This window comes from Chiloscyllium punctatum, chromosome 25, assembly GCF_047496795.1.
Source record: "Chiloscyllium punctatum isolate Juve2018m chromosome 25, sChiPun1.3, whole genome shotgun sequence".
NCBI classification, from domain to species: Eukaryota; Metazoa; Chordata; class Chondrichthyes; order Orectolobiformes; family Hemiscylliidae; genus Chiloscyllium; species Chiloscyllium punctatum.
In genome coordinates, this window is record NC_092763.1 from 13,218,004 (window position 1) to 13,339,899 (window position 121,896).

The window sequence follows — 121,896 nt, forward strand, 5'->3', positions numbered from 1 at the left end:
AACCAAGACGTTTTAGCAGAAAGGCAGTCATGCTTCCCACTGTAACAAAACCTCTCTTTGCAAATTTAATAAAAGGACGTTTTAAAACGAATAGGCTTTCAAATAATGAATGAAGCATGAGAAAACCTTGAATTTAACATTGTTTGTAAAATTGCTTAGAATGTAATAGCACAGGACGTTCGAACACAGACTAGTCTACTGTAATTTCAGGTTAATCTTCCTCCAATAGTGCTATTAATTTGTAGCAATAGAAGGATATGAATGATTCCAGTGTGAAGTTAATTTATTGTGTATTCTGCAAATTCATTGTCTTGAGTTGAAATGTAACTAAAGCATAATTACAAAAATCCCATTTTTGTTACATGCATTGCTCTTTTTTGACCAGACACTATCATTAGCAGATTTTATAGATTTACAGAAATATGTACTTAGCAAGCATTGCTTTCTGCATTAGCATTTATGCAAAGAAGTCACTTTGATGTGGGCTTATAAAAGTCACAATATTTAACAGCCATGGAAAAACATCATTATTGTTTTAGCACATTTGTACTGATAGCATGTTTTGCCTTCTTTTAATTTTTATTAATTCAGCAGAAATATTTTCTCATGGACTCACTCCACCCTAACTGCAGAAGTTATGATGTACTGCACTTATATTTAATGGGAAACAGAAAAAGAAAAGACTTACTGAAGGCACATTGTTTTGGATCAGACCGGCCCCCTCAAAATATTTGAAGAAGGCAGCCTAAAGCCTAACTTTTTCTTATTTTTAGGGCAAATGTGATGCGTTATGTTCCAGATGCAATGCGATGATCAAACTACTCAACATTAAGCAAAACACAATTTATTTAAACACTTTAGTTAAAAGCAACCAAATAAAGAGGAATTTAGAATAACTTAACTCTATTGGAAAACTTAACAGAATAATAGATACAGTAACTACACCTAATTAACTGTTCCAATATAGTAACATTCCATAAGCATACCCCTTGGCAAAAATAAAAATTCAGACACAGATTCTTCCACAGTTCTCTAACCCAGAAGGAAAAAAAATGTCAAGAGAAAATTCAGAGAGAATAGCAGTCATTCACTGCAGCTTCCACCTCTGGTGAGATCCCAACAGCGTCTGCTCAAAGCTAAACCTAAAAATCTAGAAATCCTGATTTGTGAGAACTGGATATGCCCATTCAAGTTGTTAAAAAAAAACTCAAGGTCTCCCAAAATGTTTACTCAAGTGGTCCTAAGTAGCCAATTTGGCACCTCTGCCTTACAACTCTCTTAAAAAAATAACCCAGGACAAAATAACGTCTTATAGTCACAGCATTGTTGCTACTTTGAAAGGCATTGGTGACACATAATTTTAAATAATATTGCTTCTTTTGTAAATATAGTTTCACTTGCACAGTTAAAATGTCTGGTCCAGTAGCCTTTTCACTGTCAGGCCTGGTTAACTTTACTGTCTCCTCCAGTAACTTTTTCACTGTCAGACCTGTCACTCCTTAACTTTACCACACTACTGCACAGCTTAAACAACAATTTGGTCTTTGGCATATTCAGGCCATCGCATCGGATTCACATAGCAGCAAAATTTTAATTTCTGTGACTTACCTTTCTGTCAGGGATGTACTTTGATTTTACAGAGACCACTTTCTCATTTAAGTGCGCCAAGCTTACTTACACTTGCCAATGCAAAGACTATTACAAACTAACAGAAAGGCTGAGGAAGTCAGTGCTGATAATGTTTATTATCCCCAGTTTCTGAAGAGATATCCTAATACTGTTGATCACTCTGATTTTGGTCAGATGAGTTCAGCTCTTTTGGTGTCAATTACCTTACACACCCCCTGCTGGTATCATGGGTAATTTCTAGAATACTGAAGCATGGCACGTCGATGTGCCAGATGTGTCGGGTCTGTAGTGCCTTTGCAAGCTTTTCCACACTTTCACTCAAACGAATTTCACACAGGTTTAGTTATGGTAGAATATCTTTGTGTTCTCCTGAACAAATCATCCCAAGTCCTGTGGTCTTAACAAGTTCTTGCATATCCACTTTGCTGTCACCTGTTTAGCATCTTGCCATCTAGTATAGAGGATGTGTCAGCTTTTTGTATAATTCATTGCTGAAGTGTGTTTTCTTTAATAATAGAAATTAGTTAAAAATTTTCACTATTATTAGACTCATGGTTCCCTACAATTTCCAGAAATTTATCAAGTGCTAATTTATATAGCTAGCTGTGACTGTGCTGCTCTATTTCCAGCTTCGAAAAGGCCAGTGAATCCCAGGTGGACAGAGGAAGCGCTTCAGGATACCCTCAAGGCCTTACTGGTGAAGTGCAGCATCCCCACAGATACCTGGGAATCACTGGCCCAAGTCTGTCCCACGTGGAGGAGGGGCATTCGGGAAGGCATCTAGCATCTTGAGATTTGCCGTCAGGAAAAAGCAGTGTAAGGAGAGTAGTGCCAGATGGAAACCCCAACCATCCCTTCCTATGACCACCTTCTGTCCCAAGTGTAACAAAGCCTGCAGAATCCGCATCAGACTGTACAACCACCTATGGACTCATCCTGAGAGATCATGTGTTCATAGGTTCTAATTTTGTTGCAGTTCGAGTGGTGAGGTTTGAGGGCGGAGGTACAGGAAGAGGAGGGCATTGTTGATCACATGGGAGGGGAAATTGCAGTCCTTGAATGTCCTGGAGTGGAATTGTTCCTCCTGGGAGTACATATGGTGGAGGTGGAGGAATTGGAAGTAAGAGAGCATGTTTTTACAGAAGTGAGGATGGGAAGAGGTGTAGTCCAGGTAGCTGTGGGTGCCAGTGGGTTTGAAATAAATGTCCGTGTTAAGTCGGTCACAAGAGATGAAGACAGAGGAGTCCAGGAAGGGAAGGTAAGTGTCTGAGATGGTTCAGATGAACTTGAGGTCGGGATAGAAAGTGTTAGTGAGGTTAATGAACTGTTCCACCTCCTTGTGGGAGCATGAGGTGGTGCCGATACAGTCATTGATGTAGCAGAGGAAAAGGTGGGAGATAGTGCCAGTAAAACTGCAGTAGATTGATTCTTTCACATATCCATCAAAGAGCGAGGCATAGCTAGGGCCCATATGGGTGCCCCTGGCTACCTCAATGGTCTGTAGGAAGTGGGAGGATTCGAAGGAGGAGTTGTTAAAGGTGAGGATGATGACTTCTCCCGTGGAGAATTTATCCCCTCAAAGGAATGCATATCTCCTGATGATTATGATTTTTTTGCATTTTCCAATGCACCAAAGGATTATATAATTTGATTTATCAAATCTAATACAGCCATTCATCCCTTATACCTCTTACTGGACTTAATCAAATCAGTCCCCAAATTAATATGAAATTCACTTGTTTATGATCACTCTTTTTCTAAATGACAATTTATTCTTAATTTCTAGCTAACCCTGTCTTATGACAAAATAACAGATCTGAAATTGCCTACTCCCTAATTAGATCCCATGAGATGGGGCAGAAAAAGAGAGTTCAGCCCTTGTCTTTTTGCAGGAAAGATCAGGAAAAAGTAATCATTTGATATCTTACATTACTCTTTCCCTCATCATTTTATCACCTTCAATCAAGAGCCAATCAGCCTCATTGTTAACAGAATTCAATCTTCTGATACAAGTGGAAAGTGTAGCAGGTATTTTCTCATTTCTTTCAGGTGTTGAATATTTAATCCTTTGTCAACATTTCTGGGCACAGTACTGAACTGACCATTTACAATCTCAGTCTCAACGTATATTTGAGTGAATTTGCTGTATGATTCAGTACTTTGTACGAATTGACATTTTTTTGTTTGAAAATGACAAATTACCAAATCCTTCTTCTAACATTCATTCAACTTCATTCACTATTGAAAGAGTTTCAGGCCTCTATGTTTGGTTTTCCAATTAGGTTAGTTTTGACCACATTTGTTACTAAATACTCATTCGACATTTTATCCATTCCATTTTGTAGGTGTATGCTATCTTTGACATTCAATTGCATTGAAGTCTAAGAAGTATGGAATGATGCATTCAATGAGGTGACTGGATTTTCATTGTGAACAAACTAAACTTGTTCGCTGAAGAAACTCGGAAAATGTTGTCAGACTCAGAACTGAAACATGATTATTGTTAATGATGTTACAAATTACTGTTAGCAATGTTACTAAAAATAAATAGCTTAAGTGTTTGATTCTTTTCTACTGAGAGGAATAGGTTAACGATGGGTATTTCCCAACTCGGCAGAGCAGCCTCATCTTAGAAGACTATTCAAGACTATTTTTTCTCTAGGGAGGTTGTGGGATCGTGACGAGCTAATCCTTCAATAACTTCATTAAACTTTCAATTAACCTCAGAATTCCCCCAAAGAAATTTTTGTAGATGTTTAAACAAAGTAAAGCATTCACAATGTCACACAATAACAGCATTTGGGAAAAGTCAATAAAAATCTTATTGAACCTTCACAAAAGGATTTTTCTTAAAAACGTGTGAAATGGCCTGTTGCTCAAAGCAGACAGTGTTCTTTTAACTTTCACACTCAGCGTTGGTCCTTTTCTTGTAATTTATAAACTTCAGATCAAGGTGTTTTGAATAGATATTATCCACCATTCAAGAGCATTTGGAACTACTACCACAATTAGTGAGCTCCACACTTAAACAGCCAACATTTGGTTTGCTTGAACTCAGCACTGGGTATAAATGGCCCTGCTGAATACAGGTTTCCCTCCTCCAGGAGTCAAGTTTCCCTGCTGACTTGTTTTTTCTTTTATTTTGACTTATTTTTCTAATTAACCTGTGGAGCAGGTGGGACTTGAACCCAAGCAGGGTTCAGGACTGACTGGAATGGAATATATCTAAAATGTTGACTTCTCCACCTCTTAATGCTGCCTGACTTACTGTGTTCTTCCAGCCTCCTGCTTGTTTGTTTACTAGAATGAAAGCAGCAATAACCTACATGTGTTAATATTGCAAACAGGAATTTGGCGCCTTTGAAGTTCAGTTCAGTAATATTGATTAGTGACTCTAAATTAGAGGAGTAATATTTAGCTGAAGACTTGCTGTTTCAGCTTAGTCTCAAATTTCAATAGGTTATCCCTTGTCTCAAGTTTCAATTGGTTATCTTATTGGCATATAACAAAAGTATCTGTGCACCTTCATTACTGCCTGTTTGCAGATTTTGTAAAATGCTTTCCTGCACTGAATAATAAAAGATCTTAAGAAGCATTATAGCACAAAAAGTGTTTGTTTTAAGCAGGCCGAACAATTCATATATTTTCATCACAGACCATAAATCCCCCTTTTAAATCTAAACTCTGGGTCTACCTTTGAAAATTGAAATAATGGGCCTAACCTTGCTGAAAAAGTAGCAGAATTCATGACGCTAGCTGTAATTACTGTGCAATAGACCAGCAAATTCAGGAGATGAAGGAATCAATCTTTGAAACAGGATTGTGCCTTTAGCCTCCACATCCATTTGGGCATTTGTTAGATATTCACAGTAAATGTCCATTTAACTCACAACATAAAGTTTGGGCTGTTAATGAATGGCACGAGTACACTTTAATAATGTGCCGTTAGTCTAAACAATGTCAGTCTGATTCAGAAAAAGGAATGACTTCAACGTTCAGTTTTAGTTCTGCTTTTTAAACAAGAGTCACCAGAGACCCACTCTCCCATTGGAGGGGGAGAGACAACTGAGGATCACCATACCTTAGGCAAGGGGAGAGGTTGAGAAGGAAACTCTGTCATGGTCACCTCGGCTGGTTTGGGAATTGAACCCACACTGTTGGCCAATCCCCTTTCTCATCGTCTGTCATCTTAAAGCCTACAGCAGTTCTAGCTGCAGAGATTTAGCCTACATCTGGTCAGGACACTCTCAGTAGGCCTGGGCCCTCTAGGCCAAAATGGTCGTCAGACTGACTGGCCCAGACTTTCTGGCCATCAGGGTTAACTGCAGAGCAGGTTCTGTCAACTCTAGCTGCAGAAGGCAGGACTGTACTTAGACTTAGTGGGAGCAGAAATAAAAATCTTACTGAGAACACATAGATGGCATGAGTGACTCATATATTTGTACAAATGTAACATTCTTTAAAAATATATTCACTGGCACTCTTAACGTAGTTGCACTTGTGTCTCTATTGCTGTTGGATCAGGTTAGATCACCCTCTTGTGAGAAATAAGCAGCCTCTTCCACCATCCCAAAGATGAAAGAAGTTGCAGTGGCCTAGCAATGCTCATCTCTCACAAGCGTGACTGCAGATGGACTCCTACATCACAATCTTTGGACTGTGGTGTGGATGGTTGCAGCCAAAGCTCTGCAATGCAATGTGGACAATGCTGAGGCCAAAAGCAACATGTAGGTCCTGGCTGCTACACCTTCTACACTTGTACCCATCTTGTGAGCATGAGTATGGAATCACTGATGATTCCACACATCCCTGGAGGTAAAGTTTAAGTTTACCCATTGGCTTTTCAAGGGCACTGTCATTCAAAGCTGAGAGGTGTAGAATTGCAGTTCATTACTCCAACCTCTGTGATAGGGCAATGGTCTGCTGGGAGAAACTACCCCTCTTAGAGAAAATGCTGTGCTGCAGGACACTCGAGTGCTTCAGGACAACTGAACAGTTTCTGTGAATTCTGAAACATTGAAGACTAACCGAGGATAAAAGGGTCAAAAGGATGTGCATCAGGTTTCCTTCCACCTCGCACCTATCATGAGAGACTTCACTGTACAGCACTTGGGTATCGTATACTGACTGTAGCCTTAAAATCTACCAGACATTAGCACAATGCAATATTCGTGTCTTGTCTTACTGACCGCTGCTTTCTTCCTAACAATGTGTAGGACCTATAAAGTGAAGATGCTCAAAATGGAGATCACCTGAACTTACCAAGTGTAAAATCATATGAATAAGGAAATATTCATTCAGCAACAGAAGCATTATTAAGAATTCCATGAATAAGCCGGTTCACATGCACTGGGCTGACCAGAGGCTGCTTGCCTCCAGAAAGTTAGACAATGAAAGGACGTTCAAGCCCACCTTGTTCCTTCTGGATTTTCATCCTCAGTCAATGGGTAGCAGGCAACAAAGCCTCACCTTAAGGGGGCTTATGGTCTGTCCCTCTCTGGCTCTGGTGGAAACATGGCTGGGGCTTTATCAACATTCTGCATTCTGTGAAAGTGTCAGGAATTATGTTTGAAATAGGCAGCCCTTGTTCCCCCAGTAGCTGGTCTGTATGGCCCAAGGACCTTAGATAAAGGCAAAAACCTGTGAGTTTTCTTGCCCATATGTATCTGACACAGACCTCCAAAATTGGGCAGCAATGAACAGAGGAGTTGAACATTGATGAATTAGAAGCCTTTTCTGCTGATGAAATCTGTCAGCTGGTGACAGACAATGCTCCGTCTAATTTTATTTTTGGTGCATGAACCTCTAACACTGGGGGTCAATGTGTCGGCATGCCACCCGGTGTGCGTGTGGACCACAGAGCAGTTGCGCAGCTTACAGGAAGCGTCGGTGAAAGAGCACTCTTGAAGCAATGTGGCTGCAGCCTGTAGAGGCCTGCACTCAAGAGAAGCCAGCAACGGGAGAGAATCCCACTCCTGGGCTTTTTGACTCTCCTTGTCACACAACACAGATATAAACTGATGTGGACTGAGGTGAATGGCAGCCCAGATGCAGTTGAAGATTGGGAGATACCACAAGTGTCCCCAATTTCTTCCTTTTGGCATTAAAATTCAGGGCAGCTGTGACCTCCCCCAAAACCAGCTAGCCACATAGTCTTTCCAACCTTCTGCTCCAGCAGAGATGACTCATGCTCAGTGATGATGGCCAGGAGGCCTCCTCTGTTTCCTCCTGCATTGCATTTCCAATTGATGTAGACCATTCCAGCAAACTCAGTATATGTGAGGTCTGGTCAGTCTCCTCGACCTTCTTGAAGGTTCTCCACCTGCTTCTCCTGCCTCTGGAGACTTTGCAACAGCTGCTGGGGGTTGATCTCCTATCTGGACTCAGTGACAATGTTGTAATTCCTCCCTCCATTTGATGCTGTCTTCAGCTATGCAGCGAGGCCATAAGGAACACCCATCTCCAATATCCGTGTCAAATAAGCGAGCTGATAATCTGCGGGGAATGTTGAAAGAAGATCAGGATTTTAGTAACAGTACTCCTGAGCTCTCACATCAATCATAATGAAGCCTCGAGTTAGACCTCGACACATTGCCCTGGAGACTTTGCAAGAAAGCCAATTTCATGCCTCAGCATGGAGCAACCACTTGGACTAATTTTTATACAGTTGACTTTGGATCAAAGACAAGGTTTCAATTTAGTGTTTTTGTGAGTGACTTGCAGTCTCCACTTTAGATGCAAAATGATCACCCCCACCTTGTTCCTCATGTTTTCTCTTCTGTAGCTGTCCCCATTTTCCTGATGACCTATCAGCCTCCCCCTTTATGGCCTTCACCCCTTTTATGTTTCTGTTAATTCCCACAATTATTCTGTAAACCAACGGGTTTGTGAATTGATATGCCCTTGTTGGCCATATACTCTTCATATATTGGGGCCAGAATGATTATCACTTATGAAATCTCCACCTCTCCTGGATGTCCTGTCCTCTCCTTGAAGATTCCACCCTTCTATCTTGAATTGCCTACTTTCATTGTTACCCTTCCCTCTGTGACCGTGTCCAATGGACCCAAACCACGGACTTCAGCTTCCATGGATTGCTCCCTGATAAGAATGCTGACCATTCATTCTCAGGAGTCTCTTTGGTCCAACCATGAGACTGATTGTTGAGGACAGCCCTGCCTGTACATGGCTCAGCACCCAGGCTGATATTTGCACAGCACTCTGACTGACCTAACTATCATCCTGGTAACTCTTGACCTGCAGGGCAGACTGTGGCCCCGTATGATCAAACACTGAGTGACCATGAGCCCTCAACTGGAACGGGAAAGGCCCTTGCTGGGTGTGAAACCCGTTAATGATTGTTGGCCCCTTAACTCCACCCAAGAGTGGTCTCTGTTGACATTGAGGGACAGTCAATTTCCTGAAGTGTATATGATGCACTTGCCGTACAGACTTCTGACACCTGCTGCAGGTTTGACATTGATGTAGCACAATGTGGTACGGAAACAACGTCCACCCCCCTTGACTGCTAAGGATTCAGAACATAACAAGCTGCCTGCTTATCCTCTGTATTAAAAGCTGCATGAGCCACAGAACCTGACAGTCTGTAAATGATCACTCAAGTGCCTATGCACTATAGAGTAACGCAAGCTATAAAGTCTGACAGTCTCCATGGAAGTAACGTGTGTGAGTGCTAAGAAAGTAAACTAACAGCCACAAGCTGTGTCACGTGTACATGCATGAGCTATGTGTGTGTCCCTGAGGGGAAAGTGAACTGACAGAAACAAGGTCACAACTGTGCCTCAGCTGCAAAGTGGAACACTGAAAGGTTAAAGTGCTGTGTGAATTGGTTCGAAAGCAGTCACGATGATGTGATGCGGCTGGTAGTATAGTGAAACTCACCTGCACGGATGAAGTGTGGAAAAGGACAGTGTCCACTGAGCCTGCAGAGACAGTGTGGTGAAGACACAGCTTTCTGAATGCTCAGAGAAGCAAACAGTGATCTGCTGCCCCCAGGGAACCACTCTGAATTTAATGTTGGGAATTGGCGCATCTCAGGGAAGGAGAGGAGTTGGAAACTGCACAGAAATGAACCGTGTTTAGCCAATAGTGAGACAGAAAAAAAATTGAGAAAAGGTCATTGCTGTTCATTAGTGAGATTCAAAACTCACCATTTGAACTGTGCAGTTTCCAACTCCTCTCCTTCCCTGAGATGCGCCAATTCCCAACATTAAATTCAGAGTGGTTCCCTGGGGGCAGCAGATCACTGTTTGCTTCTCTGAGCATTCAGAAAGCTGTGTCTTCACCACACTGTCTCTGCAGGCTCAGTGGACACTGTCCTTTTCCACACTTCATCCGTGCAGGTGAGTTTCACTATACTACCAGCCGCATCACATCATCGTGACTGCTTTCGAACCAATTCACACAGCACTTTAACCTTTCAGTGTTCCACTTTGCAGCTGAGGCATAGTTGTGACCTTGTTTCTGTCAGTTCACTTTCCCCTCAGGGACACACAGATAGCTCATGCATGTACACGTGACACAGCTTGTGGCTGTTAGTTTACTTTCTTAGCACTCACACATTTTACTTCCATTGAGGCTGTCAGACACTGACAAGAATCTGATTTTCCTTCCTCACCATATTTTCCCAGCTTCCTTGCCATTTCCAACACTGAGGAAGGGAATGGAATTACAACATATTTTTCTGTGTCTTTTTATTCATACTCTCAAACTAATCTGTCTTTCCCTTTCTTAGTTTTCTTTCTGTGCCTGATTAAACTCCGAATCATTTTTGTTTTCCTGACCTTCCTCTTTCTCTTGCTCGCAGTCCTTTAATTTGATTAAGGGGAAAGATACACAGAGTCCAGGAATGCATTTTACCTAATTGTGAATGCTAGAAAGTGTCCTTACGCAGCAAAGTTGTTAAAGCTGTGGCTGGAAAATAGCAAAACAATCATTAGAATTAATTCCATTTTCCCCACAGGGCTGCACTACTACTCCACTCTGCTGTTGCTCTCTCTCTCCTTAATGGAGTTGGTCTCATTCTGTGGTGCTCAGAACTCAGACCAAGGCAAGTGAGGAACCCTGACCATAGTACTGTTCATAAAAGCACTGCACATGTCTACAGCAGACACTCAGGGCAAGTTACAAAGAGGAAAAGAAGTTAAAGTAGATGAAAAACTGGAAATCTGAAAGCAAATTGGAAAATGCTGCCATTGACATCTGTAAACCAAAATAAAATGGGACAATATTTCAAAAACATGCATTTTGTCTGAGTTGTCTGAAAGGTAGACTACGATTTCTTCCTAAACCTAAATCTTTTGTTTCGATAGTAGAAATGTTCTGCCATTATCGCCAGAAACTCATAACTACTCAATATGTTTACAAACTAAGTACTTCTTGACTTTCCTTCAAACTATTGCATGATTAAACACCTTGCACTGCGATTGATTAATATATAGCAAAACACATTTAATAATTACTGCTAAAATCAAATCTTATTTCAGAGCCATTATTATGACCAGAATGCAGGCAAAGTACCCCAATTCATTCCATCTCCAGTCTACCCTAAATTATTAAGCTCCCAGCTGAGGAGGGATGGATTGGCTCCCCTCTTCATTCACTCAACCCTTCAGTTGGTGCAAACAAGGTTAATTTGAAAAGTACCCTCTCTCTTGTGGATACCTTTCTCCCAGACTATATGCACTTACATTTTAAAACGAACAAATTAAACCAGGGTTTCCTGAACTGGCAAAGAGTTTACCAATTACTAAAAGTGAGCTGAATTAATAATGCAACAGATGTGTAGATAGATAAGAAATATGACGTTAATCCAAAAAGACAAAAGTTAAAAAAACTCAGATATATGATCAGTCTCTGAATCGTTCATGAAGAGCAGACAGTGGAATGTTACAGCCAATACATTGAATGCCACCAGTAGCGTTAGTGTTGATAGTTGGACAGTCAGCTTCACAGTCCTTTGCTTTGCATATTAGTTGAAATTCTGTACTTCTGTTTCCTTTCAACTGTGATCAACTTCTTTCATTAAAGGTGAGAGAGAGTCCTTTGTTCCTTTTCCTCTTGTCGGGCAGTTAGCAAACTAACTTCTCTCACTCAGAGTGAGAAATTGTCTTTCCTTGCAACAGAAGGGTGACTAAAGTATAGTTCTTTAAATATGACCAACACAGCACACTAACATTCAAACCTAGATTGGTGTACATGCGACTCGTCAGTTCCATTGGTACACTCCAGTAGAGTTTAAACTGGCTTTTAACTGCTGTTCTTTTGTTTTCTTCATAGGATAAAATCAAAATTGCCCGCAGTTTGGTAGATAATCTGTAGGACACCCGCACCAATCTACCACACCGCCCCGTGGCCCAACATTTCAACTCCCACTCCCACTCTGCCGACGACATGTAGATCCTGGGCCTCCTTCACCGCCACTCCCTCACCACCAGACGCCTGGAGGAAGAAACCCCAGGGCATCAATGTGGACTTCAACAGATTCCTCATTTCCCCTTCCCCCACCTCACCCTTGTTCCAAACTTCCAGCTCAGCACTGTCCCCATGTCTTGTCCGGACTTGTCCTACCTGCCTATCTCCTTTTCCAGCTATCCACTCCACCCTCTCCTCCCTGACCTATCACCTTCATCCCCTCCCCCACTCACCCATTGTAGTCTATGCTACTTTCTCCCCACCCCCACCCTCCTCTAGCTTATCTCTCCACGCTTCAGGCTCACTGCCTTTATTCCTGATGAAGGACCTTTGCCCGAAACGTCGATTTCGAAGCTCCTTGGATGCTGCCTGAACTGCTGTGCTCTTCCAGCACCACTAATCCAGAATCTGGTTTCCAGCATCTGCAGTCATTGTTTTTACCTCAGATAATCTGTAGGGCCTAGCTGCTGCTGCTAATGAGCAGGGCTTCATTAGCTCACTGTTACCTTTGTAGTTGGAGAAGATCTCAGACCAGTCTTTCTCACTTTGACATTCTGTAATCAGGATAGGGTCTCACTTTCCAGACAGCCACTTAGTTTACATTCTCAGCCATTCTAGGCTGCGTTAGCACTCATTTAAAACACACTTCGAAATTTTAAGCTAAAAATGTCCAAAGTACTTTGGGGATTTGACCCACAATCATGACATCATTTCATTTCCTGTTTGCAGTCCATTGCCAGCAGAGCGTGATTGGGATTCAATGATAAAGTCCGCTGTAATATTAGAATAAAAAAAATTCTGTGGACTTTTCTGAGTAAGATGGCTCCTGCTTGCCTGCCTACCATCCCTGTCCCATGTTCTGGGGTGGGGACAATTTAAGTGGCACTGTTTACAGTGCCCGTCAGGTCTCTGTCTTGGAGTGATGTCATTGGAATGCAATTCCATTGTCCTGGGAAATAATGGTTATAAAAAAGGCATGAAATCATTATTCTGGTTTTCAAATAATCTTTTAACAATTTTAGACAACAGGGAGAGGCCTTTTTAAAAAGCATTTAGCACTTACTGCACTGAGTTTGATAGTTGTGGATTCAAGTCCCATTTCAGATTGCTTCAGTGTTTGTAAAGCACTTTAAGATAGTCTGAGGTCCTGACTTTTCTTTTTCTTTGTACTGAACATTATTTGGGCACATTTAATAAAATGTGACCAAATTTGTCTCTGATTATAACATATCTGACCATATTTGGCTAGGCAAATTACATACTTCACAATCTCCCACAATAACTTTTTTCCCATTTTGCATCTTATGATTCTGATGAGAAATTGAAGCATTTTTTTTCAATTTTTCTTCCTCAGCAAATTGATAACAAATATCACTGGACCAAGCCATCAATATTGTCCAATATTGTATCATCATAATACCAGTACATGGGGTAGCAGAGTGAAACAGAGATGAGGAGAAATTATTTTTCTCAAAAAGTTGTGAATCTGTGGAGTTCACTACCCTAGAGTGTGGTGGATGCTTGGACGTTGAGTAAATTTGAAGAGGACATAGTCAGTTTTAATTAGTAATGGGCCGAAAGGTTGTGGAGAGTGAGCTGGAAAGTGGAGTTGAAGCTGAAGTGAGATCAGCCATGATAGTATCAAATAACAAAGCAGGCTTGAGGGGCTGAATTGCCTACTTCTGCTCCTGTTTCTTATGATCTTATGGAATCAAACATCTTAAAGTCTATTATTCCTGCTGGCTTCAGTTAAACTCAGGATTTTAAGCCCTTTGTCTTCAGGTGGTCATCTTGCTAATCAACATAGGGATTATCATAAAACAATCACAAAGGATTGGCCAAAACTATGCAATACAGTAATGTGCCACTTTAGGTCACTCGTGGACTATGCATGCTTCATCTGTGCTATTTCACCTTTGTCCACAGATTCCCTCTAGTGGTGGTAAATGGAACTTGCAATGTTAAAGTCAAATATGTTGTGGAAAGCTGTGGCAAATTCCTGGTGAAGTAATCCATAGTATTTCTATTAGGGCAAGGTTGCTTGAGAGAAATTTTAAAATTGGTCATGTTTTCAGAAACAGTTTTCCTTTGTTCTAAACTCATAGACACAATCTTTAATGATTGAAACTGACATAAAAGTGCCGTACTGAATAAGCTTGGAAATGTAGGAAGGGACATTTTGTGGATGAGATATTAAACTGAGGCCAAGCTGCCACTTTGATTGATGTAAAGGCTCCCATTGCACTATTTTGAAAAACAGCAGTGGAGGTATCCAGGTGTTCTTGCTGTCATATATGCTGAGGAACCGGCTACTATCAGTGAATGGTTGAGATGGAGTGCTGCCTCCTTTCTACTCCTTTAAATCAACATTGAATAGATTACGCAGCCCTTTTGGGGCATTGTAACAAAAAAAAATCAAAATGTTATCAGAAAGTTAGTAAACTTAAATCAAAATGTCATTTCTGGATTGTGTCAATTGCACCCCTGTCCCTATGGCACCCATAGGTTCTTAAAGGCCCCTACCACTTTGTGCTCTGCACCTCTACCAACACCCTGACACAGAAAGAAGGACCAACAGTTAGGAGCTGTCACCACACTCCACTCTCCATGGCCCACTGACTGAGTCTATTAATGGCCTCCTTGGCAAGGCTCCAGCAGGCCCATGAGGAGGGGGGTGGAGCTGGGGCTTGGGGGAAGGAAGCTGGAAAGATGATAGGTGGATGCATGTGGGAGGTAATTGTGATAGGTTGGAGGGGAGGGTGGAGCGGATTGGTGGGAAGGAAGATGGACAGAGAGCTCAAGTCAAGAGGGCAGTTGAATTAGAGGGTTGGATCTGGGATGAGGTGGAGGGCGGGGGAGATTTGGCAACTGGTGAACTCAGTGTTGATGCTGTATGGTTGTAGGGTCCCGAGGTGAAAGATGAAGACGAAAGCACACGTTACATGGCCTAGTTGGCCATGAGAACTAAGATTTTCAAAAGCCAGTGATATCACACCTGACCCCATCAGGATCTCAAACTAAGACTAAATGCTTGGCTGTATGATTAATGAGAAACAGGTTGGAGATTGCACGAGACTAGTCTTCTGACCCATGGTTTACTGGATGCTGTGAATCGCACTTGATAAATCATTGTGAGTGAAAACTGGAAAGTTCTGATTAGGTAATGCTATATTGTAATTAAAAAGTTTCACATTTTCAGAAGGACAGAAACCTTAAAAAAAACAAAAGGAGTTCTGCTGATTTGAGTTTCTAAACTAGAATGGGAAGATGGTTGATTGTAACAAAATAGGATGAGGTCAGAATGTGGAAGATAGAATATTTCCAACTGAGGCAGAGAATGAGAGCATTTTCAGAGAAATATTTTGAATGGGTTCTTTAATCCATAAGCTTGAAGTGACTCCCTAACTCTTTACTTTCCAATAAGGAATGGCTTAATATTTAACATCAATATCTTGTGCAGGCGTCACAAGAAATTTCCTATGTGCTCAGCTTGTGACTGATAAAGTTGCGAGACCTTCACATTTCACTGATAGCAGTGGAGGAAATGACAGAAGGCTCTTAATCTCCCTACGCCAGATCACCAATCAATGGGTAGTATTAGGAACAGTTGCATTAACATTACTTCAGTGATACCAGATGTATTTACAGTTACATTTCCCATATTTTGGAGCACTGAGACCTTTCGTGTCATAGAGATGTACAGCAGGGAAAGAGACCCTTCAGTCCAACCTGTCCATGCTGACCAGATATCCCAACCCAATCTACTCCCACCTGCCAGCACCCAGCCCATATCCGTCCAAACCCTTCCTATTCATATACCCATCCAAATGCCTTTTAAATGTTGCAATTGTATCAGCCTCCACCACATCCTCTAGCAGCTCATTCCATACACGTACCACCCTCTGCGTGAAAAAGTTGCCCCTTCAGTCTCTTTTATATCTTTCCCCTCTCACCCTAAACCTATGCCCTCTAGTTCTGAACTTTCCCACCCCAGGGAACATACTTTGTCTATTTATCCTATCCATGTCCCTCATGATTTTATAAACCTCTATAAGTTCACCCCTCAGCCTCCGATGCTCCAGGGAAACCAGCCCCAGCCTGTTGATCCTCTCCCTGTAGCTCACATTCTCCAACCTTGGCAACATCCTTGTAAATCTTTTCTGAACCTTTTCAAGTTTCACAACATCCTTCTGATAGGAAGGAGACCAGAATTGCACGCAATATTCCAAAAGTGGCCTAGCCAATGTCCTGTACAACTGCAACATGACCTCCCAACTCCTGTACTCAATACTCTGACCAATAAAGGAAAGCATACCAAACGCCTTCTTCACTATCCTATCTACCTGCGACTCCACTTTAAAGGAACCTGCACTCCAAGGTCTCTTTGTTCAGCAACACTCCCTAGGACCTTATCATTAAGTGTATAAGCCCTGCTAAGGTTTGCTTTTCCAAAATACAGCACCTCGCATTTATCTCCATCTGCCACTTCTCAGCCCATTGGCCCATCTGATCAAGATCCTGTTATAATCTGAGGTAACCTTCTTCACCGCCCACTACAACTAAAATTTTGCTGTCATCTGCAAACTTATTATCAATACCTCTTATGCACACATCCAAATCATTTATATAAGTGACGAAAAGTAGTGGATCCAGCACCGATCTTTGTGGCACTCCACTGGGCACAGGCCTTCAGTCTGAAGTCCATAAATATATTTCATTAATAACCTTGTGGTTGTAACATTATCCTATGTTATTGATTGGGAATTCTAAGTATGTGATAATGTGGATCAATTCAACATCTTTGGCTTTGGATATTTTACCTCCTTTGACCTCTGTTTCTTCACAGACCTCAGCCAATTGCATCAACTCTGCTCCATTCCATCCCTGTCAGTTACGGCCTGTATGTCTCTGGTCCAGTTCCACTCTTTGATCTCAGATCAAGACACCCCTCAGTCTCCCTTGGTTATACTCTCTGCTCTCACCCCCATTCTCCCACGATGATGAGGAATGCTTCAGGAATTTAAATGAATAACTAAGAGGAAGTTAATATTTGATGCATAGTTTGAATTTGGTAAGATCTTCTCCCAAATATAGGACATCAGATATTGGAAGTGTAGATTTATGAATTGGCAAAATTCACAATATGTTTAATATTTTAAGATTAACTCCACAGCCACCCATTCCAACTTCTCTACCAATAATCTCTTGTGTACTCTCTTTTTGACTAACTGGTGTGGCTTTCTTCCTGAGTGTTCTCCCTCTCTGTTCAGACCACTAAGCCAACAAGCAAAGTTAAGACATTGAAAGTGCCAGAGGCATATAAAGTCATGTGCAGGTGTCCATTCAGTAGCCTGGTATGAACTGCTGTGCAGTCATTTAAAGGATATCATGTAAAGAAAATACAAACTTTGCCCATTGCAGAATGAACAAAAATTGGTCAACACTTGAAGAGTTGTAAAGGAGTTGATAAATGTGATGGGAATGCAAACTTTGCCAACCTACTATCCTTTAATGTCACAGAGTCCTTTTTGGAGAGTTCTAGATCCCATGTCATCAATTTTGTCATTTCTAGCTCCTGAATGTATTTATAATTATACCTCAGCAACTTGTATCTATTAGCACCAATGGCCTAGCGGTATTATAATTTACTGTTAATCCAGAGACCCAGGTAATGTTCTGGGAGATCTCAGTTCGAATCCTACCATGGCAGATGGCGGAATTTGAATTCAATAAAGGAAAGATTGGGAATTAAGAGTTTCATGATTTCCATGAATCTATTGTTGGAAAAACCAATCTGGTTCACTAATCCCCTTTAGGAAAGGAAACAGCTATCTTTACCTGGTCTGGCTTACATGACTCAAGACCCATAGCAATACTGTATGGTTAACTGTTAACTGCCCTCTGGGCAATTAGGGTTGGGCTATAAATGCTGGCCTCATCCAATGAATGGATGTAAAACCACTTCAAAAATACTCATGCTGTCATCCGCTGCTAGCAGTTTAACTGAGAACAAACTGCAAAACCTGTGGAAGGAATGGAAGGGCAAAAGCCATACTCAAGATTAAAACCTTCACCACTGAGCTGATATGAGGCACAGGAACAATGTAGGTGAGTAAGGTAATAAAACATCTAGACATACTTGACAGTTACAGAGTCCGTAGAGAAGGGGAGCACAGTTCTGATTCAATGTTTGGCTAAGAAGCAACTATTTTAGAACTCTGGGAATAAAATTAAAAATCCTTGCAGCAATGGACAAAGGAAATGTTAAATTAATAGTTCAAAGGACCAGTTATAAAGACAAAAAGGAGCACTTACTGCTCACTGAGGGTATTTCCACAATTCAGAACTCATACAACAAGGAATAGCTCCAACAATGTAGGCATGGACCCACTGTCTTAGTTTCTACTAAGGCTGTAGAATTGGGTACATGTGGAGCAGATACAAAGTGAGAAAGGAGCAAGCAACAAGGGTCTTTTCCCAAGGGTTGGGGAGTTCTAAAATTGAGGGCATATTTCTAAGGTGAGAGGAGAAAGATTGAAAAAAGGCGTGAGGGACAACTTTTATACACAGAGAGTGGTTTGTGTGTGGAATGAACTTTCAGAAAAAGTGATAGATGCAGGTACAGTCACCATGTTTAAAAGACATTTGGATAACTTCATGAACAGGAAAATATTGGAGAGATATGGGCCAAATGCAGGCAAGTGGGACTAGTTTGGGAACATGATTGGCGTGGACTAGTTGGAGCGAAGTGTCTGTATATGTGCTATATGACTCTAAGAAACAAAGTAATGCTATGTAATACAATTAAAGCTTTATTAGCAGAATAAATACAAAAATATGGCAATACATAGTTTAAGAGCTCAAAGACACTTCAAAAATAAGGGAATTAAAGTAGCATTGTGCTGCTGCAATTTTAATGCAGATTTAAAGTATTAAGAATAAACAGCAATTTTAAGAAAAAGTGACAGTCGAAGTGATAGCACTACAAAGGTTCCATGTCAGATTTGTGAAAGTTGAGTCTTGGAATGCCAGTTATCATCCAGATACAAAGTAACCTTTTAAAGATGGCATGGGCCTTCTGCCTGGTAAAAACAATGACTGCAGATGCTGAAAACCAAATACTGGATTAGTGGTGCTGGAAGAGCACAGCAGTTCAGGCAGCATCCAACGAGCAGCGAAATCAACGTTTCGGGCAAAAGCCCTTCATCAGGAATAAAGGCAGTGAGCCTGAAGCATGGAGAGATAAGCTAGAGGAGGGTGGGGGTGGGGAGAGAGTAGCATAGAGTACAATGGGTGAGTGGGGGAGGAGATGAAGGTGATAGGTCAAGGAGGAGAGGGTGGAGTGGATAGGTGGAAAAGAAGATAGGCAGGTCAGACAAGTCAAGGAGACAGTAACTGAGCTGGAAGTTTGAAACTAGGATGAGGTGGGGGAAGGGGAAATGAGGAAGCTGTTGAAGTCCACATTGATGCCCTGGGGTTGAAGTGTTCCGAGGCGGAAGATGAGGCATTCTTCCTCCAGGCGTCTGGTGGTGAGGGAGCGGCGGTGAAGGAGGCCCAGGACCTCCATGTCCTCGGCAGAGTGGGAGGGGGAGTTGAAATGTTGGGCCACGGGGCGGTTTGGTTGATTGGTGCGGGTGTCTCGGAGATGTTCCCTAAAGCGCTCTGCTAGGAGGCGCCCAGTCTCCCCAATGTAGAGGAGACCACATCGGGAGCAACGGATACAATAAATGATATTGGTGGATGTGCAGGTGAAACTTTGATGGATGTGGAAGGCTCCTTTCGGGCCTTGGATAGAGGTGAGGGAGGAGGTGTGGGCACAGGCTTTACAGTTCCTGCGGTGGCAGGGGAAAGTGCCAGAATGGGAGGGTGGGTCGTAGGGGGGTGTGGACCTGACCAGGTAGTCACGGACGGAACGGTCTTTGCAGAAGGCGGAAAGGGGTGGGGAGGGAAATATATCCCTGGTGGTGGGGTCTTTTTGGAGGTGGCGGAAATGTCGGTGGATGATTTGGTTGATGCGAAGGTTTGTAGGGTGGAAGGTGAGCACCAGGGGCGTTCTGTCCTTGTTACGGTTGGAGGGGTGGGGTCTGAGGGCGGAGGTGCGGGATGTGGACGAGATGCGTTGGAGGGCATCTTTAACCACGTGGGAAGGGAAATTGCGGTCTCTAAAGAAGGAGGCCATCTGGTGTGTCCTATGGCGGAACTGGTCCTCCTGGGAGCAGATACGGCGGAGGTGGAGAAATTGGGAATACGGGATGGCATTTTTGCAAGAGATAGGGTGGGAAGAGGTGTAATACAGGTAGCTGTGGGAGTCGGTGGGTTTGTAAAAAATGTCAGTGTCAAGTCGGTCGTCACTAATGGAGATGGAGAGGTCCAGGAAGGGGAGCGAGGTGTCAGAGATAGTCCAGGTAAATTTAAGGTCAGGGTGGAATGTGTTGGTGAAGTTGATGAATTGCTCAACCTCCTCACGGGAGCACGAGGTGGCGCCAATGCAGTCATCAATGTAGCGGAGGAAGAGGTGGGGAGTGGCGCCGGTGTAATAACGGAAGATCAACTGTTCTACATAGCCAACAAAGAGACAGGCATAGCTGGGGCCCATACGTGTGCCCATGGCTACGCCTTTGGTCTGGAGGAAGTGGGAGGATTCAAAGGAGAAATTGTTAAGGGTGAGGACCAGTTCGGCCAAACGAATGAGAGTGTCAGTGGAAGGGTACTGTTGGGGACGTCTGGAGAGGAAAAAACGGAGGGCTTGGAGGCCCTGGTCATTGCGAATGGAGGTGTAGAGGGATTGGATATCCATGGTGAAGATAAGGCATTGGGGGCCGGGGAAACGGAAGTCTTGGAGGAGGTGGAGGGCGTGGGTGGTGTCTCAAACGTATGTGGGGAGTTCCTGGACTAGGGGGGATAGGACAGTGTCAAGGTAGGTAGAGATGAGTTCAGTGGGGCAGGAGCATGCTGAGACAATGGGTCGGCCAGGGTGGTCAGGCTTGTGGATCTTGGGAAGGAGGTAGAACCGGGCAGTGCGGGATTCCCGGACTATGAGGTTGGAAGCTGTGGGTGGGAGATCTCCTGAGGTGATGAGGTTCTGTATGGTCTGGGAGATGATGGCTTGGTGATGGGGCGTGGGGCCATGGTCGAGGGAGCAGTAGGAAGAGGTGTCCTCGAGTTGGCGTTTGGCTTCAGCAGTGTAGAGGTCAGTGCGCCAGACTACCACTGCGCCCCCTTTATCCGCTGACTTGATGGTGAGGTTGGGATTGGAGCAGAGGGATTGGAGGGCTGCATGTTGTGAGGGTAAGAGGTTGGAGTGGGGGAGGGGGGACGACAGGTTGAGGCGGTTAATGTCCCGGCGGCAGTTGGAAATGAAGAGGTCGAGGGCAGGTAATAGGCCAGCGCGGGGTGTCCAGGTGGATGCAGTGTGTTGGAGGTGGGCGAAGGGGTCCTCGGAAGGTGGGCGGGAGTCCTGATTGTGAAAGTAAGCTCGGAGGCGGAGGCGACGGAAGAATTGTTCGATGTCACGTCGTGTATTAAATTCATTGATGTGTGGAGGGAGGGGGATGAAGGTGAGTCCTTTGCTGAGGACTGATCGTTTGTCCTCAGTGAGTGGGAGGTCTGGAGGGATGGTGAAAACTCGGCAGGGCCGGGAGCTGGGATCTGCTGCGGATGTGGAGCTGGGAGTGGGGTTGGAGCCAGTACCTGGAGTGGGTGTGATGGTGGGGGGAATGGGGGTGGAGGCATGAGCTGGGGTGATGTTGCCCTCGGGGTTCTGGGGTGTGACAGTGGGGTCTGTGGGGGGCGTGTCAGCAGAATGCAGGTGAGTGGCGCTGGTGGGGGTGGAAGTGGTGGTGATCATGGCAGTAGGGGTGGTGGGAGTCACTGAGCATGTGGCATCAGCGATGATGTGAGGGCCGGAAGTGGCTGTGGGAGTGGCCATGATGTGGGTGGAAGTGACATCATCACTCAGCGTGGGGGTGGTAGCTGCGTCAGCCGCATGGCTAATGGCGTTTCCGAGGCCAGGGGAATCTTCTGGAATGTTTGAGGAGCGCTGGTTATGGAGGTGGGTGGATAAAAGTTTGTTGTACTTACAGTTTTTGATGTTTGGGATGGAATTGAAATACTGTTTGTTGAGAGTATGAATTCTCCTGAGGATGTAGTACAGAGTGGGTCCTTTGCAAGGCCTTCTGCCTGTCTACTTTAGATTCCAGCATCTGCAGTGTTTTTGTCTGTAACCATGGGCTTAAGGAATGCCAGTCTCTGGGCAGATATCCAGTGAATGGTGAATTGTACTGGAAATGATGCATGGTAGGATGGGGATACGATTGGACAATACATGTTCAGTAAGGGTGGGGTAAATACTTAATAAGGCATGCTTTGTAAGATATGTAAGAAATCTCGCTAGACCTTACAGGAGGATTCCCTCCAAAAAAACTTAACACAACTTGCACATAGCCAAAAAATGTAACAATTTGTATATTTGACAGTCTTACCTCATTGCTACTGACTGTTTATCATGGTGGATAGAGGTAAGAAAATTATATACCAGCAACACAGAATCATTTCCCATGGTGTTGCATGAAATATTTGCCCACATGGGATCGCTGCTGCAGTTGTTGTGTGAAAGTAGATGACAGTTTGCTCGCAAATCTTCCTAGGTGAAAGTGAGGACTGCAGATGCTGGAGATTACAGTCGAGATTGTGGTGCTGGAAAAACACAGCAGGTCAGGTAGCATCTGAGGAGCAGGAAAATCAATGTTTCGGGCAAAAGCCCTTCATCACAAATTTTTCTACTGGTTTGCAGCACCTTCTAGATTTGAACCACTTCGATATCCCTGGTGGAATAGAGAAGCTGAACATGGGTTCCACGCGGTCAAATCCCTTTTGATGATAAACACTGACATTTCAAATTACTTTGTTAAATTTCTGATCCACCCCTCTCCTGTGTGTCTCATCAGCCTCAGAATTGTTGCACTCTATCCAACCACAGTCGATTGGTACTGCAGATGTATGACAGCCTCCACTTGTTGATATACTTAATTTGTAACTGTTATTTCGTAATGGACTTTTTTATTTAAACTGCCGCTTAAAGGCCCAAACACCAGTGAACCTCCTTGTGAAAGCATTGGACCTAGTTCTGTAGATATCACTTTAAATAGGTGCCTTCTGTCCCAGAAGTGGTCCCAATGCCCTAAGAATCTGAAGTCCCCTCTCCTGCACCAATGTTCAGCAATATATTGGTCCTCCCTGTTTTCCTGTTTCTATTCTGGCTAGTGCCCTGCACTGGAAGTAATCCCAGAGATTTCTCCCTTAGCTGCCTTAATTTTTAACTTTATCCTTAGCTCCTGAAAATCTGACGTTAGGAGCTCAATATCTGCTCTCTGTACGTCATTGGTGCCATTGTTTACCACAATGTTTGGCTCATTCCCACCCTTACTGTGGAATGCTCTCTGTGATGTCTTTTATCCTGGCACCAGTGAGGCAAAACACCCATGTGGGACTCATGGTGATGGCTGTTTGTCTGTCCTCCTAACTGTGGAATCCTCTCAGACATTGTGTCGCTGTGTGCCTATACTCTGTTGTTCCCTCTTGTACAGCCCCTTGTCCATTGGAGTCAATGTCTGGAATATACTCCTTCAGGTATTGTCACTTCCAGTAGTCTCAAGTTCCTGTTTGAGAGTGGCAGACATCTTGAAGACTCCTGTGCTTTCTACCCTTCCCATTCTTCCGGCTGTCTATTCAACTACTATCCTGATCTCGCACTGCCTTTTGGATGGCTACCTTCCAAAATGCATGATCCAGGAAGCACTAATTCTCCCTGACACTCCACCATGTCTGCAGCTGCCAATCAAGTTTGGAAATCCTGAGCTGTACCTTCAGTAGCCAGGCACGTGTCAGATTCACATAAAGTATCCTTGTTCCCAATGGCACAGGAATTGTATGTAACAGTTCACAGCTGCTCATCGTTGATCCAAAAAACATTGTCATTTATGCCTCTCTTCAGTCTCTTTTCCAGCCCTGCATCTTTATACCCATCCACGATCTCACTGTGCATCCTCCTTTAGATCAGTCTTTTTAACTGGAGGGAAAAACATTGCAAAACTGAAAGAAAGAACTTGGTGTGGGACCAGCTGTTAGAGAGAAACATCAAGTCACGATGGACTCAATGGCCTCCTTTTAGTCCATAACCACTTTATAATTCTATAATCACATGGTTTAGTAACAACTAAGCTTAATTTTCAACAAGCTCTTGTATCAAGATAGTGTAGTTAATTATTAATGACGCAATATCTATGATTCAAGGTCTCATTCTGTTTAGCTCACACTGAAAGCGGCGATGATCCCAGGCAGAACTTCATGCACAGCTAAAGGAATACAGGGACTTAATAAATAGTTACTGATGTCTGTTGTGATGGAACTGAATTCAGGTAAGAGTGGAAAAAGTAAGTGGGTCACCAAAAACAGTGCTACTCTGGCTGTTGCACTTCCCCAGGTAGTTACCTATCTGTCTGCAAAGGTATAATCTAACAATGCAGCTTGTGGTCACTGTGATGGGTGCATTGGAGAGGAGAAGCTATAGTATGGGCATAGAAGGAACAATGAGAAATAATTTCAGATTTAATTCATTGTGAACAAACCATCAAAAGCAATGGAAATTTGAGGGATTCATTTCAGGGCTAGGTAGCACTGAATGCTGTGATACAACGTTATCTGGTCAAGACTATCCCAGTGTTGATGCCCTGACTTATGCTGAGTTTTTGCGTGAGTTAATTTCTTTATTAAAGTAGAGATGCTAATAGGGCTGCAATAATTGACCTCAATGTCCCAGGGCTCAGGACAAAGGAAAAGTGACCAAAATTCTTGCTCCAGATTGTTTTCCCATGGGTATGGTGAGTAAGTATCTGTTTTTTGGATTTTGGAGAGAATAGGTTTGAGCTGTTTTCCAGGGTTGCCAGCACTCAAGGCTGAATTGTACAGACCATCCACAGGCTGGGAAAATAAGCAGTAGCACCCATAAGCTACCCTTGCTATCATTTCATGGGCATCAGGGAGGGTGGCATCTGCCTGTGGCCTAATTGAGGTACTTGAGTGGGCAATTCATCTCTAATTAAGGGTCACACCATATCTCCATCCAAACTGATTGGTGAAAGGAGCAGTCTGTGCCCGATGTGTAGCCCAGCAAGTTAAACCTTGAGGGTTACTGGTCAAAAAATGTTGGATGGCGTGTGATTTTTTTTTACTAATCCCTTTGTGCCAATTGGAGGCCACCACCACTGCTTTAACTCTCCAAGTCCACCCTGCCCCTTGTCCTGTTGAATAAACCAACCCAGCACATAACCCAGTCAGGGGCTGCAAATTCTGGCTTGACAGGGTCCTGACATTTAGGGATCTTCCATGGTTCCACTTACTCCCAGGGTTCATGCAATCCCAACAGGATAGCATGAACTCTTCAATGATGCTGACTGATGTAGAGAGCTGCTGCCATCTGAATGACTGGCCGCTCCATGAGGTAGGACATCTTTCTTGAGGTGGGCAAAACTCCAACTTCATAACAATTAAAGGTGGCATGGCAGCACGGTGGCACAGTGGTTAGCACTGCTGCCTCACAGTGCCAGAGACCCGGGTTCAATTCCCGCTTCAGGCGACTCTCTGTGTGGAGTTTGCACGTTCTCCCCGTGTCTGCGTGGGTTTCCTCCGGGTGCTCCGGTTTCCTCCCACACTCCAAAGATGTGCAGGTCAGGTGAATTGGCCATGCTAAATCGCCCGTAGTGTTAGGTAAGGGGTAGATGTAGGGGTATGGGTAGGTTGCGCTTCGGCGGGTGCGGTGTGGACTTGTTGGGCCGAAGGGCCAGTTTCCACACTGTAAGTAATCTTAAAAAAAAGTAATCTAATCTAAAAAAAAGAACTAGCATTTACAGCAATAAAGGGGGCTGGCCAGGAAGAGGATACAACTTGCTGTTGTGACAAAAAAATGTGTTCCCTGTTTATTTTGAGGTGAATACTTTACAGTTTTGAAAATCTGTTTTGGTCAAGGACGCTATATTTATCTTTTTGTATTTTTCTTCTGGTGTATGCTTATATTTTTATATCATACCTGTTTTTATGTGTGTTTATGTGCATGTGTGGATGCATTTGTGTCAGGTTATAAATCCTATTACCCAAAACATCGAAATATTACCCATTAGAGATACACACAATGATTAGATTAGATTACTTACAGTGTGGAAACAGGCCCTTCGGCCCAACAAGTCCACACCGACCCGTAACCCACCCAGACCCATTCCTCTACATTTACCCCTTCACCTAACACTACGGGCAATTTAGCATGGCCAATTCACCTGACCTGCATATCTTTGGACTGTGGGAGGAAACTGGAGCAAACCCACGCAGACACGGGGAGAATGTGCAAACTCCACACAGTCAGTCGCCTGAGGCGGGAAATGAACCCGGGTCTCTGGCGCTGTGAGGCAGCAGTGCTAACCACTGTGCCACCGTGCCACCCCAACCACTGTGCCACCGTGCCACCCCTTTTTTAGTTGATGCAAAATAAAAATGGCATGAAGTTAATTGTTTAAGAGAGTCAGAGTAAGAATGAGTGAGCAGGTGATCTCCTTCACTGTGGAAATTTGATAGCACTGCAACAATAAAGTCAAAAAAGATGTTGGAATCCAAGGTAAACAAGCAGGAGGTTGGGAGAAGACAGCAAGTCAGGCAGCATCAGGAGGTGGAGAAGTCAATATTTCGGGTGTAACCTTTTTTTTAGGACTAGTGGGCGGGTGTAAGGAGAGCTGCAGGTAAAGATTGTGGGGAGAGGTGGGGGAGGGTCTTGGGTGGGAAGAGGGCAGAGTGGTGAGTTAATGATAGGTGAGCCCAGGTGGAGGGGATAACCTGGTTGGTCAATGGGAGGAAGGAATCCAGTTGGTAGCTGGAAGGGAGGGTCGGTCAAAGGAATCTGGAAGGAAGGGTAGAGAGCCAGCTGGGTAACAGGTAAGGTGCTGAGTCGGTATGGTGTCAGGTGGGTAGGTTGTCAGGGTGTAAGGTTGAAAGGGGGCCAGGTAAGTGATGGAGTGTTGAAGTGTTTAAAACAGGTCAGAGTTGGTGGGAAATATTAAGTCCAGTCAGGGAGACGTAGATGGTGTCAGGTGTCATGGGAGCAGGAGAATGTCAAATCCCTCAAAGGTTAGTGAGGGATGAAGTCAGGTCCCATTGAGGGTGGGTATATCCTGTGGACTGGAGGGGATGTGGGCTCTGGTGGCAGGGGAGGGGCTTGCCCAGGACAGTGGTGTGTTGGGCCACAGGGCAGTATGGTGAGGGTTCTATTCCCTGGAGCAGTGTGTTGGCGACACGGTCGAGAGGGTAAGGTATGTGTTTGATCTGGTGGCAGGCATTGGGTCCCTAGGGAAGAGGGTACTATTGAGTTCTGGATGAAGAAGCTGATGGGGTGGTCTCTGGTTAGTGAAGAGGGGTCTGATGGCTGTTGGAGGAGCAGTGGGTGAGAAGTCTGGTATCAGAGAGGGAGGGGAGTGATGGTTTGTGGGGAGGTTTATAAGAATGATGAAGGGCTTGTTATATCAGGAGCGGTTGTGAACTCTGGGTCTGTACTCAATGGAGTTTAGAAGGATGAGGGGAGATCTAATTTAAATTTTCAGAATACTGAAAAGCCTGGCCACAGTAGACATGGAGAAGATGTTTCACAAGTAGGAAAGACTAGGACCCGAGGGCATATCCTCAGATTGAAGGGGTGACCCTTTAGAACCAAGATAAGGGGGAATTTCTTCAGCTAGAAGATGGTGAATCCATGGAACTCATTTCCACAGAAGGCTGTGGAGGCCAAGTCATTGGGTATGTGTAAGACAGAGATAGATAGATCCTTGATTAGTAATGGGATCAAAGTTCATAAGATATATGGGCATTGAGTCTGCTGGGCCACTCGATCATGGCTGATATGCTCCTCACCGCCATTTTCTTGCCTTCTCTCCATATCCCTTTAACCCATTACCAATTAAAAATCTGTGTAACTCCTCCTTAAATTTACTTACAGTCCCAGCATCCACCATGTTTTGGGGGAGCGAACTCCATAGATTCAGAACCCTTTGGAAGAAGTAGTTTCTCCTCAACTCCATTAAATTTGCTGCCCCTTATCCTAAGACTGTGACCTCTCATCCTAGAATGCCCCACAAGAGGAAGCTTCTACTTCATGTCTATTTTTTCCACGCCTTTGATCATCTTGAATAGCTCAATTTGATCTGCCCTCATTGTTCTAAATTCCAGAGAGTACAGACCTAAACTGTTCAATCTCTCTTTGTACGACAAACCCCATATCCCTGGGATCAATCTAGTGAACCTGCTCTGAACTGTCTCCAATGCCACTACATTTTTCCTCAAATATGGGAACCAAAAACGTGCACAAGACTCCAGCTGTGTTCTCACCAATTCCTTGTGTAGTTCCAACAATACTTTCTTTACCTTTATATTCTGTACCTTTAGCTAGAGAAGCCAACATTCCACGTGCCTTCCATATTATCTGCTGTACCTGCATGCTAGTTTTCTGTGATCATGAATGAGTATACCTAGATCCCTCTGCACTGAAACACCCCAAAAGCCTCTCTCCATTTTGATAATAGGTTGCCTTCGCATTTTTCCAACCAAAATGCATGACCTCACACTTATCCACATTAAAGTTTATGGGGAGGAAGCAGAGAATAGGTTTGAGAAACATCTCAGCCGTGATTAAATAGCAGAGCAGGCTCAGTGGGCTGAATGACCTAATTGTGCTCCTTTATCTGGCTCTGGTTTACAGGACTTGGTGAAGCGATGGTCGTTGAGTCTCATGAGGATGGTGGATGTGTCAAATGAGGTTCTGAACAGTGTGTAATGGGTCCAGGGAAAGTGAAGTTGGGGGTGTGTGTGGTAAGTTGGGAGTTTGTCAAAAGTAGGAGAAAGTGAGGACTGCAGATGCGGGAGATCAGAGCTGAAAATGTGTTGCTGGAAAAGCGCACCAGGTCAGGCAGCATCCAAGGAGTAGGAGAATCAACGTTTCAGGCTGGAGCCCTTCTTCAGGAATGAGGAAAGTGTGCAAGGCAGGCTAAGATAAAAGGTAGGGAGGAGGGCCTTGGGGGAGGGGCATTGGAAATGCGATAGGTGGAAGGAGGTTAAGGTGAGGGTGATAGGCCGGAGTGGGGGTGGGGGCGGAGAGGTCAGGAAGAAGATTGCAGGTTAGGAAGATGGTGCTGAGTTCGAGGGATTTGACTGAGACAAGGTGGGGGGAGGGGAAATGAGGAAACTGGAGTATTCTGAGTTCATCCCTTGTGGTTGGAGGGTTCCTAGGCAGAAGATGAGGCGCTCTTCCTCCAGCCGTCGTGTTGTTATGGTCTGGCGATGGAGGAGTCCAAGGACTTGCATGTCCTTGGTGGAGTGGGGGGGGGAGTTGAAGTGTTGAGCCACTGGGTGGTTGAGTTGGTTGGTCCGGGTGTCCCAGGGGTGTTCTCTGAAATGTTCCGCAAGTAGGCGGCCTGTCTCCCCAATACAGAGGAGGCCACATTGGGTTAGTCAAATGTACGTATGTATGTATTTATTTATTTAACTAACAGACTAATGTTTTCAGAGTAACTATTTAGTTCAATGCAGCAGAACTCTTTGAAACCTCCAATTTAAATTACTTTCTGAGAAGTCTGGACGTAGAGGAACTGTCCATCAGAATCTTATATTTCCTGGCAATTCCACTGCATTCCTCAGGGCTCCAGTGTGCAACTCCCAGCTATACTGCAGAAACAGCTCTCTGGCGAGTGAAAATCAGAGCCATTATGTCTTGGTGGAATACCATCACACACAGTAATTTCCAGGACATAATCACTACTTATTAGTAAAACATATCAAACCTTGGTGTATTTGGACAAACATTTATATAATATTTTTATTTTGTCGTTCATGACATGATAATGAATTCAGTGACTAAAAAATATATGGTTTAAACAATGTTAAAATGATACAACTGTGATATCTGTCAATGAAGTAGGAATTTTGCTTATTGCTTTTACAAGAGAACTACCAATTGTTTTATGCACTTCCACTCTGAGAGTTATCAGTTACAATACTATAGCACATTTGCCTTTTGAATTCTGCTGAGCAAATTCTTAGATTATATTGAATCTGCATTCATGAAAACAATACACCAGCACTGCAGTGATTTAAAGCTACCCAATTTATTTCCATTTGCTGCAAACAGTAACAAGAATTTGTTCCTTTGTGTATTAAGTATCAAAGGAGAATTTTTGTTACTTACAGTAGTGAATAGATTTGACTGGACTTCTACGCATCACAATCCATGCAAAATGGTCAACATTAACTCTCACATTATCTGTTTGAAAACAGTTGATCTGTCTGTCATTCTCTTTTTGAACATACTGGAAATTATTTTCTCGTATTTTTTGAATCTCAGAATGTTGGACTTTTAGTTACATGTTAAAGCATCTGTGAAATATTGTGCAATGCTGATGTTAAGGAATGAAAAATTACAATCTCCATTTTGAAGTATCTGAAAGCTATCTTAAAGCTGACCTAGTAACGATTAGCAATGTCCTACCTGGCTAAAATGAAGCAGTTTATTATGATTTATTATTGCCACATGTACTGAAATACAGTGAAAAGTATTGTTTTGCATGCTAGCCAGGCAAATCATGCCTTACATACATTCATCAGTGTAGTAGAACAGAATGCAGAATACAGTGTTACAGCTACTGAGAAGGTGCAGAGAAAGATTAACTCCCATATATGAAAGGTCCGTTCATATATCTGATAACAACGGGGAAGGAACTATTTAACAAGTGTCCATTGCACAGGAAATTCAATAGAATTACACTGAATGAACAGCCCAGAAACTACTGTGTGCTGGCATTTATGACCACATAAACTTCTCTCAATTCCTCTTTATCTAATCCAATCAGTATAAGTTTTCAATCCTATCTCCCTCATTTGTTTAGTTAGTCTACGGTAGTTAGAGATCTGGTGGCACAGTGGTTACCTCCCTTTATGCTGGGCCAGAATCTCCAGAGACACAACTCCAATATCTTTTCATCTTGGCCATGAAAAGTGCTTTTGTAATGTAGCCAGACAAGTTGATTATCAGCCTATAAATCCTTGCTTGATGGTAGGTAATAAGAGTGGGAGAGACTTCTGTTTCATCATCCTGCAGATCACAATGACAGACCACTGAAGTAATTTGCCCATAAGCAAGCAATAATCAAATGGAAGTCAATAATCCAGCCCTTGGAAATGATGATGGAAGGAAAGAAACTCAAATATGGTACCTTCATGGATAACTACACCACAGAATCTCCAGCTCCTTTTATGGTAATAATCTGGTGGTTTGACTGAAGACAGATGACCTGCTGAAGAAAAACTGAAAGAACTACGGATGCTGGAAATCAGACATGAAAACAGATATTGCTGAAAAAAGCTCAGCAGAACCGTGCTGAGGAAGGGTCACTGTGCCCAAAACATTATCGCTGCTTTCTCTCCACAGATGCTGCCAAACATGCTGAGGTTTTCCAGTATTTTCTGGTTTTGGGACCTACTGATGAGCTGAGACCTTTTTATCTAATAGAGGCACACTACTTGTTTTGTTCAACTATGTATTTGAATGACAGCTCTTTCTCAGCTCGACGAGCAATATTAAACTTCCCTTTGCTCACTATCACCTTCAGAATGCATTTGGCTGGCTATCATTTTTAAATGTTAACCTCCAAAGGCAATTTGACACACTTCCGTGGATGGTGAAAACGAAGAAGAATCATAGTGCAATATTTACTTTACCTCTTATTTTAATACAATATTTGTAAAGTATTCATTATTTTCTAATCAAGAGCCAGCAAAGTGTAATGGCTGCTGTACAAAATAATTTGCATATCTGCTTTTTATCTATTCCAATAAATTTGCTGGCAGCAAAAATCTGAGTTAAAAGCTGGTATAATGTTATTCTTCCATCTTCAGAAGATCACACAAGAAAACGAGTAACTGAAATAAATTGAGGATGGATTTGTATCCTTCATGAGTGCATTGTAAATGTACATAAATGTCTGGGCAAGTGAAATATGCTTTTGGAATGGAGCATATGGCTTTTCCTTATGACCGGTTTGAAACTGTCAGGAATAAAAATATTGTTAAAAGAAGCTCCCCTGGAATTTAAAGTTATTCAAACATGCAATTACCATCTTCAAGAATTTCATTTGGGATAAAACAGTCTGGAATTTTCACAACTATTTTTAAAAGCCTGTAATATTTATTTGTAAAGATAAGAGGCGTTTCTTCATTGCTTACTGTTGTCGACAAAATGAAGCATATTTCAGAGTTTAATTTTCTTAAATTCTGCATCAAAATTTGCTTAGCATATACACATAAGAAGGTCCCCATGGTAATGGGTCAACTGGAATATGCCTGCCAATGTTACAGAAACTGGAGACACAGGAACTGGTTCATTTAATGTGCAACAGAAACTCACAACTATAAATTATTCTAAGACTATGACAGTCTTGAGCTAGAGATCCGTCACTTACTGTTGCTTTAATTTGTAATTCCCTTCAGTGGCGTCCAATGCAGATCAGTACCTGTTAGCAATGACCTTAAAACAATTTAAGATTGATCCGATAAGTTGTAAGAGCAATTGTTAAATTTGATAATTTAGAGGCAGGACCGTGTTTGTGATTAGCAATATGTGAATGCTAAACACTCATACAGAGCACTACTTCAATTATTCATGTTGTTTAAGGCAGTTCACACCTCAAAGGGTTAACTGACATCATGAGTTAAATTCAGTCTATCAGACCATATAGGCATTGCTCCTGGGAGGAACTAAACCAGGGTTCAATGTAATCTTGCTGTAAAAATATTTCTATAACAGTAAAGTGTACTCACTTAAAGTCAAGCCTTTTATCTCACAATATCTCAGATGTAATATTACTAAATATTAACTACCATGTTATAAATCTTTACTGTTTGTCAAGACTGATTAGCTTCTGCTGAAGTCTCCATGTAAGTCTCCTGCCTACTTGGCATCAGTAATGAAGACTAATACCAATAAAGATAACACTACTGTTGCCATAGTCCTATTAGACCATAGGACTATTCTCTCATTAGCAAGAGGCCCATATAGTGGTTTGATTGGAGGGACACTGCACCTTAGACGAGGGGAGAGGTTGTGAAGATGAGTCCTTCATGGTGACCTCAGCCAGTGTGAGCAATGAACCCATATTGGTGACATTATTGATGACAGTTTGAGAAAAAGAACAGTCAGTAAGAAAATTATTAAAATGGCAATACATGTTGATTAATTAGACTGAAGAAAATGAAGGCAAAATTATTTAGTTGGCTGAGTTAGACCAAAAATCGGCTAATTGTCAATATTTGGGAATTTTCATGGAGAGTTACTCTGTCTGTGCTCTAGTGGGTTGTACAGTGCAATTTTATACTGCTGACCTCAGTATGTTATATTAGATCTCTCTAATCCTCACTCTTGCCATCTGGTGCTCACCAGTAGCAAAAGTACTCACCATGGCTGGGACCTGCTAGGGTTTCCACTTTCGTCCCCCATGTTTAACATCAAGCTGTGCACAGGTTACTCACCGCCTGCAATAAACGGCCCTTTGAAATACATGTAAATGATTGAAGCCAATGATAAAATTTCTGAGGGCACATCAGTGACACAGGTGACTCTTCATTGCAAATAGAAACCAACATTGTAACTGTGTTAAATCTTTACATCATCACCTGGTTGATTGGCTGAAATTGTAATTACAACTACAATAATCAAGCTACATAGGCTGCCAATCCTTAGTGCCTTAAAACACTGTATAAAAGGGTGCTGCCCTTTTCCTAAGGCCCAGCATTGCACAACATCTAATCATTTTTCAGGACTCACCATGGCTAAGTTCCTCTGACAGAAGTTGAAGGATATCTCAGATTGATGAGTGACCAAATCCTTTACTGACAATTGTGTAGCCCCCGACCGATATTCCACAGGTCTCCTACTTGGACTTACAGACCTGGTCATGACCCACTCGCTGGACTGTAATGTTATGGAACCCTCTACCCTGATTACCCTAACACCAGGTCAATTGTATCCCAAGCCCCTAGACTGATACCAAATGATGTCCTTGACTTATTGCCTTGGTACATCTTAACGGATGACAGTCCCTTTTGTCTTGATTGAGGACTGTTCTCCTTAGACATTGAGACATGGTGATTTGATTGAAGCACATTCACAGTGTTTGCAGCACAACCTGCTGTCACATGACATAGCATTGGGCTGTTAAAGTGACATATTCAGCCCGTTTCCTGATCACTGCTGACAAACATGACAAGCTGCCTGACTTTGTGTCTGCACTTACAAGCGAAGTAAGACAGAAGCTGTAAATAAGAGGCAGCAATGTACAAAAAGGGGAGGCAAGGTAAAGATGTTGTGATCATCTACATAGGTGCAGAGAAAGTGAACATTAAGGGAACAAGCTATGAGCTCTGAGATGCACCCTTGATGCATGAGATGTGCACCCATCCCTGCACACAAAATGCCTTGCAGCAATATTAGAATAAAAGGAGTCATTGTGCTCCAAAATGCAGTAGTTTGATGTGGTAAACTGTATTCCAAATTTGTTTTAAATGTGTGAAGATGATGTGATGAGGCTGGTATATGTCCAACATTAACTGGCACAATTGCTCAATGTTTAGTGCTGCCACCTCACAGCACCAGGGACCTGTGTTTGATCCTATGCTTGGGTGATTATGTGGAATTTACACATTCTTCCCATGTCTGTACGGGTTTCCTCTGGGTGCTCTGGTTTTCTCTCAGTCCAAAGAAGTGCAGCTTAGTTGGATTGGCCATGGTAAATTGATTGTCGTGTCCAGGGATGTACAGGCTCAGTGGGTTAGCCATGGGGTATGTAGGGATAGGGTAGAAGGGGTGGGTCTGGGTGGGATGGTCCTCAGAGAGTTGGTGTGGACTTGATGGGTTGAATGGCCTGCTTCTATGCTGCAGGGATTCTATTCTATTCTGCATGGTGCAAATAGTAGCTGTCCATTGAAATGTTGTGGATAGCCATTGTGGGGCAGCATGGTGGCATAGTGGTTAGCACTGCTGCCTCACAGCACAGGGACCCAGGTTCAATTCCAGCCTCAGGTGACTGTCTGTGTGGGTTTCCTCCCACAGTCCAAAGATGTGCAGGTCAGGTGAATTGGCCATGCTAAATTGCCCATAGTGTTAGGTGCATTAGTCAGAGGGAAAATGGTTTGGATGAGTTACTCTTTGGAGGGTCGGTGTGGACTTTTTGGGCCGAAAGACCTATTTCCACACTGTAGGGAATCTAATCTAATCTAAAACCTGTCTGAGGTGGCAGTCTAGAGGAGCAAGCAATGAGCTAGAGTCACTAGATCCCTGCTCTGACTTTTATGTTGGGAATTGTTACGTTCTAGTTTCTCTCTGCCACCTGGAGATATTGCAAATAAATGAGCTGAGATTAGGGTTTTAATGCTGTGCAAATGGGCCTCTCCCTGTCCTGTGCAAAGATTTTTATCTCACTATTCAAACCCTCAGCAGAAAATCAGTGTTACTTTTCTCAATGTTGAGAACATTATTTCTCCCAACTCGTCATATTTTCCCAACAAGCTTGTCTTTGTCTACATTGTTCAGGGCATGGAAAAGTTCCGCCTTCTATTTTGAGAGAAAATGTTTTTTATTGAGCAACTGACAATTTTCTTTGATATGACAACAGCAGGTCACCATTTTCTTCTATCCAAAATGGTGCGAGTATCGTACAAAAGAAATAGAAAGACAATGAACTGTCCATGTTAGTAAGAAGGATGTAAAAGCATAATAAAAAAGATGTAAATTCACAGGCTTTCCCCACCTTGGCAGGAAATAAGAATACAGCCTTTCTTCATTTTAATACATTTCAATGACCGTTAAGTATCTGAAAATTATTTTTCTGCATAACTGGAAACATAATTCTGAAAAGTTTAGAAACCCTTACATTTTAATTACAGTCACAATGAGATAGGTATTATGCCTTCAAGAAGATTGAAAATTACAAAACTTTCAGACAAGGAATAACACTAGGTTATGTGGAACAGACAGTCCTTGAGATTCAGACTTGTTTCAGGACTACAGAGGAGAATAAGTGGATACAATTCTTTATTCTGTAGCTCCAGATTCAGATCATGCTTTCAAATGAAGAATGCAAGAGAAGCGATAATATTGCAATAGCATTTGACAATTATTTCACATCAAGTAGCAATCATATAATGGAGAGAACAAGGTATTATAAGATTGCACAGTTTCTAGGAGTGCAGTGGCAACTTTATTCATAATACTTAACACTTTGTCAGAATTTTGTGGATATGGTGATTTATAATCAAAACTAATTCCAGACAGAATTGCTATCGGAATTTCTGATACATGTCTTTCAGATGCATTACCATCAAGAAGGATCTCAAATTGGGAAAAGCTATCTAGATAGTACAAAATCTAAAATCTAAGAATAGCACTAAAGAATGATGGAACCAGTAAACTGACTTAAATCAAGAAGTTTATCAGATTTGGTCTACTTTTTAAAGTACACAGACAAAACATCATATGATAAACACATAGTGTCTTTAATATCCCTTGATGCTAGATTGTATGGTTCCAGAAATGGAGCTTAAAAACAAACATGAAAACAGCAACAATGTCTATCTGTCATGTCAATGCAATGCTTATAAGAAACTTGGTCATTTCAAGCGAATGCGCAAGATTGAAAAACAACGATAGAAAGCATGTAACCTCTTTGTGTGAGTGAGCATCTGCTATTTAACACTAACATTGTTAGCTAAGACCAGACCTGTTCTTAATGCATTTGTAGCCAGGCTAGCCTTTTGGAAAGCTGAAATATCCTGATGGATTTGGGCCCAGGACCTGTTGGATGTGGGGATGAGATCAGGGATCCTTTGTGGAGCAAAGAGAAGGGTTAGGTAAACTTTGGGATTGTTAAGACAAGATTTTGTTTAAAAAGTGCATGCACCCCTTGGAATGATCAAACCCGTTAAAGACCTGTTAAGAAGCGTAAAAACTTATCAAGCAGTCTCACTCTTGTCAAGACCTGTCAAGAAGAATCAAAATGTATTTTATGAATGAGAATGCTTTTTTCAATTGAATATAATCTGCAGTACAGAACTTGAAGTAAAACTTGTTTTTTTTCTCTTGTGTGCATGTGTACTTGCAAATACTCTGTCTGTTCCAATTGGAGGAGCAGGGAAAAGGGATTATGGGTGTAAGTTGGCCTAAAGAGGGGCAAATGGATAGATCGCAATTGGCCAAATAGTTGCCTTCTGTGCTTCAATGTCCTTGTAACCTTCATTAGAATTGAACTGTAAAGATTACATATTCTATTTTCCTATTCCAAAATTTGAATTGATGAAAAGTAATTTCTTGTTAATAATATTCATAGAAAAAAGCTAAAATGGTTATGGTCAAAGCTCCATTTCTGCAGTTTATGATGCCAGAAACACTCATGATTGAGCACTGTTTAAGGAAAAATTTTCAAAAGACAATTTACAAAATTAAGAGTAATTTACAATTATGTTCTGTTCTGTAAGCAAGGGCAAAATGAATGACTTTTCTGAGGAATGCATTATTCAATGAATAGTAATATATCATTTTTCTTACTTACTGGATTGCTGAGTGGTGCTCTTTTCTCTGTCCCTAAAAAACACCCTGGATAAGCAATAGAGTGTTTACAAGGATGGAGTTGAGAACATCATACTTTTCCTCAAGGGCTCCTGCTATGTTTTCCAGACGCAAGAGGAGCAAAACCATTCGCAATCATTGATCATAACCAACAGATGTTGAAAGCTATGACTGGAGCTGTACCACCTTTGATATAATGCAAGTTGGCCATCAACATTTCTGAATTATCTCTGGGATAACAGATGATGTACTCACACATTTCATAAAATATAAACTCCTGGAAAACAACAGCCATGGAGAGAGAAACAGAGGTACATTTTAGGTTGATGACATATCATCAGAATCTGAAATATTAACTCTTTCTCCCTCTACAGATGCTGCCTGAGCTGGTGAATTTCTCTTTAAAATTCATTTAGTTACAGGATGGGGGCAGTGTTGCCCAGAATTTATTGTCCATCCTTAATTGTCCAGAGGACAGTTTAGAGCCGACCACATTGCTGTGAGTTTGCAGTCACATGTTGGCCAGACCAGGTAAGGACAGCAGATTTCTTTTCCCATATGCAATTAATGAATCAGATGGGATTTTATGACAATCAGCAGTGATTACATGGTCATCATTAAGCCAGCGCTTCATTCCAGACTTTATTGAATTCAAATCTCAGTACCTGTTGTTGTGGGATTCTACCTATGTTCCCAGAACATTGACCTGGGATTCTCGAGCACTAGTCCAGTGACATTAAGACTACACCATCAACTCCACACCACACCCCACCCCACCATTCTCTCAACACACACATGCACACACCTTGAATGCTTTCAAACTTCTTATTTTTTCTAATTCAGAATTTTAATATCTGCAGTATCTTACTTGTTTTTTGTGTATTTCAACTATTGTGTATTTCAATTCATTCATGGGATGATAGTGTCACTAATTAGGCAACATTTATTGTCCAGGGGGCAGTTATGAGTCAACCACATTGCTGTGGGTCTGGCATCACATGGCGGCCAGACCAGGTAATGTTTACTTGGACTTTAGTAAAACCTTTGACAAAGTTCTGCATGGTAGAATAATTAGGAAAGTTATATCACATGTGATTCAGGGTGAGCTTGCTAACTGGACACAAACTTTGTTTTATAGTAGGAGATAGAGGGTGGTAACAGAGGGTAGTTTCTCAGACTGAAGGCCTGTGACCAACTGTTTTCTACAAGGATCCATACTGGGTTTATTTTGGTTTTCATTTATATAAATGATTTGAATGAGAATATAGGAGACATGGTTAATAAGTTAGTAGATGACACCAAAACTGAGCTAGAATGGACAGTGAAGAAGGTTACCTAAGATCACAAAGAGATCGTGATCAGTTAGGTCAAAGAGCTGAGGAATGGCAGATAAAGTTTGTTTGGATAAATGTAAGGTATTGCATTTTGGTAATACAAACTTGGGCAGGATTTATATAATTAATGATAGGGCCCTGGGTAGTATTGTAGAACAGAGACACCTAGGGATTCGGGTACATAACTCTTTGAAGTTTGCGTCACAGGTAGACAGGGTGATTATAAAGGTATTTAGAACATTTACCATCATTGCTCAGACCTTTGAGTATAGGAGTTTGGACATTATGTTGAGATCATACTCTTCTGGAGTACTTTGTGCAGTGCTGGTGGCCCTGTTGTAGGAAGGATATTATTGAACTGGAGAGGGTTCAGAAAAGATTTGCCATGATGTTGCCAGGAATGAAGGGTTTGAGATATAAAAATAGACTGGAAAGGCTGGGACTATTTTCACTAGAGTGTAGGGAGCGAGGGGTGACCTTATTGAGGTTTATAAAAGCAAGAGGGGTGTAGATAGGGTGAATGACAACGGTCTTTTCCCTAGGCTCAGGGAGTTCAAAGCCAGGGGGCATATCTTTGAGCCGAGAGGAGAAAGATTTAAAAAGAACATAAGGGACAACATTTTTACACAGAGAGTGGTCAGTCTGTGGAATGAACTTCCAGAGGAAGTGATGGATGCAACTTTTAAAATGCATTTGGATAAGTACATGAATAGGAAGGGTTTGGATGGATATGGTTCAAGCGCAGGCAGAAGGGGCTAGTTTAATTTGGGAATGTGGTCAGCGTGGACTAGTTGGATCGAAGGGTCTATTTCTATGCTATGCAACTCTTTTGGTATTCACAACTATAGAGTAAGTGCTTCCAAGTTGCTCAATTGTAAGGTATAATCCACACTAAAGTATCATTGTATGAGCTCTGACAAAAGTTTCTCCCAAAGAAAGAGAGAATACATCTGTCTGAGAAGTGAAAGGGACGTACCTTGAAATGTTACTGTGCTGAGTCCATGTTTCAAAGATTTAAAAGGAATCATTGTTATAACATGATTGTTTTGAACTTAAAGTTACATGTAAGTCATACCAGTAATGACTTTTAATCACACTGAAATACTCGAGCAGCAAAATCCCATTAACTGTAATATTGAAGCGACGTCTTTAGCATTAGCGTCTGGCAAAGATTTATGGCAGCTTCATACAATCAATCAAATGGCCTCAAGGATAATCGACAATGGCTTCAGGTAATCACTTGTGTTTCACTTCTGAAATGACTTACAGAAAGGTAGTGATTCATTTCCAAACTTGGAAACAATATCAAATGATAAATTTCTGCTAATATCTAGTATCTGATTTCAGTATTTCTTTCTCTGCCTTGGGCTCTTAGTTTCTATAAATAACTTACATCACAGACATCGGACTGCATTAACACCGGTCGGCTTTAAATGTCAAGTTACAAGATTAGTATCTTTCGACAGCTATGATGGTAAAGATCGATGAACATTGGACAAACTTTACCAGCCTGGAAATTATTCATCTCAGACTTTTGAGTGTTCGCTGTACTTGCTCATTTATGTATCGAGAGACATTTTAAAAACTTATCCATTTGGATGTTATTCAGTGAATAAGAAAACAACAGAAAATTAAATAAAGATTCAGAGAAAACATATGTAGGTAATTTCTCCGTTACTCACTGAGGGAAGGTTGAAGTGTCAACTGAGAAAATGAAGCACTTTCAGCTCTAATGATGAACTTCACAACTTTCATGGCTGTTGTGATGATGAGAAAAAAACAATGGTTCCATAGGGAACCAAAAGGGAACTGTCTCTGGGGGATAATCAAACAAATTAAAAGAAGAACAAAGAGAATTCCAAAGACAATTCTGGAAATAAGGAAATGATGACTTCCCTACTAATCATAGAATTGCACAAATGTCTTTCTGTGGCTGCTAGTACCACTTCCCTTTCTACTTGCTGTTGTTCCTCTGCTAACATCTTGGAAACACCACCAGAAAGCAAGTGTGCACTCTCGATTATCCTTAAGGCTATTTGATTGATTGTACGAAGCTGCCATAAATTTTTGCCAGAAGCTAATGCTAAAGACATCGCTTCAATATTAGAGTTAATGGGATTTGGACATTGGACAGAATGTGACTCCCTTTGACCTGCATGGAGATTGGTCTCTATAGGAAGATCCTGCTTAGTGCTGGGAGTTGCAGACTTGTCTGGAAGTTCAATATCAGGATCATATAATTCTTCTACAAGATCCTTAACAGTAGTCCGAATGGTAGCCAGTCTTCAGCCACGCATAGTCAACAGTTCCATCCAATATTCTTGTAATCTCTTTACACATAGGAGAGTATTTGTGCAGTCATTTACCATAATATGGGTATTTCCAGTACTGGAATCTTTGCAATATGTGAATAATGTGGCTTAACATTGCTGTGTGACTGTTATTAGCAGGACTTCCAGCTTAAAAATCTCTTATAGACAGACTTTTCCAACTCTTACTTAATTTTAATATTTTCAGTTGACACTTAGCTTTAAGATTCTTTAAGGTACTTTGTAGGTCTGCAGTTTATGCCTCTGCATTTAACTGAAAGAAAACTTAATGACTTCCCTGAATTGCTGATTAGGCTTAATCACAGACTTCAGCTGCCACCTCGGCAGAGTAATATCTATGAACATTCAATAATAACTCCATCCAATTTGAACTTGAGCCTTTCCTTTTCTCTGGTTAGAGTTAACAAGTTGCTTGCAGTTATTGAACTATATTTCAAGAGTTTTTCATTTTTCTCTGAGTCTATCAAGTTTGTATCATGTTGTAAAGTTGATTTCTGCTAACAGAGTGGAACACTATGAGGCATTGATATTTATGAATCTGTGTTGAAGGCTGAGACATTAATTAAACATAATTGACAATCCTTTTTTAGCCCCGTACAGTAAGTCTTCTCAGATATTGTGGCCACCTTGTGGCCTGCCTGTGGAGAATTCTGAAGTTTCTGTGGTGTTCATTAGTGTTACAACTATTATAAGGTTTTCTTCAACTGCTGTATCTTCACGGATGTCAATAATTTGTGCCTCTTCATTACTTTCAGATTGCAACATGGGATGGTCATTTACCTTCAGCTGATTGGTCTGAATTTTGACACCATCTCATTTATCTCTAATGGGTGGAGATGCAGCTGACAGAAGCTAAGACTCATTTGATTCTGGTTGCTGCTGTTGCTGACGGATGACATTTGTGGGTTTTAGTAAAGTAAACCATTACGTTACAACTTTGTTACCTTCTCCAATAAAGGGACAGTTCTCTTCCAAAAAGATAGGGTTCATGCCCAATGCTAGTCCATTCTGAGAGTGTAAGGGCGGCAGTCCAAGGGCTCAGTGGTTAGCATTGATTTCACCTTTGGCCAACTGTCTGTGTGGAGTTTGCATGTCTTCCCTGTGTCTGCTTGTGTTTCTGCTGGTTGCTCCGGTTTCCTCCCACAATCCAAAAGATGTGCAGGTTAGGTGGATTTGCCAGGCTAAATTGTTCATAGTCCCCAGAGATATGCAGGCTAAGTGGATTAGTCATGGAAAATGTAGGGTTACAAGGAGAAGGCGGGGGGTGGATTTGGGTAGGACTCTCTTTGGAAAATCAGTGTGCACTCACTGGGCTGAAGGGCCTGTTTCACACTGTAAGGATTCTATGATGATATTAGTATAGGAAGATCCAGGACCTCTGCTTCCAGCAAATGAATGACAGCTTCATTCTGTCTCATCCTTTCCGAAACAACGAAGAGTTTTTTTTCAGCTGGTTAACTTCAATCTTGGTGCCTTTTTAAACCACTGTCTGTACTCTCTCTTCTAAGAGAGAGGAAAGTTCAGCACTATCTTCCTGTGGTTCTATGGCTGGTGATTCTGTGCTCAAGGCTGATACACAGTACACTGAAACAACTTCAGTTTCTGTTCAACAATTAAACAAACAAGATTTATAATCTCACAGCCATGTCGGCTTAATAAAGAGAATCTGATTGGGGATGACATACAAAGTCTGTCAGAATAGAGTGATTTTGATTCTAATTCGAATATCCCCACCACCCCAAAGTTGAATGGAAAATGGTTGGAGACATCTTAGCCTCAGTCATGAAAGTGAATCTGAGAGAATAAAAGTCACTTGTCCTGTTTCCAGTTATAAAATTAGTTTTCTTGCCAATAACTTTGATATCTACATACAAAATTCATGCTGTGGTTTTGCTTTTTTAGGAATGCCATTATCCTGTATAGAATATAATCCTGACATACCCCAAGAATAATTTATCTGGATCCTCAGTGTCCCCAGACTTATAGATTGTTGAGGTCTGTTTTGAATTTTTTATGCTGTAGATCCAGACCTGACATAGTCTCTCCCTAGCACTCATGATCTCCTGGTTAGTCAAAGTTCTCACCAATGAGATCATTTAATACCATCGACTGTTTCCTTTTTCTGTTGCACTTTTTGCCAGCAGACACTTTATATGCCTTTTTCATTTCCCATCTCTGTGAACACCTCTAATCTGCAGTAACTGGGGCTGATTGAGTTCTTCAGCTTGTGGTGTTTCCTGCTGTGGATTTTCCCCATGTCTTTTTCTGCACTGCCTGGCAATTCCCTCTCTGTGGTCTGTTGCCCATTGTGACCTCAAAATCATTCTCCCGATATGTCCTGTTGTTGTGAAGATGCTGTTAAAGTTTTTCCTCCTCTTTTATGGCCAGATTTATGGCATGTCCTGGTCCTTCACTCACTGCCCTAAACTGCCATAAGGATTCTTTGAACCTGCCTCCTCATTGCTTACTGCAGCTCCTGCGTGTGTGTTCAAAGCTTGTAGGATTAGGTCTGGGTCCTTGATAGAAGGTTGACCTCACTGATGTGTGAGAAACATAACAGCCCTTATGAAATAAAGATGATATCTGAGCAACCAGATACATCATAAGCTCTCACATCACAACGATACAGCACCTGACACACATGCTCAGTAGCTCTTCTTAGAACATGTGTTAACCCTTCACTCATAATGCACTGGGAACAACCCAATACTTTGTGGAAGGGAATGGGTTCCAAATGACATTGCAATCATTACTGGCATTTAATGACTTCAGGATATCAAGGCACCTTTCTGGATATTGAACTTGCTGGTGGAGATGCAGCCATTTATGGATTTTGATTTGGGAAAGCTATTAGCATGGCCCTGTTATGATTCAATCCACACCTAGGCCGGAATTTAGGTTCAATTTCTGTAGGTTTAAGTTTGTGCATGGTGCTAAATAATTGCAAGTCTTCAATGCTCATACACAGACACACTTTTTTTTTAGTTGGAAAGATAAAATAGTAATAGGTAGGAAGCACTTTATTGCATCTGGAGAAAACAGATAAAAATAACATATAAAATGACACATACAGGAATGGAAATAAGGTATGGTGCACAATATCCTTCAAACAACATTTGTTTAATAAAGAAACCAATGAGTCTAGTAGGACTTTTGTTTCCTCCCTGTAGAAAACAAACAAGTACAATTATTTGCTGTTAACTATTCGCAACAGAACAGAAATCTACCAAAGAACTGTTTAACGAATAATACTTTAAAGAGCTTTGAAAGCTGTTCATCAATATGTCATTTGTTTCAATTGACCAATCTTGCTCAGGAAGAAATGGATTAAACTACTGATGTACTCATAATGAATAGTCTTACGATAAGAAAATCATGCAGTGTTGTTTACGTCATATTATGTTTTGGAGCAACCAGTTTCATGCTGCCACATGCTATGTCAGAACAGATTGAGGTTGGAGTATATGTTCTGGTGTGATGTTGGTCAGATGGATCATATGAAATCTCATTAGAGAGACGTTGGATTAGCCCAACAACTGTATTCACGATACATCTTTCGAGTTGGCTGTAAATGAACAAATACATGTATGATTTTTGATGTCCAACTGGGGCTTGAGAAGTGTGGCGCTGGAAAAGTACAACAGGTCAGGCAGCATCCCTGGACAATCGACATTTCAGGCATAAGCCCTTCATTAGGAATGTGGGGGTTGGAAGGGGGCTGGGAGATAATTAGGTAATTGAGGGTGGGGCTGGGGGAAAGGGAGCTGGGAAGGTGAAAGGTAATGGTGATAGGTCAGAGAGGAGGGTGGAGTGGATAGGTGGGAGGGAAGACGGCAGTGCCAAGTTGGAGGGTTGGTTCTTGGATAAGATGGGGGTTGAGGAGATGAGGAAACTGGTGAAATTGACGTTGACGCCATGTGGTTGGAGGCTCCCAAGGTGCAAAATGAGGCATTCTTCCTCCAGTCATCGAGTGGCTTGGATTTAGCAGTGGAGGTGGCCCAGGACTTGCATGTCCTTAGCAGGACAGGAGGGGGAGCTGAAGTGGTCAGCCACAGTGTGGTGGGGGTTGTTTGGTGTGTGTTCCCTGAAACGCTCCGTAAGTTGGCGTCCTGTCTCCACAATGTAGAGGAGACCACATTGAGAGCAAAAGACACAGTAGATGAGGTGTGTGAAAGTGCAGGTAAATCCCTGTCAGATGTGGACGGATCCTTTAGGGCCTTGGATGGAGGTGAGGGGAGAGGTGTGGGTGCAGGTTTTACACCTCTTGCAGTGGCAAGAGAAGGTACCGGGAGTGGATGGTGGTATGGTAGGGTGCTGTGGATATAATGGGGGAGTCGCATAGGGAATGATCTCTGTGGTATGCTGACTGGTGGTGGGGACTGACTGTCGGTGGCAGAAATGGTGGAGGATAATGTGCTTTATCTGGAGATTAGTGAGGTAGAAGGTGAAGACTGGGCAGTTCAATTCTTATTGCGTTTGGAGGGATGGGGTTCAAGGGGGAGGTGCAGGAAGTGAAGGAGATGTGCAGTAGGGCATTGTTGATCACGTGGGAGGGAAAATTGAGGTCCTTGAAATAGTAGGCCACCTGGGGTGTCCTGGAGTAGAATTGCTCCTCTTGGGAGTGGAAACGTCGGTGGCAGAAGAATTGGGAGTAAAGGATCACTTTTTTACAGAAGAAGGGTGGGAGGAGGTGTAGTCCAGGCAGCTGTGGGAGTCAGTGGGTTTGAAGTGGATGTCTGTGTTGAATCGGTTGCTGGAGGTGGAGACGGAGAGATCCAGGAAGGGGAGAAAGGTGGCCGAGATGGCACTTGAGTTCAGGGTGGAAGGTGTACGTGAAGTTGAGAAACTGTGCAACCTCCTCATCCGACTGGAGGTTGTCCAGTCACATGTGTGGTGACAATGTCTATTTGATTTCAGTCTTGGGTGATTATGTGGTGTTTGCATACTCTTCCCGTGTCTGTGTGGGATTCCTCCAAGTGCTTCAGTTTCCTCACACGGATCAATGATATGCAGGTTAGGTGGATTAGGCATGGAAAAGGCAGGCTTACAAGGATAGTGTAGTGGGTTGGGTCAGGGTGGCATGTTCTTCGGAGGGTCGGTGACCTGAATGCTTCCACATTGTAAGGATTCTATATTCTATAATGATTCACTATCATTGCAGGTAATGGAGAAACAGGCCAAATAATGGAATCGTAGAATCTTTACAATGCAGTAAGAGGTGATTCGGCTGATTGAGTCTGCACCAAACCTCCGAAGGACATCCCAGTCAGATTCATTCCCTCACCTTATCCCTGCAACCCCACATTTCTCATGGCTAATCCACCTAGCCTGCACTTCTTTGGACTGTAGGAGGAAGCCAGACCACCTGGAGGAAACCTACACAGACACGGGGAGAACATGCCAACTGTGTGCAGACAGTCACCCAAGGCTGGAATTGAACTCAGGCCCCTAGCGCTGTGGGGCAGCAATGCTAGCCACTTTCTGGGAAGCTAGTGATATATTACTGATAAATGTCAGGAAATTAAGAGTTACATGATGAGTTGTGAAATTCTAGAGCTGGCTGATTGAATAGCTTCCAACCCTTAACTTGCTGCAAGAACCTGCTGAAGTTTCATATTAATTGACCATTAAGCTCATAATGGAAAGTTAGGACTAATATTTAACTATGTAGATATTTCAAATCAACATGTTCAGAGATGTAATGACACACTTCTGAGGCAGATGGGAATTGAAGCTAAGCCTCTTGGCACAGAGATAGGATATTACCACTGTATCACTACAGCCCCTTAATACTTAACAATGTATAGACTTTTTATATGACACCATCATTGCACAGAAAGATAAACTATTAAGTCTAAGTTTTTGCTTGAAGTAAATTTCTCAAAGTTCTTAAAACATAAACAATTGAAGTTCTTTCTTACTTTATGTTTCTGTCTCTTTCGTTTCTCACTTATGTATGTTGTGAAGATGGCTCAAATCCTCCACCGCTCACATCAGGAACTGGGAAAATATCTCAACTGACTTTCAATTGAAAGGTGCACCCAAGAGTTTCTTGGGCTCACTGAAATTTGCAGTAGATCAAGTCAGAATGAAATCAATATATTTCATCAATCCTAAGTAAATGCTGCAATAGATGTTCTGTTCAGTCTGCTGGTTTTTTATAACTGACTAATAAGAGACATGGAGTAAAAACAAAACCAAAAAACTGCAGATGCTAGAAATCAGAAATGCAGCACGGTGGCACAGTGGTTAGCACTGCTGCCTAACAGCCCCAGGGACCTGGGTTCAATTCCCACCTCAGGCGACTGACTGTGTAGAGTTTGCACATTCTCCCCATGTCTGTGTGGGTTTCCTCTGGGTGCTCTGGTTTCCTCCCACAGTCCAAAGATGTGCTGGTCAGGTGAATTGGCAATGCTAAATTGCCTGTAGTGTTGGGTAAATGTAGGGGAATGGGTGGGTTGCATATCGGTGTGGACTTGTTGGGCTGAAGGGCCTATTTCCACACTGTAAGTAATCTAATCTAAAGCAGAAATTGCTGTGAAAACTTGGCAGCACCTGTGGAGAGAAATGAGGGTTAACGTTTTGGATCCAGTGACATTTCAGAATTTCTCCTTTCATGTCAGAGTCACAAAGTCAACAGGCTGGGTTTTAAATGAGGTAAGACTGCTCTTCTCCTAATCCATGAAAGAACAGTTGATCTCAAATGGACCAATTTCTAAGAAGCTTGCCCCGCAGCAATAATACATGGGGAGTGGTCTGAACAGGCTCAAGATAGACTCTCATCGCTTGGTGGGATGAAACCTGTGTTCAAGAACTGTGGCTCTTGCAGTCTGAGCAGTGACATTACTCAGCAGTGTGCATTGCTGGTACTTCAAGGAGGTGTAGAAGAAGTGGACACGGACACTGGTCAAAGGAGAGTCTGGTGTTTCCCAAAGGGGAGAAATTGGAGATCCTCAGGAGTTGTGGAGTCGGTTTCTTTGGCAATCAGGCCTGAGGGCTGAAGGGGTGGGTAATATCCTCATTTTGGTGCATCCAATAACCACAGAGCACGCTCTCCATTGACATACCGCTTCCTCCACCCACCTTCCTTCTCACCTTTTCAAAGGCCTTTCAAAAATAGTCTTCATTCTCTGATCCCCTGCTACTGCTGGAGTCTTCTTCCAGTGGAGGCAGACTGAGGCCATTAATTGAGCAGTTAAAGCACTCAATGTGCCTAACAATGGGTAACCTACTGGATGTGTTACCCACTGAAACTCAGTCCTACCTCCCCGTACTATAATAACATCATGGATTGGGGTAGGAAAGAGGCGGCTGGTGTAGCTGACTAACTGTATTGCCTTCTGGAAACATGGTCAATGAGGAGGCATAAAACTAACCATCAAGCACAGAAGTAGTATCTTTGATCCATTGAATCTACTCTTGTTCCCTGTGGAGAAATATTTTCCTCAAGTAAGTCCTAGTCCCTTCCTCGCAAGGAGAACGTTTGGTGGCAGTAGACACCCAGCTTGAAGAGAAATCATGCCCCTCAGAAATCTCCTCTCAGGACACTCCAATGGTAGCTGAACCCTCCAGCGTTACTCCGCCTGCTCCCTGAGGACAGTGCACTTGCCTCTCCAAGTCGGTGAACCCATTTCGACATAAACATCTCCTTCCTGCTGCCTCTCCCTATCAACCCAAAAGCTTTGCACTTCCTCATTTTCCCACCCAAACTGTTAACATTAGTTTGCATGAGCTGCCACTTTTCACCTTCCCCAACCCCTCCTTCTCCCACTGCAGCCCTAGCTATAACAGGTAGACATGCCTGGCCTACCACTGGATCCCAGCTCATGGTTGATGACTCCCCCCTTCCACATGACACTTTTCCCTCCCATGTTGAAACGTATCCTCTATTATCTGTTGAGTTGCAAATCCCCTTCACTATTTTCATCCCAACATTCAGTCTCAAAATGCACACAATTAAGTTATCCAGCCTCCCTCTCACAGCAGTGGCCCCTGATAATCTCCTTGACTGTTAATGGGCAGACTGCCCCCGTGCCCCGATCTGTTGAGTGACTTGACTGGACAGCCACAAACTCTGAGACCCCAGAGCCCTGACTAAAATCTCTGACTATGTTGCTACCACTCACCAGATTGGTTACACTGGACCCAAAGAGCAGACTGTGCCCACTCCCTGCACTGTAGGGTTACTGATGCTCTGACCCTGACTTCCCCTGGCACCAAAATGACTGTGTCCAAGTCCCTGTACTGATATTGGAGACCATCATTGATTTACAGCACTAGGAACCCCTGACATGATGGGTGCCTCCCTGGACTTCTGGGAGGATCATCCCCTTAGTATTTGAGACATGAGGTGCCATTTTCTTGCAGCACAAGCAGTATGATTGCTGCATATGTTGCCCTCATATGTGAGATAGATATAGCAGTGAGCCATACAGCAAGATGTCTATCCCTTTGACTGATGACTGCTGGCAGCCATGAGAAGCTGCCTACTTGGTGCCTACACTAACAGGCCAATCCATGCAGGGCGTTGTGAGCCTTAAAGTGTGAAAAGACAAGGCATGGATTCTGAGGGCATCTAGATAAGTGCTAAGTAAATAGGCGATGCACAAGCATCCATGTGATATAGGCTGGTCCAATCCGTGAGCTGGGTGTCTGATCTAAGATGCAAGGCATCCTTGCAGCAGAGCGCACGCCACTGAAATGCAGAAGTGTACTGTAGGTCAAATAGAAATGTGCTGTGATGCTGTGGAGAAACTGGCATGTGTCAGATGCTGGGGTCCGTGGATGTGGGGTGTGTGTAGTATGCCCCGAGATGTTGGTAAGATACGCCCAAGCAAGATGTCTGGAGGATGATGTGGTGACCTGGAGGTTTGGGTATTCATGTTGGTATTCCTGGCATTTACTTTTCATCTGGTATCTGGTAGAATAATAACATGCATATTGAGGAGGTGAGATTTGGTGTTTAGTAATGTGATAATGAGTAATTATCCCTGCTAGTAGGATTCTTGTTTCTCCCTCATGAGAGTCACATCTCAATGTCCAGAAACCACTGCTCCCAATGTTGAGAATGGCCTCACTTGACTTTTCACACAATTTTCCCAACTTTCTTGCTGTTCAGGGCCTTCTCAGATTCTACCCTTTGCCTTTGTGTTTTAATGTTGCCTGAAGCTAACCTTTAGTTTTGAGGCTAATTTCTACTAAGCTGGGCAGGTTGACTAATTAAGGTTAGTAATCTTTTGCAGCCATTCAAATCCTTCTGACAAAACTGTGACTTGGCAGTTGGTACCTTTTCTGCATTTTCCTTCTGTTGTTACCATGACACACTTTTGACACTGCATCCTTTTAGATGAATGAAAGGCTTGAACGGGGGGTTATACCTGCTCTGCCCTTGCTCAACCTGCCTGGGCCCTCTTCATTCCAGAATGTTCTTGGGTCAAGTACGGAGGAATGAATTGCTCTTTCAAACCAAAATCCTTCTCTGGTGCTCTCTTCGCCATTTCCTGGGATGTCCTGGTGTGTTTTCCCTTTGCAGTGGTGTGATCGCTGGTCTAACCTGGGACTACTTCACCAACTACTTACAGCGACAGGGATCAACAGATATGGGGATAAAATGGAAACAGGAGACTGAGTTGGATGGTCAGTCACACTCACATTGAATAGCGGAACAGGCTCAAAGGGCTGAATGGCCTCCTCCTGCTCCTATTTTCAATGGTGTTACTGGGTTTTGCCTCAGGCATTTTGTTGGCATTCACTGCCGTTTTCTGGCCCTGGTCACCACTTGCCACCATATAGGTGCAATGCTTGTACTGAGATCAGCCAGCTGGACCTCACAGAGTATGAGTTCCCTGAGTGGGGCACTTATTCTGGTCCAATCAGGGGGTTCTGGCTGAGATAAACGAGTCAACGCCAAGGTATTGAGATAATGAATGCCTGACTTACTGAGACACAGTGCTAATTTCAAAGGCTATGCATTTTTAAATAAAGGGTGATGAGTTATTTCAGTAGGAATATCATTTAGGAGCTCAAGCCAAATGCGCGTCTAACACAAGTTTAGTGCAGGTTGTTAGCATTTATTGTCTAGAATGTACATACATTAATGTGGTTGAACAAGTGTTCGCTATTGCTTTTTTCCATCATTGTATGCAATTCTGGTCTCCTTCTTATCGGAAAGATGTTGTGAAACTTGAATGGGTTCAGAAAAGATTTCCAAGGATGTTGCCAGGGTTGGGGAATTTGAGCTATAGGGAGAGGCTGAATAGAACATAGAACATAGAACATAGAACATTACAGCGCAGTACAGGCCCTTCGGCCCTCGATGTTGCGCCGATCAAAGCACCCCTAACCTACACTAAGCCACTATCCTGCATATACCTATCCAATGCCCGCTTAAATACCCATAAAGAGGCTGGGGCTGTTTTCCCTGGAGTGTCGGAGGCTGTGGGGTGACATTATAGAGGTTTATAAAATAATTAGAGGCATGGATAGGATAAATAGACAAAGTCTTTTCCCTGAGGTCGGAAAGTACAGAACTAGAGGGCATTGGTTTAGGGTGAGAGGGGAAAGATTTAAAAGGGACCTAAGGGGAAATTTTTTCATGTAGAGGGTGATATGTATATGGAATGAGCTGCCAGACAAAGTGGTGGAGGCTGCTACAATTACAACATTTAAAAGGTATCTGGATGTATATGAATAGGAAGGGTTTAGAGGAATAGCATCTGGCTTTTTTTATTCATTCACAGGATGAGGACATCGTTGGCTAGGCCAGCATTGATTGCCATCCTTGATTGCCCAGAGGGCAGTTAAGAATCAACCACGTTGCTGTGAGTCTAGAGTCACATGTAGGCCAGACCAGGTAAGGATGGCAGTTTCCTTCCCAAAAGGGCATTAGTGAAACAAATGAGTGCTGTGTTTGCACTGTGTCTGGTGTGTGGGTTTTGTGATTTCAGACTTTTACTTGGCCAATGTACCCAGCATCCTTTGCTGTTTGGCTAAGTTAGCAATCTATCTGTGTTTTAGCAGCCAGTAGGTTGCTACAAGTTCCCAGAGCTATTTTATCCAGAACTACCATGAAGAGACAACAATTAGACTGAATCCAGTGGGAACAGTTTGTTATATCTATATATTTTAAGGGTTTTCCAAGGGCAATGAAGAGCAAAAGAAACATCTTCACTTCTATTCCTTCTTACCACTTAATGTCCAGATTTCACCTTCTTATGACATGCCCTGCACCAACATCCTGAAGAGGCCACCTCCTGTCACACAAACTTCATCTTCCCACAGCACATTCAGACTGGGAAATTCATTTGGGACTATGAAATGAGGTCCTGGAATTAAACAGGCCATTCTCATGTTCCAAGGTTCTAAATTGAGCTGAGATATCTTAATCCTTATTGCCAAATTATTGCTTCATTTTGTGCACAGTAGTGTGAGGGGTAAAATATGAATACTTCAATAGGATGGACAATTAATCATTGAACTATAATGACAATAACTGTTAATAGAAGTCTAGATGTTATTTAGCTCACCATAGCATAGCAACGCCAATATTTACCTTGCAATGCATATTTAATGGTTAACAGATTCATGTTTTACAACAACCAGTTACATGATTTTTTAAATTAAATTTTATTCTGTAATTCATTACATTAGGTTAAAATCCTTTTAGAAATGTGCATTGCTGAATGGAATTCCTGTGAAAGTATTACATATCTGAATGATCAACCTCATTTACTTTTTAAGAAATGAGTTGCTTTTCTCTTTTTGTTTTCATCTATCCCACATCGTGTATTCTGTTCTTTTGGTACCAGTTAGTTTATCAGTAAAAAGATAAAAGCAATCTCCAACACAGGTCAGAGCAAACGTAAGACAAGAATTATATGAATCTGTCAATATTTATGAACTCTTCCTGTTCAAGCAGCGGTAACACGAGCTTTCGAACATTGATCACTTTCCATGAAGGTTCTGGTATCTGATCCTGTCACTAACATCAATTACAGAAGGGACGAGAGCAAAAACAAGCAGCAAAGGGTGACATGACAAAATAGCCACCAGAGATTGATTGACTCCAGAGAGTTTAAAACTGTGCACTGAGGAGCTGAGACTCAGCAGAGACATCATGTTCACCTGGACGCTCATCTGTGCTCTGGCAGTTCTGTCGGCAGCCGGTCAATTGAAAGCTCTCCCAGTTTTCCCTGAGAACTCCAGGATACAAGAAGGTAAGTGGAATGCCTCCAGAACCATGACTGTAGAAGGTAACTTTTAGATATGTGTTTTTTGCCTGCCTTTTGTTACATCCTATTAATTAATGAGCAACTAGACCAAAGGACACCTGCGTCTGACAAGTCAATGACCTCCATCCAAGGTTTGTGGGTTGAATGGAAGTTCGGGTCCTGGAAATGGCCAGACAATGAACACATTTTCCCAATGTCATCTATTCAAAAGTGATAAAATGTACGTAATTCTTTTGAGCAACAAGTGTCAGATAATGTCATGACAGAAAATAAATCAAGTACTGGAAATTGTAGTTTAATGAGAAGAAGGGCTTACATAACAAATGGAATAAACTAGCCTAAGATTAGGGATAAAATATTCTTCTTTTAAGTGCGAGCAGCATCAACGTAGTCTTCTTTCCCCTGTAATAATCTGTGATATATTATACTCTAACCCACGTTCAAAAACGACACATAATCCCCTAACCTTTCCAAAATTCATCACATGTGTAACCAATACTCTTTTAAAGGTTACTGTTGTATCTGCTCTTAATCCCTGCATTAATGTATTACAGACCATACCTACACTCTGCATTAAAAATACTTCTTCACTTCTCCCTCTGGTTGTTTTGCCAATGACATTAAATCCATGTCCTCTGGTTGAGCCACCCATGTAATCAATTCCTTCCTATATGCTTTCTTCAAGTCCCTCAACATTTTGTACAGCTTTATTGGATCTCTCTTTAGCTTTTTCAGCTTTAAAGAGAACAATATCAAAATTTTTAATTTCTCCACAAATAGGAAGTCCATCTTCCTTGGAACCATTCTAATTGTTGCTTTGTCTTCAAATATTTTGTTTGATAGGAAAGGGGATTATTTTTGAACCATGTAGACATTCACGGAGTCTTCTCTTACAATTCTTACAGTGTGGAAGCAGGCCATTCAGCCCATATTGATTCTCTGAAGAGCATCCCAGCCAGACCCACCCCTTACCCTATCCAGGTAACTTTGCATTCCTGATATAAATTCCACCTAACCTGCAAATCCTTGGACACTATGAGCAATTTAGCATGACCAATCCACCTAACATGCATATCTTTGGACTGTGGGAGGGAACCAGAACATCTGAGAAAATCCACACAGACAAAAGGAGAATGTGCAAACTTCACACAAGGGTGGAATCAAACCCGGGTCCCTGGTGCTGTGAGGCAGTGATGCTAACCATTGAGCCACCGTGCCATGTCTGCTGCCTCCGTACCATGGCTGCTGCCTCCACAATATACAACTTCAGAAGTAGACAATATGCGTGGTTCTATTACACAGGAATTAACTCATATAGACAAATACATTTCTTATGTTTTCATACTTCTTTGGTGGAGGTTTTGAATTTTTCAAAATATATTTTGCATTAATATTACCTACATGTAGGGGTTCAAGTATCTAAGTTGGCTGGATGGCTGGCTTGTGATACAAAATGATGCCAACAGACTAGGTTTAATTCCCATAATGACTGAGGTCAACATGAAGACCTGACTTTCTCAATCTCACTTGAGACATGGTACCCTGAGGTTACACCACGATTAATCATCTCTCTGTAATCACTGAGAAGCTCCATTGTCCAGTAGAACTGTGTTGACCTCACCTTTTATCTACTAAACAATGTCCACCACTTCCAATAACCCTATTCAGTTGATACACTTCTGCATAACAAGCATGCTCTGTAATATGTCTGTTCACTTATTATCTGACTGATTTGAAAGTTGATTTTAGTCTTCAAACTACAAGTATTCCTCTTGGTTTATTTAATGTATCAACAGAATTGGCAAAGGTTCAGCTCTAAGGTACTGGGATGATGTACACTGAACAGTTCCAAACTTGCTCAGTATTTGATTTTTAATGTAAAATTCCTCAGAAGTTTAATATGTTAAACACATGACTGCAACTCTATTCATTTTAAGCAACTCAGCATAATAATTAAACCATACTGGAGCACAACTGATAAATTTAGTGATTACACATTTCCATACATTTCAGATTGTGTTTTTCTCTTCATTAACATTTGTGTACAGATGCTTGTGATGATAATGTAGATTTCATCATTTTATACTTGTGTCTTAACTTTCTTAATTAAACTGTCAGATCTGATGTGCTGCTCCATTGACCAGCTTAAGGTAGGTGCTAGGGTACAAAATGTTGCTGTCTTTCAGATCAGACTTTAAATGGAAACCCCATAATCTACCTCTTAAATTGGATGTGCATGATGTCCTGGCACAGATGAGAAAAGCACTGATGTCCAAACCAATATTAACTCATCAACTAACATTACTGTAATAGATACTTTAGTCATCTATGTCATCATTTTCCATGGGACCCTGTTGTTTGTAAACTGGTTGCTTTGTTTACCTACCTCACATCAATGCATACACTTTAAAAGTAGCACATAGATTGTGAAATAATTGGATATGTTAATGTGAGGAAAGACTCCATTATAAATGTAAATAATTTTGATTCCAATAACAGAGTTATTGTACTAAATGATGCAAAATTTTTAAGTGCAGCTGTGTTGAAATTTAACTTGCCCCTTTAAAGCCACAGAAATACATGTAATGGCATCCTCAGTTAATCAACTACAGATTAATTAGTGTTTGTAGTCACTTATTTTCTCAGCCACTTCTTGACTTTTGAAATCAATTAGAAGTATTTTTTGTTGATGTGAAAGTGTCTGTGAATTTGAAATGGACTGACTGCGATTGCAGTCAAGAAGCTGAAAAATGTGTTGCTGAAAAAGCGCAGCAGGTCAGGCAGCATCCAAGGAGCAGGAGAATCGACGTTTCGGGCATAAACCCTTCTTCAGCTTATGCCCGAAACGTCGATTCTCCTGCTCCTTGGAGGCTGCCTGACCTGCTGCGCTTTTCCAGCAACACATTTTTCAGCTCTGATCTCCAGCATCTGCAGTCCTCACTTTCTCCCTGCGATTGTAGTGAATACAATTTACAGATATTACTTAAATTATCTGAAAATAATTGATGCTGACATGAGACACTTGATGTTAAGTGCTACTTGAGTTGAGCAACATAAATCCATGCCCAACATCCGACAGTTTTAATTCATTAAAAAAAGGAAGCGTCCTCTTCGAATTAACTTTTTTTCTCTTTTTATTTTGGTGAGGCGGTTTGAAAATAAGCTCAAACCAATTACTTTCCCCATGGCTATTCTATCACAAAGACATTAGACAGAATTTTGGATTCCCACCAGATGCAGGAATGGAGGTGGATTGTGCCAAGAAATTCCTGCTTTTGCAGTCCGGCCTTTAGACTGTTGTTAAATAGTCAAGTGGAGACAATTCATTATTCACACCTGCTGGGTAGCTAACTGAGGCAAGTCAAACCCCAGACTGAAATCTTCCAGTCAGCAGGGCATCCTCCAATCATCCAAAACACTCTCTGAGGGAGGAGACTGGGAGGCTAGCACTTCCTGAAGAACTTTAAGCCATTCTCATCAGCCAACTCTACTCCTGAAGAATGACCACAACAGTGGCTGCAGACTTACACATGAATGGGTTTCCCCTCAATATTAGTGGATTTGTGAGCTGTGACCATTTTTTACTTTCAGAAGTGCAGACTGGGCACTTCCATCTTGAAGTATGCACTCTGTCTCTTATCTGTACTGGCAGGTTGCACATTTTGCACAGTTGGAAGGCCTCCTAGTGGCCGTCTAGCATTGGAAGCTAACCCATCATACTTATCTAAATCTGGATTAGTGGTTCTGGAAGATCTCAGCAGTTCAGGCAGCATCCAAGGAGCTTTGAAATCGACGTTTCGGGCAAAAGCCCTTCATCAGTTTTTGTTCCTGATGAAGGGCTTTTGCCTGAAACGTTGATTTCGAAGCTCCTTGGATGCTGCCTGAACTGCTGTGCTCTTCCAGCACCACTAATCCAGAATCTGGTTTCCAGCATCTGCAGTCTTTGTTTTTACCATACTTATCTGAATGGCAAGTGATTATCTTCCAGCTGCTAATTGACTAAACCGACAAAAAAATTGCATTAGCCATGTCACAATACTGACGTATTTTGTTACGTGGTTCCAAGTACGAATCAGAATATTCAATGGTTAATGAATGGCTGTGAGCCAGCCCGAACATATCCAGTAACCGAGCAGTCCTTAACATGCATATGTTTTCCATTCTATCTTGAATGAAAGTAGCAACAGAGGCATTTACAGTGCACAAGGATTATTACACTTATTTGATGGGTTATTTTTCTAAGTTTATCATTGTTTGACAATTTAGCAACATATGTGACCATTGCTGACATGGTAAGTGGTATTTTCAGTTTATTCAGTATTCCAGAATGGATGGTGTCTGATAGCATATCATAGCGAGTTTTGAGAAGATTTGTAGCATATCATCATCCCTCTACCCTCACTCAGAAGGTCTAGCAGAATGTAAAGTTCATACCATCAAATCAATGATCATGAAGTATTACATTAGAAAGCAAGATTTTCACATTGCATTGTTGCATTTTCATACAAACCCATGGAGATAGGGTTATAATCTGCAATGCAACTTATGCACAGAAGGCATGTGCAAAGGATTTTGATCAGTAACCAATAAGATGCAGTACATTCTTCTTCAAAAACAATTTAAAATTAAAGAGATATTCAAAAAGCAGGTATTTCCATAACCGCCAGAACTGTGCACTGGTCAGAGAGCATAAACAAAACCGATGCCCAAAATTTAGACACCAGCAAGGGTTTCTAAAATATGTAACCAGCCCAGGTGACATGAAGTGTTTTCTCATCACAGTGCTGCCTTGCGAAAGAACAGAGACCAGATCTGAACTATATACAGCAGACCTATTGTACAGTATGCACAACGCATGCAGCAAGAGAGGAACAGCACTCTAATGATGATGATTGTGCAGTGATGTTGAGTGACAGCCCCTAGCAGCAAACCAACCAAATTACTAAACAGGTTCAACAGGAGAAACCATGAACCATTCTAGACAGGCATACAACCACCAGATCAGGATGAGTTCAGCGTGAAAGATATTTCATTAAAGTTTGAAATATTAATCTTGTAAACTCTGTTTTACCACTCTGTGTAATTACTGAGTTGACAATATGTGCCTATATAAAACCATGTACATCTCTTCGACATATTTTTATCTTTGGAAAAAGGGAGATGCTATTTATGTCTCATGGTAAGTATGTCACTATTTCTTTAAGAGATAATGCTAATGATGCAATCAAAGCATTTGACCTGAGGGTATATGCCATTTTACTGGGGATCGCTTGAAGCATGACATAATACAAGAAGCATGCTGGTCTGTGTAACACAATAGCTTCATGTTAGCACAAAAGCTGAAGTGCCTGAAGAATGTAATGTCTGTATGTATCAGATAGCTGTGGGATTCCTCAATTCCTCAACATCTATGCCTTGGTTCTCATGTTATGAAGGTTAGCCATAAACCTTTACCACATAAAATAAACTAACTGGAGGTAAAACCCACATGAAAATGTGTTATATTAAAATACGTTGTTTTGTTGGTGGTTTTCCTTTCCTTTAATAAGCATGGTGGTGGTTAGCACTGCTGCCTCACAGCACCAGGGACCCAGGTTCGATTCCAGCCTTGAATGACTGTCTGTGTGGAGTTTGCACATTCTCCCTGTATCTGTGTGTGTTTCCTCCAGTGCTCCGGTTTCCTCCCACAGATGTGCAGGCCAGGTGAATTGGCCATGTTAAATTGCCCACAGTATTAGGTGCATTAGTCAGAGGGAGGTGGGTTGCTCATTACAGGGTTGGAGTGGACTTGTTGGGCCAAAGGGCCTGTTTCCACACTGTAGGGAATCTAATCTAATCAGAAAATGTAGCTTTTAGGAACTTGTCATTTTTCAAAAAGAAACTTCCTCCAGGTGAGTGTGAGGCATGAGGCCATAGATGGACTTGAATACAACTAACTGCAATTATTAGATAAAAAGAAGATGTAAAATTGTCCGTTTTAATTTGTGTGCTTTGATGATGAAAGTCAGCAACACTCTCCAACTGATTTTACTGACATACTTCAAGCCCACCATCTAACAAAGCAAATTGACAGCTTTAGGTGTAATCTCCCCTGATGAAAAGAAATGGGTTTTTCTATGAAACATTAACAAGCTGGTGTTTGGGTTAAGTGTCAGCATAAAAGACGGACAAACTGCTTTGCAGAAAATAGAATAGCAATCTGCAAAGATGGTGCAGCTTATATAGTTGATAGCTGTTAGTTTTACTTTGCCCTGATATTCAACAGAATTTGACCCCAAAATGACCGAGAGTGCGGTTGGATTTTTGTCAAATGACATTTCCTCTCTTGGAGCTAAAAGAATGTCCAACCTGTATTCTGTGATTCCAAAGCAAGAGGAGACGGTGCTTGATCTGGGAGGAGCTGGTCTTCAGCAAGGTAAGAAATACCTTCTTACCAACTCACTGCTACCTTATTGGGCCATTTCCTTTCAATTTCACAGAAATAGTTTGTTTTTCTTTTGAAAGTTATTCTTGCAGAAATAAGTCATGGTGTTTACAAAGGCTAGAAACCAGCAAAGAAAAAAAACAAACCAGTATGAACCTTCTAATCCTCTCCATGAGTTTTGTAACTCATTTGCCTGAATAAATCATTTTTGTTTAACAAAGTCTTATCCAAGTAAAATTCCCACGAGCATTATTCTGGGAATGACCGGCACTATGCCATGATTTCAGGAACTGCCAGGATTCGGGAACCGATGTGCTCAGGGTCGGAGAGGTTGGAAAGGGAGGTTGCAGCGGGTGTGGCCCAACAATGTCAGGAGGAGAGAGCCTCTGCTAAGAAGTTAGAAGCTACAAAGACTAAGCTCTGGGCAGTATGGTGGCTTAATGGTTAGCACCGCTGCCTCATAGTGCCAGGGACCCTTTTTCAATTCCAGCCTCGGGTGACTGTGTGGAGTTCGGCACATTCTTCCTCCTTGTGTCTGTGCGGGTTACCTCTGGGTGCTCTGGCTTCCTCCCACAGTCCAAAGACCTGCAAGTTTAGGGTGGATCGGATATGCAGGTTAGGGTGCATTAGCTATGGGGAACTGCAGGCCTGTAATGTAAGTGGGTGGGTCTGAGTGGAATGCTGTTCAGAAGGTCAGTGTGAATTTGATAGGCTGAATGGCCTGTCGGGGCTGTATGATTCTATATTGAGAAATTATTGCCCCATGTCTGCTATGAATTCCAGTTTGTGGAACACTGACACCAGGGTGAATGTGGGATTTGTGCTGTCTCTCACCATTCACTGCCCCTTATCCATTCTCTCCACACCCCACCCTGTCCCTCCAGTCTTTCTCTTGCCCCCACCCTCTGTAATCCTGTCTGTTTCCTCTGTTCCCCCATCCATTCTCTCTCCCTTCTCTTCCCCACCCCCTAACCTGTCCTTTCTCATGCCTCAAGCCATCTTTGATTGCTGTATCATGCCCTTCTGAGAAGAGAGAGTGAGAATGGATAATAATGACTCTACCTGGGATATAGGGGTGCATGAGAAATGGCTGATCTATAAAACTGAGAATAGCTAAAATGAAATATTCAGAAACATCATTGAAGAGTGAAAACATGTTCAATTTTTTCAAAAAAAAGCTGCAGACATGGTTCTGAAACTTGCATTCAAATATGCAAAAATTGAGGACTGCAGATGCTGGAAACCAGAGTTTAACCTTTGTTGATTTTAACCTTAATATAATCCTCTTGCAAGGATGCCTACCTTGAAGTGGTTCTCCTATCTCCACAAGAATCTCAGGAGTCTCTCTCTCACTGCAACCCCCAGGTCATCTCCTCTGCCCTGAAGCTCTTCAACCATGCACTGAACCTCATTTCCCCTCCCCCCACCGTACCCCAGTTCCAAACTTCCAGTTCAGCACTGTCCCCATGACCTGTCCTACCTGCCTATCTTCCTTCCCACCGATCCTCTTCACCCTTCCCTCTGACCTATCACCTCCATCCCCTCTCCCATTCACCAAAGGTACTCTTTGCTACTTTCTCCCCAGCCCCCTCAATTTATCTCTCCACCCTGGAGGCTTCCTGCCTCTATTCCTGATGAAGGGCTTTTGCCCGAAATGTTGATTCTCCTGCTCCTTGGATGCTGCCTGACCTGCTGCTCTTTTCCAGCAACACATTTTTCTGCCATGATTTCAGGAGTGCTGATGATAAACCTTGCTTCAATAACCCTGAACTAATATATTGCTTTAATTGTTTACAGAAACTGTAGAGCCACTTGGAGATAATACCAAACTGGTAAGTGTTTGGATAAATTCACTTTAATTGGTGAGTTTTGTTTTTATTCCTTCTTACTCTGTTTTCCTCCTGATTAATGGCCTGCCACTGCCTGTTCAACCCTTTGATTAAAAATTCATATTTCATGTTCCTCCATCTTCTTGTCTATCCCTATTTTTGTAAACTTACCCAGACAAACAACACTGTAAGCCTTCAGTTCTGACCTCGTGTTTTCATTGCTGTGAAATTAATGGCTATACTTACAGCTGCCTAAGATTTAAACTCTGATATCCTCCTCTCAATTTTTCGCCATATCTTTCTCCTCCTTTAAATCCAATGTCTTAAAACCAGCTCGTAGCTTTTGGTCACCTGCTGTAACATCTAATTATGTGAACTATCATCAGATTTGGTCTGACAAGGAAGTACAGTGGGATTTCCCATTAAGTTCATAATCTGACTAAACCATTTTCCACTATTTTAATCATAAAATAGCCACCTTGCTTCTTATAGAATGACCAGTAGATGGTGGTATAACATAACTTCATTGACAACTTTAATTTGAGGATCTGTTTAATCATTAATTTACTGCCTATGGACAATTTTAGAGTAAACCTCCACAAAGATCAGGATTTGAATCTATTTGGATTCAGGATGTGCTTTTAAAAAATGTGAATTAAAAGAACGAGTGATCAAATCGCTCCCCACCACGCAATGCTGGATAGCATTTTAGCACAAGATTAGGAGGCACCGCACTTTCAGACTTGCATTCGTTTGTGTATGCCATATTGAACAAAGGTCCTGTTTGTCACCTCAAGTGGACGTATAAGATCCTGCAGCGCTGTTTTAACGGAGAGCAGGAGAATTCTTTCTGTTGTCCTGGCTAATATTTATCCCTGAACTAACGCTAAAATAGCATTATTCAGTCATTAACTTATTGCTGTTTATAGAACTGTTTAGTGTGCAAATTGGTGGCCATACTTCCAAATTTGTAACAACAACTACATTTCAACAAAGTAATGTAATTGGCTGTAGAATATGTGCTGAGATTATGTTGAAAGGTACACAACCGTATCTTGAATATTGCTTCTAATTTCAAGTTTGATTATTGAGTTGTCTTTCCTAGCATCAGCTTGATATGTTAGTAGGCATTTAGTTATTATTGCGGAAAATGTGTTGCTGGAAAAGCGCAGCAGGTCAGGCAGCATCCAAGGAGCAGGAGAATCGACGTTTCGGGCATGAACCCTTCTTCAGGATTGAGGAAAGTGTGTCCAGCAGGCTAAGATAAAAGGTAGGGAGGAGGGACTTGGGGGAGGGGCGTTGGAAATGCGATAGGTGGAAGGAGGTTAAGGTGAGGGTGATAGGCCGGAGTGGGGAATGGGGACGGAGAGGTCAGGAAGAAGATTGCAGGTTAGGAAGGCGGTGCTGAGTTCGAGGGATTTGACTGAGACAAGGTGGGGGGAGGGGAAATGAGGAAACTGGAGAAATCTGAGTTCATCCCTTATGGTTGGAGGGTTCCTAGGCGGAAGATGAGGCACTTTTCCTCCAGCTGGCGTGTTGCTATGGTCTGGCGATGGAGGAGTCCAAGGACCTGCATGTCCTTGGTGGAGTGGGAGGGGGAGTTGAAGTGTTGAGCCACGGGGTGGTTGGGTTGGTTGGTCCGGGTGTCCCAGAGGTGTTCTCTGAAACGTTCCACAAGTAGGCGGCCTGTGTCCCCAATATAGAGGAGGACACATCGGGTACAGCGGATGCAGTAAATGATGTGTGTGGAGGTGCAGGAGAATTTATGACGGATATGGAAAGATCTCTTGGGGCCTTGGAGGGAAGTGAGGGGGGAGGTGTGGGCGCACGTTTTGCATTTCTTGCGGTTGCAGGGGAAGGTGCCGGGAGTGGAGGTTGGGTTGGCGGGGGTGTGGCCCTGATGAGGGAGTCACGGAGGGAGTGGTCTTTTCAGAACGCTGATAGGGGAGGGGAGGGAAATATATCCCTGGTGGTGGGGTCCGTTTGGAGGTGGCGGAAATGACGACGGATGATACGATGTATATGGAGGTTGGTGGGGTGGTAGGTGAGGAGCAGTGGGGTTCTGTCCAGGTGGCGGTTAGAGGGGCGGGGCTCAAGGGCGGAGGAGTGGGAAGTGGAGGAGATGCGGTGGAAGGCATCGTCGATCACGTCTGGGGGGAAATTGCGGTCTTTGAAGAAGGAGGCCATCTGGGTTGTACGGTATTGGAACTGGTCCTCCTGGGAGCAGATGCGGCGGAGACGAAGGAATTGGGAATATGGGATGGCGTTTTTACAGGGGGCAGGGTGGGATGAGGTGTAGTCTAGGTAGCTGTGGGAGTTAGTCGGTTTATAGCAAATGTCCGTGTTGATTCGGTCGCCTGAAATAGAAATGGAAAGGGGACGGAGGGAAATATATCCGCGAGACACCTCCTCCTACTGCCCCCTTGACCATGACCCCACCTCCCACCACCAAACCATCATCTCCCAGACCATCCATAACCTCATCACCTCGGGAGATCTCCCATCCACCGCCTCCAACCTCATAGTCCCACAACCCCGCACCGGCCGTTTCTACCTCCTGCCCAAAATCCACAAACCTGACTGCCCCGGCCGACCCATTGTCTCAGCCTGCTCCTGCCCCACCGAACTCATCTCTGCATACCTCGACACGGTCCTGCCCCCCCTTAGTCCAAGAACTCCCCACCTACATTCAGGACACCACCCACGCCCTCCACCTCCTCCATGATTTTCACTTCCCCGGTACCCAACGCCTTATCTTCACCATGGACATCCGGTCCCTATACACCTCTATCCCCCATCACGAAGGACTCAAAGCCCTCCGCTTCTTTCTTTCCCGCCGTACCAACCAGCACCCTCCCACTGACACCCTCCTTCGAGTGACTGAACTGGTCCTCACCCTGAACAACTTCTCTTTCCAATCCTCCCACTTCCTCCAAACCAAAGGAGTAGCCATGGGCACCCGCATGGGCCCCAGCTATGCCTGCCTCTTCGTAGGATATGTGGAACAGTCCATCTTCCGCAGTCACACTGGCACCACTCCCCACCTTTTCCTCCGCTACATCGATGACTGTATCAGCACTACCTCATGCTCCCACAAGGAGGTTGAAAAGTTCATCCACTTTACCAACACCTTCCACCCCGACCTCAAATTTACCTGGACCGTCTCAGACTCCTCCCTTCCCTTCCTAGACCTCTCCATTTCTATCTCAGGCAATCGAATCAACACGGACATTTGCTATAAACCGACTGACTCCCACAGCTACCTAGACTACACCTCCTCCAACCCTGCCCCCCCCTGTAAAAATGCCATCCCATATTCCCAATTCCTTCGTCCTCACCGCACCTGCTCCCAGGAGGGCCAGTTCCAATACCGAACCACCCAGATGGCCTCCTTCTTCAAAGACTGCAATTTCCCCTCAGACGTGGTTGACGAAGCTCTCCACCGCATCTCCTCCACTTCCCGCTCCTCCGCCCTTGAGCCCCACCTCTCCAATCGCCACCAGGACAGAACCCCAATGCTCCTCACCTACCACCCCACCAACCTCCATATACATCGTATCATCCGTCGTCATTTCCGCCACCTCCAAACGGACCCCACCACCAGGGATATATTTCCCTCCCCTCCCCTATCAACGTTCTGAAAAGACTACTTTTTGGAAGTGACTAGCTCGTCAGGTCCACACCGCCCACCAATTCAACCTTCACTCCCGGCACCTTCCCCTGCAACCGCAAGAAATGCAAAACTTGCGCCCACACCTCCCCCCTTACTTCCCTCCAAGGCCCCAAGGGATCCTTCCATATCCACCACAAATTCACCTGCACCTCCACACACATCATTTACTGCATTCGCTGCGGCTTCCTCTATATTGGGGAGACAAGCCGCCTACTTGTGGAACGCTTCAGAGAACACCCCTGGGACACCCGCACCAACCAACCCAACCACCCCGTAACTCAACACTTCAATTCCCCCTCCCACTCCACCAAGGACATGCAGGTCCTTGGACTCCTCCATTGCCAGACCATAGCAACACGATGGCTGGAGGAAGAGCACCTCATCTTCCGCCAAGGAACCCTCCAACCACAAGAGATGAACTCAGATTTCTCCAGTTTCCTCATTTTCCCTCCCCCCACCTTGTCTCAGTCAAATCCCTCGAACTCAGCACCGCCTTCCTAACCTGCAATCTTCTTCCTGACCTCTCCTCCCCCACCCCCACTTCGGCCTATCACCCTCACCTTAACCTCCTTCCACCTATCGCATTTCTAACGCCCCTCCCCCAAGTCCCTCCTCCCTACCTTTTATCTTAGCCTGTTGGACACACTTTCCTCATTCCTGAAGAAGGGCTCATGCCCGAAATGTCGATTCTCCTGCTCCTTGGATGCTGCCTGACCTGCTGCGCTTTTCCAGCAACACATTTTCAGCTCTGATCTCCAGCATCTGCAGTCCTCACTTTCTCCATTTAGTTATTATTACCTGATCAAAAGATATTGAGAACTTTTAACTATCTGACAGGATTTTCAGTCTTCCTAATTAGTGACTGTTTCATTGAGTGGTTAGTCATTAAACTGGGTGGTTAACATCAGCTGGATAATGTAGGTTTAAACTGCACTTCAGGACTTCAACATATAATGCAAGCTGATGCTTCAGTGAAGTGATTGCAGAGGTGCTGATGGTGCTGCACTTTTAATGAGATACTGGGCATAAATTGGCTGTTATCTGTATTACTAAATAACAACATTTCAAAAGTAACTTCATAAATGAGGACTGTTTTGGGGATAACCTGGTGATTTTGTAAGCCACAACTTGAATAGAAGTTCCTGCTTTTTTCACATTATGTTGTCACTCATCAATGTGGGGCGGCACGGTGGCTTAGTGATTAGCACTGCTGCCCCACAGTGTTAGGGACCTGAGTTCGATTCCAGCCTTGGGTGACCGTCTGTGTGGAATTTGCATGTTCTCCACGTATCTGCGTGGGTTTCCTCCCGCAGGCCAGGTGAATTGGCCATACTAAATTGTTGAAAATGTGTCGCTGGAAAAGCGCAGCAACTCAAGGAGCAGGAGAATCGATGTTTCGGGCATGAGCCCTTCTTCAGGAATGAGGAAAGTGGGCCAAGCAGGCTAAGATAAAAGGTAGGGAGGAGGGACTTGGGGGAGGGGTGTTGGAAATGCGATAGGTGGAAGGAGGTTAAGGTGAGGGTGATAGGCCAAAGTGGGGGTGGGGGACGGAGAGGTCAGGAAGAAGATTGCAGGTTAGGAAGGCGGTGCTGAGTTCGGGGGATTTGACTGAGACAAGGTGGGGGGAGGGGAAATGAGGAAACTGGAGAAATCTGAGTTCATCTCTTGTGGTTGGAGGGTTCCTAGGCGGAAGATGAGGCGCTCTTCCTCCAGCCGTCGTGTTGCTATGGTCTGGCGATGGAGGAGTCCAAGGACCTGCATGTCCTTGGTGGAGTGGGAGGGGGAGTTGAAGTGTTGAGCTACGGGGTGGTTGGGTTGGTTGGTCCGGGTGTCCCAGAGGTGTTCTCTGAAGCGTTCTGCAAGTAGGCGGCCTGTCTCCCCAATACAGAGGAAGCCGCAGCAGATGCAGTAAATGATGTGTGTGGAGGTGCAGGTGAATTTGTGGTGGATATGGAAGGATCCCTTGGGGCCTTGGAGGGAAGTAAGGGGGGAGGTGTGGGCGCAAGTTTTGCATTTCTTGCGGTTGCAGGGGAAGGTGCCGGGAGTGAAGGTTGAATTGGTGGGCGGTGTGGACCTGACGAGCTAGTCACTTCCAAAAAGTAGTCTTTTCAGAACATTGATAGGGGAGAGGAGGGAAATATATCCCTGGTGGTGGGGTCCGTTTGGAGGTGGCGGAAATGACGACGGATGATACGATGTATATGGAGGTTGGTGGGGTGGTAGGTGAGGAGCATTGGGGTTCTGTCCTGGTGGCGGTTGGAGGGGTGGGGCTGAAGGGCGGAGGAGCGGGAAGTGGAGGAGATGCGGTGGAGAGCTTCGTCGACTACGTCTGCGGGGGAATTGCGGTCTTTGAAGAAGGAGGCCATCTGGGTGGTTCGGTATTGGAACTGGTCCTCCTGGGAGCAGATGCGGCGAAGACGAAGGAATTGGGAATATGGGATGGCATTTTTACAGGGGGCAGGGTGGGAGGAGGTGTAGTCTAGGTAGATGTTGGAGTTGGTCAGTTTGTAGTCAATGTCCGTGTTGATTCGGTCGCCCGAGATAGAAATGGAGAGGTCTAGGAAGGGGAGGGAGGAGTCTGAGATGGTCCAGGTAAATTTGAGGTTGGGTTGGAAGGTGTAAGTAAAGTGGATGAACTGTTCAACCTCCTCGTGAGCTCTGATCTCCAGCATCTGCAGTCCTCACTTTCTCCTTTTTCATACTAAATTGCCCATAATGTTTGGGGATGTGTAGGTTAGGTGCATCAATCATGGATAAATGTCAAGGAATGGGTTTGGGAGGGATACTCTTCAGAGGGTCAGTGTGGACTTGTTGGGTCAAATGGGCAAAAGTGAGGACTGCAGATGCTGGAAATCAGAGTCTAGATTAGAGTGGTGCTGGAAAATTGACGTTTCGAGCAAAAGCCCTTCATCAGGAATGAAGGCAGGGAGCCTCTGTGGTGGAGAGATAAATGGGAGCAGGGGGGTGATGGTAAGGGTGGGGCTGGGGAGAAGGCAGCCAAGAGTACAATAGGTGGATGGAGCTGGGGATGAAGGTGATAGGTCAGAGAGGAGGGTGGAGTGGATAGGTGGGAAGGGAGATTGGCAGGTAGGACAGGCCATGAGGATGGTGCTGAGCTGGCAGGATGGAATTGGGGTAAGGTTGTGGGAGGGGAAATGAGGAAACTGGTGAAGTCCACATTGATGCCCTGGGGTTGAAATATTCCGAGGCGGAAGATGAGATGTTCTTCCTCCAGGCGTCCGGTGGTGAGGGAGTGGCGGTGAAGGAGGCCCAGGACCTCCATGTCCTTGGCGGAGTGGGAGGGGGAGTTGAAATGTTGGGGCACAGGGCGGTGTGGTTGATTGGTGCCGGTGTCCCGGAGATATTCCCTAAAGCACTCTGCTAGGAGGCGTCCAGTCTCCCCAATGTAGAGAAGACCGCATCGGAAGTAATGGACACAATAAATGACATTCGTGGATGTGCAAGTGAAAGGATGTGGAAGGCTCCTTTGGGGCCTTGGATGGAGGTGAGGGAGGTGGTGTGGGCACAGGTTTTACAATTCCTGCGGTGGCAGGGGAAGGTGCCAGGATGGGGAGGGTGGGTTGTTGGGGGGCTTGGACTTGACCAGGTAGTAACGGTCTTTGTGGAAAGGGTTGGGGAGGGAAATATATCCCTGGTGGTGGGGTCCGTTTGGAGGTGGCGGAAATGTCGGCGGATGATGCGGTTAATGCGAAGGTTGGTAGAGTGGAAGGTGAGCACCAGGGGGTTCTGTCCTTGTTACGGTTGGAGGGGTGGGGTCTGAGGGCGGAGGTATGGGATGTGGACGAGATGTGTTGGAGGGCATCTTTAACCACGTGGGAAGGGAAATTGCGGTCTCTAAAGAAGGAGGCCATCTGGTGTGTTCTGAGGTGGGAGCAGATACGATGGAGGCAGAGAAATTGGGAATGCAGGATAGCATTTTTGCAGGAGGTAGGGTGGGAAGAGGTGTAATCCAGGTAGCTGTGGGAGTCGGTGGGTTTGTAAAAAATGTCGGTGTCAAGTCGGTCGTCGTTGATGGAGATGGAGAGGTCCAGGAAGGGGAGCGAGGTGTCAGAGATGGTCCAGGTAAATTTAAGGTCAGGGTGGAATGTGTTGGTGAAGTACATGAACTGTTCGACCTCCTCGTCGGAGCACCAGGTGGCAGCGATGCAGTCATCAATGTAGCGGAGGAAGAGGTGGGGAGTGGTGCCGGTGTAACTACGGAAGATCAACTGTTCTACGTAGCCAACAAAGAGACAGGCATAGCTGGGGCTCATGCGAGTGCCCATGGCTACCCCTTTCGTCTGGAGGAAGTGGGAGGATTTGAAGGAGAAATTGTTAAAGGTAAGGACCAGTTCAGCCAAACTAATGAGAGTGTTCAGTGGAAGGGTACTGTGGCCTATTTCCACACTATGGGGATTCTGTGAATGTTGTCACACTCAGAAGGAATTGTTGAGAACGCCACAAACATAGCTTAATGTGGGACTCATGAAAAATGTGTCAGTGGAACACTTGATCATTTTAGCAGGCATGTCTAAACTGTATCACTGAACTGTATTATAATTCTTTATATAACTGACAATTTATTCCATTGTTATTTTTGCTGCACATTTCCCATGTAGATCGATAACATGATGATGCTGCTGTGGAAACTTACTTCTACTCAAAATCTTCAACCGCAAAGATTCACAAAGCCTGCTCAGGCTGCTCTGAAATCCAGTAAGAGAGGTGAGGCTCTGAACAATCAGAAGCAGATTCTCAAATTCCTGCCTCAGAAAACCTTCACCACTCATTGAATTCATGGGAATTTAAGTCCATCATTTATTTGGTTAATTGTTCTCCAGTGAATCCATTGCCTCTGCCCTCCTGATCTCCGTTTCTTCCTTCAGGATCTCTACATTCTTCCATTTCTGATCTTTTATGCATTCCTGATTTTCTTCACACACCTTATGTGGCTGTGGCTTCAGCTATCAACGTGGCTCAGTGGTTAGCACTGCTCCCTCACAGCGCCAGGGACCAGGGTTCAGTTCCAGCCTCAGGCAACTATCTGTGTGGAGTTTACACATTCTCCCGGTGTCTGCGTGGGTTTCCTCCTGGTGTTCCGCTTTCCTCCCACAGTCCAAAGATGTGCAGGTTAGGTGAATTGGCCATGCTAAAATTGCCTGTAGTGTTAGGTGCATTAGTAAATGTAGGTGAATGGGTCTGTGTGGGTTGCCCTTCGGAGGGTCAGTGTAGACTTATTGGGCCGAAGGGTAGGAAATCTGTCTATAATCATAACCTTTCTCCTCCTTTGCTGCGCACTACAAAACCGATCTCTTTCACCAAACTTTTGATCAGCCACCCTAATATTAGGTCTTATCTGTGTCAAATGTTGATGATAATGCTTTCTGCACTGGTAGCATTATATAAATCTAAATCATTGTTAGCCAGAAATTGTGAATGACCTCAGTGTTCAATGACATCCAGTGTTATCTGTCCTTTCAATCATTAATTTAGTGGCATGTTGTAAACAAAGAGATGGGGAACCTGCAGAAGGTTTGCAAGGATGAGACCAGAACTAAAATGTTATAACAATTAGGGAACGCTGAATGAGTTGGGACACTTTCCTCCAGGAAAGAAAAAAACTGAGGGGTGATTTGCAAGACATCCTGAAAATTATGAGCGGTGTTTGATAGGGTGGACATAGAGAAAAGGTTCCTGCTCCTGGGTGGAAACCAAAACTTGGGACTAAAACTATACAACTATATAACTGATAAATACAATAAGGAACTCAGGAGAAATTTCTTAACCCATTAAAAATTTCTTAAGTAGTTAGGATATGGAACTTATTACCACAAAGAATAATTGGGGTGAATGGTGATAGGTGTCATAGAGTCATTGAGCACAGCAAAAGATCCTTTAATCCAACCAATCCATGCTGACCATGTGCCCAAACTAAACTAATCCTACTTGACTGCATTTGCCTAATTCCTTCCAAACTTTTCCTATTCATGTACTTATCCAAATGTCTCTTGAATGTTGTGACTGTAACTGCATCCATTGCTTCCTCTGGCACTTCATGCCATACACGAGCCACTCTCTCCGAGTAAAAATGTTGCCCCTCAAGTCCTTTTTAAAACTTTCTCCTCTCACCTTAAAAATAGCTTCCTAGTTTTAAACTCCCCTAACCCTCGGGAAAAGACCATCACTATTCACCTTATCTATGCCCTTCATAATTTTATAAGCCTTTATAAGGTCATCCCTCAACCTCCTACACTCCAGTGAAAGAAGTCCCAGCCTCTTTTTATGTTTCAAACCCCCAGTCCCAGCAATATCCTGGTAAAACATTTCTGAATCCTCTCCAATTTAATAGTATCTTTCCTATCATGGGGAAGGTTGGTGAATACATAAGGGAGATAAGATTGGAAGGTTGTTTTATGGGACTGACTTTGACCAGTTGGGCTGAATGGCCTGTTTCTCAGCTATGAATTCTTTGTGATTCTGTGTAATTGACTCCAATGATGATAACCCAAAGCTTTTGGAAAATAATGTGCTGTGGAATGAATGAGACATGTGGTTGCATTGCACAAATCATGTCAACAGCAGGAGAAAATACAAACCAGTTATTTTTCGTCAAAAACAGTACTTAAGCTTTTCAAATTAAGGTTGAAGTTTTCAAGTTGAATTTATTTAAATTTAGAAATGAATTTTGTTATTGAACATTTTTTTAAAAAAGAGACACTTATGGCAGACATTTGTATTTTGGATTTTCTTTGGCTCATAGGGATTATGAGGTTAATTGGCTCATAGGGATTAATGGCCCACTCTTGTTTCTACATTTCAAAGTCAAAGTCACTTCTTTGAGCAAGCAGCAATTGTGATGTCTGTGTTGTCTTTCTTTTCTCCCTCAGCCTGTTTCTGGAAATACTGTGTTACCGACTGACCGACCTTCTCAACACCATAACATCCAGTCAGCTCTACAAAATGCCAAAGCCAATCTCTCAGTAAAATTCCTATCAAACAGACCCTGCCTTATCCAATGAGAGGTTGCAGCCCAGAGGATGTGTAAATACTTCTGTAATTAAACATCTATGAGCACAATATGAATAAATGATACTTTTGTACTGAATTAAGTTCTGTCGTTCCCTGTGAATTGGAGTGGACACGCTACCCAAAGATTGCATAGATATGACATGTTTGTCAAGCTTGTCATTTACTAGATTCAATGAAATGGTCTCAAAATAAAATATAAGTGGCGATTAAGGACTGGCACTTAGTTTCTGTGGTTTGTTTGATTCATGTTACGTGGATAGCTGCAGAGAGTTTGGGTACTATAAAGAGATGATGTGGTTTTGAATATTTTGAAAGGGAATTGAAGCTTTACCTACAGGAAATGAATTAGAACTTTCATAGTGCAGGTAATTGTGTATATGGCTCAGCAACTTCAAATTTGTTTGGTACTTCAAATTTATTTGGTATTAAGGAGCACTAAAGTAATAACCCCAATCTAACCACACACCCCCACCCCACCCACCCACTAAGGAATGGCTAATATTGTTGATGGAATGGTCACACTAATGCATGACGGTATGAAGTTTGGAGCGTCATCCCAGTGGAGCAAAGGAGTTGGGAATACCAGCCTTTGGGCACCTCACCTAGCAAAACATACTGTCACCAAGGCGAATATTCTTCACTTGAATCAGCAGAAGGATTCTCCAAAAACATTAAATGAAAAGGAAATACTTCGATTTGAGTTTGTTGCTCAGCCTGTGGTAATTCTCCACTCTGCTCTGTGATATCAGTCAGAGAGTCTTACTGATCTGAAAAAAATGCATTATTGCTCCTTATTTTACTCAGCAAAAACCTTATACACATCCTTACACTCTCCGTCACACGGATAAATTCAATCCTGCAGACTCAGTGCACCAGATTTTATATATCATCTGCTTGAAATTATACTCAAATCTTTTAGCTCCAGTACTTATTGAATTATGAAATGTTAAATTCAAAAGGAAATAAGGATGCAGTCAAGCAGGAGATGCATTAATGCACACCAATAAGGGATATCAAAAGCATTCAAATATGTTGACCATATTAGAAAGAAAAAAACAATGTAATTCTTTAATATTGTACAACAAGATAGATTCAGGGTCTTATTAAAGGACCCGCTACATGACAATATGGTTCTTCTACATTTGCACAATATTATCGCAATATGATATACGTTTATGGTTCCTTAACATTAACAGAGGAACAATCTTTGCTCAGGATACATTCATCTCATTCCTAGGTTAAAAAAATCAGGATTATGTGACATGCCAATCTAAAGTAGATTTATTTTTACAAGACATCAAAATTTCATATCTCTATCTACTATTTGCAGCTCTCTCTATCAGCAATTCAAGGTCAAACAAAATGCCTTCATGAATTACTAGCACATTTTGAAAATACACATTTTCAATTTTAAAAATTAGTAATTTCAGTTTCACTTCTTTCCTTTTGCCCAGTTTGTTTTGTTTAATGGATTAATTTGGGTGGGGGCTCAGTCAGAGTGGGCAGTGCCAGTCAGACTTGTTGGTTGATCAGTTGCTGCCAAGTTGCTGGCTGTCCCACATATGTAACTCTGATTTAGATGTACAGGGATGGCCTATCTGTAGAGTTGAGTTATACTACAGTTCAGGGCAGTACCTCAGTGGTTTACTGTAGAGATACGGACTTCATGATAAACTTTGAAGTTTGTTTACAAATGTGCTTTTGCCAGTCCCTGGTTCTTTGTGGGCCTGATTAACTTCACATTTTCCATGTTAGAACAGATGAGTTTTTTTTTGTCTAAAATGTCACCAACCTGGGCTGATCCATTTTCCAACAACACTTGAGTACTAAGAACGAGCAAGACCATGATAGGTCACATTTCAACATTCGAGGAATAGCCACTGTGATTGCAAATACTTTGAGTTCTTTAAAAAGATAGAGTTTATCGCAACCAGTCTTATGAGAACATTGTCTGTGGATTATCTATGTTGAACTAATTGTTGACTAAATGTTTTTTGTAAGCTGTCAGCTAAAATTCAGTGATCCTAGAAGCTTAATGGTATACAACAACAACAACTTACATTTATGTAGCTCGTTTACAACACTAAAACACTTCAAATCTCCAAAAAGGAGTGATATCAATAAAAACATTTTTGACAGTGACACATTGAGGGAGAAATCAGGAAAGAAGATGTAAAGCTTGTTCAAGTTTTTTGGAGTACCTTAAAAGAAGCGAGAGACATAGAGATGTAGAGAGGTTTAGGTGTAGTATTCCAGAGTTTCGAACCAAGATAGTTAAACATATGGTCATCGCTTGTTGAGTGATTTAGGCGTAGGCCAGAATTGGAGAAGCAAAGAGATCTCGGAGAGTTGTAGCACTGAAGGAGGCTACATACACAAACAGGATCAAGATCATGGAAAGATTTCTAGGTAAAAAATGAAACATGTTGGAACAGTTCCTAGGGGAGGGAGTGGAAAAGCTATAGGTGGAATGTTTTAAAAATATATCTTCAAGGGACATGGACGTTGCTGGTAAGGCCAGCATTTATTGTCCATTTGTTGTGAGTTAGCCCATGATGCTGTTAGGGAGTTCCACCATTTCGACTCAGTGAAACTAAAGGAATGGTGATATGATTTTAAGTAAGCATTGTGTGGGATTTGAAGGGAAATTTGCAGATGGAGGTGTTCCCATGTATCTGCTGCTTTTGTCCTTTTAGATGGTAACAGTTGTGGACTTTGGAGGGCTCTGTCTAAGGAGTCTTGGTGTAGTTCTGCAATCTACCTTATAAATAGAACACACTACTGCTACTGAGCATTGGCGATGGAGGGAGTGGATGTTGTGGTTATAGTGCCAATAAAGTGGGCTGATTTATCTTGGATGATGTCAAGTTTTTTTCAGTGTTGTTAGAGCTGCACTCATCCAGGCAAGTGGGGAGCATTCCAGCACAGTCCTGACTTGTGCATTGTTGATGGTGGACAGGCTTTTGGGAAACAGGAGGTGAGTAACTTGCTGCAAGATTCCTAGCCTCGCTCCTGATTTTGTAGCCTCTGTATTTATATGGCGAGTCTAGTTATGCTTCTGGTCAATGGTAATCTCAAGAATGTTGATAGTGGGGAGATTCTGTGACGCTAATGCCACTTAATATCAAAGGGTGATGGCTAGACTCTCTCTTATTCGAGATGGTCATTGCCTGGCATTTGTGTGAGATAAATATTACTTATCAGTTGTTAGCCTAAACCTGAATATTATCCAGATCTTGCAGCATTCGGACATGTATGAAGTGTTTCAAATTATGCTGAAGATTGTGCAGTCATCAGCTAACATGCCTAGTTCTGATGGAGAGAAGGTCATTGATGGAGCAATTGAAGATGATTGGGTCAAGGGTGTGGCTAAATGAGAAGACATTTCGGTGTGTTATTGGGCTTCAGCTCCCATCTGAAGCAATTGTGAACAGGACTACTCTTGAAGCATTTTGACAAGACTATTGACCATCAATGGACTTTTCATGGTGAATCAGGCAAGCTGCTGTTTTATAAATACAGGCAGTGCAAATGTGAGGCACTGTTATCGAAAAGGAATTCTCCACCTTTAAGGCCTCAGAATCCAATTACCTAACAGCAGATAGGGTTTAAATGTTGTGTGTTAAGGAAGCTTTCAGGCTGCAAAGTGCTTATGATATTCAGGCCCAAGAGTGATGACTGTCTTTATTTCTCTGTTTCATTTTTAAGACCATTTTGTATATGTGCAAATAGGGTCTAATGTGTCACTTTGAAGTGCAAGACTGTAATAGTTGAACAATTCATTACTATTGAGACACCATTGAAGAATAGAATAGGAACGGTAGCAATGACGAGCATTAAAGCAATTGAACGGGCCTCACACTAGAACAGCACTGCGAACAAATCTGAGCGAGACAGATTTCCTTGTTACTTGTCTGTTTAACAAATAATGTATGGGTGTTTGAGCAATGACATTGGAATGCTCATGCATGAGTCAATTTATCTTCATTCGAGGTTTTTGGCAATATCAGCATAGGCTCGTTCAATTTCCTCATTAGTTGGACAAGTGTGGCTGAACTCATTTCGTTTATATGCATTGTTCAGGTAACGCCAGAGAGCACACATTTCCACAGGGATCTCAAAATTACGGAACTTCTTTGCAGCCACCTGCAGAAGAGTCCAGACAGACAAGGTGCCTTACTTTCACATTGAAGACAATAAACTAAAACACTGAGAGGCATGTAGATTACATTACCAACTTTAATATGGTATGAAATTTCAATGCATCATAAAGGTTAGTTCCTCAACTGTATTAATCTGCAAAATTTACTCCACAAAAGCATACAAAGAAATCGCAAGCCCGATTTTAGTTTAGCATGTTTGAGTTAGACACCCAATTTAAGCCCGTCAGATTTTACACACTATTGTCGATTGTCATTCAACAGTTTGAGTTAAGATTAGGTTTCTTGAACTAATAGTGTCAGGAGTCACACAATACCAAGTTATAGTCCAACAGGTTTGTTTGAAATCATAAGCTTTTGGAGTGCTTTTCCTTCGTCACTAGTAATTTCAAATAAACCTGTTGAACTATAACCTGGTGTCATGTAACCTCTGACCTTGTCCACCCCAGTCCAATACCAGCACCTCAACATCTTGAACTAAGCTAAATTAAAAATTTATATTCAATCCAATCGATGAAGCATATAACTTTTAATTTCAGAATTCATTAAGTAGTTTAAAAATACTTCTTGGCAAATTTCTCATGGTGTTGCTTATGGTAAACAAGATTATCTCTTATTTCAGAATGACAGAATGTCAGACCTGGTCAGCACAAAGACCCCCCGTAACATGTACAATGCATAGACATTTACAATTCCAGCTGCTCCTGGCCCTGAGTCAATAATTACTGGTCAAGAGGAGGTTACCTCAATGGACTAATCTAACATGTACTATAGGTGCATGTTAGACACCTGTTGAAAGTGTTGTGGCAAGTGTTGTGATCGATAGAAGCTACAGGGACATAGTTACGCCAGAGAACAGAGGTAGCTGGGTAACAGTTAGAGGTGGGAAGGGGAAGAAACAGGCAGTGCAGGGTTCCCCTGTGGTCGTTCCCCTAAAAAATAAGTATGCAGCTTTGGAAACTGTTGGGGGGGACAGCCTTGCAGGTGTAAGCTGCAGTGAAGGGGTCTGTGGCTCTGAGATTCAGAAGGGAAAGGGGGAGAAGAGGAGAGCGCTAGTTATAGGGGACTCTCTAGTTAGAGGGACGGACAGGCGGTTCTGTGGACATGAGCGAGACTCTCGGCTGGTTTGTTGCCTCCCGGGTGCTAGGGTCAGAGACGTCTCGGACCGTGTCTTCAGAATCCTTAAGGGGGAGGGTGTGCAGCCAGAAGTCGTGGTACACATTGGCACCAACGACATAGGTAGGAAGAGGGGTGGGGAGGTCATTCAAGAGCTCAAGGAGTTAGGCTGGAAGCTAAAAGCTAGGACAGACAGAGTCGTCATCTCTGGGTTGTTGCCGGTGCCACGTGACAGAGAGGCAAAGAATAGGGAGAGAGTGCAGTTGAACACGTGGCTGCAAGGATGGTGTAGGAGGGAGGGCTTCAGATATTTGGACAATTGGACTGCATTCTGGGGAAGGTGGGACCTGTATAAACAGGACGGGTTGCACCTGAACCAGAAGGGCACCAATAGCCTGGGGGGTAGGTTTGCTAGCACTCTTCGGGGGGGTTTAAACTAATTTGGCAGGGGGATGGGATCCGGACTTGTAGTCCAGCAAGTAAGCTAGCTGTGTGTCAGGATGTCCAAGACTGTAGGGAGGCTGTGGAGAAGGTAGCACTGACAGGGACTACTTGCGGACACAGAGATGGGCTCAAGTGCGTATACTTCAATGCAAGGAGTATCAGAAATAAGGTGGGTGAACTTAAGGCGTGGATCGGTACCTGGGACTACGATGTTGTGGCCATCACGGAAACATGGATAGATGAGGGACAGGAATGGCTGTTGGAGGTTCCTGGTTACAGATGTTTCAGTAAGATTAGGGAGGGTGGTAAAAAAGGAGGGGGGGTGGCATTGCTAATTAGAAATGGTATAACGGCTGCAGAAAGGAAGTTTGAGGGGGATCTGCCTCTGGAGGTAGTATGGGCTGAAGTCAGAAATAGGAAAGGTGCAGTCACCTTGTTGGGTGTTTATTATAGGCCCCCCAATAGCAGCAGAGATGTGGAGAAACAGATTGGGAAACAGATTTTGGAAAGGTGCAGAAGCCACAGGGTCGTAGTCATGGGCGACTTCAACTTCCCAAATATTGATTGGAAGCTCTTTCGATCAAGTAGATTGGATGGGGCGGTGTTTGTGCAGTGTGTCCAGGAAGCTTTTCTAACGCAGTATGTAGATTGTCCAACCAGAGGGGAGGCCATATTGGATTTGGTACTCGGTAACGAACCGGGACAAGTGGTGGGCTTGTTGGTGGGTGAACATTTTGGTGATGGCGACCACAATTCTGTGACTTTCACCTTGGTTATGGAGAGAGATAGGTGCGCACAACAAGGTAGATTTTACAATTGGGGGAAGGGAAATTACGATGCTGTAAGACAGGATTTGAGGAGCATACGTTGGGAGCATAGGCTGTTAGGGAAGGATGTGGTGGAAATGTGGGACTTTTTCAAGGAGCAGATACGACGTGTCCTTGATATGTATGTACCGATCAGGCAGGAAAGAAATGGTCGTGTGAGGGAGCCTTGGTTGACGAGGGAGGTTGAATGTCTAGTAAAGAGGAAGAAGGAGGCTTACATAAGGTTGAGGAAACAAGGTTCAGACAGAGCAGTGGAGGGATACAGGATAGCCAGAAGGGACCTGAAGAAAGGGATTAGGAGAGCTAAGAGAGGGCATGAAAAATCCCTGGCGGATAGGATCAAGGATAACCCCAAGGCATTCTATGCATATGTGAGAAACCTGAGAATGACGAGAACGAGGGTAGGTCCGATCAAGGACAGTGGTGGGAGACTGTGTATTGAGTCGGAAGAGATAGGAGAGGTCTTGAACAAGTACTTCTCTTCAGTATTTACGAACGAAAGGGACCGTATTGTTGAAGAGGAGAGTGTGAAACGGACTGATAAGCTAGAAGAGATACCTGTTAGGAAGGAAGATGTGTTGGACATTTTGAACAACTTGAGGATAGACAAGTCCCCCGGGCCTGACGGGATATATCCTAGGATTATGTGGGAAGCAAGAGAGGAAATTGCAGTACCGTTGGCAATGATCTTCTCGTCTTCACTGGCAACTGGGGTGGTACCAGGGGACTGGAGAGTAGCGAATGTTGTGCCCCTGTTCAAAAAAGGGAATAGGGATAACCCCGGGAATTACAGGCCAGTTAGTCTTACTTCTGTGGCAGGCAAAGTAATGGAAAGGGTACTGAGGGATAGGATTTACGAGTATCTGGAAAGACACTGCTTGATTAGGGACAGCCAGCACGGATTTGTGAAGGGTAGGTCTTGCCTTACAAGTCTTATTGAATTCTTCGAGGAGGTGACCAAGCATGTGGATGAGGGTAGAGCAGTGGATGTAGTGTACATGGATTTTAGTAAGGCATTTGATAAGGTTCCCCATGGTAGGCTTATGTGGAAAGTCAGGAGGCATGGGATAGAGGGAAATTTGGCCAATTGGATAGAAAACTGGCTAACCGGTAGAAGTCAGAGAGTGGTGGTAGATGGTAAATATTCAGCATGGAGTCCAGTTACAAGTGGAGTTCCGCAGGGATCAGTTCTGGGTCCTCTGCTGTTTGTAATTTTTATTAATGACTTAGAGGAGGGAGTCGAAGGGTGGGTCAGTAAATTTGCAGATGATACAAAGATAGGTGGAGTTGTGGACAGTGAGGAGGGCTGTTGTCGGCTGCAGAGGGACTTAGATAGGATGCAGAGCTGGGCTGAGGAGTGGCAGATGGAGTTCAACCCTGCCAAGTGTGAGGTTGTCCATTTTGGAAGAACAAATAAGAATGCGGAATACAGGGTTAATGGTAGGGTTCTTGGTCAGGTGGAGGAACAGAGGGATCTTGGGGTCTATGTACATAGATCTTTGAAGGTTGCCACTCAGGTGGATAGAGTTTGTAAGAAGGCCTATGGAGTATTATCGTTCATTAGCAGAGGGATTGAATTCAAGAGTCGTGAGGTGATGTTGCAGCTGTTCAGGACTTTGGTTAGGCCACATTTGGAGTACTGTGTGCAGTTCTGGTCGCCTCACTTTAGGAAAGATGTGGAAGCTTTGGAGAGGGTGCAGAGAAGATTTACCAGGATGTTGCCTGGAATGGAGAGTAGGTCGTACGAGGATAGGTTGAGAGTTCTCGGCCTTTTCTCGTTGGAACGGCGAAGGATGAGGGGTGACTTGATAGAGGTTTATAAGATGATCAGCGGAATAGATAGAGTAGACAGTCAGAAACTTTTTCCCCGGGTACAACAGAGTGTTACAAGGGGACATAAATTTAAGGTGAAGGGTGGAAGGTATAGGGGAGATGTCAGGGGTGGGTTCTTTACCCAGAGAGTGGTGGGGGCATGGAATGCGCTGCCCGAGGGAGTGGTAGAGTCAGATTCATTGGCGACCTTTAAGCGGCATTTGGATAGGTACATGGATGGGTGCTTAATCTAGGATAGAAGTTCGGCACAACATCGTGGGCCGAAGGGCCTGTTCTGTGCTGTATTGTTCTATGTTCTATGTTCTATGTTCTAAGGTGCAATAATAAAACTAGCCACCATTCATTCAGAGGTCTGCTTCATTAGCTTACAAATGCTTACTCCTGCAACAGGATTGGCTCTTTTGGAATGGGACCTTGTTTAGAAGGAAATGGTTCTGAAAGGCTTAATTTTGCAGATTGCATTAAGTGCCATCCAATCTGACATTATCCCCACCCAAACCAATGTGACAAGGTAAGGCACCTGTATCCATACGTCTCCTCATAGTCTTGCTAACAATGTTTATTTTACTAATATAACTTGCACCTAGTTGGTATCATGCGAACAACAGTATTTTCTGAAGAAAGGAATCCCTTCCTGCTAAAACTCACTTGTGGTTGTTCCTCTACCACAGGAAATCAAAATAGGCCCTGAGACCCAGTCAGGGAAGGAGGAATGGGATCAGCATCCTTCTATCTACAAATACCACAAGCTGATCTGTGATGGGCATCAATACTTCATACTGCGTGGTATAAAATCTAGTGGACTCCGGAGAAGAACTTTTCCAAAGACACAATGCATTTATAGCTTTGAAAACTGAATTGCTTTAAGAACTGCTCATACAGACAGTCAACAGTTACATGAATGTGAACAAAGAAACAATCTGCAGGAACTTAAGGCAAGACCAACAAGGGAGAAACAGGACTCCACAGAAAAGCCTTTGCTGAAGACCTGCTTCTAAACTGTATGCTTCTGCTAACAAAGACAAATATCCTAAATGCCTTGATAACCACTTTATATACCTGTCCCCCACCCTTAAGAGACAAATGCATGTGCACACCTAGATCCCTCTGATCCTTGATATGCCCCAGGATCTTACCATTCATCACATATTCCCTTACTTTGTTTTCCTGCCCGAGACCATCACTTTACATTTATCCAGATGGAATTCCATTTGCCAATGATCAGCCATCTGACAAGCCATTCTAGATCCTCCTGTAATCAAAAGCTATCTTCCTAACTATTTACTACGTCACCAATTTTTACATCATTCATAAATTTACTGATCAACCCCCCCCCTATATTGAAGTCTATATTCAAGTGGCAGATTGCAGAAAGTTCCCAGAACACCAGCCATAAACTGACACTTGAGAATGAGGCCAAGCTAATCTATGACCTCTTAGAACATTGGGCCTAACAACTGCAGAGTTTAATAAGATTTCTTGTTAATTATACCTTGATGATGTGCAGTTTAGGTAGTAGATTGCAGTCTGCCAGCGTCAGCTCATTTCCATCGAGGTACTTGCGCTTGGAAACAAGGATCGTCTCTGAACTATTGGCATCAATCTCATCAGAAAGGGGTTCTTTCAGGTAGTTGTCCAGCCTTTTCAGCTCCTTCAGCAGGGCCTTTTCAAACTCTGGAGTAAATCAGGGAGAGCATCATTAGCTCTGCCAGCAACTGTGTTATGGAGCTTGTTGCTATCCTCAAGGTTAAACCATGTTAATAATAAACATCTGTTGGTACATTTACAAGTTGATCATGTTGCATAATTTAGATTAACCAAATGTCAGCCCTCCCACTTTTGGAAACCAATTGACAGTCAGAAAATAGCAACTGCATTATCTCATCGTAACTTGTACAAGGTTTATTTGTCAACAAAGCAAAAACGTGAGTTTAACTTGCAGGGTGTTTCGCAATGGATGTGCCATGATCTTTGAAATCTTCTGACATCTGCAATGAAATTTGGAGTTATTTTGATTTTGCGGAATATGTCTTGTGCGGTATTTACTAGGTTTGTAAACTTAAGGATGTATGAGGATGTTCATAATCTTCAAAAGTGCTAAATATTAAGAGGAAAGGGAAATGTTTGTGTATGTCTTAGAAATTCCCAGTTTGCCACCTGAATAAGTTCACTTCGAGCAGGAATGCATAACATGAATTAATTTTACTTTCTCGATTATTTCGTGTCCATTTTGAACTAATTGTACCTTGTATATTAGACACAGAAAGATATTTTTGCTAAATGCTAACATTGCATTGATATATTTGGTCTGCTTCACTGCAATACTCTTGAGCAGAATCTTACAGGGACCTGAACAATGTGGACTATGTCGAGAAATCTGGGTGAATCATGTGAAAAATTGGGCGAGGATTCCCTTGTTGTTGGGAGCAGTGGCGTTGGTTGTTGTAGGGAATGTAAGGGGCTATGTAGATGTATGGGAGATGGATGACATGACATGATTTTCAATGGTTGGCACATGGCTTTGGTGGGCAGACTTGGTTTAACATTGGAAGTATGGGGGGCATCAGAGGTATGAGTATGGTCATAGGTTGGCATGAGTTGGAATGGCTGAGGCATAGGGAGTTGATGGGGAATATAGGGGGTGTGTGATGAAGATTAGAGAGCCTAATGTTTAAGAGCTTGCCTTAACTCCCTCCACCATGCGTACTCAGTAGCAGCAGTGTGTACTATCTGCAAGAAGTACTGCAAAAATTTACCAACAATTCTTAGACAGCACTTTCCAAACTCATGACTACTTCCATCTAGAAGGACAAGGTTGGAGAACACAGCCACCTGCAAGTTCCCCTCCAAGCCACTCACCATCCTGACTTGGAAATATATTCATTCACTTTCACTGGGTCAAGATCCTGGAATTCTGTCCCTAATAGCCTTGTGGGTCAACCTACAGCATATGGACTGCAATGATTCAAGAAGGCAGTTCACTTCCACCCTCTTCAGGGCAACTAAGGACAGGCAATAAATGCTGGCCAGCCAGTGACACCTAATCCCATCAGTGAATAAAGAAAGACCTAACAGGGACAAAATCACAGAGAACTCAAACGAGCCTTTCAAACTGACTGCCAATGCATGCTATAGCCCCTGTTTCTGCCTTCATTCTGCATTTGTAAGTGGCGGGCCCAGTTTCAGCATGAATCAACACCAGTGGGAATGAAAATCCCACCACTCATCGCACTTTTATCTGAGGCAGATGTGGCAAGCTGATAAATATCCCAACTCTGCGTATCTGCCTCAGATTTTAATTGGAATACATTTTCAAGTACATCCATACAAATTAATTACACTCTACTTGGCCTTGCGTAAGGCAGCACAGTCTCCCACCAATTAAAATGGTCCTTGAGGGTTTGGCTTAATCCAAAGTAAATTAACTCCCATTTCATAAAATCTGTGAAAATTGCTGGTGGCAGGGTTGACAACTAATTCATTGTGGTGGCAGAACTTACTTTCATTGGCATCTTTCCTTGCATTCTTGATGTATGCTGAAAATTTGGCAAAGAGGTCACTGCCTGCAGCGTAGGATTCTGGCTGTCGTGGAGTGAGATGTGGGTACCTAGTGACAAGATGATAACATGAACCCTCTCTTGTGTACATATAAATTCATGTCAAACATTCAGACCAGAGTTTATTGATACAATGCAATTGTTCAAAAGGATCTATTCAATTTCAAACTTGAATTTGAGCCCCAGGTTTCTATCTTTACATTCATCTTGGAATCAAATCCACAAACGTTTACAATTGCAGATTTAGAAAGCATGGAAATATATCCGCCTACTTTCCTTCTCACATTGCAGTATGACTGTACCATCCCTCCTGCGTTTACCATTGGATCTTTCCCTCCGCCTCCCCCCCCCCCCCTCCCCCAAATAAAAATCTCAAATAAAGTGCCCTCTTTTTGACCTGATCACCAGATTTAAATAATCCTCGGAGCTGGGGCACATAAAACAAGGTGCATCTCTCTGTCTTCTCACTACAGCAGAGCTAGCTCCAGGAAAGAACAGAAGAAAGGTGCCAATGTAGGTTGTGATAGCGATGGGAAGTTCACCATGACACTTGGAGAAAGAAAGGACCTGCCTGTGGCCACTTATCCCTTTCCCTCTAGTCTTCCTCACACCAAACATTGTTTCATATCTCAAAGAATTATTGGACTGTAACTTTGTGCAATCTGATTGAATTGGTGATTCTGAACAAAACATCAACATGGAAACAAGTTCAACAAAAGGATCTGACATTGGGCATAATCCTGGTCAGAGTATTGAGTACAGGATTTGAGAGGTCAAGTTGCAGCTGTACAGGACAGTGGTTAGGCCACTTTTGAAATATCGCGTGCCATTCTGGTCTCCTTCCTATCAGAAAGATGTTGTGAAACTTGAAAGGTTCAGAAAAAGATTTACAAGGATGTTACCAAGGTTGGAGAATTTGAGTCTTTTCCTTGGGGTCGGGGAGTCTAGAACTAGAGGTTTAGGGTGAGAGGGGAAAGATATAAAAGAGACCTAAGAGACAACCTTTTCACTCAGAAGGTGGTACATGTATGGAATGAGTTGCCAGAGGAAGTGGTGGAGGCTGGTACAATTGCAATGTTTAAAAGGCATCTGGATGGGTATGTGAATAGGAAGGGTTTGGAGGGATATGGGCCAGGTGCTGGCAGGTGGGACTAGATTGGGTTGGGATATCTGGTCGGCATGGATGAGTTGGACCAAAGGGTCCGTTTCAGTGCTGTATATCTCTCTGATTCTATGACTCTAGACAGGTGAATAACTCAGGTACTGCCTATACCCACATGCACTCCTAGAACAAAGTGCTGTCAGATCTTGTGTCCATCCAGGCACTTTAGCGGACACCACTGGGTCTGTATACAAACTGAGGACACAGGAATAAAACATCCTGTCTGCCTAGAGTTGCTGGCCAATCAGAGGTCTTGCAAGGTGGGGTTCACAGGACAGGGGATTCATGGGGGGTCAGACCAAGGGCGGCACAGTGGCTCAGTGGTTAGCATTGCTGCCTCACAGCACCAGGGTCCCAGGTCAATTCCAGCCTTGGGCAACTGTCTGTGTGGAGTTTGCACATTCTCCCTGTGTCTGTGTGGCTTTCCTCCGAGTGCTCCGGTTTCCTCCCACAGTCCAAAGATGTACAGGTCAGGTGAATTGGCCATGCTAAATTGCCCATAGTGTTAGGTGCATTAGTCAGAGGGAAGTGGGTCTGGTTGGATTACTCTTCGGCGGGTCGATGTGGACTGGTTGGGCCAAAGGGCCTGTTTCCACACTGCAGGGAATCTCATCTAAAAAGCCCATCCCTGCTCCCTGTCCAGGCCCTTAATCAGGCAGAAATAACTGAGGCACGTTTGCCTCCATATCCACCAAATGACAGACAGCTGGCCCAACCTACTTGAAGGGCCAGCTATAACGTAGCCCTCCTGGACGAAAAGGCAATGACAACCTTTGTAGGAATAGGCTCTTAAGTGATTATTAAGTGGTGGTTATTTGATCTGTTAGGGACCTTAAGTGGAGATGGGGCAGGAAGTTCCACTGTGGATCTTCATCTGTAAAACTTACTTGAGCAGAGGCAGGAAGTCATTGGCTATCTGCATTGATAATGACCCCTCTAATTTTCCTGGGCTTCTCCTTCTTCACCTCCTGTAGGCCTGGAGGATTTCACCTGTTTCTCTTTCCACAGACACTGCCAGGCCTGAGAACTTCTAATAGTCCTTTGTTTGAATTAAATGTGAATTACCAGTATTATCATTCACATATCATTTATAGGACATCTAATCAGCAAGCTCCTGATCTACAAACCAAATCCAGATTATAATCTACATCCCCAAGGAGGATATTAAAGAAAGCCCAGTCTCCAGCTATTAATTGTCTTCAGTAAATAATAAATGAACAATCCCTTTAAGTAACAATAGAGCACTGACTTTCAATTTCGTTAATCTTTCATTAAGCTGTTTATTATTGAAATTATTCCCACTTCAGTTGGGTAAATGTAACAAGTTTTCTTATCAATTAAATAATGTACCATATATAGAAAGTGATACCATTCATTTAAAGTTCTTTAGAATTGTGCTTTTAGTCAATTTGAACACAGCAGCTTTTGGAACCAGTTACTGGAAAGGTTTGGTTTGCTCTGCATCTTTTTTTCTCCCCAGCTGATAGTGTTTGAACAATAGTGTCAAATATTACAAGACTAAGAATTGAGAATGTTCCGATTCTTTCAAAAGTTTTAGCATCTCACCCATGTATGTCAGGTCTGAAAAAAAATGCCCATTCAAAGGATTGACATGCAAAATGCCAATATGACAATACATTTGGACTGCTTCAATGATATTGATTTTGAAAGGCAACAAATCCATGTGAAGTGAGTGATCTTGCTGGCCTAAAGTTCAAGCGATCCTCAAAATACTTATTAAATATTGTGATGGTTCTTATCTCTGTCACTCTTGCAGTCAGTGAGTTTAAGATATTCCGTAACTAATTAGTGCTGTAGCACATCACAAAAAGGCAGGAGTATTACCAGAGAGCAATCAATGACCAACAAAGAATAAACAACAAGCACCACATCCAATTCAATATTTCTTTCAAACTCTTTTCAGTGGCAATCTTGTTTGCCTATTGATCTTGGAATTTATCTGTAAAAATAAAACTAATGACATGGTAAATAAATAAGAACAAGATCATTTACATTGGAATCATTAAACTAACCGATACAGCCTCTTCAGAGTTTCAAATCAAATCAACAAAATTTCTGAATCGTATCGAAGGGCCTGAGCTAATTTTCACTCCTTCCAACAACCATTAAACCATCACTTTCCAGATTTCTGGGTTGTATGTTCTTAAGGATTTAGAGAGGGTCAGTGATGCTGGTAAGGCCGAATTTACTGTACCTTCCTTGCCCTAGAAAAGAGAATTGATGTGCTTACTCCCTGAAGTGACTTGAGTCACTCATACAGAAAAGTGGAGCTGAGGCCATGATCTTACAAAATGGTTCACAGGATCAACTGGCCTACTCCTCCTAATGCATCTGTTTTGTTGTTGAAAAGAAAAAAAAAATCAGAAAATAGTGTTCTGACTCTTAACCCCAGATTCCTCCTTCTGGGTTAACCATAGGAAGATGTCCACTGTAAGACCTAAGACCATCCCTAACCCATTCACCAGGCTCCAGGTTTCTGTCACTCAGTTGGCAGGTAACAGGAAATAGGCTCCACTTCTTAGTGAATTCCATTCAGATCTCGCTATCTATCCTCTCCTTTATTGAACTTGTCTAGTCTCTGATTTCACCCAATCCTGCCATTTGGTTTGCTTGTATTCCAAACTGTGCCTGAATGATGCAAGAGGCATTGTACCAGCAATTTACCATGTGTTTACGTTATTATATTATAATAATAGTGACAATTCCATTCTAGTCTATATGTTTTACCTGGGTGGAGCAAGTGTCTCCTCAAGAAACTCTTCAATCTTGATGAAATCAGTTTTCAGCTCTCCATTGTAGATGAGGAATGGAGGATTTGTGCCAGGAGCCAAATCTTTCAGTTCTTCTGGTCTCCTATGAGAATGAGAACTGTTGTCAGAAAATAATGGAATTGAATGTCACCAACCTGACACAGAAATAAGTTGAAGGTGGGGCCAAGTTTAACAGGGGTTTGATCAGCTGTTAAAATGTTAAAAATCTGAACTTGAACCAAACCTATCCTCTTCTGAGATTTAATTGGTTGGATTAAATTGCATGAGCAGCCAATCCACTCCCAGAGAGTTTGACTAATGAGATTGGCAGTCTGGGATTTGATCTAATTTGCAGGTTTAACAGTAACTAGTGCCATATGTAACCCAGCTGCTGAAGGGTGGTGAGAAGAACATGGATGAAGGGACGCTTGCTTTTATAGCAATGTGGTTTAGCCAGGAGGAGTAGGAGTGCTCCAGCCTCCCCGCAGCCCCAATTCCATATCAAACCCCCAGCTACACAGAGAGCTCAGTAGCTGGGGAATCGGCCTCACCAATATCAGGCAGCAGAAAGCATCTTTCCTCCGATTAGACACCCTATCCAGGCTAACTCAGGTTGAACCCCTCCAATGTCATTAGCAACCACCCCCCACTCCCCCACCACTCCCCTAGCTTCTGCAGCCTGCTCTGGAGTCCCTGTCTGACTGGAAATCTAGCCTATTGATCAAGTTGATTTCCAGGCATGGAGTCTGTCAAGGACAAAACATGCACACTGTGCTTAGAGTTAAAATGTTACGGCATGTTGACTGTCTTCCTGGCCTGCCCAGTTCAGTTAGGACATGGCATTGGTCTGGGTTGTAATCCTTGTCCAGGCTGGCATGGTCTGATTGGATGGCCTCCAACTGTGGTCCACAGGAAAAAGACCTGGCGAAAGATTTCAGCCTGCAACATTGACTTTCCTGCTTTTAGGATGCTGTCTGACCTGCTATGCTTTTCCAGGTCTACATCTATTGAATTTGACTTTCAGCATCTGCAATCCTTACTATCTCCCAGTCCACAGGATGGGTCCTATTCATCACTAGTGCATCCACCAGCACTTCCAGGTCCCTGTGAGTGAAGTAGTGAGTGAACTTTCCTCCACTCTGGGCCATAATGGTCAAGATCCACTCTGTGAGGGTCTGTTTCTTGCTTGCACCATCTAACATGGCACACAATATGGCAGCAGGGGCATGTACCCTGGAGGGTTTCAGCAGTGGTGAGTGATTCCACCTCTTCCCATCATGCAACTGAGGTGAAGATTGTGTCAGGAAAGTGGCCATGAGGCATGGCCGAAGGGCACATGAGTCTCACTCGAAAAAAGGTTTTAACTGCACATGGTAACAATTCACCACCAGAGATGTCACATTTTAAAATCCTGAGTTAGATAATCCCCACTGCTGCCCTGGTCTATACAAATTAGGGCCAAGGAACTCAGACCAGAAACCATCCTCTTTGTGTTCAGCTCTATTTCAAACTGCTCCTTCGGTGTCCAGCTGCAAACACACTTTCATTCCATAAAATTAGAAGATATAGCAACTGAGTTAGGCCTTTCACTCCATTGTGTCTGTTCCACCATTCAATCATGGCCAATATGTTTCTCAACCCTATTCTCCTGCCTTCTCCCTGACACCCTTGATCCCCTTCCCAATCAAGGACCTATCTATCTTTTTTGTAAAGGCAATCAACAACTTGGCCTCCACCAATCTTCTGCAGCAATGACTTCCACAGATTAACCACCCTCTGGCTGATGAAATTCCTCCTCAATTCAATTCAAAAGTGTCATCTCTTCACTCTGAGGCTGTGCCCACAGTTCCTAGTCTCTCCTACTAGTGAAAACATCTTCTCCATGTCCACTCTATCCAGGTCTCTCAGTGTTCTGTAAATTTCAATCAGATACCACTCCCCCCCCCCCCCCATCCTTCTAAACTCCGTTGAGTACAGACACAGAACCCTCAACCACTTCTCATAAGACAAGCCCTTCATCCCTGCGATCGTTCGTGTAAATATTCCTTGAAACAAGCTTTCTCAATACACGTTCGAGCTGGGTTTCAATGATGCTCAACTACCAATACATGTCTTGACACATCCTTACCATTCTGTCTCACCCTCACTGCTTTCACTCCATTTCCTGTCACTTCACTGTCTCGAAAATCGCCACACAACCTGAGCTCAGAGCTTTTAGGAAAAGCCTTTCAGAATGCATTATGTTTCAAACGACGTGTAAAAGGAGAATATACTTTTAATTTATCTTCCAGAGCCTCAACATCTGCTCTGGCCACTTCTATTGAATATCCTGAGTTGATGCTCCATTCAGTGTACTATTTAAATATGTCTGATGCCTTACTTATGTGAATAGTTTAGATTTATGAATTAGCCACCTAATTATAATGGCCATCCAGGTAAACCAGGTGTGGGGGTAGGAAAAGGATGGGAAGTAGACATCTTTCATTTTATTTCCTGTTCAGCACACAGTAAGGGTGGAGGTAGTGAATTTGCATATTTTAACAGCACAGAATGGATTTATAGCAAATTGGCAAGCAATGTTTTGCACCATATCCAATCCTCTATCCACTGAAGCTCACAGAACAATCACTCAAACTATTCCTGGACACTTTCCTCCTAGACTTATTGCTGATTTTGCTTGGCTTGTAAATGTAAAAGCTTAGCAATATTTTCCAAACCTATTGAAAAAACAAATTATAATAAAGAAGCTGCCCGTTTTAGACAGTCAGTTTCATACAGCTGGTGTTCATCAATTTCCATCACAGCATCTCTTATTATCATTTGAATTCTGATCTAATTTTATTAACTTACAGTTACATTGATATCTTGTAGTCTGTCAAAGTTGGCGGATGATGCTAAGATGAGTGGTAGAGCAAAGTGTGCCGATGACCGTGAAACTTTGCAGGCGGACATAGATAGTTTAAGTGAGTGGGCAAAGTTCTGGCAGATGGAGTACAATGTTAATAAATGTGAAGTCATCCATTTCACTAGGAATAACAGTGAAAAGGACTATTATTTGAATGGTAAAAAACAATGCAGCATGCTGCTACACGAGGGACCTGAGCATCCTTGTGCATGAATCGCAGGAGGTTGGTCTGCATATGGTCTGCAACTTCCATTGAGAAGGCAAATGGAATTTCATCCCTCATTGCTGAAGGGATTGAGTTTAAAAATAGGGAAGTTATGTTGCAACTGTACACTGGGCGGGTGAGGCCACACCTGGAATACTGTGTGCAGTTTTGGTCTCCTTACTTGAGAAAGGCTGTACTGGCACTGGAGGAGATGCAGAGGAGGTTCACTAGATTGATTCTGGAGTGGAAGGGGTTCGCTTATGATGACAGACTGAATAGACTGGGATTATATTCATTGGAAGAATAAGGGTTGATCTTATAGTAACACATAAAATTATGAAGGGAATAGATAAGATAGAAGTAGAGAGGATGTTTCCACTGGTAGATGAAACTAGGACAAGCGGGCATAGCCTCAAGGTTAGATGGAGCAGAATTAGGACCAAATTAAGAAGAAGTTTCTTCACCCAAAGGGTTGTGAATCTATGGAATTCCCTGGCCAGTGAAGTAGTTAAGGCTCCCTCAATGATTTTTAAAGCTAAGATAGGTAATCTTTTGAACAGGAAAAGAATTAAGGGAGATGGCAAGAGTGGTAAGTGGAGCTGAGGCCATGAAAACATCAGTCATGACCTTATTGAATGGGAGAGCAGGCTCGAAGGGCCAGATGGCCTACTCCTGCTTTTGATTCTTACGTTCAAAGATTTTGAGAAAAAAATCTTGCACTTATAAAGCACTTTTTACAACGTCAGGATGTTTCTAATCACATTGCAGCCAGTGACATACTTTTGAAGTGTAGTCACCAAGAATCTGTCCTGGTCCACCCATGTCGACGCAATGGTCAACAAAGCACAACAGTGTCTCTACTTCCTCAGAAGGCGAAGGAAATTTGGCGTTTCCACAAGGATTCTTACCAACTTTTACAAGTGCAGCATAGAAAGCATTCTATCGGTGTGGTTTGGCAACTGCTGTTCCCAAGACCCCAAGAAACTATGAAGAGTCATGAGCACAGCCCAAACTATCAAGCAAGCCAGCTTTCCATCCATTGACTCTATTTATACTTCCCACTGCCTTGGAAAAACAAACAACATAATCAAAGATGCCTCCTAGCTTGGTTATATTCTCTTTCACCTTCTTCTGTCGGCAGAAGACATAAAAGTTTGTATACATGAATGAATAGATTCAAGAACAGCTTTTCCCCATTTTATCAGACTTCTGCATGGACCTCTTAAATTTTAAATTGAATATTGATCTCACTTTCTGCAGCTGCAACATTGTATTCATTGCTCTGTTCTATTACCCTAATCTACTCTGTATTGTATGATCTGCCTGTACTGCATGCAAAACAACATTTATTTCAGTACCGAGATATATAAATCAAATCAAATCTGAAATCTGGAATATCTAAAATGTGGTAGCCTATTTGTGCACAGCAAGCTCCCACAAACAACAAGATGATAATGACCAGGTAGAGATATTGATTGTGAGAGAAATATTGGGCCAGAGCACACAAGAGAACATCCCTGATGTTCTTCAGAACAGCAAAATATTCCCACCTGAGAGGAGAGGGAGGAGTTTGGATTGATGCTTTATCTGCAACACAACGCACCAAATAGTGCAGCACATTCCTGGTGCTGCTTTGACTCTGTTCATTCAATCTTTGCACTATGACCTTGACTCATAACCTCTAACTCAGAGGAAAATGCACTACCCCCTGAGCTACAAAGGCAAAACAATCTTTTCATCTGACATCCTTTGCTTTCAAACCATAGAAACCAGTATGTTTCTGATAGAGTTTATGGATAAGCCTTTATGATAGATTGACTTAAAATATGATAACCGTGCCTTAACTCTCACTGCAATGCTGCAAAGTTATAAAGTCCCTCCCAGCTCTATGGGCCTTACTTTTTCATATCCACTGTCGTTACATTAAAGACGACTCCTTTCAGCCACAGAACCATGAAGAGACGTTGGCAAAAGGGACAATTTCCAATGTTCTCTCCATCGAAACCAGCCTGGAGAAAAGGAAAATGGAATAACAATCTTAGGTTCTCAAGTAAATAATCTGCAGTATTCTGTTTTAACAAAGCTAATGTCAGAAGCTGCATACCATGTTTATTACACATACATTCAAGTGAGAACTGGCAATGATTGCATAACTTCAGTTGTAAGGGTTTGGTAGAAGTGCCCATTTAGAACTCCCTGTTTAGATACCCTCGTCTATAAAGATGGAAGTAAAAACCATCCATAAAGTGTTTTTCCCAAGGTCAAGATGTTCCCACCAAATTCACAGCCAATGAACTATAAGAAGGATTTTAACATCTGTGTTTGGTCATATTTACCCAAAATAATGTAAAATTCACAATTGCTTGGTTTTATTTTTCACTCCTGCTTCTTATGTCAGCCCATAAAAGGGTTAACTGGCTCAGGATAGGGAAGATCTGGAAACAGGTTAAGTCATAGTCGGCAATGTAATGATCATGGTCATTACTAATAACACTGTTTGAAACTCAAATTGCAGAATGCATTAAATATCAACATCTTACTCTTTGGAATCCTAGTACTGCTTCAGAAATTCAATGTTGTCTAATCCAAATTTGTAAATTTCAAAAATGAAAGTAACTTACTAAATATCATGCATTCAGAAGGGTAGTGATATTATCTCAAATATGTGTTCTTATCAAATCCCTCTCTGCCATAACAGAGGTGGTAACAATTTATTTTAATGTATTTTTAGGGAGGAAGGAAGTACGTTTCTGTATATTTGAATTTGAGCACTCCAATTTGAGTTTGTAACATGATCTTGCCAAGTGACTTGTGATTATATATATCTGAAATAACGTTTTATTTTCAAAGAGCTTGGAGCTTCATTTTCTGACACCCTGTTTGTTTTAGATAAGACTTCCATCCTAGGGATAACTGAAAAATTGTACCATCAGGAAATGGCTGATAAAGCTCACTGATGACTTCTCAAATATGTACTGGCAGGACAGAACCAACAATATTTAGAATTGAACTGTTTACCCTGTCAGCTGAGGGTGAGTTTATTCTGCAATTGTTGGTTAGATTCTATGCCCGGAGGATACTCTCCATGGCCTGGCTCCTGTTTAGGAGAGTCTATGGCACAGGCCTAAATATAGTAAGTTCCAGAATGTTTGAGATGTATGTACTTGAAGGGTCTGTCACTATTTACTTTATAATGTAGTGGGTATAGAGCACCCAAAAAATGTTCTAAGTGCTTTGGTAATTGGATTTGCACTCCATAATTCTCCAAAAGGAAAGACACACATTTATGTAGTGATTTTCACGATCACTGGATGGGCCTCAGTGTTTTAATTTTGAAGTGTCACCCCTGTTGTTATATTGGAAGTGCAGCAACCAACATGCACACTTCAGAAACACTCAAACAGCAATATGAGGATGCCCAATAGTTTGTAATATTGCTTGAGGAGTAATATTTCCCAGGACATCAAGGAAAACAACATTTGGGAACTTTTGCATTCACGCAAACAGGCACCATGGGATCTTGGTTTAATGTTTCATCCAAAAGACAGCATTGCTAACAGCGCAGCACTTCTTCAGTACTGCACTGAAGTGTTAGTCTTCAATTATATTCTCAAGCCCTGGAGCTGAAGTTGAACCCAGAACCTTGCAGTTTGCAGGCAAGATTGTTTCTAACCAAGCCACTCTTCACTTGGGAGGCAGTTCACATCATGCCTGCAGACTTACACTGCTGCTTTAGCATCTGTGTACGATGCAATCATTTATTATTAAACTTGTAGCATGAATGTTCGAAATTGTGAAAAAATGAAACAGCAAGTCTAAGAGGAGTAAGAAAAACAAATAACTGATTATCGCTGTTACTGCTTAGCTCATGCCCTTGCATAGAGAAACTTTACCTATATTGCCAGAATATTGAAACAATAATTCTTTCTCAGGGTTCAGATCCAGTAGTGTTTGGTAATTATCTGAAGCTATCTACAGTATGATTTCTATAGTCCTGATGGATGGGTGCTACAACTTCCAGTCTTTGTTGGACATAGTAGAATTGCATGAGTGATTTAGTTTGTTGCCATCACAGTCTCAGTTGTGATTTTTTTTAAAGTATGCTATTTCTACGCAGAGAAGATCAATACTGGTCTCCAAAAAATCTGATTAATTCAAGTTGTATCTCAGACAAGAAGATGCATGCACTCTTATTTGGGGAACTGACAAGGAATATTAAGTTAGAAAAAAAACAGAAGGCAGTCAATACCCACTGCGGGAAAAAAACCCACAAAAAGACAGGAAAGGGTTATTATATTATGGGAAGTGTTACATCAGCTCATTTAATAATGGTAGAGACAGTGAAACAATGGGGGATTTTCTGCTGTTTTGCTATTGGCTTGCATCCCTTTTGGATTCAAGGAGTCAGTCCAGTTCCTTTCCCTAACTCAACATCAGGTTCAGTTTCAACAGGATTTGCTTGCCACGCAATGTAGTCCTTTTAACACTGGTGTACAAGCAAGAGATAGCATAGGTAGACAAATAGATTACAATCTATTTAATACTGTCAAAATTTCAATTTGTTTTATAACGCAATCAGCAATTTTACTCTAGTGGCTGTTAACTTCTTTATCTCTAAAAAATGTGAAGTAAATCTCAAGCTTGGTAAACATAACATACCTCAACAAAAGAAAATACAATGCTGTCATAACTTATGTATTATTCAAGCAATATTCCAATTCATTTTACTGCTCATTGATATAGAGTCAGGCTAACTTACACCACAATTCAGTATTCATAAAACAATGGTTACTTATTTGAATAAAGAAATTATTCAATTAACAAATAAACTCACCGGATGAAACAAAAACAAAATCCACTCAATCTTTAACCATAGAGATAGGTTTTATGCAATTTTCTGATATGAAAAAAAAATCAGATTTATTTTACCTTAATGAAAAGTTCGATCTCTGGGTTTTTCCTGCCAGATCCTTGTTTGGCCATTGCTGGAACAGAGAATAGTCAAACAAGCAGTCCAAGTTTAAAGACCGTTTTCATAAGGAGTCTGAGAGGCAACAAGAAGCACCAAACAAGTATGGCAGTGTCTTTGCTTAATCCACTTTTCTGAGAGCTTCTATCAAGGTACAGGATACTGCAGTCACCTCAGCAGCAACAAGCCTCCACAAGGCACGCAAGAGTTCTGTTTTCCCTTTAGTTAGGGTGTAACGTCCTGCTTGTCTCAACACTGTGCTTCCCTCTTACAAAGCAGAGGGTGGTCTCTAACTTAAAAAGGCAGCTAGCAACAACAATGACACAGCAATATCCCAATGTTAATTACAGCAAAATACAGGAAATAAAATTCAAACAACAGGACAAAAAAAAACACAGTCAAATGCTAAAGTCACAAAAATAAGAAGATATTCCAATTAATATCATGTAGTATTTCTGAGACCAATGGGCAAACACAGAAGCAGAAATTTAAATTTCACAAACCTTAGGTTTGAATATAGCACACATTAAGACCTGTCAATAGAAATAGATACCAGAATTAAAAGAAAGAGATCCATTAAATCCCTAGATATCTCCTCTCACACTGGCTCTGGTCCACCAGCAGTGGTATACTCTTGGGACAGCTCTGAGAGTTAACAACATTGAGTTCAGATCCATGGGGTTTTATGGAATCAAAGCAAATATGGTCAAGAAAACTTGCTGCTGATTACCATCTATTATCACCCAACTAATAATGAATAACCTTCTCTCCGATATGTCACATGTTATCTCAGCTACTGTACCCAATTCCCATTAAGGTCCATGGCTCTACCATTTGCACTATCACATGCAAAGTCTTTTCTCACTCACTGTTATCCACCACAACACCAGACACCATTGACATGGATGCTGTCTGCACTGCCTACTCACTCCCTTGGATCACCTCCTCATCTGCACTAAAAGGAACAGGTATGAATCTGGCTAGAGTCGATGGAGCCTGCCCTGGGATTTTGGTGCTCAGTGTCTATGTGGAGATCCTTTACAGCAAGTGATCATTTGAATTTGCCAGGTACCCCTCTGACTGCTATGTTGAGTTGTCTTGACCTCTAGCTTGTTTGGCAAGTTTGGCCAGGTAGAAAGCGGAGTTATAATAAGGGACATCAACAAGGTCTTTAGCAAGCAATAAATCCCTTTAGGTGGAAACTTGCTGCTGCCCAGTGTGCTGATTATTGAAAGCATAAAAGATGGAATAAAATGCTCTTGATATTGAGATCAGCCTTCCAAGATTTCTGAAGAAAGGTCACTGGACTGGAAATTTTAATCCTGCTTTCTCTCCACAGGTATTACCAGACCCACTGAGTTTTTCCAGCAATTTCTGATTTTGGTTCCGATTTCCAGCATCCAGAGTTCCTTTGTTATTTTTTTCTGCACGACCCACTTGATTCTATCACAAATCCTGCTATCACCCATGTCACTCAGAGCCCTATAAGATTTTGTCTAGAAAATAGTAATTGAAGCAGGATATGCAACTCATCAATCCATCATTCCACATGATAATGGCTGATCCTCTATCTCAACACCATATTTCTGTCCCCTCCCCATACATCTTTAGCGCTTCTTGAAATCTATTTCTTTCTTAAATATATTCGTGACTTCACCTTCACAGCCTTCCAAGGCAGAACATTACACAGGTTCACTACCTTCTGGGAGATGTAATTTCTCCTCATCTCAATCTGAAATGGTTTTCTGCAGATCTTGAGATTGATTGTCTTTACTCAGTCTGACCTACATGGGACTTCAGACTCATAGCAATTAACCCTCTGATTAGGTGTGGCCAATAAAGACTGAAATTGTCAGTGCTGCTCACATCCATTGAAATAAATTTTAAAAATGTTACATCCTGTCCATACCATTAAAGTGAAAATCAGCATTTGGCAGAAACTAATTTTGTTTCCACCAAGAAGTTTATAAAAACATGAGGGGCATGGATAGAGTGAATAGTTAAGGTCTTTTCCCCAGGGTAGGGGAGTCCAAAACTAAAGGGCATAGGTTTAAGGTGAGAGGGGTAAGACTGAGAAGGGACCTGAGGGGTAACTTTGTCATGCAGAGGGTGGTGCATGTATGGAACGAGCTGCCAGAGGAAGTGATGGAGGCTGGTACAATTACAACATTTAAAAGGCGTCTGGATGAATATATGAATAGGAAGGGTTTAGAGGGACATGGGCCAAATGCTGGCAAATGGGACTAGACTAATTTAGGATATCTGGTCGGCATGGACGAGTTGGACTGAAGGTTCTGTTTCCATGCTGTACAACTCTATGACTCTATGGACTCCAAGCATTTTATTAAAACTCACTCTTTCCATAATCATGCACTAAAATTCCAAAACACAAAGATCTGCTTGACACCAATTAGGCTTCCTCCCCTAAATTATTTAAATATTCTTCAACACTTCTGATATCTTCAATTCATAATTATTTTAGATTAGGTTAGATTAGATTACTTACAGTGTGGAAACTGGCCCTTCAGCCCAACAAGTCCACACTGACCCTCCGAAGCGCAACCCACCCAGACCCATTCCCCTACATCTCCCCCTTCACCTAACACTACGGGCAATTTAGCATGGCCAATTCACCTAACCTGCGCATTTTTTTTTTGGACTGTGGGAGGAAACCGGAGCACCCGGAGGAAACCCACGCAGACACGGGGAGAACGTACAAACTCCACACAGTCGCCTGAGGCGGGAAATGAATTCGGGTCGCTGGCGCTGTGAGGCAGCAGTGCTAACCACTGTGCCACCATGAAAAGGTAATAATATAACACAACATGCATATAGATAACTGCTAATTTTGCAAGGCTTGTGGTATAGAGTTGGTTAGAGAAAAAAACCCTACAGATTCTGGAATCCAAGGTAGACAAGCAGGAAGCTGGAAGACCACAGCAAGTCAAGCATGATGCTGCCTGGCTTGCTATGTTCGACCAGCCTCCTTCTTGTCTTCCTTGTGGTATAGAAGCCAGTTAGATGGGAACTCAACTCTATAAGATTGGGCTCAAAATACCTTAGTCCTTCCTCAAACTTTCTGTCGAGCGAAGGTTTAACACAGCCATAATTGTTACTCAGAAAGCAAGGTAGTTCATGTTCTTTAAACTTGCCATTTATTCTGTAGCATTTTCAAGCATAAGACGGAGGGGAATTTTACCTACATTAGGCTGTACCTAATGTAACTGGAAGCATGCATTAATTCTGCCCTCCTTCTTCCTTTTTCACTGACAATTACAATTAAGATTTAAAATGCCAGTAATGTTCAGTGGAGCCATTTGTATGCCTTGCCTTGTATTTTGCTGACTTTATTTTATACATAAAATCTTTTGTAATTTCATTCTATGTTAATGACTATTCATGACATGTATATGTATCACAACAAAAACCCATACACGCTGGTGTGAGTCACAATATGCTGACTTTATCTCTCATCTGACCTCCTGCTACCAGGAAATTGAGATTTGACATTCCATTGAAATAAAAATTCACTATTTCCACTTCAATTATCTGTAGGCCATCAATTTTTGTTGAGACTAGCTTTGTTAAATGGCTGTCTGGTAGTTGGGAAGCATTGTTGTTTCAGAGTCCTTTACTGTGGAAGAAACATTATTCTGCTTTCTTTCGCTCTTCATTGAATGGTCATGTTTGCGTCCCATGGTGTGTTGACCATTCAGTGGGACATGGCTGAACTTGCAGTTTCGGCTGGTCTTCCATACATTGGAAAGGACATTGTCCGAGATCACCATCCATAGGGATAACTGAGATATTGAAGGTGAACTCAAAGTCTTTAAGCACTCTGTCAGCTAACACCCTGAGATATATACACATTTGTTCAGTCTGGACACAGTGCTTTAGGATTCTCATTTTCATACTTTAATTGATGACCCTTTTATGACAAAACACAGGATGCCAAATGCTTCCCATTTCACTTGTCCATGGACCATCTGGTTGGCCCTGGATTCCCCTTCTACTTCTCCATGACCATACTGCATGCTGCTGAAACTCTTCCCCAACTTTATCAAAGGAAGGATACAAATGCTTTGGAGGGAGTTCATAGAAGGTAAATATATATGGAATCGGTGGGCTATCCGATGAGGAAAAGTTGGACAGGCGATGCCTGTACCTGCTGGAGTTTAGAAGAGTAAGAGACAACATGATTATAACAAACAAAACCCAAAAGGACTTAATCAGCCAAGATGTGGAGAGGATGCCCCTTTGTGTGGGTGAACTAAGGGCGCTGTTTAAATATCAGGGCCACCTTTTTAAATCAGAAGTGTTTTCTTTCAGAGGGTTGTGAGTCTTTGGACGTCTTTTCTTGAAGTAGCTGTGGAAACAGAATCCTTGAATATTTTTAAGGTACCGGGAGATAGATTTCTGTAAACCAAGGGGTTAAGAAATGATCAGAGGTAGGCAGGAATGCAGATTTGAGGTTACATTCAGCTCAGTCATTATTGTATTGCTGGAGATGCTGAAGGATGTACTCCCATTACTGATCTATACGTCTGCTTGTAATTAAAAGCTTTGAACTGCCCATGACCACCATTATGCTCAACAAATGGGAAACTAGCAGAGTGTGTAACTGTTGCAGGAAAAATGACAATGTTGTTTACAAGCTATTTATTGAATGGGCAAATTGCTTCGTTCAAAGTTCACCAAGAGTATGTACAATTTGCCATCTGAAGGCCAGTTTTGGTCTCCTTATCTGTGGAAGGATGTTCTGACTATGGAGGGAGTGCAACAAAGGTTTACCAGACTAATTCCTGTGAAAACAAGACTGAAAGCAGGAGAGACTGAATCTGTTCGGTCTATATTCACTGGAGTTTAGGAGAATGAAGCAGAGTCTCATAGAAATTTATAAAATTTGAACAGGACTAGACAAGCTACACAAAGGAAGGATGTTCCTGATGATTGGGGAGCCCAGAGCGTGGATCACAGTCTAAGAAGGCAGGGTAGGCCACTTAGGGCCGAGGCAAGGAGAAATGTCTTCACACAGAGAGTGGTGAGTCCGTGGAATTCTCTGTCATAAAAGACAATTGAGGGCAAAAGAGCGAACGTTCTCTCGTGAACTAAGTAACATCATCAGTGAGCCTCTGGATGAAGCACTGGTGGTACAGCCCCCTTTCTATTTATGTGTTTGGGTGTCCTTGAGCTGGTGATGTCATTTCCTGTGGTGACATCATTTCCTGTGGTGATGTCATTTCCCATTCTTTTTGTCAGGGGGTTGTAAATGGGATCCAAGTCAATATGTTTGTTGATAGAATTTCTGTAGGAAAACAACACATATGGACCAAATACTGAACTACAGAAGCAATCATCCCAACATCCAAAAACAAAGCTGCACTAGAACATTATTTCAATGAGCCACCACACGCTGCAGCACAGAGGAACTATGAAGAGCAGAAGAAAGTCACCTATAGAGTATATTCAAAATGAACTGGTACCCAATGAACACAGTCCGCCAATTTCTCAACAACAAGCTCAAACAAGCAGACAAAACATGCCCAGGACTCTTTGCCATTCTCCCCTAGATCAAAGACATCACTGAAATGACTGCCAGACTACTCAGATGTCTTGACACCATGGTAGCCCACAAACCCACCAACACACTAAAACAGCTAAAGAACTTGAAAGACCCTATACAGGCAACATGCAAACCCAATGTCATTTACAAAATACCTTGCAAGAACTGGAACAAACACTACATTGGACAAACAGGCAGAAAAATAGCCACCAGGATATATGAACATTCATTAGCCAGAAAATGCATGACCCACTCTCGCTAGTATCCTTACATAGAGATGAGGAAGGACACCACTTCAATTGGGACAACACATCCATCCTAGGACAAGCCAAACAGCGACACACACAAGAATTCCTAGAAACATGGCATTCCGACCGGAACTCTATCAAAAAAAGCTATGACTTAGATCCCATTTGCCACTCCCTGAGAAAAAGAACAGGAAATGACATCATCTTAGGAAATAACATCACCACAGGGAATAATATCACCAACTCAAGGAAACCCAAACACATAAATAAAATATGGACCATACCATCAGTTTTTCATCCGAAGACTCACTGATAATATTACCTAGTATGGTGACGAAACATCTGAAGACGAACCTTCCAGCTCAGCGAGCAAACCTACATTCATAGTTATTTATCTTTGCTGAACGTATGACCGGTGGAGTGGATCACAGTAAAATCCACTTTTGCTGTTTATCTCTCCATGGATGCTGCCAGACCTGCTGAGTATTTCAAGCATTTTTTGATTTTATTTCAAACACAAAGTGTTCCATACTATCCACTGGATTCCCTGCAACAACTTGGCAAGGTTTCTTTTTGGCAGCACATCCCAAACCTCTGACCTCTGATCTCTGCTTCCAAGGAGCACACGCAGATGTACAGGAGGTTGATCATTTCTGAATTCCTCTCTACTTTGCACACTAGCCTACCTTGGAAATATACCAGTACTGATTCATCGTCACAGAGTCCAAATCACAGAATTCCAGGAGTAGCTTTGTAGGAGAATTTTTACCTCATAGACTGTTGCAAGTGACAAAGGTGACTCACCACAAAAACCAACAAGGGATGGGCAATAAATGGTCACCTTTCTGGAAATACCCATATCCTAGGAATTTCTCTTATCTAAAAATGTTTATTGTAATAGCTAGTTTTGAAATTACTTTAACAGACCTGAAGAGCCAAATATAACATTCTAGTTAAGGGAATCAGTCAAATAAGTGAGATGGTGACCCCTCCCATCCAGATTCTTAGCAGTGAAATGAACAGCGGAAACAATGATGATTAAAGGTCTTGGGAGTTAGCAACAGGAAAATGGAAACTTTGATGAAGAAATCTTAGAAAGTCAGGGGAAGTAAGATTCCTGTAATTTAGATAATGTTTTGTGACAAACACATATTTCAAAAGCTCCAAAAGCATGAAACCATTTGCTCAGGAATGCAAATGTGCCAAATCCATTTTCAATGCATACAGGTCCATACAAAATGATGCCTGAGCTGTTCAGGAGATAGCTTGATACATTTGCGCTCAATTAATATCTATGGTGAATGGTGCAGCATTTGTAATACAGATAGAAGCCATTAGATAGATTACTTACAGTATGGAAACAGGCCCTTCGGCCCAACAAGTCCACACCGCCCCGCCGAAGCGCAACCCACCCATACATCTACCCCTTACCTAACACTACGGGCAATTTAGCATGGCCAATCCACCTAACCTGCACATCTTTGGACTGTGGGAGGAAACCGGAGCACCCGGAGGAAACCCACGCAGACACGGGGAGAATGTGCAAACTCCACACAGTCAGTTGCCTGAGGCGGGAATTGAACCTGGGTCTCTGGCGCTGTGAGGCAGCAGTGCTAACCACTGTGCCACCGTGCCGCCCCGAAGGTCATCTATATTTGAAGTCATGAACACATCCATTCTGCAATTTAAAGTTGAAAAAGCCTCCTCCCACTTTGTTTCATCTCATTCTATTACCATATCTCTCTATTTTTTTCTGCCTTGTATCTTTATACAGCTTCTCATTAAATGGATTTTCATTATTGGCCTCAACTGCTCTAAGAGGCAGCAATTTTCATGTTCTAACCAACTTGAAAAAATTCATTTCTACTGGATACTATCTTCGACTTATATTCCCTGATTGTGAAAAGATCTTGGTGTTTAATCTATCAAAATTATAAAGATCTCCAATACTCCTCAGCTTTTTGTTTCCTTGAGAGTAGAGCCACAGCTTGTTCAGTTTTCTCAAGTAGTTATAATCTTTCACTTCTGGTATCATGCTTATAAATCTCTTTTGGATCTTCTTTTCAGTCATGTGGAGAATAGGGTGTAATAAATTGGGATGGATTTTGTGCAGGAGCATTGAGATTCATGATTTGCCTGTGCCCATAAAGATGGAGGTAAAAGCCAGACAATGTTTATGTGCCTACCTCATCTCCATCACTGTAGCATTGACCCAAGATGGTCCAGCACTGCTTCTCTGTCCTCCAATATTGTCCGCCAGCAATATTGAGCTGAATTTTATCATTTTGGCTAATTCCGAGCTGTGCTGAATTGTTTAGAGGGATTTACATCACGAAGCCAAATTAGTTTTTTTCACCGTATCTTTTCGAACTCACCTCATTAGCCAGTTTAACCTGAACCTATGGTGTCTGCCATATCCAAAGCCCCATCAAAGCCATGTATCAGAACAGCTCGCCACTCAGTGGATATTTGCAGAATGATGGGTATTGTTGAAACTTGAAATGATGGGTACTGTTTACCTAGTCAAGAGTTGGGAACCTAGTGTTGCCTCTCATTGGCAACATGATAGCACAAAGCCACGAAGTCACATTGCCAACCAACAAGTGACCTGAGCTAACATGAGCTTTTATTTACAGACAGCAATGCAAACACAAAGAAAACTGATAGCGGCTGAAGTCCACCCTGATAATGCAAACCAGATTCCAGCAGCTTGAGCACAAATATTTTACAGTCCACAATTGCTTGCTGCTCTCAGCTCCTGTCTGTTGGAAGCAGGTATTAATGAAGTTCTGTCTTGCTCATAGCGCCTGGCTCCATTGAGCTTTGTCAAGGAAAGGACAACTTCCTACTCTCCAATGTCCTTATCTTCTTCCTTGAAAGACTGCTCTCCGAGTCCCTGTTGCCTACTCCAATTGTGCAGAGTACAGCACGCCAGGCTGATGCAATATGGACTATATAAGAGACCCCCATACTAGTCCAAGCAATGGGACTACATCTTCAGTTTGCCTTATCTCCTCCTGGCCCTGATTCAGGCACAGGCAGCATTAAACCTGGGCACCACATCAACCAAGGGATTGTACAATGGTGTGGTAAGCCAGTGTCACGGTAGGTAGCCCTTGCCCACCAGCCCCCACCCCCCCCACACTTTGTCAGGCATCAAGTATCTGAGAGTACTCCAGGATGTGGGAGTAATGGCAGCTGCCAGGGTAGTGAACATACACTGTGAGGAAGTGGTAATAATGATCGCAGATCAACTGAATATTAATAGAACAGATCCCCTTCCTGTCGATAGATTTCACAGTGTTAACATATGGATCTCTCAGTGTGTGCAGTTAATGGCACAGTTTCTGCATTGAAAATGTGCCTCATTCATCCCCAGGAATTGGAATCTTGCGCACCCCATGTATCCTGAGGGTGTTACAGCTGTGAGCTGTCTCTGAGCTGAGGACTCCTCGTTCTCCCTGACAGCACATCACTGCTCCTAGGCTTGCTGTTAGCTCTCATCCTCCTGTATTCACCTTTACCTACTTAGGAAGGCAGCCGCAGTGACCGACATCCACCAATAGCTGGGGCACAGAACACTTGCTGGAACTTACCAACATCAGCATCTGAAGTAGTGAAAGAGGTTCGTAGATCTTAGAACGTTCTTCATTGGCAGCTCAGAGGTGTGCACTATACAGTGAGATAAGCTACACTGTGATAACCAGGGACATGTCTCCATCATCCATTCACATTTAGCCTCAGCATGTGCAGCAACTTGAGGATGCTGCTGTGCTAAATGAGTGACCAATGCTATTTAGAAGGGAGTGTCTGCAATGCTCCCACAGTTTACGGACTCTGGAACCACACCAAACCTTCAGCCTCTCACTGCGTTCAGTACAGACCATCGTTAGACTCTCATGACTAATGATGAAGCGACGTTGTTCGGTCTCATGATGATCATGAGGGTTTGCCAGATGCCAGTGTCTATAGATGGCAGGTGCCCATGGGTCGAGCCCTGAGAAGTTGTTCAGTCATAAACAACAAGGTGACTCTTTGGAGTAAGGAGCTCTGAGATACCCGCTCTGACCTTCATGTTGAGTTTTCTCATTGCCCAGCTCATTTGGTGAGACAGGAAGCTGAATTTTAATGAGGTGAGTTGTGCTGATAACAAACAATAGCCAACCCCACCCCAAAATTGGCAATTCACCATTGCCAGGTGGCAATCGTTCCATGGTACTTGTGAAAAGCATTAAAGGGGGAGCAAGAAGCTCATAAATTTGAGATGGGACTGCCTGGACTTCTCACCAGAGCCAATATTGCTCAGGCTTCTATAAGCTTTCCACCCATTATGTTTATATAGCCCCCTGAACATGCTGAAAGTATCCCAGGGTGCCTCACAGGGCCATTAGACAACAGAGTTATGACACTGAGTTACGTAAGTAGGTATTAGATTAAATACCACAAAGCTTGGCCAAAATGGTAGATTCAAAGAGTACCTGAAAGACACCCAGAGAGGATGAGAGGACTGTATCCCAGAGCTTGGGCCCAAGGCAACAGCAGAAGCAGTCACCAGTGGGGCAGCATTTACAATTAACAATGCACAAGATGCCAGAATTAGACAATGGACCTGCTCGTCTACTGCGTGTCACCTTGTTCTTCAAGACAGAGGGATGAACTGGATTATTTATTCAGCACGGTGGCTCAGTGGTTAGCACTGCTGCCACACAGCACCAGGGTCGCAGTAATAGAAAGACAGCTCAGAAAATAGCAGAGGTACCGTCGCTTGGTTACTCACACAGACACCAGCTCAGACATTCACACAGACACCAGCTCAGACACTCTCACAAACTCCGACTCAGACACTCACACAAACTCCGACTCAGACACAAACACAGTCTCCGACTCAGACACTCACACAAACACTGGCTCAGACACTAACACAGACACCCACTCCTATACTCACACAGACTCCGACTCAGACACTCTCACAGACTCGAACTCAGACCCTCACACAATCTCCAGCTCAGACACTCTCACAGACTCTGTCTCAGACACTCACACAGACTCCAGCTCGGACACTCACACAAACTCCCGCTCAGACAAACTCTGTCACTGACTCAGACACGCATTGAACAGCTGGGATACTGCTATACTACTAACCTTGCATTTAATAGATTGATGTGCAGCATATGGTGAAATTCCCAGACTTTTACGGCTCTGTCAGGCCAATGTTAAAAAATGTCGTCTTTATGTTACTTCTTCAAAATATTCCATAAGGCTTGATAGCATGAATTTCTTCTCCAGTTCCAAGTCAACAACTGTTGATGGTCCATTTCTGTTATACATTTATGCATTGTTTTTCCTGCCACAGATCTTGGACTGAATTCAGTGTAGTGAATTAATTATTACCAACACAGGCCATGGATTTTAACAGGGCTCCTTCTTCCACAAGGTTAAACTGACAGAGTTTACAAGGTCATCAAGTTTCTGTCATTTTGTTCTTAGATTTCAAGCCTTATTGACTTACCAGTGTAGAATTTTACCATACTCTACACATTTAAGCCATTTCTGCAATGATATCACTATCTTTCAGAAGCTTAAATACAGGACTATTTCAATCCCCACCAGTAATCTCAACTCTTCCTACATATCACTTCAGTGAGGGAAAGAAGTGTAAAGGCATTTTCATGCACCTTAGTGTGACCTGCTGACTTATCTGTGCTGAAGGCTAGGTTTTGGGTCACTGACAACAAAACTGCAGAGGCTGGAATCCAAAGTAGACAGGCAGGAGGCTGGAAGAACACAGCAAGCCAGGCAGCAGCAGGAGATGGTGGAGTCAACGTTTGGGGTGTAATTCTTCTTCAAGAATAGGGGTAGCTATAGGGGGAGCTGCAGATAAAGGGGAGGGATGCAAGACGGTATTGGATGAGAAGAGAGGCAGAGTAGTGAAGTAGTAATAAGTGAACACAGGTTGAGGGTACAGCCAGGGGGTGGTCAATTGGAGAAATGAATCCGGTTGGGAGCTGGAAGGAAGTGTCAGTTAGAGGAATGGAAGGGAGGGGGAAGGGCTGGTGAGGGAGTTGGGGGATGGGAAGGGATGTTATTTGAAATTGGAGAACTCAATGTTGAGTGGTCTGGACTGTCAGCTGCCCAACCAGAAGATGAGGTGTTGTTCTTCCAATTTGTGATCTCACTCACTGTGGCAATGGAGGATGGACATGTTAGAGCGGGAGTGTGAAGGGGAAGTGAAATGAGTGGTGACCGAGAGGTCAGGCTGGCCCTTACAGGCCTGGCTGAGATGCTTGGCAAAACGTGCCCTGAGTTTACATTTGGTTTCACTGATGTACGGAAAACCACATCGAGAGCACCAGATACACTAAACTAGGTTGGAGGAGAGGCGGCTGAACCTCTGTCTCACCTGGAAGGACAGTTTGGGGCCCTGGATGGAGGTGAGAATGGGTGGTGTGCTGGCAGGTTTTGCATCCTGGGGATTTGAGAGGGGTGGGGAGGGTTTGGTGGGGAGAGTGGCACAAACCAAAGACTGACCAAGGACTTGGTCCTTATGGAAGACATGAAAGGGTGGGGAGGGGATCATGTTGTTGGTGGAGTCCAGTTGGAGTTAGTGGAAGTGTTTGAGGGTGATGCATTGGATGCAGAGATTGGCGGAATAGTAGGTGGGGACAAGGGTGACTGTCTTTATTATGTTTGAGGGGGGGTGAGGTTTAGAACAGAGGACAGGGAATGAAGGAAGCATGGTGGATGACTGTCTGGATGACAGAGGGGGAGAAAGTTTCGCCACATCATCTGGTGGTTCTGTTATGTTGATCATCAACTTGGTGCCAATCTGGCTGTCATTCTCTACCTGCCTCTTTCGGTTAACAGCGGCTGTTCTTTCTTGTATAGTGCAGTTAGGAACTGAAAAGGCTAACTGATATCATGTAATCCGCACTCATCAGGATATAGGCCACTGTCTCCAGGAAGACTTCTGTCGGCTGGTTTTGTAATGCAGAGTGACACCAACAGTATGGGTTCAATTCCTGCTCTGGCTGGGGTTACAATGAAGGACTGTCCTTTGCAATCTCTCCTCCTTGTGGGAGGTATGGTGACCCTTAGGTTAAACCAGCACTAGTCATCTCTCTCTGATGAGGGAACAGCCCTGTGGTCTGCTGAGACATTGGTGACTTTACCTTTTATCAATACTCCCACTGGTACATGAATAGGAAAGTTTTAGAGGGATATAAGTCAAACGCAGGCAAATTGGGCCAGTTTAGGTTAGGAAACCTGATCAGCATGGACGAGTTGGATAATGGGTCTGTTTCTCAACCGTATGACTCTAAGACTCTAATCTATCTCAGCCTGAAATATGTACAAGGTCTCTGCCTCTACCTCTCTATGTGCCAAAGTGTTCCAAACACTCATAACCCTCTGAGAGAAGAAATTCCTCCTCATCTCAGTCTTAACCTGGTGCTCCTATATTCTGAGACTATGCCCTCTGCTCCTAGAATTTTGCAAAAAGGGCAACATTTACCCTGTCAAGCCCCTTAAGAATGCTATATGTTTCATTGACATCAGCCCCCATTCTCCTAAATTCAGATGAGTAGAGCCCCAACATGTTTAACCATTGCTCATAAGACAATCCCTCCAAACCAGGGATCATCCTACTGAACCTTCTCTGATTTGCCTTCAATGAAATAATATCTTTCCTTAAATATGATGACCAAAATCATGGCTAAAACCATAAACATACTTTGTTTTACTAACACTTCAACCTATCTTCTACCTAACACATTCTGTAGGCAAGCTTCTCCATGTTGTATCCTAGACTATTACAGGTAAGGAGGATTTGTGGCAGTGAATTGACCCCAAGACATCCTTGATGCTTCACCGAGATGGCTATGAATCTATGTGAACCATCTAGGTTGCAGGAGTGGACAAAACTTCACATATAAGATGATGAATAGAAATTTGGACTTTGACTGGACAGTGCCAGCTTGAATACATCTTCAGTTATGCAAAAATTACGCCCATTCAAGGAGAAGAAAGGATAAAAAAGTCCAAACAGAAAACCTAATGTACATATTGCATCTGTAAGGGCATTGGTTAGGCCACTTGTGGAATATTGCGTTCAATTCTGGTCTCCCTGCTACAGAAAAGATGGTGTGAAAGTTGAAAGAGTTTAGAAAAGATTTACAAGAATGTGGCCAGGGTTGGAGGGTTTGAGCTTTCGGGACAGGCTGAATAAGCTGGGGCTATTTTCCTTGGAGTGTCAGAGACTGAGGAGTGACCTTACAGAGGTTTATAAAATCATGAGGCACATAGAGTGAATAGTCAAGGTCTTTTCGCCAGGGTGGGGGTTCCAAAACTAGGGCATATAGGCTTAGGGCGAGAGGGAAAGCTTTAAAAGAGACCTAAAGGGCAGCTTTGTCATGCAGAATGTGGTGTGTGTGTGTGTGTGTGTGTGTGTGTGTGTGTGTGGAACAAGCTGCCAGAGGAAGTGGTGGAGGCTGGTGCAATTACAACATTTAAAAGGCATCTGGATGAGTATGTGAATAGGGAGGGTTTAGAGGGACATGGGCCAAATGCTGGCAAATGGAACCAGATTCATTTAGGTTACCTGGTTGGCATGGACAATTTGGACTGAAAGTTATGTTTCCGTGCTGTACACCTCTATGACTCTATCAAAGTTCAGCAGCTCAAAAATACCGAGTCTGTCAGCTTCTGTGGATGCAGTATTCAACAGTACAAAGAGCAGTGGGAGAAAGTGAGGTCTGCAGTTGCTGGAGATCAGAGTCGAGAATGTGTTGCTAGAAAAGCGCAGCAGGTCAGGCAGCATCCAAGGAGCAGGAGAGTCGACGTTTCGCGCGTAAGCCCTTTGTCAGGAATTCCCAATGAAGGGCTCATGCCCAAAACGTTAGCTCTCCTGCTCCTTGGATGCTGCCTGACCTGCTATGCTTTCGCAGCGCCACACTTTTCTTGTCTGTTTACAGGTCATGTTTTAAAAAAATAGAGAATCTGACAGAACAGAAGGAGGTCTTTGATCATATTGTAAGAGCATCTGAAAATGATCTTAAATCAAATACCAATTGTGTAATGGAGTGAGGTGGATCTAATAAAGGATTTGATTTATTATTGTCACATAAAGCTAAGTACAGTGAAAAGTTTTGATTTGCGAACAGTACAAGCAGATTATACAAACAAGGACATTTAGATCGTAGGGTGCTTAGACAGAGCAAGGCCTACAAGGTTATGAGTGCACTGGAGGTGCACAAAAGCAAGATCAACGTTAGATTTGAAATTAGAGAGGTCTGCTCAGCAGTATAATAACAACAGGGAAGAAACTGTTCTTGAACCTGTTGATGCATGTGTCCAAGCTTCAGTAACTGCTGCCTGATTGAAGAGATTGGAAAAGAGCATTCTGGTTACCTAGACAACCTGCTGTGGCTTTATGATCTTCACACATTGTCAGAATTTTGTAAAGATGTTGTTTTAATTATTAATTACAAAGTTGCAATTTGATTTCCTGATCCATCTCTTTCAGATTTCATACCATCAAAAAATGATCACGTGTCCAGATGGGGCAGATACTGAAAATTGCAAACCACACAAGATTGATGGGAACAGAAAACCAATTGAGTCCAAGATCATCAGGCTTGGTCAACTTTTTAAGGTTTGAAAACATCACCTCATAAACCAGAGCAAAACACTGTTAAATCCTTTAATGCTGCAAATGCTGGATTTTCTAATCCAGATGTGGATTAGAAAACCACGCAAACAGAAACAATGACCAGCTTTATTGCATCAATGCAACTTTCGTAAGAAAGTGGGACATTTCCAGAGAATGGTAAAAACAGCCATTGATTCGCAGAACCTATAATGCTTGTTTGTACAAAGAAGTTAACATCTTCATTGTTGGAAGATAATCCAGAATGCCAAGACATATCTTCAATAGTACACATAACATTATATGGTAATATGGCACCTTTGAAAGATATCAATCAATCTTCATTAGGAGTTAATAGATGGCTCATCTGAACTTGATATAACACAGATCAGAGTCGAGAGTGTGGTGCTGGAAAAGCACAGCAGGTCAGGCAGCGTCCGAGGAGCAGGGGAATCGATGTTTTCGGCAAAAGTCCTTCATAAGCCCTTCATGATTCCTGATGAAGGGCTTATGTCTGAAACTTTGACTCTCCTGCTCCTCGGATGCTGCCTGACCTGCTGTGCTTTTCCAGCACCACACTCTCGACTCTGATTTCCAGCATCGGCAGTCCTCACTTTCTCCATAACACAGATCACACAGGTTAACTCATTTCAACTTGACAGCAGAGCAAGTATTGCTGTACTGTCTGAAAAACACTTGGTTGAAGTAAAAATGGTTGTAACATCCTGACTTTATATTACATAGGGTGGGTGGGACAACTCCTGAAATTATAGAGAATTCAACATCACATTTGAAGCATAAAGATTATTCTTATTCAGAAAAGGTACATCTCATCCATAATCAGCAGAGCACAATATTGAGCAAGAAAGCATGCTGTTCTCTGCACTGACTCTGCCAAATGCAAGTGCTCACAAACCAAGGAAAGAGTCATTTTGAGCAAGAACTTGTCACTGGTTTTGGAAAACATTCCACAGAATATAGCACATGTTGGAAGATTCCGCATCCTTTAATGGAATGAATGATTTTGAATGATTTTTAAAAATTTTCACTTGTATTTTACAGCGAGAAAAACAGTAAAATAGAGTGAAAAGCTTTTCTATTGTTGCCACTATCCGGCACTATTGTGAATGGTTTCAAAAATAAGAAAAAAACCCGAAAGAGCTAGCTTAAAGAGAGTCCATCATCAACAACATCTTTGCCACCATCCCTCCTCCACTGCCTAACCACCATCTCCACTGGAACCAAGCACTGTGGTGGGAGTCACCACTCTTCAGGCATTATCTTTTGCCCACCTTGTCGATGTTGCTGTGTTGCCCTTCCATACTATTTCGCCGTCACCAGCACTGTGACGAAGTGGCCAACCAGTGACGAAGTGGCCAATCCTCAGGCACCATCCTGTGCCGCTGGGCCTAAGCCCCCAACGTTGCCTCCGTCAATGTGGCCGGGGCTGATCCCGATGCCAGGTCCTGTGTTGGCTCTGGAAAAGAAAGTAGGGGCTCACTCGCTGCCACTACCATGCACACACTGGGCTCACGCATATCTGTGCTGGAGTTCCTCACCATCGCCAATGCTGTCTCAGCTCTGGACAAGACATAAGTATAAAGAAAAGAAAAGCAATCAAATTGAATGAGCCCCGGCTCAGGAACCCTACTCTGCCACCTTCTGGATGCCTTGTAAGCCACAGTTTCAGGAGATCACCATCTCATAGGTGTCATGCCAACACAATGGTGTTCAAGCATGGTCATTGGGTCAAAACCTAAGCATTCTATCAGAATATGTTGTGATGTTACACTTCTCAAACACACAATAGATAGAGAAATCTATCCCATGATTACTGTCGATGAAAGCTTCCAGTTCTCTAACAGCAAGCTCTTCATTTAAGCTTAATGCGAACCGTGGATCCTGGAAGAGTTCATTAGGTGAGCCTTACCCCATTCATCGTTCCCTTTGGATGATATTATGACAACAGATTTGCCTCAGCTCCAGAGAATATGTAACATATGATATAAACCATCCCGCAAGGACTGGACAGTGATCTATGCCTACGGATGATATCCCAATCCATGCAGAACTGACAGAAATTCATAATCAGAGAGTGCATACAATTTTGAAATGACTACTGGCAGCAGGCCTTACCTTCAATGAATAATGTGTGTTCATCGAGGACTATCTAATTTCCAGGACATATCATCAACAAGGATGGCATTAAATGAAGCGAACAAAGACAGTTAAAGAGCCCCATGCTCTAAAGTCACTACCTGATTTGCAAAGTTTTCAGAGAATGGTTAACAATTTCTTTTATAAAAGAAAAGACTATAGATCCTGGAAATCTGAAACAAAAGAATACAGAAATTGTTGGAAAAACTCACCAGGTCTGACAGCACCTTTGGGAAGAAAGCAGAATTAACATTCGAGTCTGGTGACTCTTCATCTGCAATTTTTATATCAGACATTGGTAAAATATTTACTTGGCACCTATTACTGAATCCTTGAAAAACTTAAATTCTTTTCAAGTATGGCATAGACACACATCAAGGGGAAGATCAAAGTTGTGTTGACCTTTGCAGAGTCTTTACCCACTGGAAGCAATCATTCTTGACTTTTATTGCTGTAGATGCCTCAGACAGAGTTATTGGAACAATTCTCTTCTAAAAGCAGCTGAAGAAAACAGTTGAAGTACTAACAGATGCAGAGACTTGGCTTGGAGTTATTGAAAATGAAGCACTCTTAGTTATATAGACCTGTGAGAGATTTTCAGGTTACATAAAGTGTCTGACACTTCTTTATGGAGACTGGTCATAAACTGCTAATCTCACTGTTGGAGTAAAAAAAAATTCGCAAAAATGCTTCTGCAGATATAACAATTTTGTCTTCATCTCATGTGATTTGCATACAAGACCAATACAAGTAAGCAAGGTTCTATATATCAGCAGATACCATCTCCAGTTCAACTATTGACAACCTTACACTGGTGGATCAAGCACAGAGAGGATGCCCATTGATACCCATTGATTCCCTAGCAAAACTGGAATCAATGGGTATTAGGGGCACTCGTTGAGTCATACCTGGGATATAGGAAGATGGTTGTTGTTGTTGGAGGTCAGTCATCTCAGCTCCAGGGCATCTCTGCAGGAGTTCCTCAGGATAGCGTCCAAGGCCCAACCACCTTCACCTGCTTTATCAATGAGTTTCCCTCCATCATAAGGTCCAAAGTGGGGATGTTCGCTGGGGATTGCATGATGTTCAACACCATTTTCCACTCCTCAGATACTGAACCAGTCTGTGTTCAAGTACAACAAAATCTGGACAATAATTAGGCTTGGGCTAACATGTTACAAGTGACATTCATGACATACAAATGCCAGGCAATCACCATCTTCAATGAGAGACAAACTAACCACTACCCCATGATATTCAGTGGTGTTACCATTATTGAATCCCCCACTATGATAAGTCCAGGAACTATAATTGGCCAGAACTCAATTGGACTCACCACATAAACACAGTGGCTACAAGACCAGGTCAGAGACTGGGAATGCTGTGGTGAGTAACTCACTTCCTGCCTTCCCATAGTCTGTCCACTCCCTACAAGGCACAAATCATGAGTGTGATGGAATAGTCCCACTTGCCTGGATGGGTGCAACTCCAACAAAACTCAAGAAGCTCGATAGCATCCAGGACAAAGCAGCCCGCTTGATTGGCACTACATCTACAAACATCCACCCCTTCCATCATCCACGCTTAGTAGCAGCAGTGTGTACTACCTACAGATGCATTGTAGAAATTCACCAAAGATCTTTAGACAGCATCTTTCAAACCCATAACCACTTCCATCTCTGAGGACAAGGGGCAGCAGATACATGAGAACACCACCACCCAGAAACTTCCCCCCAAGCCATTCACTATCCTGACTTGAAAATATAACACCATTCCTTTACTGTGCTTGAAAGTCCCTCCCTAACAGCATTTGGGTCAACCCACAGCACATGCACAGCAGTGATTGAAGAAGGCACCTCACCACTATCTTCTCAAGAGTGACTGGGGATGGGCAATAAATGTTGGCTCAGCCAGCCATGTCTACATCCCGGAAACGAATTTTAACAAACGCTGGAGAAATTCAACAGGTCTGGTAGCAAAGAAAAAAAAAGCAGAGTTAACATTTTGAGTCTGGTATACCTCTTCAGGAAAAAAAGAGCTGGAATATTTCACCACAGGCCAATATTTTGCAGATGACTGGACAGAAAAGAAAGTGAGTGGCTTAAGTTATGAAAACCTATTTTGAACACAGACAATATTGCACTATTGTTGATGACTTATTGTTTTGAGTTGACAGACCCATTATTCCTCCCTCACTTTGAATCAATATCGTTGACAAGAATATCAAGGTCACCCTGAGCTCGATCTCAAACTTCAGCCATAATGGTCAGGAATCGCTAAACAGGAGGAAGATCTCATAACTGGTTATCAGACATGGCTATATATTGCCATGAAAGAAGGAACCCATTGACTCTCGCTAATTCTCTTGCCAAGCTCGTGAGAATGAGTCGGGACTGTCCTCTATGTGTTTGAAGGCCCCTCTGAGCTCATAGTGGTTAACTATTTCTCTCCATAGATTGGAATAACTAGCTGCTAACTAATACATCATGGACTTGATCTGTTTAACTAAGACCAAGCTCTCTTCTATTGTCTGGGCATTCTTCCTCTCCTGATATAGGTTGCTGTGACCAAGTCCAGCAAGGCAGATTGGCGACAGTGACTCCAACCATGATACCTCACTTGGTTCAGCTGGGTTACCATGACAATGTAAGATTCTCCACCTGCTTTTAGTCCTCTGATGGATTTACTAGGAAAGATAAAAGGCCTTCTTGAAAAGTCAGGCATTCGTGTTTCTATGCTTCATGCCATACTGTTCTTATCAGATACAATGATCCGGATCTTTGAGGATTACTGAACAGCATCAAGCCTGATAACAAGCATTCCTTATCAAATCCCTCACAGATTGTGGACAGCATGTGAAAACATTCCGCACCTTGGAATCAAAATGATTAACCATGACAGACACAGTGTTGACAAGTAAAACTGCATCAGTTCTTGGAGACTTCTCAGAGTTCACAAACCTCTTATAGACTGAAACAGATGACTGGCCATTCTGTGCAGACAGCTTTAAAGATTTGTTAAGGTCTCCATGAAGCGATTCAGCCAATTCACAACACAGCTAGGGAGAGAAGTTAACTAGCCTCCCCCTCTGCCTCATCCTGCTGCAGCTGTTCTCCTGCCAACTCCAGCAGCTCCTCCCCTTAGTTGCTCAGTTCCCCGCCAGATGCTTCCTGCTGATTTCCTTCCATCTGATTCTCCCAGATGTGAGTCCGGAGTTCTTGATAGGGTTCTTATGTGACACGACTGCTTCCTGCTGCTGCCTGGTATCAGTCATATCACCTTCAGGCAGACCTGGAGGAAGAAAAGAGAGCACGTTGAAACAAAGTTGCTGTGAAATTCCTGAAATTGGTCCTGGCAGCAGAAGTGCCGATGTAGTGGCCCTTTAACAGTTAATTAATTGTTAAATGTAAGTGAGAAGAGGAAACTAAACTCTGCTTGGCTGGCAAGGATCCACTTAGCACTCCCTTACTTATCCTCCCAGTGGCCTCCATGCAAATTACTTGGAAAACTTTCCCCTCAAGTGCCTTGAGATCAGACAAGTTTACTGGTCTGCTATCAGTGAATGTGATTGTTGTGTAACTCATGTGGAAATTCCTAAAACCACATGAGAGCGGTTCTGAAGAAAGGTAAACAGACTCGAAACGTTGATTCTGCTTTCCCTGCACAGTCAGGCCTGCTGAGTTTCTCCAGCGATTTCTGCTTTTATTCAAGATCTGCATCACCCACAGTTCTTCGTTTTATCATGGGAGTTCTTCATTAGCAATGAAACCTTGAGGGGCTAAATATTTGTGTAAAAAAGGCACAGGGATAGGCGACCAAACCAAAACAGCTGGAAACATAAAGTGCTGGACATCATAGCAGGCCAGGCAGCATTCATGGACACAGAGCAAGCTAAGAGTCATCTGAACTTGAAATGTTAGCTTGCTTACAGATTCCAGCACCTGCAGTAATTTGCTCCTGAACTGAAATGGCTGATGGCTTGTATGTTAGTCTGTTATGTTCAATTTAGAGAAGAGGTTTCACATGTTAAGGGTTGTATTCCCTGGAATTTAGAAGGTTTAGATGGGGAGACTTCCAATCTATTAAGGGGAACAGATAGAGTATATTGAGAGAAATTATTTGTGATAGTTTGGAAGTGCAGGATTAAGGGATAGAATCAAAACCTGAGCCCCAACCTTTCAGGAAGAAAATAAGGATGCCTGTGCACCTCTGCACAAAGGGTGATAGTAATTTGGAACTTTCTTTTGCAAGCTGCCCTTGATGCTAAATCCATTTTCAATTTGCAATCTGTGATTGTTAGGCTTTTGTTAAAGGTTTTAAGAAATATAAAGACATGGAATTAGGTTGCAGGTCACCCATGGGTCTCAGTGTACTACAGAACAGGCCGGTGGAATTAAGCAGCGTATTCCAGTTCCCATCTTTTAACATTCCTATGTTTGTTCCTATGAGGTCAACAGCACTGATGCCAGACTGAAAGACGCGAAAGGTTAAAAAAAGGTGAGCGCAATGGCATTTTTGTCTTGGAGTGCCTATTATCTCTCTCACTCTTTTTGCTTGTGTTCATTGCAGCCATGATGGTGTACTCATCCTCGTCAAACCATGCAGTTCCTCATCTCCCCAACTGTTCATCCATCACTGATATCAACCCTTACATTTATGTAATGCCAACCTTCCTTTCACAGCCTCCAAATGGTAAATGTTCTTCAATCATCCATCAACATGTGACTTGACTCTCACCCATAAACATCTCTTTTCCTTCAGGGCAAGATAGATCACAAGGTGGAGGCATTGGTGTTGCTTTGCACCCCTCTCTCAACTGGCAGCTGCAAAGCAGGATATCCTGGACACCGGTGAAGTCCTTGTGTGCATGGCTATCTAAGCTGAGAAGGTGGAGACTTCCCAGATAGCTCCAGGATGACTGAACAATGCAGTGAAAGGCAGCCTTGGTTATTTTCAGGACTTCTTTGCGCTGGTGTCATCGAGGTTGGGCTTATGGCTTCTCCATTGTCAGATGGGTGGACTGTTGGAATGTTTGAAGTTGGTACCATTTGTTTCCCAGCAGCCAGCTGCTATGTCTGTTTCCAGGGACAGCAATATCAGGGAGCTGATGGCTTAGTGGTATTGTTGCTGACCTGTTAATCCAGAGACCCCGATAACATCTGGGGACCTGGGTTTGAATCCATGGCACTTGGTAGAATTTGAATTCCATAAATATCTTGACTTAAGAGTGTAATGACTAATATAAATTCATTACCAATTGTTGGAAAAACCCATCTGGTTCACTAATGTCTTTAAGGAAATTAAATTTGCCATCCTTGCCTGGTCTAGCCTACATGTGATTCCAGACACACAGCAAAGTGGGCAATTTGGGATCTGCAATAAAGGCTGCCTAACCAGTGATACCCTCATTCCCTGAATGAATAAACTCCAAGAAAAAGAAAGTATTATGACAGCATTCAGGGTATCCTGCACACTCCCACTTCAGTGTTTTAGTGGTGTTTGCAATGAAGCTGCACAGTGATGGAGTGTGACCTCTTGCAGTGGATGCATCTCCCAAGGTAATCTATAGATCCCTTATTTACCCAATGCATGCAGTTGATGACATCCTTCACCTATGGGAGGCCAGCCACAGCCATACAGCTGCAAGTTATCTCATTCTGACTGTGTCGACTGGTAAACAAATCACCCCTCATGTGCAGCCTGGTAGCAACTGGAGAATCCTGTAAATGTCTTTGGTAAAGCCCTGAAAAGATGTTAAAGAAAAGGACATCAAGAGCTGTGGTTATTCTGACAGTTGCTGCTAAAGCATAGCCACCAGGTTTGATGATGGCAGGTTTTGTACCAGCAGGTTGCCACACCCTGAGCCTCCAGAAACATTGAGCTTGAATAGATAAAGGACATTTCTCTCTGTGGATGGTATGTGTCGGAGAGGATTTTCTGCAAGTTGTATCTCTTAGCTTCTCGGTCCTCTTGTGTGGAGCTTCAAGTCTGTGGGCACTAGGAGGTTGCTATTTTATTCCTCTTTCCTTGTTCATTTTAGTTGTCAACTGAAGTCTAAAGCAACACAGAAACAGTGACACTCATGCTGATTCGATAGATCAGCTCCTTAGAGTGCAATGGCCTAGTGGCATCATTGCTAGACTATTAATTCAGAGAACCAAATAATGTTCTGGGGACCTGTATTCAAATCCCACCACGGCAGACTGTTGAATTTTAATTCAATAATTAAACAAAAAGCTGGAATTAAGAGTTGAACAATGACCATAGCCAATTGTTGGAGAAAGTCATTTGGTTCACCAATGCCTTTTAAGAAAGGAAACTGCCATCCTTACCTAGTCTGGCCTATATGTGACTCCAGACTCACAGCAATGTGATTGACTCTTATCTGCCCATGAAGGTTCCTGGGATGCTAGAAAAAGCAGGAGCTCACAATTTTGGAAAAAAATTTCAGAAGTGGGTTTCGCTGGTCTCCTGCGTTAGGAGTGGGATCCGAAACTTTATGAAAGATTGGGAAATTGCAAGACAGACAGAGTCTGTCACCTTCCCACTGATCATATACTCATGTAGGAGCTTGGATAGATGAGATGATTGACAGCTTCGGTTCTGTACCTTGTTCTATATTGTCCAATGATTTCTTCTTCAGACGTTACCACATTTCACTGTGCTTTTTTTTAAATAATCAACCATTGCACAGTGGAGGTTTCTGCCTCTCCATATCTCCCTTTCTATGTTGATTTTGGAAAAGACTGGTCATCTGGGCAAAGTGACCTGGCAATGTATGTTCCACATGTTTTGAAATACACCGAGTGAACAACTAACAATCCTAATGCAATATCAGAGATGGACTATTGCTCAGCTAATAGCTGCTGAAATAATTTTAACTGTTGCCCTGTTTTGACAGCCTCAGTGAACTCATTGAACAATTGTAAACAGAAAATTGTACAAAGATGCAATTTACATATTAATGTCTTCGAGGAGAAAGTGAGGACTGCAGATGCTGGAGATCAGAGCTGTAAATGTGTTGCTGGAAAAGCACAGCAGGTCAGGCAGCATCCAAGGAGCGGGAGAATCGACGTTTCGGGCATAAGCCCTTCTTCAGGAATGAGGAAAGACACACTTTCCTCTTTCCTGAAGTAGGGCTTATGCCCGAAACATCGATTCTCCTGCTCCTTCGATGCTGCCTGGCCTGCTGCGTTTTTCCAGCAACACATTTTCAGCACATATTAATGTCTCCCTGGCACATGTAACAATTTTACCATTTGTTAAGTGTCGAAAAGATTGGTTTAATTTCTTTAGACAAATCTGGTTCTCATCCCGAAGGTACCATGACGAAAATAAAATTGAAAAAGAAAACAACACAAAATTAAGCTCCTTCGAAATCGAGTCATTTCGAATGAAGCAGCAGCAATCATGTATTCATAAAGTGCCACTGGAACAATGCTTGAAAGAGGAAAGTTGGCTAGGAAACTTGAACTCTTGCCTTCCCTCCTTTAAGAAAATGTTGCCCTGGAGGCTTAATTTTGACTGTATACAGGACATCATTTTATGGCCCTATTTAAGCTGATCATAGGAGGGAGATGATTACAAAGATAAACGTCAGCCATTTTGGATTCAATCATAATGGTGAAATGTATTTATTCCATACAATACAAGATTTCAGGGCCACTGAGAATGGTTAATAGTAATCCTGAAATACTTCTTTCTTTTAGTCTGTCTTGTGAGAACCAA

General features: G+C 42.8%; 2 protein-coding genes across 3 annotated transcripts; one reads left to right on the forward strand and one right to left on the reverse strand.

The window, feature by feature from the left end:
* Positions 1 to 53,506: 53,506 nt before the first annotated feature.
* On the forward strand, positions 53,507 to 72,821 carry urp1 (urotensin-related peptide 1). Its single transcript, XM_072594632.1, has 5 exons — positions 53,507 to 53,638; positions 59,919 to 60,068; positions 61,875 to 61,909; positions 70,199 to 70,304; positions 72,467 to 72,821. The coding sequence occupies exons 1-5, from the start codon at positions 53,539 to 53,541 to the stop codon at positions 72,496 to 72,498; spliced, it is 423 nt and encodes a 140-aa protein (XP_072450733.1). The 5' UTR covers positions 53,507 to 53,538; the 3' UTR covers positions 72,499 to 72,821.
* An 828-nt stretch (positions 72,822 to 73,649) lies between these two features.
* On the reverse strand, positions 73,650 to 115,304 carry clic2 (chloride intracellular channel 2). Of its 2 annotated transcripts, none has more exons than XM_072594699.1 (7): positions 115,077 to 115,304; positions 96,518 to 96,573; positions 93,488 to 93,597; positions 88,456 to 88,581; positions 84,489 to 84,595; positions 82,481 to 82,662; positions 73,650 to 76,754 (listed from the first exon to the last, which is right to left on the reverse strand). In XM_072594699.1, the coding sequence occupies exons 1-7, from the start codon at positions 115,117 to 115,119 to the stop codon at positions 76,593 to 76,595; spliced, it is 786 nt and encodes a 261-aa protein (XP_072450800.1). In that variant the 5' UTR covers positions 115,120 to 115,304; the 3' UTR covers positions 73,650 to 76,592. The 2 variants fall into 2 exon arrangements, with proteins under 2 accessions (XP_072450800.1, XP_072450801.1); XM_072594700.1 differs by lacking the exon at positions 115,077 to 115,304 and adding an exon at positions 107,511 to 107,701.
* Between the last annotated feature and the right edge of the window lie 6,592 nt (positions 115,305 to 121,896).

Coding starts and splice junctions, on each gene's coding strand:
- urp1 (XM_072594632.1), top strand. CDS start 53,539: ATGTTCACCTGGACGCTCATCTGTGCTCTGGCAGTTCTGTCGGCAGCC. Junction 53,639..59,918: donor GAACTCCAGGATACAAGAAG/GTAAGTGGAATG, acceptor GATATTCAACAG/AATTTGACCCCAAAATGACC. Junction 70,305..72,466: donor TCTGAAATCCAGTAAGAGAG/GTGAGGCTCTGA, acceptor TTTCTCCCTCAG/CCTGTTTCTGGAAATACTGT.
- clic2 (XM_072594699.1), bottom strand. CDS start 115,119: ATGACTGACCTCCAACAACAACAACCATCTTCCTATATCCCAG. Junction 84,596..88,455: donor GAGACACTTGCTCCACCCAG/GTAAAACATATA, acceptor TCTTGTCACTAG/GTACCCACATCTCACTCCAC. Junction 82,663..84,488: donor AAGGAAAGATGCCAATGAAA/GTAAGTTCTGCC, acceptor GATTTACTCCAG/AGTTTGAAAAGGCCCTGCTG.